The following is a 109,046-nucleotide window of genomic DNA, read 5'->3' as shown; positions in this document are numbered from 1 at the left end:
GGGACCAGAAAATGCTGGAATCTGTCAGCCACAATAAGGAATTAGGATTTTTTTTCTGCCAATGGAGGGTTTTGGATGGGGGAGTAACATGATCTGAGGTGGGTTTTTTCCCCCCAGACTGAAAATTTTTTATATTTTCATCATGCAAGGGAAGACAAAGTGCCATGAATCCTCTTCTGACTGGACAAAGCCACCTCATGACTGTTTCTCTGTCTAGAAGCAGTGATGTCAGTTACAGCGATGTCATTACAACACCACCACTGGGACACAGGTCATCAAGACCATCAGAGTTACAGATTTCTTTTCGGAGGTTATCCTCACAGAATATGGTAACAATTTCTAGTCTTAAGTCCTACAAAACAACCTTATTCAAACTACTTCTAAGTTCAGGGTTATATTAACAGCCACAACAACTTAATAACAATAATGAATAGCCGCATAAGTTTCCAAATGGTGTAGAAAAATTACACTGATATTCTTGGTAAATGTTCTCAGCTAAAAGCAACAAGCAGGCCTGGACAGCTCAATTTCCCCAGTGGATGGAAATGGAGAAGGGGATGCATCGGGGCTGACTTAAAAACAGCGAAATGAGGGACTTCCCTGGTGGTCCAGTGGTTAGGACTCCACGCTTCCACTGCAGGGGGCATGGGTTCGATCCCTGGTTGGGGAACTAAGATCCCGCATACCGCACGACCAAAACAAAACAAAACAAAACAAAAACAAACAAAGCAGCGAAATGAAAAACAGAGCATTAACTTTCTACATACCCAAAGTCACACCTGGATTGAGGGAACTTCTAAAATTGTAGTGTTCTGTTATGAGTTCTTCTAATTTAAAAAGATGTCACCAGAAAACTACTAGAGCTAATCAATGAATTTGGTAAAGTTGCAGGATACAAAATTAATACACAGAAATCTCTTGCATTCCTGTACACTAACAATGAAAGGGCAGAAAGAGAAATTAAGGAAACAATCCCATTTACCCCTGCAACAAAAAGAATAAAATACCTAGGAATAAACCTACCTAAGGAGGCAAAAGACCTGTATGCAGAAAACTATAAGACACTCTTGAAAGAAATCAAAGACGACACAAACAGATGGAAAGATATACCATATTCTTGGATTGGAAAAATCAATACTGTGAAAATGACTATACTACCCAAAGCAATCTACAGATTCATTGCAATCCCTATCAAATTACCAATGTCATCTTTCACAGAATTAGAACAAAGCCCAGAGATAGGGGCTTCCCTGGTAGCGCAGCGGTTAAGAATCTGCCTGCCAATGCAGGGGACATGGGTTCAAGCCCTGGTCTGGGAAGATCCCACATGCCACGGAGCAACTAAGCCTGTGCGCCACAACTACTGAGCCTGTGCTCTAGAGCCCGTGTGCCACAACTACTGAGCCTGCACTCTAGAGCCCATATGCCACAACTATTGAAGCCCACGTGCCTAGAGCCTGTGTTCCGCAACAAGAGAAGCCACCACAATGAGAAGCCCACGCACCGCAACGAAGAGTAGCCCCCACTAACTGCAACTAAAAGAAAGCCCGCACACAGCAACAAGGACTCAACGCAGCCAAAAATAAAAATTAATTAATTTTTTAAAAAAAGAAAGCCCAGAGATAAACCCACACACCTATGGTCACCTAATCTATGACAAAGGAGGCAAAAATATACAATGGAGAAAAGACAGCCTCTTCAATAAGTGGTGCTGGGAAAACTGGAGAGTTACATGTAAAAAAAATGAAATTAGAACACTCCCTAACACCATACTCAAAAATAAACTCAAAATGGGTTAAAGACCTAAATGTAAGACCAGACACTATAAAACTCTTAGAGGAAAACACAGGCAGAACACTCTTCAACATAAATCACAGCAACATCTTTTTTGACCCACCTCCTAGAGTAATGAAAATTAAAACAAAAATAGGGTTTCCCTGGTGGCGCAGTGGTTGAGAATCTGCCTGCCAATGCAGGGGACACGGGTTCGAGCCCTGGTCTGGGAAGATCCCACATGCCACAGAGCAACTAGGCCTGTGAGCCACAACTACTGAGCCTGCACGACTGGAGCCTGTGCTCCGCAACAAGAGAGGCCGCAATAGTGAGAGGCCCGCACACCGCGATGAAGAGTGGCCCCCGCTTGCCACGACTAGAGAAAGCCCTCGCACAGAAACGAAGACCCAACACAGCCAAAAAATAAATAAATAAATAAATAATAAAATATGAAGAAAAAATAAAAAAATAAACAAATGGGACCTAATGAAACTTAAAACTTTTGCACAGCAAAGGAAACCATAAACAAGATGAAAAGACAACCCTCAGAATGGGAGAAGATATTTGCAAACGAAGCAACTGACAAAGGATTAATCTCCAAAATATACAAGCAGCTCATGCAGCTCAACATCAAAAAAGCAAACAACCCAATCAAAAAATGGGCAGAAGACCTAACAACAAACACATGAAAAGATGCTCAACATCACTAATTATTAGAGAAATGCAAATCAAAACTACAGTGAGGTATCACCTCACACCGGTCAGAACAGCCATCATCAAAAAATCTCCAAAAAAAAAAAAAAAAAAAAAAAAATCTACAAACAGGGTTTCCCCAGTGGCGCAGTGGTAAAGAATCCACCTGCCAATGCAGGGCACACAGGTTCCAGCCCTGGTCCGGGAAGATCCCACATGCCACAGAGCAACTAAGCCCATGCTCTGCAACAAGAGAAGCCACCGCAATGAGACGCCCGCACACCACAACGAAGAGTGGCCCCCGCTCGCTGCAACTAGAGAAAGCCTGCGCATAGCAACGAAGACCCAACACAGCCAAAAATTAATTAATTAATTAAAATTTATTTTAAAAAATCTACAAACAATAAATGCTGGAGAGGGTGTGGAGAGAAGGGAACCCTCATACACTGTTGGCAGGAATGTAAATTGATACAGCCACTATGGAAAACAGTATGGAGGTTCCTTAAAGAACTAAAAATAGAACTACCATATGACCCAACAATCTTACTACTGGGCATATACCCAGAGAAAACCATAATTCAACAAAACACTTGCATCCCAATGTTCACTGAAGCACTACTTACAATAGCCAGGACATGGAAGCAACCTAAATGCCAATCGACAGACGAATGGATAAAGAAGTTGTGGTACATATATACAATGGAATATTACTCAGCCATAAAAAGGAATAAAAATGGATCATTTGTAGAGTCATGGATGGACCTACAGAGTGTCATACAAAGTAAAGTAAGTCAGAAAGGGAAAAGCAAATATCGTATAATAACACATATATGTGGAATCTAGAAAAATGGTATAGATGATCTTATCTGCAAAGCAGAAATAGACACAGACGTAGAGAACAAATGTATGGATACCAAGGGGGAAAGGGGTGGGGTGGGAGGAATTGGGAGACTGAGATTGACACATATACATTATTGATACTATGTATAAAATAGACAACTGATGGGAACATACAGTATAGCACAGGGAACTCTACCTAATGCACCGTGGTAACCTAAATGGGAGGGAAGTCCAAAAGGGAGGGGATATCTGTATGTGTATGGCTGATTCATTTTGTTGTGCAGTGGAGGCTAACACAACATTGTAAAGCAACCATACTCCAATAAAAAATTAATTAAAAAAAAAATCTACACGCAGACATAAAGAATGGACTTGAGGACATGGGGAGTGGGAATGGTAAGCTGGCACGAAGTGAGAGAGTGGCATGGACATATATATCCCACTAGATAGCTAGTGGGAAGCAGCTGCATAGCACAGGGAGATCAGCTCGGTGCTTTGTGACCACCTAGAGGGGTGGGATAGGGAGGGTGGGAGGGAGGCACAAGAGGGAGGAGATATGGGGATATATGTATATGTATAGCTGATTCACTTTGTTATAAAGCAGAAACTAACACACCATTGTAAAGCAATTATACTGCAATAAAGATGTTAAAAAAAAATCTACAAATTTCCTCAATAGGGTTGACCATCAAAATTTTTAGAAACTGGAATAATCAAATAAAAATAAATTTAAAAAAATAAAAGGAAAAAAATTTTAAAAACTTAAAAGATCAATTGGTGAATCAAAAAAGTTAGGAAGATTCGGGGGCTCCCCTCCCTGCACCTCGCAGGCCCTCCTCCATCCCTGTCTTCCCAGCTGGCTCCAACTTCTCTTGCACTCCCCTGCCGAGAGCAGCCCCCCCCCCTTTATTTTGTGTCAAGGCCTCCCCAGGTCCTCGGGAGCAGAAGACAAGGCCTTCCATGGGAAGGGGCCTGGGTATGGTCACTCCCCCAAAATGAGATGGAAACAGCCCCAGAAAACTGTCTTAGGGGGTCTTAGGAGGGGGGCATAGCTAAGCTCCTGTACCAACAGGATCCCATGAGGGTTTGGACCCGGCGAAAGGAGAAGAAAGTAGAGTTGGAGCTAAAGTTAGTCTCCAAGAACACAGCACGAAACAAAACAATGTGCTTTCCCTGCGGGCCCAGAGCTCCTGGTGTCTCTGCTCAGGGGCCCTGTGCTGTCCCCCCTTGCTGAGGGGGGCAGGGCACTGGAGCAGAGGGGGCAAAGAGAGCTCCGGCAAGCTACAGGACAACCCTCCCTCTCTGGAGACAATCAGAGAGGCAAATTCAACAAGAAAGCCTGTCTCCTCAGCTGTTTGTAAAAAACCCTGCTTCTTCAGTTATTTTGTTTCTGAGCTATCACTTTAGAGAAAATAAAAAGAAATATGTGAGATCTCGGCAGGTGGAGAAAGGCCTCATGACCAGAAACACCCCCTCTCCAGCGCCCCCATGCTGGCAGCCTAAAAACAAGTGGAGACAGTGGAGTTGGGTTCTGTGTGAGTCCAGTGACTGGAGCTCAGGAAGGCAGGCTTCTGGAAGGGACCCCATTACTGTCCCTGCCTTAAGTGCATGCCCAGATATGCCAGTGTGGCAGAGTTCCTGGGGGTTTGGGAACTCTTGTGCATTGGCAGGTGGCCCACCTGGGTTCACAGGCAGTTCTTGAGGTCCTTATAGACCTGGGAGCAGGCAACAAGGTCGCTGGCAACGTGGGTGAAACTCACGAGAAGGGCGATGACCAGACACAGGTAGGACACAGACCGTCACAAGTCAGTAGCAGGTCGGGAGGTAGGACCAGCACAGGGGTAAGAAGAGCAGTGTGATCACAAAGAATGCATTGCCCACTGCTTCATGTCCTTGACCTCACCCCATGCCCATTCTGCTAGATGCCCAACAGTCCACTAGCCTGGCCTGTGGTCCTGAGGTCCTGGAATGTCCAAGTCTGGCTGACCAAGTGCACCCACTTCCTCTTGGGTGACAAGACTCACCATGCCACAGACAGGTGTGGGGTCAGCATAAATATGAAGCCCGGCATGCTGTGGCCTTGAAGGAGTAGGCCTTAAAGAGGCACTGGTCCGCCTAGTGATGACCTGTGGGTGCCCATGTAAAAAATGGGTGGAAGGCCATGATCAGACAGGTCCAGGCCATGAAGATGATGGTAGTACCTGTCCACAGCGCTGGGTGCTTGGGTAGACACTGTGGCATGTGACAGTCATGTGATGCATGGAGCCTACATGGAAACAGAAGAGCGTGGCCATGAAGGCCACAATCTCGGAGCTGAGTCCACTGAAGTCCAAAGGGCTCAGAGTACACGGAACAGAAAGCAGACAGCCGACTGCCATGGCTGGCCTAAGCACAGGTCCCCAGGAGGCAGAAAGGAGTCTTGCGTAGGCGCCAGGTCCCAGGGCAGGACTTAGCCAGGCTGGAACCCATAGGGCCTAGGAGGGGCCTCTGTGGGCCACCTTGCTAGGCCTTGCCTGGCTCTGTGGGGCCTATCCCAGAGCAGGTAGTACTGCAGGGGGTTGGGCCACAGGTCCTCTTTAATAATCTGGGCAACCCTGTCGGCCTCCGCGAGGCTGTGCTGTTGAGAACCAGCTGAAGAAGCTGCGGACGGTGTCCCGGTTCCTGCGTACCAGAGTTGGAGGTTCCTGGCCCCAGTGCCAGCGAATGCGACTTGCGATTGACACCACCCGGCCTGAGGATCTGCACTCATACTTCTTCACTATCACCTTGTTCCGGAAGTAGGGGCTGCTCCAAAAACTGAACTTGAACTTGCAGCCCGTCCTGGCGTGCCTGTGCTCCCTCACCTCCAAATTCATCAGGTAGCAGAGCATGTCTTCGCCTCGGGGGCTGATCATGCCTGACAGCTGCGGGTGGTTCAGGAAGGCGGTGACCCAGAAGCCAGGAATATTCTGGAGGATGAAGCTCCTTCGGGCTAGGTGCAACCGGTGCATGCGCCCAAACCTGCGCTCCAGCCGCAGGTAGGCCCTGTCCGCCTGGGCACTCACGGCCTCCAGCTCCCACTGGATGGCTTCCAGCGGGTCCACAACTGGGCCACCAAAGTTCAGGGGCCCCGGGCCTTGCTGCGCCTCCGCTCCCACCTCCAGCTTCTCCCCCCCGCACCAGCTTCTCGTCCACCTCCATCTCCTTTCCCACATGCTGCTTCCCCACCTTCCGCTCCGCCTCCTCCATGAAGATGGCGCCCTCCCTAGTCGTCACTTCCTCTGCCTTCCCGCCGGCTCCAGCCCGAGCCTCCCACCCTTCTGCGCCACAGGTTTCTGGGGCCCCGTCCCCGAAAAGACCGTTTTCTGGGCTCAGGCCAGCGGCCGCGGAGGCCGCTTCCCGGCCCTCCCGGGCAGGCGGGGCGGTCCCTGGGCGGGCTGCGGGGTCGGAATACCCGCGACCCCCAGCCTCTTGGGCCCCAGACGCGGTGACCGGGCGCGCGGCGGTTTCCAGGCCCCCCGCACCCTCGTCCGCCATCACCTGCGGGAGCCTCTGGCCTGGAGGGGCTCGGGGCGCGCGGGCGACACTGCGGGTTCAGCGAGAGGGGCGGCTGGCTGGCTGGCAGCGACCCCAGCGAGACCGCGGGTAGTAGGCAGGGAGGCCCGATTTTCTCCTACAGGGCTCGCCCCGCCCCTTGCGCCCCCACCCTTTTCCGGAGTGATTCGCAAGGGTTCCCCGGCTGTCTTGAGACTAGGCGACTAGTGGAGTGGCAGGGGGCTGCCCGGTGGGGATGCGACTGCGGGTGCCCAGACAGAACTGGGAGTCGGCGGTGGAAATGGGGTGAAGTGCAGGGGTGTACCAAGCAGCGAACAGCTCTGAGCAGGCGCCCAGGATCAGGCCCAACCCCACAGCCACCACGCCAGGCAATTACTGTTCCCCCCATCTGCGGTGGACAGGTGGGAGTCGGCTGGTGCCCACACTCGACTGTGGGTTTGGGGCAGCTTTCACAGGATAAATTACTCAGGCATATGCAGAGGACTCAAGAGGTATCCCTTGCAGAAGCTGACTAGACTGAAACTTGCATAGTAATTATCAGGCACACGGAGGTGCTCAAAATATTTGTGGAAAAAGGAAGAAACAAGGTCTGAGTAGAAGGATCTAGGGGCAAGGGAAGGTCCCAAATGCTGCCAACCAGGAAGCAAGTGGGCCTCTGCCTGGTTTCCCTGAACGAGCTGGATCTTCCTGGGCTGACAGGCTGAAGGGTGGACATGGCTTCACCTCGTCCTAGGCCTAGGGGCTACCCCTTTCTCTGCTCCAGACATTTCATAAATGTGAACTCTAGTCTGAAGTGCAGGGTCTGTGCACAGATAGTTAAGAGCCTGGATGGACCAGCCCCTGCAGCCCTGATCCTGCAAGTGCACCTGCACTCCTGTGATCTCAGCTCCCAAACTTGTGGCCCATGGAGGTCAATACACCCAATACCCCACCCGCTCACCTGAAAGTCCTTGCCACCTCCTCCAGAAGGCCTTCAGCTTCCTCCCATCCAATGGAAAAGATAGCTTTGAGTCCCCAGACCCACTCCTGGGTATGCATCCCCTAGAGGGCAAGGTGGATTCTCTTGGGGCCCTAGCAGGGATCCGACCCACTGGGGTGGACAGTCAAGTAAACAGAAGGCCAAAGAGATGAAGAGCCAGCCCACTGCCTTTGTACGTAAAGCACCTGTTACACACATTAACACTTAACGTCCCATAAACTCTTGGGCTGGTCTCTGGAGTGATTTGCACTGCTTGGCTATGAACACTGGCTCCAGACCACAGAAAAGCAAGCTCGGTCTGAGCCCTGGACAGGAGGATCTCAGTACAAGGGATGGGGTCCAGAATAGTGATGACTACCTTCACTGGAGACTGGCCAAGCAACATCAGGTGAAGCCATAATAGCCTTTCAAGAGTCTGTGTGAACCAAATGGGTAGGCACAAGTGTGGTCAAGGTTAGGTCCTAGCTCTGTCACTTACCAGCTGTGCACCTTGGGCAACGGATGACATTTTTTTCTTGGACAACCAGCATCCATTCCTCATCCTAACAGTACCCCAAATTTCCTTTGAGAAACTACTCCAACCCTTGTCTCAGCCTTGTCATCACTGGCCTACAGTGACTAGTTTTGGGATGGCACAGAATGCCATCATGGCCAATGAGACAGGAGACGCTTACTGAGGCTTCTGTGAATAAAGGACTCCTCTCTCCTTTGAGAGCCCAGAAAGGGTCCCTCTCCATCTGTGGTCAGCACTGTGTGAAAATGATTGGAATTATGGCAGCATTCTTCTCCTACACAAAGGGACAAACCATTTTGAAGGGCTGGAGGATGAAGTCACAACTGCACAAGATAGGGCAAAAACAGGAATGCTAAGGCCAACCATGTTTGAGTTGCTGGATCAATATTAACCTCAAGACTGCACTCCATCCGGCATTTTCAGTGACATGAAATTTCACCGTTTAAGCCAATTTGGTTTTTCTGACTCTTCCACCCAAGATTATTAAGTGGTGGCATGATGCCACTTACCTCAAAGATCTTTAATTTCAAAGTGCAAAGTTTGTAGGTGCTAATGTGAAGGGTTGTTACTGTCTGCCCTATACTCATCATCCCCTTGGATGCTAAAGATGTCTGGATTCCAATTCTTCTTCAGGCTCTCTCCTACCCCTTTCCAATCAAACAGGTTCACAACTTCCAAACACATCATTCAGAAGTTTTTAATAAACAACTTCATTATAAAAACTTTTTTTTGAAAATGTAATTCTGCAAAACATTGAAAAATCTACTTTAACAAAGATAGGCCCTGTGCATTTTCTAATGGCACTTATATTTTACAATTAAAAACCTTGTTTTATATAAAGCCAAAAATACTCCAAGAGGTTATTCACTGTGTGTACAAAGTGCTAGAAGGTTTTGTCTTGTATTTTTCTCTTTAAATAATCTGGCGTTACGAAAGAGTGGCTCCAAAGCCTTGACCACTGGGAAGGAGGGAGGGAGGTGTATGAGAAGTGGTGTTTCAGTTCTAGTGCCGAATAGTAGGAGGTGGAGGGGTGCACTATGGGGAGAATCCGCTAAGGAAGTAAGCTTACATCCGAAGAAACTGAACTGGAACGCTTCTTCCAAACCCCTCCATAGAGGCACTAGATTATGATGGTGGATCCTTCTCCTGTCAGAACCAGTACACCCCTTTCCCTCGCCACAGACCCTACTCTCCAGTGGTGAGGTTACAGCCAATTCCTTCCACAGCAGGTTCAGAGTTCCAGGAGAGGCCAGGGTGGGGTCCCAGAGGAATCTGGACTTTTCTGGCCAACACCTGCCTAAGGCAAAGTTTCTTATTACATAAATATCCTTGTTAAAAAGCAAAATATTGATCCTGTACAATATAAACTGTTAAAAAAAAAATCGTGCTTAAAAACAGCTCCTAGATAAGAGAGGAGGTGGAGAGAGGGGTGGAGAAAACAGCTACCAAAAAGAAGGGGGGTAGGGACTTAAAGGGCTACTAGGGGAAAGTTTAGGGCAGTGAGAGAATTTCAACTTAGGACAATATCTACGAGCAAAAGAAGTAATCACACCTGCTTCCCAGATTTCCATTAACAAAATGCCATTGTAAAAGGGTGAGGGAAAAAAACTCAATTGTTATTCCTTTCCCTACCTCTCACCTCTCTAAGATGTGCACAGATCCTCTGAGCTGACACAACTGGGCATGCTATCCCCTGGCCCCCAGGACTGCACTCAACCCTGACCAGCTACTGTGCAGAGGGGGAGTTGCCTGCCACTGTTCAGGGCAGCTCATGCTGACAGAGGTTGGAGGTGGTGGGGGAAGGGAACATCACCCCTTTTCCTGGTCCCCGTTTGGTCTCTGCCAACATGCCATGGCTCCTGTCCTGGGCAGAAACCCCTAGGCTCTCATGGCCTCAGTAAGGGTACTGAAGTGGGTTTGGTACTGAGTAGGATAAAGCTATTCTTATCCTTTGAACAACCAGGCCAATATGGACTCTTTTTTTTCCTTTTTTTTAAATTTTGGGGAGGTTTAAGAAACGGCTGGGTGTCTATGGCCCAAAAAAAAAAAAAAAAAAAGGTGAAGGCAGATGTTCCTCTGCACCAGCAAAGTTCACAGTGATAGGAAAATTCCTTGTGGGTGGGAAGGGCATTGAAGGAAGAAGAAAAGAGGAACAGGACGAAGGAAGAAGTGAGGGGAGGAGGGGCAAGGCCCTAGTTACAAGGTTTTAAATAGTTGCTTTGCCTGTCCTATGAGTTTCCCAGCATCACTAATGGGGGAGAGTATTCAAGGAAGGGACAGGAAAGAGCAGGCAAAGAGGAGGGGACTCTTCTAACAGCCCAAGACTTTATATCCTGTGGCCAGAGGCCCATTTGCCTCTGTAACCGAAAGGTGCAGGGAAGGTGGCAGGGAGGGGTGAGGGTTGCTGGGTCTAGTGATGAAGATCAGAGACGACAAGGAGAATGGCAGCAGAGTCCTGTTTGGATCCTCACATACCATTTCCTATGTACGAGTCCCAATAACATGCACAGCATGCAGGAGGTGGCTGCGTACCAAGGGGACGCTTTTAAAAGTAAACCTTAATTAGTCCCTGGGACTCACTGAAACTAATTTTTAGAAGCAAATCACCTACTCTGATTCTAATCTTGCCAGACACCTTTATATCTGGTTTTGTCTTTTTTTTTAAAAAAGGTATCCCAAACTAGCCTGCCTAAATTAAAACATGCTTATTCACTCCACATTGCTTCCAATCAAGGGCCAGGGAGCAACATTTTAAGGCTTTCACCTCAAAGGAAGAGTACTGGCCTGGGCTGAAGCAGAAGCCTGGGTCTTGGACCTGCTCAGTTCCTGATGATAAACCAAAGTGATTTCTAGACAGAAGGGGGCGGGGGAGGACTGGGAAGAGGCTGAGGCAGTTCCTTGGTAGTTTGTCCCGAAACCCTAGTGGAGAAGCCAGTATGAGGCACCTGCTGAGAGAAGCGCCCAGAAACTGCTGGCTGCATCTGTAGGAGTTAACAGTAAAGAGGTAGGAGTGTGTTTCTGAATCAGAGTGGAAGTGTCTCAAGAGGGCCCCACACTGGTGGTCCCTGAGCTGCCTCCCTTCCACGAGTGGGAAGAGCGAAGCCCATGCAGAACTGAGATGAAGCAGGGATGGGGTTCAGCTGGGCAAGAGCTGTGCTGTCTGTGGCAGGGAGCCCCACAAGTCAGAAGAGAAGAACTAATCATTTGTTGCAAGAAACTTGCTGAGTACTGGGGGCAAAAGTGAGAGGGGCCACAAAAGGAAGATGGAAGTTCTTTGATGGAGAGCAGAGAAGCCTAGGCACAGTGGGCCTGAGTCCACGGGACTGCAAAGTGGAAGAGAGAGGAGGAACACTGTGGAGAAGAAAAAAGTTTGGTATGGGAGGCAATGATGTACACCCAGAGATTAGGACTCAACTATCTGCCCAGTCCTAACTTTCTGAAAACTCTTCTTCCAACAATTCCACAACTTCCTGGAAAAGAGACAGGAGAGAGACAAATGAGGTCTCACCCTCTCCTTTGCTATCCACACCAGCCTAGAACCGGAGTCCCTCGTTCCAAGACTAATGATAAAAGCTCATGACATTCAGGGTGGGGATTAGAGCATTGGGGCAGGGGGTGATGGAAGTGGGCATGCCTTATCATTTCTTCCCCTCTCCAGTTCAAAAGGAGGATGAGGGGGTCATGATGTACTTGGAGAAAAACAGAATTGCAGACCTGTGAGAAAACTGCTCCAATCTTCTTGCCTGTCTCCTGTGGACTCTGCCGAGGAAGGCAGGAACAGACACAGTCATGGAAGATGGCAGAGACTGAAGCAGTCCAAAGTCAGTTTATTTCCCCACAGGGGAAAAATATGACCTCAAGTGAAGAGAAGTCAGTGAGACCCGACTCCGCCTTGTAAACAGGGCTCCAGTTAACACCAGGTACCAAATGGTTCTGAATGGTGCCAACTGGAATGGACTGGTGGGAATGGATTCACGGTGTGTAAACAATGTTCACTGCAATCATTCTAAGGCTATACAGCTCAGCAAGGGAGGTGAAATGGTGTGTCTGAGGCGACTGTGTAAACGGTACCGTTGCTGGAAAACACTGAATATGGAGGTGCTAGGACAGGAGGGATGGAGGTGATGGGGAAGAACAGAGGCCCTCTCTCCTGACTGTTGGTTGGAAGCAGGCGATGGACCCTCTGCAGCAGGGCCTAACCAACTGCTGTGGGGTCTGCAGGCTGGGACCAGAAGACGGGCTTCTTGGGCTATTTCTCTCGAGGTCATCCAAAGTAAAACCCTCTGTGTCTCCAAGAGACCTCTCCCTTCTCCAAAGAGGAGGTTCTGATGCTTTGGAGAGGGAGAGGGCTAGGTGTGGCTCCCGATTCAGATTTAAAAAAAAAAAAAAAAAAAAAAGTAAAAATACCTGAAGTCCTATTGTATGACATCTTTTCATGGGGTTGGGGCTCAAGGCTCCTCCTGGAACTGATCCTGGAGCCCAGCCCCCAAACCAAGTGCTCCATACAGATACTGGAATTTTTTCTTTTTGAACTCAGCTCTGAAAGCTCAGCTGCCTTCATGGGGGATGCATATGGGGTAGATACTGAGACTCCCTGACAGAGCCAAGACTGAGCTGAGGTCCTCCTTGGGGCTACTGGAATGCCTGGTGGAAACGAGGCAGGGTGGTGGTGCTCAGGCCAGAGGTGAAGACAGGAGGCAAGGAGTGCAGAGGCCCAAAGTTCAGCGGTCCCCCAGCTCCCGGGGAATCTTGAGGCTGAGCTTGCAAAGTGGTGAGCAGGGGCTGCGCCTCGGCCTGGGAGTAGCCCATGACCAGGCCTCCTGTGGCCCCAGGCGGGTTACACGGGGGCAGGTTGAGAGGAAGAAAGCCCAGTAAGTGGGAGAAGTCCACATTAGCAGCGCAGAGGGCCTCAGAGAGGTTGGCGGGGCTCTTGGTGAGCAGTGCTTCATCTAGGAGGGCCGCAGCTGCCGCCGGCTGAGGTGAGGCGGGCTGGGGTTCAGCGGATGAGAGAGACAGGCTTCCAGGAAGCTCCGCCAGAAAACTATCCACCTCCACTTTGGGCAATTTGTCGGGCAAGTATGAGGTAGATCCAAGCTGGTATTTTGGAGGAAGCTGAGCTGGGGAAGAGATAGGTGAGGACTCCAGAGGGTAGCTCATACCCATGGGCAGTGTGTTGTGCACCAGGGAGTGTGGCACGCCCGCACTGGGCATGGTAGGGATGTGGGCACCATACATGCCCATGGGCAACATGCCAGGGAAGGCCTTGGCCCCCATCACGTCCCGAGAGGCCATGCACAGCACAGGGCTCAGCTCTTCCTTCACGTTGACTGTGGAGCTGCAGCTGAGTAGGCCTAACATGTCCACTGGCTCTGTCTTGATCTTGAGCAGCTCTTGCGAGTGACTCTTCTTGACATGACGTGTCAGGTGGTCTTTGCGGCCAAATCGCTGGGCACAGTACTGGCACAGGAAGTCTTTCCGGCCTGTGTGGACCACCAGGTGCCGCCGCACATCCTTACGAGTATAGAACCGCCGGTCACAGTGGTCACAGGGGTGCTTCTTCTCCTTGGCACCACCTGCTACCCGGCGTGAGTGGGCCTTCAGGTGCTCTAGCAGGGCCTGGGTACTCTCGAAGGTCTGCAGGCACACCTTGCAGCTGAGGTCACCACTGCTGGCGGCATGCATGGCCAGGTGGCGCCGGTAGCCCAGCTTCGTATTGTAATTCTTACCGCACTCAGAACAGTGGAGGGCCTCTTTGTTGGGGTCATGCGTCTGCAGGTGGTTCCGCAGATGATCCTTGCGGTGAAACATCTTATCACAGTACATGCACTGGTGGGGTTTCTGGGCTGAGTGAGTGGCCATGTGCCTGGAGACAGGGATGGAGGACAGGAGAAAGAAATGAGATCACAAGGGCTGGCTAGACAACTGAGTTGTCCACTAACAGGCAACTAGACACAAAAATTATGGTACAGCCATGCAATGGAATGGAATACCATGCCAACTGTATTCTATAGATATCCTTGACCACCTGCAAAATCACGTGTACTGCTATTCTTTGCAGCACTGATTTTAGTAGCAAAAAATCAGGAACAATCTGAATGTCCATCAATAGGGAACTGATTAAGTTATTCTAAGTCCATAAATTGACTCAACTTTTTTTTTTCTGGCCATGAGGCTTGTGGGATCTTAGTTCCCTGATCAGGGATCGAACCTGGGCCCTCAGCAGTGAAAGCACAGAGTCCTAACCACTGGACCACCAGAGAATTCCCAACTCAACTTTTTAAAATAATGGCAGCTTTATATGTACCACAGGTAACAAGCTCCTAGATACACTTAAGTCGAAAAAACCTATGAGACAGAATAGTCCCTATGGAATGGTACTATGCATATGAAAAGAGGGAAGATATATGTATGTTTGCTTGTATAAGCTTAAAATATTTCTGGAAGGCTACACAAGAAACTGACAACATTGGCTACCTATAGGGAGAAGAAATGGGCAGCTTTTATGGGTGTGATGGAGAATTTTCATTATATACCTTTTGAATTTTGAATGCATTTCCTTTGCAAAAAAAAGTGTATTTACAAAAATTTAAATGACACAATAAAGGGAGAATGAAATATATCTAAACTTCCTGATCTGGAACAATATCCGAAGATATAGGGAGCCAAGTCAAAAAAGGAAGTTCAGTATAGTGTGTGTAATACAATCCCCTGTGAAAATAAAAAAGGAAGGGAATACACGTTTGAATGTCTCAACAAGGATACACAAGAAACTGCCTTTGGGGAGGAGAATAGTGGCTTCGAGTGTGACAATTCATTTTTCACTGCATGCCCACTGGTACCATTTAAACTGTTTGCCACACAAAGCAGCAACATTTAATTTTAGTATATGTACTGCTGAAGCAAGCACAGCAGCAACATTTTAAAAAATGTTTTTTTGTGATATGGCACCTCAGTGTCCCTTGGTTTGCTCCTGCTCCTTTCTGGCTGGAAAGCAGCTCAGAATCCAGGAACTGCAATCCAAAGCTCCATAGTACATTCAGAATCAACTCAGCAAGACTTGGGGGTCCCACGGTTTGCAAGCCCTGTGTGAGCTGTGTGATTAACCTTGTTCTCCCTGAGAGGCTGAAGCACAGGGCAGCCCCACCCACCAGTCAGTAAGTGGCAGAGGCTGAATTTAAACACAGACCTTCTTGAGACCCGGGTTCACTTAGGTATGCCACTGCTGTCTCTAGCACAGCACCCAATGATTCGTATCAATCGTACCCATTACCCTCATGCTATGTGTGAGTGCTCACACCTATGAGGGTTACTATTAACCTCCTGTGACACAACTGCCATGAAAACGTATGAGAGGGAGATGCTGAGTGATCCACAGTCTACTTCCCTCATTTTGAAGGTGAGGAAACTAAGGCCCAGAGAGGTTTAGTAATTCACCTAAAATACAGTGACTATGGGTGGAGTCAAGGCTCCTGTCTCCTGGCCCAGGACCTTTCCTGTAGCCTCCCACTGACACTCAGACTGTCACTAAGAAAGTCTAAGAGGACAGCCCCAACTGGAACCCACCTAAGACAGAGGAGCACACAGAATCAAAGCATTCCTGAGGACCACAGAACTGTCATGAGGGCAATCCTGGCCACACGCTACCCTGTTACCTGTTTTAGTTCCTTCCTATCAACTGTTTTCCAGATAAGGAACTGAGGCTTTCTGTGGTCATCTTGTTCTTGTATTTACTCATTTACTGTCTGTCCCTGCTATTAGACAGTAAACTCAAGGAGGGCCAGCACCCCCATCTGTCTGGCTCACTATTCTGTCCGTATCACTGAACACTGTGCCTGGTATGTGGCAGGAGCTCAATAAATAATAGTCGAGAGATGAATGACTGTGCATAAGGAAGTCTACATTATTGGTAAAGGGCATGTTCATGGTCCTCTGATGGAAAGGCAAGGATAAAATCAAAATTACGTCTGAGCAGGCCCCCCTCCCTTCAAAGCTGCTCTGTCATTATCTGCTTTACACCAGGGCTTTCACATTCCATTTCACTTTAAGTAGGGGTTCTTGGGCTTAGAAGTTTCAGGCAATCTTCCAACCCAGAAGACACCAGGGACTCTACAGAGACATAAGTAATCATCTGAGTGGCATGCTAGTTCAGTAGAAGAGGCACTGCAGGACCTAAGAAGCTATAGACCTTGGGTAAGTTACTTCTCCACTCTGAGCCTACACTTCAAAATTTACAGATTGGACCTGAGGGTCTCCTTTTCCTTCTAAACTTCTAAAACTGATTCCTAATTTGGGGCTAATATTCTGACCATTACCTGACATAGGTGGGGAAAGTAGCACAGGCATACCTCGGAGATATTGCAGGTTTGGTTCCAGACCACTGCGATAAAGTGAACATCACAATAATAGGAGTCACATGAATTTTTTGGTTTCCTAGTGCATATAAAAGTTATGTTTACACTATACTGTGGTCTATTAAGTGTGCAATAGCATTATGTCTAAAAAAACCAATGTATATACTTAATTAAGAAATACTTTATTGCTAAAAAATGCTAGCTATCATCTGAGCCTTCAGCAAGCTATAATCTTTTTTTGTGAGAATTACCAAAACATGACACAGAGACATGAAGTGAGCAAATGCTGTTGAAAAACTGGGCCAACTTTCTTGACTGGGAGTTGCCACAAACCTTCAATTTGTAAAAAACGCAGTATCTGAGAAGTACAATAAAGTGAAGTGCAATACAATGAGGTATACCTGTATTGAAAAAAAAAAATTCTATCTAGTTTGTTCATGGCTATCTGATACTGTACCCATCAGATTCTAGTGTTTGAATAAAAAATACCACCATTATTTTGCAGTGAGTGACCTCAAACGGTTGATGTTCAGGGTACACTTATGGGACAAATTAACCTCTACTCTTCTGCCACAGATAAAGTCCCACACTCAGTGGAGTCTCTCTGGCTTCATCCTCTGGAAACCTCAGGGCAGGAAGAGGTATGGGAGTATCACCTACCTATACAGCTTGTACTTGGAGGCAAACGCCTTGCCACAGTGCAGCTGAGGGCAGCTATACGGTCTCTGCTCTGGATGGGGGAGGCTCTGAGGCCTCAGCTTCTCCCCATTTGAGAAGGGTGTCCCCGAGATTTCACATTGGCACTTCACTTGACTCTCCGCCTCCCGGCCCCGAGGCCTGGGAACTAGTTTCCAGCCCACTTCCTCCTCCTGCTTTGCATCTTGAATCCAGGGGGGGACGCTGGTGAAAAATGTGGTCATGGCAAGGCTAATGGCGAAGGGCCATGTTATTGAGAAAGCCTCCCCATCAGCTCCACAGGGCTCTGTGCTCTGTCACAGCCTCCAACGCAGCCTTCAGAAAACAATCTCTTCACCTGAAACATCAGAACACCTGGTGTTAGGGAGCCCAATACCATGAAAACATGGGCTCTGGAGGCAGAGAGATCCCCGTTCCATCCCAGCCCTTCCACTTAGAAGCCATGTGACTTTCAGCCAATTACTTACTTCCCTGATCTGTTCCCTCATTTACAAAATGGGCTTAATAATCTCCTACATCATAAGGATCTTTTGAGGATTAAATGAGATAATAAATATAAAGCATTCAGCAGAAGGCTGCGCACCTAGTAAGTGCTTAGTGGTAACTATTATTACAAGTACCACCTAGGCTAATAGGAAAACAGGATAATCAGAGGAAGTAAAAGCCCTAAACTCCAGACTTTCCCTTCTAACTTCACTTTTACATCCTTTCCACTAAATTTAGGAATAGCAGCACCTCCTCCTCCTCTTCACCCTACCTCCTCCTCACTTTCTACAATTCTCCTCATAGAGGTGCTAAGGAGCAATAAAATGCCCAAAAGGCATCAGAGGAGAAAGAAGAAGCCATTACTTAGGAAATTTACACCCTGGAGAGTCAGCCCCTGCGCCAGATGTGTTTCTTAGCAGCATATCGACATCAAGAGGTTCTGTCTGAGGAAGGCAACAGCAGACTCAGCATTTCCACTAAACCAGTACTAGTCCTGTCCCGCCCTCAACCACCACTCTGGGTCTCTTGGTCTCAGGGCCCAAACCATACTTCTTTAGCAAAGCCCGTCGAACACGCAAGGTGTTGAGTGCTGTTGAGGGTCCCAAAGACCCTCATAGAACACGGGAATGTCTCCATTATGAGCAAGTAACACACCTGCATTAGAACTTAGACTCCATCACCAAACTCTGATTCTTTGAGAGTTCAGATCACATCTTTTTCATCTCCATACACCTAACATCTAGAAAAGGACTTTCAACTTTCTTTTAGATGAGTAAATCAGTCATTGAATGCAAGTGGATTCTTATTGGCTAACATGCTCAGGAAGTTCTGGTTTAAACTGAGTTCCAAAGTGGGGAGCCAATATCTTGAAGTCTGATGCTTTCTACTGGGTTGTGGAGTGGGGCGGGGGAGCAAAGGTGACACAACTTCTTTCCTGACTCAACTCAGAGGAAGAGAGAAAGGGCATTACTGTACTGATTCTCAAAAGGGGGACAACAGAGCCACATTCACACTCACAAGCTCATCACACAAGATTACCAACCCCAATGCAACTTGCTATAACAGGGGGATTTCCTTTGAAGAGGTCATGCCAAAATTTGGTCATGAGGCTTTTCCATGTGAAGGGAGCAAAAGGGGTATCTGGGGATTGTCCATGAGAATCTGGGGAGGGCTCCAATTGCACAAACTAGCTGTGGGCCAAAGAATGCTTGCTCAGCTCATTAGCACCTGCTGCTTACAGTGACCATTCAACCAACAGGCTGGCCCTGAACGAGATGATGGGATCAGCGGGTTTATGCCCGAGAGAGCTTTGCTCATCATTAACATAAGCTACGTCCTGTTCAGGAACCATTCCTCTTGTTGAAGAAACACTGCAATGTAATATGATAAACATCTCCCTATCACGAGTGGAGATTTGCCTAGAAAGATCTGCACAAAGGTGGCTGCATTTTGCATGAGTCACGTGTTAGCACTAAAAACTAGTCCCGCCTGAGCCTTCGAGTCATCATGGCATATTTGCCTGCTTCACGATAAACCTCAAAGGCCTCTGATGTCTGGCTTTCATTGTTTAAGTCCCCTCCTTCTTCCAAAGGGTGGAATTACCTGTTTATAATACCAGCGATTACTAGGCAGCTTGGAATTGGGTAGAGAGCGAGCACAAATTTGAACATCTAGTTTGGAGCGAATTTCCCCCACCTTCAAAGTCAAATTCTGCACCCACCCCCCCTCAATATGTGAAATCATGCACCTCAGCCTCTGGAAAGTTGGGAATGGCAGCCAGAGGGAAGCAAGTCACATCACTTTGGCTGATGTGAGAGAGGAGCCTAGCCTTGGAAATTCCACGCAAACTCAGAAAGAGAACAGTACGTCCCCCACCTCCCACACGTCCACCTCATCTGTTCTCCTGAACAAGCACAAACAAGACACAGCAGTTTAGTATGCTGCTGCTGGAAGAGTGAGTAATGGGCTTCTAGGAAAGAGGTTGATGGTGGCTAAGAAGAGCTCTCAAGGTTGTACTGACAGAACCAAAGGAGAAAGGCAGCAGCCATGTGCTTGCCTTGATTTACACTTAATGGGGCTATGGCTTTAGTGTTACCTTAGGAACCCTTCTGGAAATCTAGTTTTTCTCCCTCTGTCCCTTGTCTGCAAACTCCTTTCATCCAGGAAGATTCCTGGGCCTCTCCCACATTATCCGAAGGCCTATTCCTTCAGACATCTTCCTCTGCAAAACTGTGAAAAAATTCTGCTTCTCTTTCAAAGCTGCTCTTCAGGTCTCATACTCTAACCTTAACAACTACAGAAGCTGACAGAACCTGTTCCCATAAAACAAACACAATCAATCCCTCCCAGTTACTGGTATAACTCGGTATATTTTCATCCTAAGATTCCTTCTGGCGCCTGATCTGAAGAGGGAGGTATTGTGGAAAGAACCTTGGACTTGCTATCAGAAGACTGCCACTTACTGGCTGTGAAACCATGGGCAGGTTACGTAGTTTCTCTGAACCTCAGTTTCCTCAATTTCTAAAACAGACATTTGTTCTCCTTACCTATAAAATTCTCATGGAAGATTCAGTGAAACACTCTTGAAATGTCTGACATAAAACGTGTAAATACAAACAGTGCTGTCTCTGAGGTCTAAATTGTGTCTCCCTCTTTTCCGCACGGGGCCTGAATAGTACTACTTTTTTTTTTCTCCCTAGATGAGTCTTCTCAGGCCTCAGAGTGAGTTTCCTTCCCTTCCCAACATCTCCCCAGAATGCAGCCTTCCCCTTTTCCCTCACAATTAACCCTCAGCACATCCCCTGGAGCCAGTCCCCCTTACTTTATCTTCCTCCAGCACCATATCCTGGGCCAGAGTTCCCTCACTGTAGGAATCTCCTTTAATATTAAGGCCCCATACCCCAAATACAAATGCTTGCTAAAAACTCTGTATGGCCCTCTTTGGAAGCCTTTAAAGGAGACAAATCGCTTCCTCGTCTGTCTGTCCTCTGTTGTGTGCCATGATGCCTGCTGCCCTCTGATGAAACTATAGTTTTTATGGTGTTACATCATCTCTATAGAAACTGCGTTCTTTCTCCATTATTAGCCTGTTTCCTCATCTGTAAAACTAAAAATACTTACCTCACAGGCTTGTTGTAAGGATTATTTTAGTCAGGTATGCAAAGGGCTCAGCACAGGGCTTGGCTTGCTCTAAGTACCCAACAAAAGGCAGCTATTATCTTTGCCTTTGTATTGAGTTGCATGTTCCCACCTTCTGCTGCCACAGTTGAATTCTCTCAAACCTCCCCCCAAAACTGTTGAGAAATAGCGCCCCTGCACCAAGGAAAGGGTTAATCTGTAAGTGTTCTTAACTAGAGAGACCCACAGAGGATTAACAGCTCCACTTCAGTGACTACCCTAAAATAGCTTTTATCCCTGCTGCCCAAGAGCTACTTGGGGATCTGAAGAACTCAATTCAACACCTGCCGAGGAGGAAACACACCCAGGAACTTTCCTTGCGGTGGACACAATCTTCCCTTAAGCAGAACCCAAAATAGCAACTGGGAAATTATAAATAGACTTAGAGATAAAAAACAGGTCCTGACCTGGGCATCAGAAACAAATCCAAAAGACACACTGACTGACTGGAGAACAGTGCGAAGGAAAGGGGGAAATGGGTATAGCTGCCCCCCCAAAACACACACACAAACACACATACACTCCAGAGTGGGGGGAGAATTAAATTACAGGGAGGCTGGAGCGTCTCAATGACTTGCATCATTCCAGGAGACATCAAACAGGATTAACAGGGGCTGCTAGTTCTTCTATCGGTGTAGATGGACCCTTTTTGGAGTCCTTTTGATTCATGATTTCCTCTGATTCCCGCTGCCTCCCCCTCCTAAGGAGGCCTTGAGCAAATGGCTGCAACTCACAACAGCCCCATTTTCACAAAGAGGAAACCTGATTAGACACCCCCCCCCCAATCCCGTGGCCTCACATTGGGCGGTAGGGTTAGCAACCCCAGGCCAGACTCTTTCAGAGTCCCAGGCAGACAGGTGGGAAAACACACACGCCAGGACACAGGAACACTTGCCGGTGAAAGTACCAACTCCCCACACCCGATGTCCCCTTATCTTGCACCTTACAAGCCCCTTTCCCCCACCGAGATGGGGCCAGGACAGGATTTGCAGGGGACAGCCTGTCTCCTGGTTCGTTTGTAGACCACCATACTGCATGGGGGGAAAGGTTAAACGCCCCTGGGCTGGGAGGGCTGGGGGTAGACGGCTGCCGGACCAGGGACAGAAATTCAGGAAGAAGTCTGGAGGAGGTCTCAGGAATGGAAGGGAGGGAGGAGCAAGTTATCTCGATCCCTAAGAGACCCCCACCCCACCCTCCGCAAAGAAAGAGAGACGGTGGGGGGTGGGGGATGGATTACACGGGCTGGAGGGTTAAAGGGGCTGACGATAAAAGCGAATTCCCTGAATTTCAAGAGTCTCAAAATGGTACCGGGTGGAAGCTGTCTAGAGTTTGGGAGTACGATCGCCGAGGAGGGAACTATGGGTAGAAATTATTTGGGTTCCCCAGAACCAAATAATTGGGGGAAGCCTCAAAAGGGGTTATGTGGTTCTGGGAAATTAAACAGAGGAGAAAGAGCGAACTATTTGGAGCAGGAAAGGGGGTTATATGGGTCCGGGTAGGCGTGTCTGAGAGGAGAGAGCAGGTGCAGCTTATCTGCGTCCCCCAGACCCGGGTCCCTGGTAAGGTCAGCAGCGCGTTATCTGGGTCTCCAGGGAGCCTGGGGGGTCGGGAGTGGGGGACCCCCCCGGGGGACCCCCCCCAGGGCTGAGGCTCCACGTCTCGTAAGGGAGGGGGCCAGCGGGGTTTCTTCAGGTCCCCCAGACCCAGGTATCGGGTCCGGGGAAAGTTTTCGTCACCCCGGGGCCTATCTGGGCCGGAATGGCGCAGAGGGGCCCTCGGGTCGGGGGTGTGGGCGACCGCGCTGAGGGGCCAGAGATGAGGGGCGCTGCCGCTCCGGGTGCCGGGCGCGCGGGCGCAGCGAGACTGCCTCCCGCCCCGCTCCCCGCCGTCCCCCGGGGCCCTCGCCCACACTCACCGCGCTCCGGGCCCCGCGCTGCGGGCCGGGCCGCGCTCGGGCTCCGCCAGGCCCGCTCAGGCCCCGGTAGTGGCGGCGGTCGGGCCATTGTGCGGTGCATTGTGGGAGCCGCGCGAGCGGGCGCTCGGCCCGTGGAGGGGGCGGTGCCGCGGGCTCTCTATGGTCCCGCCTGCCCGCCGGCTAGAGCGGCCGGGGCGGCGCGCGGGCGGCGCGCGGGGGCTGACGGGAGCGGGGCGGATGCTCGCGCCCTTCCTTCCCTCCCCGCCTCCGAGCCGCGGAGCGCCCTGGCTCTGGGGCCGATATGGGAACCGCCGCGTGGGCATCGTCGCCCCTGCCGCCGCGTGTGTCTCTCCTGCTGCTGCTTCTGCCGTTCCCGGGGCTGCCTGTGGGCTCCTGGGACCCGGCGGGTTACCTGCTCTACTGCCCATGCATGGGTAAGGCCTCCCGAGCCTTCTGTCCAAATGGGGAAACTGAGGCCCAGAGAGGCGAAGCCATTTCTCTGAGGCGCCCAGAGACGCTTTGACAGGTCCAGGAAAGGACCCCAGCGCGGGGCAGGGCCTGCTCCTTGCCTTTCTGCCCCAGTTGCGAGGGCACTGAGGGGACCTCTGTGTCCAACCTTCTGTTTGGCAGATGAGAAAACTGAGGCCGGGAGAGGTTACGATGTGTCTTGCACAAGGCCTAAGCCAGCCCCGAGTCCAGTAAATGGAGTTAGTGGGGCAGGACTTGATGTCACTGACCCAACGCTGGCTCTGGGCGATTCTTTCATTCATTCAACACATATTTATAGGGCACCTACTATGTGCCCAGCCCTGTTCTCTGCTCCAGGGATACGGTGGTGATAAGACAGAAAGCCCCATGCCCTTATAGAGCCTTCATTTTAGTTGGGAAAGACAGCCCATAAAAGATAAATATAAAAAATAAGTAACCGCATAGTATTTATGGATGAGTGCTATGGGAAAATAAAATAGAGCAGGGTAAGGGAGAATCTAAAAGCTGGCTGAGGGGTGCAATTTAAATGGGAGTGGTGGATCGTCACTGTTAAAGTTATTTCTTCCTAAAATCCTCCACACTCCTAACCATGATGATGTGGCCCTCTGCGCATCATCTCCACCACACCCTTCTCCCCAGACCCTGCAGCTGCAGGCACAGTTATCCTTTTCCATTCCTTACACATACGCAGGTCCTGCAGCCTGTGCTCTTCCCTCTGCCGGGAACACCCTCCTCTTGCCTTGTGCCAGACCAACTCCTTCCCATCCTCAGGCCACAGCTTAAATGTCACCAGAAAAGACTTCACTGACCTCAACCCAAATAATCTCCTCCTCATTGTTCTCCATCACCAAACTTTTTTCACTTCTTTTTTGAGCTTATCAAAATTTATCACTGTATATTTGTTTATATGTTTACTGTCCCCCTACCTGGACTGTGAATGCCTTGAAGGCAGAGACCTTGTCCTTCTTGCTCACTCCTGTGTCCTAGCACCTAGCAGAGAGCCTGACACATTGTGGCCTCTCAACAATCTGTGGAATGAAGGAATGGATGCCATGCTGGGGATAACAGAAAGAGTCAGACAGGGACCTTGCACCTGAGGCATTCACAGGCTGAGGAAACAGCCAAAGGCTGGGAAATGGGAAAGGACATTCTAGGAAGAGTGAAGAACCACAAGTAACTCATATCCAAGGTGGGAGGCAGAGGAGGGGAACTGAATATGGCAGAGAGGTAGTGAAAGGATCCCGGTGAGTGAGGCATTGGAGTTACCCCTTCACATGCAGATGGGAGGAAATAGAAGTAGAAGGTCACTCCTGGCTGATGGAACAGCAAGAGCAAAGGCATGGGGTGGGGATGGGAAGTGTAGAGCATGTTTGGGAAACAGCAAAGAACCTGGAGTGGCTGAGGCAGAAGAGGCAGGGCCTGAAGGGCCTTGACCGTCAGACCCAGGAGTCCAGACTTGATCCCATGCTGCCAGGTCCCCTGGCTCTCCTTGGTGTCCTGGCCCTCCACACTCCTGGCTCTGCATCCTTTCTGAGCCTTGCATGCCCCAAGCCCTCAACGCCCTAGTCCTCACTTCACCTGCAATATACCATCCAGGGCGCTTTGGGAACCAGGCTGATCATTTTTTGGGCTCCCTGGCATTTGCAAAGCTGTTGAACCGCACCCTGGCTGTACCTCCTTGGATTGAGTACCAGCATCACAAGCCTCCTTTCACCAATGTGAGTACCTCCTGCTGTTGACCCTTGTCCACCTTTCCCCAATCCTGCTCACCTCTGCTTGACCCCAAGTCTTTCTGTAGGCTTCACCTCCCACCCCTCTGAGTTTGCCCTACCCCCCCACCCAGAACTGTCTTCCCTGGCTAACTGGCTAACATTTATCCAGCACCTGTTGTCTGCCAGGCACTCTTTCTGAGCATTGCATCAGGATTAGCTCTTTTCCTTCCCATCACATCCCTATGAGGAAATGGGTTTAGAGAGGTTAGGTGACTTACCCACGCTCACACAACTTGTGAGTAGTAGACTGGAATTCAAGCCCATGTCTCTCTGACTCCAGAGCCTGTGACCTGAACCTCCAGACTCCGTTTCCAGCCTTGTTTGGTCCCACCCATTGGGCAGAGGTGATGGTTGCTATTATCAGTTCTGAAGGAGAAACAGAGGCACAAGCTGGTTAATAACATGTCCAGGGCCACAAACTGGAGCAGTCTGGCTCCAGAACTGCCTCTCACCTCATCAAGGGGTCCCTTAGCATGGGAAGCCCAGCATCATCTAATTTCTTGCATGTTCTTTATGTTTTCCACCAGTCCTGTGTCTGTCATTGTTCACAGTGTAACTCCAGGGGCCTGGCAGTAGGAATTGAATTAATATTTAGTGAATTGACTTTGAAAGTTTTTAATAAACTTCAAAAAATTATGTTTAGTATGTACAAAACACTGTATTTCATTCTTACAGCCTAAAACGTAGGTTTTATTTTTTCCTGCACATGCCTGTATTTAGAAAGGTTAAAAGCCAGAGTACCTGAGATCATAGCCTGGCTTGGCCACTTACTAGCCGTATAGCCTGGGCAGGGTACTTGACCTCTTTGTACCTCAGTTTCCTCATCTTTAAAATAGGCTGGTAATAATTGTTGCTACCTCCCTCAGTGAGTTAGTGATTGTGGAATGCCTCCCTCTTAGAATCAGCTGAGGCCATCAATTGAAAGTGCTTAAGATGCAGGGAGTCCTTAGTAACCGGGAGCTGTTGATGCTCTGACTTTTTGTACTCACTGTTAATAGTTTAGACCTGGCCATTGGTCTCCCTCTGGTTTGCTTGCCTTCTCTCACCTTGCCTTCTCAGCTAGGAGTCTTTCAGAGTCTCCACTTCTTGCTTTCTACGGGTTACTCAACCTACCCCAGTTGGGCTCCCCTTCCCCACTGGGACTGTTCTCACAGAGGCCACGAAGGACCTCAGAATTGCCAAATCCAGGAGTCATTTCTCAGTCTTTATCTCAACTGACCTCCCGGTGGCACGTGGCCCCGTGTGCCTCTCTCCTTCTTGCACTTCCTGCTCCCCTGGTTTCCAAGACACAGCCTGTTCCTGCTTCAGCCCAACCTATCCACAATTTCCTCTTTGCGCTGCATCAGGGGCTCCTCTCTCCCCACCCACTGTTTAAATGTTGATGTGTCTCCTCTTTCTGTTTGCTTATTAGCTGTGTGACTTCAGATGAGTTACCTAGATTCTGTCCACCTGGGTTTCTTCATAAATAAACTGGAGATGGTTGTATTCCTACCTCTTACAATTAGATGATCAAGTCTATGAAACATGTTGAGTACAGCACCTGGCGCTAACCCAGCACTCAGTAAATATTAGTTGCTTTTATTACCATTATTTGCTTTGCTATAAGTTTCTGTTGACTCTTGGGCTTTCACTCTTCTCCACGTACCTCCCAAATTTATCTATGGCCCAGACTCTCCTCTGACCACAGGCCTCGTGTTTCTAACTCCTATGCCTTTGGGTCTGCTTGGATGACCCACAGATAATCTGAAGTTCACAAAGCCAGAACTTTCCCCTCAAACCTGTGTAACCGCCTATATTTCCAGCCTTAGTTTATGTTACCGCCATTCACCTGGGCCAGGAACCTAGAAGTCATCCTAAATGCTTCCCTTTACTCTGTACTTCACCTCCCTTTACATTTTTTAACCTGTCCATGCTTCCCCATCTCTCAGACTTTTGGAGATGCTCAAAAATATATGTTGAAACAAAACAAAGCATACAAAACAAAACAAAAATACATGTTGAATGAATACTTGAACAAACTAAAGGACCATTGCAGTAGCCTTCTAATTCCTCTCCTTCCTCTAATCTTACCATTAGTACATTCTCTCTTCTGCCGCCAGAGTGATCTTTCAAGAAAGCAGATCTCATATTATTTCTGCTTAAAATCCTTCAGCAAGACCTTGTTGCTAATAATTAAGGTTCTCGAAGTCTGTTCATTGGAACATCAACGGCAGGAATGGTGCAGTGGTTAAGTCAGTTTGGGAAATTGTGTTCTCAATTCCTCATTCCCCCCAAATTTGGAGATTCAAAATGCATGTTAGCATATTAAAGGCCCTGAGAAGTCCTGTCATAAAGAAACCTGCTAACATAGCATTTGCCAGGCCTGTTTATTTCTGGAGCCTTTTTATTGCAGAACCCTTTACCCACCTGAACTAGTGGAACACGCTTGGGAACTCTGACCTATAGGATAAAGTCTGAATTTTATTTCATGGTGTTCTAAGAAATTTTCTTAAGTCCAGAAAAATGCAGAGATTACTATAATCACCATCCATGTATCTGCCACTAGAAATGATAATCATTAACACTTTCTCATCTTTGCTTCATGTTTTCTTTTTGTTAATAGAAGAAATAAAAGTTTATAGATAAAGTCGTTAAAAGATTGTGTGTCTTGGCTCGAGGCTACTTCTAGTCCCTCCCCCACCCCCAGAGGCAACCACTATCATGGATTTAGTGTCTTTTGGTATGACTCCTTCCAAGTTTTTTCCTGTACTACTTCCATTGTGGCACTGAGCATCCTTTTATCCATCTCTTGGTACAAAGGGCAGGATTCTCTAAGGCAAATACCTAGAGGTAGAGGGCACATTTAAAATTCTATTAGATGCTTGTAAGGGGTTACACTCCAAAGTAGTTGTTCCAAAATGTAGACTTCTACTATCAGCCGTATCTTTTCCAGTAATTAGAGTTAAGCTTTTAAATTTTTGCTGGTCTCATGGGTAAGAAGTGGTGTCTTGTTGGCATTGTAATTTTCTTTTTCCTAATTCTTGTGAGCTTGCACATCTTTTGAGTGTGTTGGCTATTTGGGTTCCCTTTGCTGTGAGTTGCTCACTCCTATCCTTTGCCCATGTTTTCTCTTGCATCATTTGTCTTTTTTCTTATAAATCAGCAGGCATTTTTGAATATGAGGTATATTACTGTTTGTTCTTTAGTTTGCAGATGTCTTCTCCCAGCCTCCGTTCTAACTTTGGTGTCTTTTATCAAAAGTTGTTTACTGGCATGTAGTCCAAGCTGTCTGGGTCTTACAGTATACGGTTTTAATGAATGTCTTTGAAACAGCCACTAGGATACTGAGGAGGGACCCTCACCCCCTCCTTTTCCCCACTTTTCCTGTAGCTCCATGTGTCCTACCAGAAGTACTTCAAGCTGGAGCCCCTCCAGGCCTACCATCGGGTCATCAGCCTGGAGGACTTCATGGAGAAGCTGGCACCTACTCACTGGCCCCCTGAGAAACGGGTGGCATACTGCTTTGAGGTGGCAGCCCAGCGAAGCCCTGATAAGAAGACATGCCCCATGAAGGTGGGTCCTGTGGGTCTGGGAGACCCTTTCTGCCTGTTCCAGGTCCTCTAGGCCCCTGAGACACTGTGCGATAGCAGTATGTGGGGGAAGGCACCAGAAGGGCCTAGAGTAGAAAGATGGAGATTTAAGTCCCATTTCTGGCATTTGCCAGCAGTGTCACTTTGGGCAGAGGACCTTGCTTCCTCTGAGCCTTTATTTCTACCTACAAAGTAAAGACACCAGTCCCTGCTGTGTCTTGCTTATAAGGTATCAATGAGGGCCAGGTGTAAGAGTGCTTGTAAACTGTAAAGTGCCACATCAGTAATAATCACTAATACTCACATAGCACTTACCACACGCCAGGTACCATGTTAAGAGCTTTCCACATATTATCCCACTTAATCCTTAAACTGTTCTGTGAGGAAAGTACTATTAATACCCCATTTTATAGAGAGGACACTGAATGCAACAAAGAGAGGTTTAATATTTTGCCCAAAATCATAATAGCAAATAAGTTGTGGTAATATGGCTCCATTGTCCACCCTCCTAACTTGTATACTTTCTTGCCTCTGAGCACGTAAATGAGAAGCTGTCATATTTATCAGTAGAAGTTTGTAAATTTCTGGCACTTTGGGAATAAGACAATCCCCAACATGTGTTTCAGTGCTTATGCTAAAGTCTGAGGAGGGTGGTTGGAAATTTGAGAAAGGAGACCTTGCTTACAGCCCCAACATTGCCCTCACTTGCTCTGTGAGCTTGAGCAAGTGTCTTACCTTGTCTGGGTCCTGGTTTCCATCTTGAAAATAAGGGCATTGGATTAGCTGGGTCTTGAAGGTCTCTTGGTGCTCTTAGTCCATGGTCCCAAATCCAGGGTTGACTTCCTCCCCAGACCCCCACCAATGCTGCAGGGTCAGCGGCATATGGCACACGAGCAAGAAAGACTCCTTCAGATATTGTGGTGAACGTTGCCTGCTGAAAACCAGACTGGAGGCCGAGCTGCCCTCCTCAGCACCCAGCCCAGAAATTACGAAGTGATATTCCTACTGGCCCGTCCTATGAGAGTATTTCAGCCTGAGTCAAATCGCCCAGGGTTCCCCCATCCACAGTTCCTTGGCCCCATCCCCAACTGGCTTTCCCTCCCGCTCAGTAAGCCTTTGCCCACTCTCTTTCTCTAGGAAGGAAACCCCTTTGGCCCATTTTGGGATCAGTTTCATGTGAGTTTCAACAGGTCTGAGCTTTTTGCAGGCATTTCCTTCAGCGCCTCCTACAAAGACCAGTGGATCCAGAGGTATGTGGAGGGGGCAGCATTGCTGGGATTAGGGGAGAGGTGGGGGGCCCATGGGCATTCAGCGCCTTCCTGGCCCTCTTCCCCTCTACCACACCCTGATGTATGAGACCAAAGGTGCAGCTGTTCTGTCTGTTGAACTTGGGATCCTATGTGATCTGTTCCCATCTCAACGCCTGACACGGTGGGACGTTGACCTGCCACAAAGTTGAGCAAGAGTTTATCAGCCAATAAAGGATGTCATAAAAAGACTATTGTGCAGTCACATGAGTCTCGATTTCCTCCTCTAGGCGTGAGAATCACTCCCCTGTTACCTTCCTCTTCACAAGGTGAAAATTGGAAGCTGCTTCTAGAGAAAAACAGCTTCAGGTGCAGACAGAGAAATGATGTCATCCTGATAATAATTGGATGTGCTTTATTAATTGTGCTCCAGTAAGCCCTATTAAAAAAAAAAATAGGTTAGCAGGGCATAGGCACAGGCTGTGAAATATTTATAGAGCATCTGTCACGTAAGAGACATAGTGATCAAAGGCCAGAGGTGATGCATAAAAATGAGGAAGACCCAGTCTCAGCCTTCAGCTGGCTACAGTCTAGATATAATGATGACACTAACATAGTACATTTGCCCCTGATGCTATAGTGTGGCAAGAAAGAGCGTGGGCTTAGACGTCAGACCTGGGTTAGGAACCATGAGGGGCTTATGAATTCTTGTGGGGTCCCAGCACTTGGCATTTAGTAAGACAAAGATAGACTGATGCAGAGGAACGAGCACAGGCTCAGGATAAGACGGCCCTGAGCTCTGACCCAGCCCTACCTCTTTCTCAGATGACCCTGAGTGAGCCACTCCAGCTGTCTGGCCTGAGTTTCCTCCTTAGTTTAATGGAAGGAGCACTATGGTATCTGCCTCCAATATAAATCACATGGCACGTAGTAGAGGGCCAGTCAGTGTTACCTGTTACTATTATTCACACGCTTTATTTTATTTAAGTCTTTGAGAAATTTCATGAAATGGGTATTATGATCAATTCCCATTTGACAGGTGAAGAAACTGAGCTCAGTAAGGCTAAATAACTTGCCCAAGGTAATGCAGCTATTGACTGGGCAGCAGGGGTCTGTGTGTAAGGCTTTCATAGGTAATAAGAACTAATATTTATTTAGGGCTTACTTGTGCCAGTTGCTGTTCTAAATCTTCACTCCCTAAGTCTTCTAAGGTAATAGCTCATTTAATGCTTCCATGAGTCTGGGGGACAAGTGTTATTGTCATCTCTGCTTTACAGGTAAGGAAATTGAGACAGAGAGAAGTGAAGTCACTTCCCTAAGGTCATGCAGCTTGAAGTGGCAGAGCTGGGATTTGAATCCAGGCAGCCTGACTCCAGAGCACCCATTCTTCATCACTGTGGAGAAAAGAGCTGTGCCTTTAATAGCTGCCAATTCCTATTTGGGACTTGCCTTCAGAGCTAGATCATGAGCTACTGAGGATACTCAGTCCTGGCAGAGTCTAATCCCCCTCATTGTTGATCCCGGATAGGGAATTGTTGATTCCCATTTGATCACCTGCTTGGTTCTCCCCATTCAGCTCTGAATGACCCAGAGCTATTGCCAGACGGCAGACCTGTCCTCAAAGGATGGAGATTTGCCTCTAAAATGCCAAGGGGGAAAAAAACATGACACCAGCTCTAAAAGCAGCTCTAAGAGCAAATTCCAAAAAGCACACAGTCCTGGTTGGAAGAGAAGGGACAGGGCTGCATGGATGCATCAGTCGGACAATGTTGCTGAAACACTTGTTCATGGCCCCATGGTCTTGCTTCAGTTCATTGAGTTGTAGGAATTGTGTAAGGGCTTGGGGAAGCTTGTGCCTTACAACCAAATTTTTGGGAAAGGAAGACTAGTGGGGAAGATGAGGTCCCTGGAGGCAGTTGGAGAGAGTTAGGACCACCTGGACAGCTGCCTTCCTTCCACACACATGTAAGAAGCACCGCCAGAGTGTCAAGCACTGGTGTGGATGCTGGGGAGACAGGCAAGAATAAAGCAGATAAGGCCCCTGCCCTGATGGAGCTGAGTCTAACAGGGGAGACAGTGAATACGTTTTTACATAAGATAGTCCCAGAAGACATAGTGCTGTGAGGGACATAAGCAGGTGATGTGTGATTGGCAGGCAAAGACCTTGTCTTTGTCAGCTTGGACTGCTATAACAAAATACCACAGACTGGGGGGCTTAAACAACAGACATTTATTTCTCATACTTTTGGAGGCTGAGATGTCTGAGATCACGGTGCCAGCGTGGTCAGGTTCTAGTAAGGACTCCTTGGCTTGCAGGTGCTGCCTCTTACTGTATCCTCACATGTTGGAGAGAGAGCAAGCTCTCTGGTCTCTTATAAGGGCACTAATCTCATCACGAGGGCTCTACCCTCATGACCATCAAAATGTAACTGCCCCCAAAAGGCCCACTTCCTAATACTATCACGTTGGGAGTTGGGGCTTCAACGTATGAATTGATGGTGTGGGGGGGCACAAACATTTAGTCCATAACAGATCTGAAGGATGAGCCAGCCATGCCAAGAGCTGGAGGGAAAGGTAGTTCTTCATGGTGGGGACATTGCAAGCTCTGAGGCAGGACAAGCTTGGTGTGGTCAAGGGGCAGAAAGGCCAGAGTGGCTGGCGTGGAGCATTTCAGGAGGAGAAGGGTAGGGTGTTCCCGTCGTCCACCACGGTGTAATAAACCACTCTAACACTCAGTAGCTCAACAACAATTTAGGATGATTGCTCAGACTTCTGTGGGTCGACTGGGCTTAGCAGGGCGCGTCTTTGGTTTCGCTTTTGTTTTTCCATTTTCTTTATGGAATCCCAACTGTACAAAGTTTCAATCCATGTTAAACATCTAATTTCTTAAGATGAATACTCTTTGGAATACCCACCACATTTGGTGGGGTTTTTTTGTTTTTTTAATAAGAAAATTAAATTTACTCATAATCCCATCATCCCTCCAAAAAACTGTTAGAATTTTGATATGTATACTTCCACCCTCCAAAATGGGTGTATTTTTATGTACATATACAATGTATACCTATACATATTAACTTAAAATGAAATTATTACATATAGTTTGTAATTGAGTAATTAACTATCTTTTCTGAGGAGTAATTGATTTATCAGGTTAGTAAATATCATTGGCAGGATCAGTTCTAAACATGTAAAAGCATGAGATTTCAAAAAATGGTTAACTGGTGTGTATTCCACTCCATGCCAGTGGAGTGTGTTGGGTAGGGTATGTGTGTGGGGTATCCATTCATCTGTTGATGGACACTTGGGTTAGCTGGGCACTTCTTGCTTGTGGTCTCACATGGCTGCAGTCAGCTGTCGGCTGGGACTGGAGTCATCTGAAGGCTCAACTGGGCTGCATGTCCAAGAGGGCTCACTCATGGCTGGCAGGTGGTGCTGGCTGTCATCTGGGAGCTCAGCTGAGGCAGTCGGCTGGCATGTATACTCTTGACCTCTCCGTGTGGCTTGGACTTCAGACAGCATGGCAGCTGGGTTCTGAGAGGGTGCATCCAGGGAGTGCGTGCTCCAAGAGACAGAAGGTGGAAGCTGCTGGCCCCCTAAAGCCTGGGCCTGGCAACCGGGACACCGTTACCTCTGCCAAATGCTATTGGGAGGGAACATAGAGCCCACCCAATGGGAGGAGACTTGAATTAACCTGCCATATAGAACAGGAGATTGGAGAAGTGGGCAGGGGTCAGACTGTGCAGGGCTTTGTAGGCCCTGGTGAAGCAGTCTGATAAGAATCCTGTGAGTGTTTGCAGGGGTGAGTTTTGAGAGTTTAAGTATTTTAAACATTTTCTTAAATAGTGGACACTTTCTTGCTGTAGAAAATTGTCCTTTGGGGGCAGGGGCATGGGTGTAGGGAGAATGGCATTAGAAAAGGTCAGCCGCTTCCCTGGCTCACTGTGTGACTGCAGATTGCTTCCCTTCTCTGGCCACAGTGCTCTATCTATAAAATGAAGGGATTGAGCAACATCGGTCACTTTCAAACTGTTCTTTGAGTTTTAGAGTTCTGGAGAAGCGCTGTAGTGCTGTGGGGGCAGCAACGGGGGCCAAGTTAGAACTGCTCAGTTCCCCTCCCCCACTGCCTTCAACCAGTAACCCTCTTGTATATCAGCTAAAAGTGCTGGTGGCCACAGGTCCAGGTGTACCAGGTTTAACTTAGCTACATGTAGCAGAAAACCCCAAATAACAGCAGACTAGCAAGATAAAAGTTCATTGTTTTCTTAAGTATAAAAGGACTGGGCTGTGCAACCCAAGGCTGCAGGGCAGCTCCCTTGTGTCTAGGAATTAGGCTCCCATCTCTGCTCAGCCTTCCCAGTACTGGCTTTTTTTTTTTTTTGGCCACACTGCACGGCATGCGGGATCTTAGTTCCCCAACCAGGGATCAAACCCCTGCCCCCTACAGTGGAAGCACGGAATCCTAACCACTGGACCACCCAGGTATTCCCCCAGTACTGGCTTTTATCCTTAGTCTCACCTCATGGGCCAAGATGACTCATGAAGCCCCAGGTAGCTGGAAGGACAAAAGGGGCAGAAGAAGGGCACATCCTCACCTTTTTAAGGAGCCTTCCTCATAGCTTGCTTATACCAGCTCATTGGCCAGTACTTAGACATGTGGCCATACCTAGCTACAAGAAGTACTGAGAAGTGTCTTTTTTGGGGCTTCTGTGTGTCCAGCTGAAAACTGGCTTCTAGGAAAAGAGGATAAGAGTTATTTCTCCCCACTAAGTGATTTCCCACTGAGGATCTTTCCAGCTGTGCTGGTTCTGAGTCTGTGAATACCCCGACGGAGGTTTAATTGAACAGACATTTATTATTTATTGCACATTCACTGTTGGAAGGCTATGAACCATCATGCTGAACCATTCTCTTGGCATGAAGGCAACAGGTATTTGAGCTTATTGTTCTCCCAGGCTGCAGCCTCTTTGGGAGGACATAAACAGGTGACATGTAATTGGCAGGGCTGAGACCTGAAGGATGAGAAGAAGCCAGGCATGCAAAGAGCTGCAGGGAAAGGTAGTTCTTCATGTCAGGGACATTGAGAACTAGACTCTGCCTCGTTCATGTCCCCGCATCCTCTGCACTCAGCATAGTGTCCATCCACTGGTGTATCCTGGGCACACATGCGGGTGCTGTGCATGGAGAAACCCCAGCTTGGTAGGGGGATCTCAGTAGCGTCCGTGTGGTGGTGGGTGAAGAACCCCAGAGGTTCACTGCACCAGCAGCAGGAAAGTGTGCCTTCTTCAGCTGGGCAGTGACCAGGCTAAGGGCCTGACTTAGGGGCAGCCGTCAGGGCTGTGAACAGATGGACCTGGTCAAGCTTTCTTTCCAAACAGCACTCTCCTCCCTCATTGGGAGCAAATGAGCGCGTCCGTCTCGGCCTCTTGCTGCTTGTCATGTCAGAGCTGACGTTGCACTGGGACAGCTATGTGTGCTGATCCAGATCCAGGTAGAGGGGATGGATATTCCAGATTTGGAATTCACCAAAGGTCAACAGCAGGTACTTTCTAAGAGGTCAAGGAGGGAGCAGATCCTGATTTTATCCTAATGTTCCAGCCCCCTGGGAGATCACAGCTTTGCTTTCCATTTGAAACCCTTTAAGGTGGCCTATGAAAGTCGCTTAGCTGAGGGCCTGGCCCATAGTAGGTACTCAGTTACTATTTACTTCTTCCTCTAACCCCTGACAACCTGATCTGGTCTTTCTGGTGAGATCCTGAATTCTCATTCATTCACTCTAAACATATTTATTGTACCTACTATGTGTTGAGGCCTGTGCCTAGGCTGGGAATCAGAAGAATAAGCCACAGACTCAGCTTTTGAGGTGCTTATTGACTGGGTGGGGGAGCTGGGAGTGAGGTATAGTAGTTAAGAACAAAGGTTCTGGAGGAGATTGCCTGGATTCAAATCCCTGCTCCACCAGTTCCTAGCTGTGTGACCATGAGCATGCTACTTAACCTTTCTGTGTCTCAATTTCCTCATCTGTGAAGTGAGACTAACAGTAGTACTTACCTCACGGGGCTCTTAAGAGGATCCAATGAGTTAGTGTACACAAAGTAAATGGAACATTGCCTGTCACATGTATGTACATGTAAAGTCTGACAAGACGAGGATTAGATAGAGCCAAGCTGTCCATGAACACTTGCTTGTGGCTTACTTGGCACAGGCCTGGCACCAGTGTGTGTAAGAATCATGGTGAACAAGAGTGCTTGGGGCCTACCCTCACGGCAGTGGCCAGGGAAGGTGGTTATTGAGCACATCAGTGTGCAGAAGGCAGCAAAGGAGAGGTGGGACAGAGCCCTCCCCTAGGAGCTGAGGCTTGGGAGCGGCAACTGGTCTTGGAACTTTGGAAGGCGTTTGTGGAGCGAGGTGTTTGGTTGGGTGTGAAGAAAGAGTGGCATGTCCATTGCAGCACTGTCGTATGGGGAAAGATTGGAAACAGCCTCACTGACCAGCGGAGGGGACTAGATAGGTAAACTGCAGTTTATTCGTGCAAATGGAAAACTTAAAGAGACACTAACACGATCATATGATCCACGCCATCAACATGGCCAAATCTCTAAAACAGAGTTGACTTTTTTTAAATAAATTTATTTATTTTATTTATTTTTGGCTGCGTTGGGTCTTCATTGCTGCGCGCAGGCTTCCTCTAGTTGTGGCAAGTGGGGGCTACTCTTCATCATGGTGCACAGGCTTCTCACTGCAGTGGCTTCTCTTTGTTGCGGAGCACGGGGTCTAGGCACGCAAGCTTCAGTAGTTGTGGCACGCGGGCTCTAGAGTGCAGGCTCAGTAGTTGTGGCGCACGGGCTTAGTTGCTCCGCAGCATGTGGGATCTTCCCAGACCAGGGATCGAACCTGTGCCCCCTGCATTGGCAGGCAGATTCTTAACCACTGCGCTACCAGGGAAGTCCCTGAGTTGAATTTTTTAAAAGTTGAAATAGGTTACATGCAATATGATGATGATGGTGGTGGTGATGGTGAGAGAATTTTCTGAGAGCTTTCTACGTGCCAAGCGCTGTGCTAAATGCTATACTTATATTAATCCATTTGATCTTCTCAACAGCCCTATGAAGTGGGAACTATTATCAGCTCTATTATACAGATAAGGAAACTGAGGCACAGAATGGTTAAGTCACCTGCCCGAGTTAGTAAGTGGCACAGTCAACATTAGAACAAGGTCACCTGGCTTGACAGTCCATGCTTTTGCCATTGCACTGTGTAAAGAGCACACAGAATAATACCTTTTAATATAAATAGTAAAGTGTAATCGTGCATAAAACCACAGTATCTTCTGGAAAGAGGAGGAAGCGGGAAAGAGATCATAGGGTAGAGCTTTTATTCAGGTGTATATTTTTTAAAATCTGAAACAAAGTAAAGTGTTAATATTTGCTAATTTGGGTCACAGCTCTGGACTGTTAAATTATTTTCTGTATTATCCTGTATGCTCTGAAATTTTTAATAAATTTTCCTTGAAATTTTTACTGAGATAACTGTAGGTTCACATGCGCTTGTAAGAATTAATACAGAGAGATCCCATGTACCCTTTACCCAGTTTCCCCCAATGTTAGCGTTGTGCGAAACTATAGCACAGTATCACAACCAGGATATTGACATTGGTACAGTCCATCCATCTTATTCAAATTTCCCCAGTGTTACTTGTACTCACTTCTGTGTGTGTGTATACTTAGTTCTATTCAATTTTATCACGTGTGTATGTTCGTGTATCTATCACCACAGTTAAGATATCAAACAGTTCTAACATCACAAAGGTCCTTGTGTGGCCAGTTTATAACCACACCCACCTCCCTACACACACACACACACACACACACACACACACACACACACACACACACACACACACACACACACACACACACACACACACACACACACACACACACACACACACACACACACACCCTAGCCCCTTGGCAACCACTAATCCCATCTCCATTACTTTTTTCTCAACTTTGTCATTGCACAAACGTTATATAAACGAAATCATACAGTATGTGACCTTTTGAGGCTGACTTTTTTCACTCAGCATAATTCCCTTGAGATCCATCTAAGTTGTTCCCTGTATCAGTAGCCGGTTCCTTATTGCAATAGTGCTCTGTGGTGTGGATGTACTGCAGTTTGTTTAACCAGTCACTTGTTAAACGACGTCTGAGTTGTTTCCAGATTTTGACTATTATGAAAAAAGCTGCTGTGAACATTCGCGTACTGGTTCATGTGTGAATATAGGTTTCCATTTCTCTGGGATAAATGCCCAAGAGTACAGTTGCTGGGTCATATCGTAATTGCATGTCTAGTTTTACAAGAAACTGCCAGACTGTTTTCCAGAGTGCCTGTACCTATTTCATAATTTTAGGAAAAGGATTTTGGCTGGCAGAGGGAAGGCATACCAGGTAGAGGGGAGAAGTCTGCAGAGATCTGGAGTTTGAAAGTGCATTGCAAGTTTATGGAAGAGCGGGGCATTTCATGTTGCTGGAATATAGTCTGGGCTTAGCTAATGAGGGAGCACAGGTTTGCTCCTCACTCTATTCAGTCAACAGATCTTTACTGAGCTCTTACATGTACTGTTCTAGGCACGCGGAGATACTGACTTCAGAAGCCTGAGTCCAGCAGACTTTTCTGGACTCAGGGGTAAAATAATTACAAGGTGCATTGTGAACAAGGGGGAGGGAGAGCCTTCGGCAGGGTATGTGGGGGGCATCTACAGACCTCTAGTGTTTTCCATGAGAGCAGGGACCATGCCTGTCTCATTCTCCCCTGGCCCCCAGCACATAGTAGGCAATCCGTAGATAACGTGTTAAATGTTGAGTGAATGGTCTCATCCAGCGTACACATTCCCTGGGAGTGTGACCTGTCAGCAGCTGCACTTCCCGATCCCACTGTGTGGGTAAAATGGCAAAGACTCAGTCTAGACACCCCAACCTGGAGTGAATTACCGCACCACAGATTGGAAGCCAGCATGACATACAAAAGGTTGGAATGCTCTACTGTAAAGTTTTAATTGTTAAACAATCAAAGAGGGTTGTAAATTCCATGTGGCGGGACAGTATTGCGTACTGTGCCTCTTGCCGCCGCCAAGGTCTCTTATCAGCCCGTTGGGGTTTCACAACCTCTCGTGCTTCTTGCATGTTGCAGGGGCCCCTCCGCAGGGTCTCTGGGGCATGGTGCAACGCCGTCCTTTCTCCCCTGGGGGTGGCGGCTGGACTCGCTGTGCGCTCTCTTTCTGACTTCTTCTCCTTCTGTCTCATGCCTAGATTTTCTCCAGAGGAACATCCAGTGCTTGCCCTGCCAGGGGCCCCGGCCCAGTTCCCTGTCTTGGAGGAGCATAGGCCGCTCCAGAAGTACATGGTGTGGTCAGATGAGATGGTGAGGACAGGGGAGGCCCAGATCCGTGCCCACCTCATCCGGCCCTATGTGGGCATCCACCTGCGCATTGGCTCCGACTGGGTAACTTCCCCCTTCCCCTCATGGCCGGGATGGACACATCTCTGAGCAGGGCCCATGCCTGTGGGAGTGGAACACTGAACCCATTGCACCACGTCCTAGCCAGGGCAGAGAGGTCTCACTTGGCCAAGTTCACGGGACTGTGCCCCACGATTCCACCGCAGACACGTCAGAAATGTGGCTCCAGAGCGCTTGCTTGGCAGTTTTCATTTTAACAGTTGCCATTTTTATCCTCATTTCACAGATGGATAAACTGAGGTATCAAGCTAGGCTCTGGGTCAGACAGCAAGCCAGAAAGAGCACCACAGCCCACAGTCCTCTATCCCAGCTCAGTGTTTCGCCAGTAGACTCCTTGTTGAAAAACAAGCTCTGGAGGTTGGGTGGGGCTCCCAAGAAATGAAGATGTCATCCTCCAAATTTGGCAGCTGCTTAAATGTGCAGAAAACTCATCAGGTTATCCTCCCTGTGAACATAACTGGAGTAATGTAGACAATCTCCTTAGTTTACATAAGAAGATATATATGTATGTATGTGAGAAATACTCATCGTTGAAAACTTGAAAAATACTGAAAAGTATAGAAAGTAGATCAAAATTCATTCAGTGTCAATTGAGGAAGCAATCACACATTTACCCACTAGATTCCCTTCCTGCCCCCCTTCCTGCCCCCTTCCACAAAGTAAAGGAGCCAGGCCCAGAGTATTTTGTCAGTGGTTTCAGATAGTTCCCATTTATGCTTCCCTAGAACATAGGAAGATATAAGATGCTTTTTTTTTTTATAAAGCTAGCATAATGCTATTACCAAACTCAGATAAGGTCAACTCAGGAAAGTACAGCCCACTCTCATACAGAACACAGATGCCCAGATCCTAAGTAAAATATTACCAAGTAAAATCCAGTAGCATATTAAAGAACATACAATACAAACAAGTAAAATTTATCCCAGGAATGCAGTGAAATTCACTATATTAACACCCAAAGAAGAAAAATCATATAATCATCTCAATGGAGGCCAAGAAAGCACTTGATAAAAAGTCAACAGTCATTTATGATTTAAAAAAGAAAAACAACTCTTAACCAACCAGGAATACAAGGGACCCACCTTACCTTGATAAAGGCTATCTCTCCGAAACCCACAGCAAACACGTACTTCTTGGGAGCTATCAGAAGTGTTCCCACTGAAGTCAGAAATCAGACAAGGCTGCCCATCGTCACCACCACAGTTCAGAATTCTGCTGGAAGTCCCAGATAGTGCAGTTATACCAAGAAAAAAAATTGTGAAAAGCCAATATCCCACTACCCAGAAATAACCACCGTTAACTGTTTTGATGCATTTCCCTCTTCCCTCAATGCTTTAAAAAAAAAAAATAGTTGCGCTCCTCCTGTATTGCCTGCCTTTTTCCCCTTCCTGGCTCTTGCTTCTGGGGTTGCGGGCGGTGGCCGTCTTTAGCTGTGTCCCCACCCGCCCCACAGAAGAATGCGTGCGCCATGCTGAAGGACGGGACCGCCGGCGCCCACTTCATGGCCTCCCCGCAGTGCGTGGGCTACAGCCGCCACACCGCCGCCCCGCTCACCATGACCATGTGCCTCCCCGACCTGAAGGAAATCAGGCGCGCCCTGAAGCTCTGGGTGACGGCGCTGAATGCCCAGTCGGTCTACATTGCCACTGACTCTGAGAGTTATGTACCCGAGATCCAGCAGCTCTTCAAAGGGAAGGTACACGTGGGGCGTGGGCCTGGTGGGAGGGCAGCAGGAAGGGAATCAAAGGAAGCACCCGGGTGGTCTGCCCGCTCCCACCTCATGCTTCACGTCCTCCCACCACCAGGCTTTTACTTGAACATCAGGTTCCCTTCCAGTTCCTACCCTTCTTTAAACCCCAGCTCAGACACCTCCACAGGTGCGCCGCAGATTTCCCTCCACTCCTGTCGCTAATGGATCCCTACTGGGAGCTGTCACAGCACTTTATCACATCTCCTCCTGAGACACCTTCTAGAGTGTGAGACTAGTGTAGAAACAGGTCTTATTCCTTCCCAGTTGTGACTCCTTGAAAGCAGGATCCAAGGTGGACTCAGCATTCTACTCCTCAGGGTGTAGCCTGTTGCTTTGACCTCCTCCAGGGCTGAGACCCCGCCTTGCCATTCCAGTGTCTAGGACAGTGCCTGACACGTGGTAGACACTTGGTAAATGTTTGGTGAATAAGGCCATAAAGAGTGGGCCCTTGGTAGGGGTCCAGTGCAGCAGAGGGATTAAGAACATGGACTCTGGAGCCAGAGGACTTGGGCTCTACTCACTGTGCAGCCTTGCACAAGTTAACTTTACTTCTCTGTGCTTCTGTTTCCTCATCAATAAAATGGGACTGAGAGTAGTGCCTACATCTCATAGTGTAATTGTGAAGATCAAATATAAAGAAATTAAAACAGGTCCAGTAAAAAATAAGTGCTGAATAAAGTTAGCTGTCATTGATAGTAGAAGTAGGTGGTTGATGAATACAAGGAAGGCTCTTTTGTGCTTAGTAAATGATTAAAGAGGTGGTGAATAGTAGGTGTTCAGTATATGAGTAAATAATAGAACAGGCTTGTTACTGTATGAGTGAAGAATAGGTAATAAGTAAGTAGGTATCGATAAAATGACGGAGTTAATAGTGAACATTCAATAAGACTTTTGAGTGAATGAAGGCCCTAAGTGCTTGTGCAGACCTTAAAAGACAGACATCCGCTTTCTAGCAGTGGGTGCCCTTGGCTTTATGTCGAGGGGCTCCCTTTCTCTCTTTTACCGGCTTGTAGAGGAAGTGCCGAGTCAGAGCATTCTGGTCCCCACCCACCCGCTTTGTAGAAGAATATCAGAGCCGGGAGACCTTGGAGCGCCTCTAACCCAACCCCTGCGTTTTATAACTAAGGAAACCAAAGTCCCATGAAGGAATAGAATTTACCCAGGAGGTCTCGGAGCTCATTTTAGTGGGCATGACACAGAGCGGGTAAGTTTCAGGGCGTGGGTGGAATTGTTCAGGGGATTTTGGCCATGGTTAAGCTGCTATTATTCTTATGCTGCCATCCAAATAGCAAGATGATGATTTTTGTTACATCAGAAATCTCTGTGTGACAGCAAAGCACTTTCAGCCCCAACTCTGCCCACACCCCCATTTGGAGAGTCCCAGGGAGTTTTTTTGTGAGTTTCTAGAGTTGGTATGTTTGTTATACCTTGAGCTTCTTGCCATTTTCTATTTCCTGTTCCTGTGCCACTGTTCTTGCCCTTTCCCACTCAGCCCCCTTCTCCATGGGCTCAACCCACCCTTCCTCTTGACCTAAGCCTTGCTCATCTGTTAAGGTGGGCCAGTGCTGAGCCGGTGATACTGATAAATAAGACGTGGTGCTGCCCTCCAGGGCTCACAGTCTAAACTCAGGAAAAGAGACTTGCAAAGAATTATAAGATACGCCACAAGAGAGGGCCAGGCTTGGGTGTGGAGGCTCATTCACTCACTTGTCCAGTCAACAGATGCATACTGAGGCAGACCCCAGCCAGCAGCGACAAGCAAACTGACACAGCCACAGCCCCAGTCAGGTGCAGGAAACAGACGTTAACCAGAGAATCACTAAGGAGTGAAAGCTACAAACTGAGATGTGTACTACGAAGTAAAAGAACGTGGTTCTGTGAGAGTGTAGAGCAGAGGAGCCTGGACTAGATGGGGGAGCCAGGGAGGGCTTCCCCAAGGAGGTGTGACTTGAGCTGCAGGGTGAGAGTTAAGTAGGAGTTAACCGAGCAAAGAGACAAGCACTCCAGACAGAAGAGCATGTGCAAAGGTCCTGAGGTGGAAGGGAGACTGGTGTAGTGACTGGAGCTCAAGGTGGAGAGGTAGCTGAACAGGCCTTATAGGCCACATTCAAGATTTGTCATCTTTATCTGAAGAGCAGTAGGACACCAGTTAAGGGTGCTCAGCTTGGGGTAGAGGGAGGAGTAGGAGGGTAGGGGAATCTGAAAAAGTTTCCTTTGACTACTTTCCTTTGGTGAGTAGACCTGGAGGAGAAAAGATTATGGTGACTGGCCAGGGAGTAGTAATCCATCAAGAGAAGGGTTCACCTCTGGGGAATACCTCGGGGATAGATTGGACAGGACGTAAGTCTTGGAGGCATCCAGGCAGCAGAACCAAGTGGGTGGGGTGCGCTTTGGTCAGATCGTGGTTTGGTGGGAGAAGCCAAGCCCCTCAGGTGACCTTGAGCTGAACCTTGAGAGTATGGTCAGGACTGTGATGGATGGGAAAAGGCATTCCCGACAGAGGGAACCAACAAGCAAAGGCAGAGTGTGAATGAGTGGTGTGTCTGGAGCTGAGTGGCTAAGGCAGCTGCTGGGCAGCACTTCTCTCCGGTGCCCCGACCCTACATTTTAATCCTCTGTACGCCTCCTTGTCTGTCTGTGACTTCAGCACAGGGAAAGAAGGTGGCCGGTGGCTGCAGGCCTTGGCTGAGCTGGCCACTTAGGCCTGCACCCTGGCTAAAACACCCTGCCCTTCCTCCTGCAGGTGAAGGTGGTGAGTCTGAATCCTGAGGTGGCCCAGATCGACCTGTACATCCTCGGCCAAGCTGACCACTTTATTGGCAACTGTGTCTCCTCCTTCACTGCCTTTGTGAAGCGGGAACGGGACCTCCAGGGGAGGCAGTCCTCCTTCTTCGGCATGGACAGTCCCCCTCAGCTGCGGGATGAGTTCTGATCCGACCTGGAGCATACCGCCTGTCTGAGTTGTTCCCTCCAGCCAGGCCTGGCAGCCAGAGGTGCTCCCAGGATTGATCCCCAAGGATCAGAGAACAGAGAAAAGTACCAGGGACTTCCTGGAGTAGGAGGAAGACAGTCCATCTCCCAGGGCACGGGACTTCCAAGCTTCTAGTAGCCAGACCATCTCCCTTTCTCATGTGCTCCCTGCTGCTTCTCCTGGGAATTTCTCACACCAGCAAAGCAGTCCAACCTCTGTCTTTTGGTCTGCCCTGCTCTGAGCAGCCTGGGATGCTGAACTCTATTCGGAGATATTTTTTTATATATAGAGAGAGAGATTTTTATAGTTTTGATACAAGGTCATGACTCCCCTAGAACTCTCCCTCATTTTAAAAAATCAGTGAAGTTCATTAACATAGGTACCTGAAGTGACCTTAAAAGAATGTGGATAAGGCCAGGGGTGGGTGGGTGTATTGATCGCTTTTCCAGATGACCCCCAAAGTGGCCCTCAGACTCATCCCCACTGCCTGGCCAGAGCCATTGTCAGCCCCCCTTTCCTAGGCCATCGCCAGGGTTTGGGGCACAAACACTCTTCTCCATTGTACACACTATGCAAATAGAAGTTATCAATCACAGTGCTGTCAGTACCCCGAAGACGGCTAAGTGCTGCTCCCCCAGCACATTCCCAGCAAGGAGCACCTGCCATCAAGCCAGGCCATCATGGTATTGCTCTCAAAGTCCCTTGGTAGTTGGTGGCCTGCCACAAACCTGGCACCATCAGGGTTTCATAACACCTCACCAGGGCCAGGACTTGCTGCCTGGCAGGATCCTTCTGAAGTTTCGTCTTCTGATCTCATGTCCCAAGGGACCTGGTTGTAGAATTTTGCCATTAAGCTGCTATCCAAGGCCTGTCCTCCCAGCCTTCCTCCTGCAGCTGGAACCCTCAGACTATATTCTCACAAGGGAGTGTTCACTAAGCCTCTGACCAGATCAAAGATGCTCAGTACCCAAGAGCCATTGGATTCCCAGGTTTTTTTGCCCATCTCATCCAGTATAATCTCAGCCAAGCCCATGAGGCTTAAGGTGTTACAGTCATAAGTTTCTTTGTCTCTCAGATGCTGTAGTTGTAAAAATCCGTGACTCCTGGGAGTCTGATTTTTTGGCCTTGTGGTTCCAAAATTCATGTCTAACACCTGCCGATTACTTCCCCGCCATCTGGCCTCCCTCAGAAGGCCACAGTCAATCCTGGTAAGGTAGAGGAGACTGATGAGAGCCAGGCCCAGAGCTTCATGCAGCGGTGTCCCTTGGGTAACCTTTGGGAAGAGATGCTTTGTTTTCATGGCAGACTGAATCAGAGGCTGCAGGGCAACAAGGATCTCAAACACCAAAGGTGGCATTCGCTGCTTAGAGCTGCCGCCCAACTCTTAGTAGGAGAAACTATACAGAAAGGGCATTTGAATTTTCCGTCTGGGGGAAATGTTTTAAATCCTGGGTGGACTCTGAGAGATGGTTTATCTGTTCAGACTTGTTCACGAGCCTCATTGTGGGACGTGGGAGCCCCTGCCTCCATCCGGCGGTTGGGGGCGTGTGGCTTTCTGCCTGATGTCATTTGCTGCCCCACACTAGGCACACGCCTTAGAGTCTGGGGCTCTAATGGGCCGGCCAAATCCTCATGTCTCTGGAGATCAGGGCGCTGGAGTTGTAGTCAGATTCAGTGTGTTTTGTAGGCGAGTACTTTATTCCTTTGACCCAGTTTCCTCACCTATAAAATGGTGATAAAACTGACGGGGTTGTTGAACAGCCCCAATCAGATAAAGCATGTATAAGAGCCCGTTGTAAACTTGAAAAAGACAAGGGCAAATACATGGCTGTTGATAATTTGACTGCCTCTCGTTGCATGCCTCCTTTGTGCCAGGCACTGTGCTTGCTAAGTGCTTTGTGGACATTCTCTGGTTTAGCCCCCACCTCAGCCCTGGGAAGTAGGAACTTCTGCGCAGGGCAGAATTTTTTTTTCAGAATTTTTTTTTTTTTTTAATTATTTTTGGCTACGTTGGGTCTTCGTTGCTGCGTGTGGGCTTTCTCTAGTTGCGGCGAGCGGGAGTTTCTCTTCGTTGCGGTGTGCAGGCTTCTAATTGCGGTGGCTTCTCTTGTTGAGGAGCACAGGCTCTAGGTGCGCGGGCTTCAGTAGTTGCAGCACGTGGGCTCGGTAGTTGCAGCGAGTGGGCTCTAGGGTGCGCGGGCTTCAATAGTTGTGGCGCCAGGGCTCAGTAGTTGTGGCTCGCAGGCTCTAGAGCGCAGGCTCAGTAGTCGTGGCACATGGGCTTAGTTGCTCCGCGGCATGTGGGATCTTCCTGGACCAGGGCTCGAACCCGTGTTCCCTGCATTGTCAGGCGGATTCTTAACCACTGCGCCACCAGGGAAGCCCTGATTTACATTTTCGAAGGGCCTCTCTGGCTGCCACGTGGAGAAGAGATGGGAAGGAGGCAGGGTAGCAGCAGGGAGACCAATGTGGGGCTGTCACAAGGATGCAGGCGAGAGAGACGATGGGGCTTAGGCAAAGGTCATTGCCTTGAAGGTGGTGGGAAGTGGTCAGATTCTGCATGTATAAAATCATTTTAAAATGTCAGTCTTTTTTAAAGATATAAGTCTTTGCATAGTTTTAATCATGCAGTAGTTACAATTTAATGTCCTGTTTTTCACTTAATAGTATATCATGTTTTCCATGTTGGTACATGGCCTGAATAAATGTTTTTAATGATATAAAATTCCATTGAGGGGTGTCCCATAGCTTATTGTTGTCCTATTATGAGAACTTAGTATGTTCCCAATTTTTCACTGCTATTATTTGGAAAATATTTTTATTTGTAAGTCTTTTTCTATATCTAAAATTTTCATTAAGATATATTCCCAGAAGTGGATTTGTTAGATCAGGACTTAAAAGTAAAAACTTTTTTTTGGAAAAAATTCAAATATACATAAAAATTGTGAGTAATAAAATGAACTCTCAGTTTCAACAATCCTCAGCGTTTCACCAGCCTTGTTTCATTTACTGTCTCATTCCCAAGTCCATGTGCTGGAGACTTTTCAAGAAAATCTGAATGTTTCAAAGGAAGAGCCTGTAGGGTTTGCTGACACACTGAAGTGGAGTTAGGAGAGGAGAGGGAAGTCCAGAATGCTCTGAGGTTTAGGCCCAAGCAGAGGGGAGGAGGAGCTGTCCCTGACTGCAGAGTGACCTTGATGCGGGCCACTCACCTCTGCACCTCACCTGCGAGTTCCAGGTGTTAATAATGGCGGTCTCTGGAGGCTCCTTGGAGTGCTGGTTGATATGTCAGATTCCGGGCACCCACCCAGGCCTGAGGAATCAATGTCTGGTGTGCAGTGCCCAAGAATCTGCATCTTAAGAAGCACCTACAAGCGATTGTGATGCCCAGTAGCCCAAGACCTACTTAAATTGTGGTCCTTGGACCAGCAACATCGACATAATCTGGGGCAACTTGCTAGAAATGCAGGCTCCTAGGCCCCACCCCAGACCTGCTGAATCAGAGTCTCCGCGGATGCAGCCCAGGAATCTTTTAACAAGCTCTCCAGCAGCTAAAGTTTGAGCACCACTGATAACAAGGTTGTGGGGGTGGCGCCCTGTGGTCAGCCAGCAAGCACTTACGGAGGGCCTTCACTGAGGTGCCTCCCTGGCACTCCTCGAAGTTTCCACCAAGCGTGGTCAGCGGCGTGGCTGTGCGAGGTGCCCAGTAGTGCTCAGTTCGTGTTGTAACATTGACTTTTTTCTCTTTTTTGTGCACTGGGGGAAACATACAGCTAGATAGTCAAGCCCTTCAGTTAATGGATCTCATTGTTTTAGGATGGGGCCAAACTTACCTAAGCAAAATGATGGGAATTACATTTTTTTAAAAGTAACTACCAGTAGAGGTGGGTTGTGGATGAGGCAGAAGTGGAGAAACTGGTGTTCAAAGGAACCAAAGCTGGGGAAATGCTGTCCTTATAGATCCTCCAAAAGTATGGAAGGGAGTGGACAGGAAGGGGGCAAGGAAGGTGAGACGGGATAGAGGACGGAAGAAAGCTGAGCTCTCATGTCCACATTCTGTTCACTTCAAGGAAGCTTAATGGTAATAATAGCAATGATAATAATCTTTCCCTGGCCTGAAAATAAAGATCCCTTGCTTCAATTTTCTCTTTATCCTTAGTGGGGTTGACAGAAAAAACCCATAGCCTGAAGGCAAATCCTGCTCTCTGGATTATGTTGTCAGGATTAATTCAAATTCTTACTTGAAACCTGGTTTATTTCAGGGTTGGGAACTTTCCCTTGAAATAACATCTTTAAGGACCAGCAGGTTTGGTTTGTTTTTACAGCTAACGCTTTATGGATCATCAGCCCAGGATGCCAAGCCCAACCAGGTAAAGAGTGGGAAGGGAAGGAACAAAAGGCATTTCCCAGAAACCACCTCCTTCCCCACAAGCAGTGACTCAGCGGAAGTGGGGACTGATGCCCACCCAAGGGGCAGAGGGAAGCCTGGGAGGACACCCCATCCCTCTTTAAAGATCCACCTCTAAAAAAAACTGGTTGGGACTTCCCTGGTGGCACAGTGGTTAAGAATCCGCCTGCCAATGCAGGGCACACGGGTTCGAGCCCTGGTCCGGGAAGATCCTACATGCCGCGGAGCAACTAAGCCCGTGCGCCACAACTACTGAGCCTGTGCTCTAGAGCCCGCGAGCCACAACTACTGAGCCCACGTGCCACAACTACTGAAGCCGGCGCGCCTAGAACCCGTGCTGCGCAACAAGAGAAGCCACCGCAATAAGCCCACGCACCGCAACAAAGAGTAGCCCCCGCTCGCCGCAACTAGAGAAAGTCTGCGCACACGAAGACCCAACGCAGCCATAAATAAATAAATAAATAAATAAATTTGTTAAAACAAAACTGGTGACACATCCATTCTCTGTAGCATGGGGGCTATTTCCCCTCTCTTAACAGTGTACAAGATGGTTTAGGAGGCCCAGGGCACTAGCAGAAGGAGAGAATTGTCTTTTCAGCGTTTTCTCAGCCCTGCTAGCAATGCCGAAGAGAAAGTCTCAGTTTGGTGCCAGCAGGTCATTAAGTCCTCTACCACCTGCTAATCCATCCTGGTAACAGAGAGAGCAGACCTGGAGTCAGAGTTAGCTATCTAGAATTTAGTAACACTGTTTTGCTTTCACTATATCTATTTTTTGGATACTTCGTATGTTTTCAATTACAGACGTGATTTAAAGTTTCCTTTTAAGTAATTTAGGTTACAAAAAGTGATTTGATTTAGAGAAAATATTAAGTAAATGATATGGTGTGAATTATGAAGATGAAGTTTAGGAGACCCTCACTCAGCCTTATCTTTATGCCAGGCCCCGCAGACCCTCAGAATAAGACCCATGGGGCTGTCAGGGGAGGGGCATTTAACCTTTGTGAGACATTTAAGTTTGATGTTTTCGGCCATCAGGAACAAAGCCACAATGAAAAACATGGAACAGGTGCCATTTCCCATATGTGCAAATACATCAGTAGGATAGGTTTCTGACAGTGGCATTGGTGAGTCAAAAGGGTGTGTACATTTGTCACTTTGATTGGCATGGCCACACTGCCCTCCAAAGAGCTTGTGCCAATTCACCCTCCCTGGCATAATGCCTGTTCCCTACACTGTCTGGTTTCATTGGTTTTTCATGTGGCTTAGGGAGAAGCCACTTATCTAGGGTCTAGACACTTTGATTTCTGTCCTGGTGCTGCATTGTGTTGGCTCTACACAGTCGAGGAGATTTGAGTTTGAATCCCAACTCAGCCACTAACTGATGTGTGACTCAATCAAGTTATTAGCCTATCTGAGCCTCAGTTTTTGCACCTGTCAAATGGAAATAATGTCTTCAGTTGAGTCTATCTTACTTTAAAGTCAGGTCCCAAAGTATAAAGACAAAATTTACTCTCTTTCTGCCCTAATTTGTTAAACCCATATGTGATATAACTTCATCCTACTTTGTAGGGTCATTGTGAGAATTTAAGGAACTACTATTGCCATAGTACCTGGCACATCATACATGCTTGATGATAACAGTGTTATTATTTCATGAAATTGCACAAGCATCTTTCTGAGGCTCAGTTTCTTCATCCATGAACAGCTGGCATGGGGCTGCCAGAGAGATTCCAAAGTGCATGAAAATGTTTTGCAACTATCACGAGGGCCCCAGATATAGGGGTTAAGATTTACTGGGGCTACAGCAGCCCTGCCAGGCGCCGCCTGCTGTAAACTTCCTTTACTTCTCTCCTTGGCATTTCAGTGCTGTGTTAGCTCACAGTGAGACCATCTTCTCCCAGCCATTGCCAGTGAGCGAACAGGAGCTGAGCACTCAGCCCACTTGGGAGATGGGCTGGCGGGAAAGAACCGCTCCTGCCTCTGGGGGATTAAGCTTCTGAGGAGTAGGCCAGTGATATACAAGGGGAGAGTACAGAGAACTGTCTCTTTGTGGCAGGAAAGTCCCCAGCCCTCTCTGAACTCTTGTTTCCACTTCAACTAGAAAATGAGGGCTTTGGATTGGGTAATTCTATAGAAAAGGCACTAGGTTTGGAGTCCCAAGACTTGGGTGCACAGCCTACCTTAACGTTAATCTAGTGTGTAATCACTGGGACTCAGTGTCCTCATCTGTAAAATGGGAATACAAATTAAACCATTGAACCATTATGAATTGAGTCCCTCCTGTCATGGAGCTTGCTTTCTAGTGGGGGAGAAACAGCTAAGGAAAAAATATATACAGTGTGAGGAGATGATGAAGACCATGAAGGAGAATGACATAGGGTAAAGGGAAGGAGAGTGGCTGAGGTGGTCAGGGAAGGCCTCTGTGTCCAGGTGGCATTTGAGCGGAAACCTGCAGGAGGTGAGTGAGTGTGTAGATACCTGGGAAGAGCATTCCAGGCAGAAGGAACAGCAAATGCAGAAGGCCTGGAGTGGGGGTTAGCCTGGCATGTTTGAGGGACAGGGAGGAGGGGAAGGGGGTGAGGTATGAGGGGGGCATGGGCCAGATCAGAGTGGACCTCACTTCTGGTTTTTATGTGAGTGAGGTGAGAAGCCACTGGGAGATCTTGAGCAGGGGAGCGACATGATCTGATCTATATCTCGGGATTGTAGTTACCTATTGCTATATAACAAGTAATCCAAAATGTAGTCTCTTTTTTTTTAATAAACTTATTTATTTATTCATTTATTTAATTTTTGGCTGCATTGGGTCTTCGCTGCTGCACGCGGGTTTTCTCTAGTTGCTGAGAGCGGGGGCTACTCTTTGTTGCGGTGTGCCGGCTTCTCATTGTGGTGGCTTCTCTTGTTGCGGAGTGTGGGCTCTAGGTGCGTGGGCTTCAGTAGTTGTGGCACACGGGCTTCAGTAGTTGTGGCTCGCGGGCTCTACAGTGCAGGCTCAGTAGTTGTGGCACACGGGCTTAGTTGCTCTGCGACATGTGGGATCTTCCTGGACCAGGGCTCGAACCCGTGTCCCCTGCATTGGCAGGCAGATTCTTAACCACTGCGCCACCAAGGAAGCCCCCCAAATGTAGTCTCTTAAAGCAACAATAATCATATATTCTCTCTCACAGCTTCTGTGTGGGTCAGCAATTTGGGAGCAACTTGGCTGAGCCGTTCTGGTCTCTCATGAGGTTGCAGTGAGATATCGGCCAGGGCTGCACTCATCTGAAGGCTTGACTGTGGCTGGAGGCTCCATCTCCAAGGTGGCCCACTTGTGTGGTTGGTGAGTTGGGGTTGGCTGTTGGTGGGAGGCCTCAGCTCCTCTCCACAGGCTTGTTTGGGTGTCCTCAGAGCATTGTTGCTGGCTTCCCTCAGAGTGAGTGACTCAAGAGACCAAGACAGAAGCTGCAGTGTCTTTTATGACCCAGCTTCAGAAGTCATACACTGTCGCTTCTGCCATTTTTATTTGTCCCACCGGCCAGCCCTATTCAATGTGAGAGGGGACTACACAAGGGCATAAATACAAGGCAGTGAGGATCTCTGTGAGCCAGCTTGAGACTGACTACCACAAGTTTTATTTTGTTTTATTTTCATTAACATACGGTAAAATGTACTTCTTTTTGGTGTATAGTTCTACGAATTTTAACACGTGTAGATTTGCGTAACCACCACCACAAACAGGATGCAGAACAGTTCCATCACCTTTCAAAAAACCCTCCTGTTTCCCTTTGTAGTGACACGCTCTTCCCACCCTTAACCTGTGGTAACCGCTGATCTATCACTATAGTTTTGTCTTTGAGAATGTCATAAAAGGAACTGTACAGTAGTACATCAACCTCTGAAACTGGCTTCTTTCACTCAGAATAATGCCACTGAGACTCATCTAGGTTGCTGCAAGTATTAATAGCTCATTTCTTTGTATTGCTGAGCTGCATTGCTTTGTATGGATATACCACAGTTTGTTTATTGATTTATCCATTGAAGGGGTTATTTCCAATTGGGAAGTGTGGATTATGAATAGAGCTGCTATAAACATTCATGCACTGTACTCTTTCTCCCATCCTTCTGCTTCTCTGATGACCTTTTGATATTGTACCACAGGTCTCATGGACCCTGTTTATTTTTTTTCTGTTGTTCAGATTGGGTAACTTCAACTGCTGTGCTTTCAAGTCCACAGATTTTTTTTTTCCTGTGCCATCTCCATTCTGCTGTTTAGCCCATCCATTGAGTTTTTAATTTCAGTTGTTGTACATTTCAGTTCTAAAATTTCCATTTGAGATAGTCTATTATGAAAAAGCTAGAGAAAGCCCAGAATCTTCATCCTTACTACATGGAGTATTTTTTTTTTAATTGTGGTAAAGCATACATAAGATTTACCACTTTAACCACTTTTAAGTATAGTTCAGGGACGTTAAGTATACTCACATTGTTGTGCAACCATCACCACTTACCCATCTCCAGAACTTTTTCTTCTTTCCAAACTAAAACCATACCCATTAAATACTCCCCATTCTCTCCTTGGAGTTTTGTTGTTTTTTTTTTCCCCTTGGAGTATTTTTGTAACAGCTGCTTTAAAGTCTTTTTCAGATCATTCCAACATCTTGGTGTTGGCATCTTTTCATTGACTTTTCCCATGTGAGTTGAGACTTTCCTGCTTCTTTGTATTGCAGGTAAATTGTCCTGGACATTTTGAATATTATGTTATGAGCAATGGGTCTCACTTAAATCTCATGGAGATATTAATATTTTTGTCTTAGCAGGCAGTTGGCAAAGTGGGTTCAGCTCCACCTGCCTTCTGTGGGTTTGGCTCTAGTGCCAATCCTGTTTTCAAACCCTCAGCGGTGCCATGTGCATCTGCTCTGTTTGCGTGCCACTCATGGGCCAGTCTGGAGCTCAGGCCTCTCATGATTCAATTCTCAAAGTCTGTAGTAAGCTGTTTAGGTGAGATCCACTGATATGCCGCTAGCAGGTGAGCCCAGAAGCCCATAGATAACTTTACAGGGCCACTTTCCCAAACTCCTCCCTCAGTGCTGTCTCCCTGGGACTTTATTTACCTGACCCTGATGTGCATTTCCCACAACTGAAAGTAAGTAGGGGTTCATCCCAACATCTCAGGACCACAGATCCTCCAGTTAGAGAGGAAGTTTCCCTTTCCTCATAGTTTCAGGCTCCTGGAGGCACCTGCCACCATCTCCGCCCCCATGGATGGCCTGGGGACTAGGACACAAGAAAACGGAGAAAAGAAAGGAAATAGGAATCCCCCCCCCACCCCCGCCCAGTTTTTCTGAGTGTTAGGAGACCTCTTTCCTGTTTCTGGAGCTAGAACTAGAGGGTTTCTCCTGACGCTCTCTCTGTCATGCTGATGTCCACTTCTAGGTTTGGAACTGCATTGAGAGAGCCCAAGCAATACAGAGGGGAAAAAAAAGTGTAAACTCACTGCCAGTTTGGTGGTACTTTGATTGCTGGTCTTCCCCAATCTGCCTGCTACTGCTGACTTTTCTGAGCCCTCAAGAGCTGCTCAATGCCTTCTGTCCAGGGTTTGGAGCTGCATTCAGCAGCAGAGGCAGGGTGGAGACGGTTTCTCCAGCTCACTGGAAGTAAGCAGTACTTCAGGTTTTGCGCCCATCCTCCTGGCTGTCGAGTGGACCGTGGACTGACGGGGGGGCCGTGTTGGAAGCAAGGAGGCGTGTGAGGATGTTTGGGGAAGCTTCACAGAGATGGCCCCTGGGTTGAGTCTCAAAGATACGTGGCTGTTTTCAGAAGGGTGGGTTGGGGGCGGAGCATTCAGGGCAGAGGGATCAGCCTGAGTGATATCTTGGGAGCAGACTGGGCAGTCCAGGGTGAGGATGCCAGGCTGGGGCAAGATGAAGGGTGGGCACCCTCAGCAAGAAGGCCAGGGACTAGGCTGAGACTACATGTTGGGAGGTGAGTGGTTGATTTCTGATTTCAATGGGTTGAAGAAAAAGGCCAGGTAATGTTTTCCACTGGTGTGCAAGGAGGGGAATCCCCCACCCCCAGACCTGAGATAGGATGTGGGGACGCTCGTGGGAGACTGAGGGCTTGGCAGGGAAAGGTGGCATCAAGGCTGAAAAAGCCCAGTTCCTGTGGAGAAAGAAGGGCAAGATTTTACAGCTGCTGAAAGGGAATGCCATGTTGCTGCAGCCTTTCTTGGGTCAGATAATCTATAAAAGGAGCCAAGAAGATATCTGCTTCTGTATCCCAGATAATAAATCTAATGTTTCCCAAGGGCTTTCTATAAATTAGCTGGGGGAGATGGGAGAGGATGGGGGACCAGAGGTAGGAATGACAAAGAGCTTTTGCTATATCCTTTTTCTTATTTTAAAAAATTTCAAACCTCTTGTACTAGTTATCTGTTGGTGTGAAAAAATGACCCTAAAACTCAGCAGCTGAAAACAACAAACATTTATTACCTCACCCAGTTTCTGAGCGTAAGGAATCTGGAATCAGCTTAGCTGAGTGGTTCTGCCTCAGGGTCTCTCATGAAGTTATAGTCAAGATGTCAGCCTGGGCTGTAGTCAGCTGAAGTCTTGACTAGGGCTGAAGGGTCTCCTTCCAAGATGGTGCACTCATATGGCTATTGGCAGGAGGCCTCAGTTCCTCACTGACTATTGGCAGGAAGCCTCAATTATTCCCCACGTAGGCATTTCCATACAGCTGCTCTTGATGTGGCAGCTGTTTTCCCCAGATCCAAGAGATCAAGATGGAAGCTTCAGTGCCTTTTAAAAACTAACCTCAGGGCTTCCCTGGTGGTACAGTGGTTGAGAATCTGCCTGCTAATGCAGGGGACACGGGTTCGAGCCCTGGTCTGGGAAGATCCCACATGCCGCGGAGCAACTGGGCCCGTGAGCCACAGCTACTGAGCCTGCGCGTCTGGAGCCTGTGCTCCGCAACAAGAGAGGCCGCGATAGTGAAAGGCCCGCGCCCCGCGATGAAGAGTGGCCCCCGCTTGCCGCAACTAGAGAAAGCCCTCGCACAGAAATGAAGACCCAACACAGCCAAAAATAAATAATAAATAAATAAATTTTTAAAAAAGAACAAAAAAAAACTAACCTCAGAAGTGACACACCAACATTTCTGCCATATCCTATTCTAACCCTATTCTAACCATACAAGCCATTGTCGGTTCAGGGCGGGAAGGGACTATACAAGGATTTGAATACAGTGGGTGTCATTGAGAGCCATCTTACACGCTGCCTACCACAGTATGTGAATAGATCACCAATTCAAATTCTTTTGTATATTTAAAGAGATCACTGAGATATATTATTAATAGAAACAAAGCAAGTTGCCTTTTCATATAATTGCACTTAATAAAGAAACACAAAATGTACATATTCCTATTATATATATATATGTAAATGTATAGAAAAAGGTCTGGAAGGATACATTTGACACTGTTAACAGTGTTATGGAAGGGAGACGGAATGAAATGTTGTGAAAGGGAACTTACCATTTTTACACTATATTTTTCTTTATAGTTTGAATCATTTGTTGGGTTTGCTGTTCAAATTTTCTGTTGCTGTGTAGCAAAGCACCCCAAATTTAGTGGTGTAAAATAATAATCCTTTTATTCTGCTCACAGATCCTATGGGTTGGGAATGTGGACAGGGCATAGCAGAATTGGTTTGTCTCTGCTCCAAGGAGTCTAAGGGCCTAAGCTGGGGGACGAAAACAGCTGGGAGTGACTACATTTGTGGTGCCTGGGCTTGGATGGCTGGGATGTTGGCTTCAGGTAGGACCACTGACTGGAACACCTACAAATGGGCCCTCGCTGTGGCTTGGTCTTTCTCATGGCATGGAAGCTGTGTCCCAGGAGGAATATCTCTTGGAGAGAGGATATTCCAAGAGAACCAGGCAAAGCTGCATGTCTTTTTATGACCCAGTCTCAGAAGTCACAAAGCATCACTTTGCCACACTCTATTGGTTAAATCATCCACAAGCCTACTCAGATTCAAGGAAAGAGGACATAGATTCTCCCTCTCGACGGGAGGAATGTTAAGGAAACTGAAGCAATTTTTTTAAACTGCCACAATTAGTTATATGATTTTAAAATCTATTTTAGAGCTTCCCTGGTGGTGCAGTGGTTAAGAATCTGCCTGCCAATGCAGGGGACACGGGTTCGAGCCCTGGTCCAGGAAGATCCCACACGCTGCAGAGCAACTAAGCCCGTGTGCCACAACTACTGAGCCTGCGCTCTAGAGCTCACGAGCCACAACTACTGAGCCCAAGTGCCACAGCTACTGAAGCCTGCATGTCTAGAGCCCGTGCTTCGCAATGAGAGAAGCCACCGCAATGAGAAGCCCGGGCGCCGCAACGAAGAGTAGCCCCTGCTCGCTGCAACTAGAGAAAGCCCACACACAACAACGAAGACCCAACGCAGCCAAAAATAAAATAAATTAAAAAAAATTTTTTTTAATCTATTTTAAATAGAGAATGGAAAATAAAACATTGAGGATGCCTTTCCTGAGATAGTGGGTTGGGACCACCTAGGCACATGCTCACAGCTGCTGCATCCCAGAGTCCTAGGTCCTTATCTCCTTGAGCCCAAACATCTCAGTGAAACTGAGATAACTTGCTGTTACAATTTTTAATTCTTTCTTTTTTCTTTTTTTTTCTTTTCAGTATCTGGAACCAAGCCCTTTATGTAAATATTTATGTCTGGATTTGTTTGTTCCCCATGCCTTGTTCCAAAAAGGATTTGAGGAAGCTTACTAGAATTGATATAGCATAATCATATGATTAAAATATATAAATAGATCAAGAAACCAAGGTGAAGGGAAGGAAAGTTTGAAACAGTAAATTGAGACCAAGGGGGAAGTTAGTTCTTAACAATATATGCTGCAAAGTCTTAAGTAAATATTTGGCAGTGCAGGGCTGGAGGGGATTTTATACATTATCTGATCTAGTTCCCCAACTACCTCTTGAAATCCCTTTCCAACACCCATACCAAACAGCCAGCTAGCCTCAGTTTGCACGTCTCCAGTGATGGGAAGCTCATTACACTGCAAGGAAATTACAGCTATCAGAGAGTGTGGACCCAGGAGTACAAACTCACACGCTTCCAAGGGCCAGGCAGGCAATAAAAATAAATGAGGTAGGTCTGCAGGTGACTGGGAAGTATATGGCAAGGTGGAATGCACACATCCTGTTTAAGGGGGACAGTTGCTACTCCTCCCAGCCAATTATTGCCATGTGGGAACCCAGGCCAAGTGTGGCCAAGTCTTTGTATATTTCTTTCTTTCTTTTTTTTTTTGGCCGCCCTGCATGTCTTGTGGGATCTTAGTTCCCCAACCAGGGATTGAACCTGAGCCACGGCAGTGAGGGCGCGGAGTCCTAACCACTGGACCGCCAGGGAATTCCCTGGATATTTCAAGAGAAGCTGAAAATCCCAACTGATATGAGAAAGCTCCTAGTCTTTAAATGTCGGCAGTTAATTCTCTATTTTTTAAAACATGGAGCAGGCCAGATAAAACACAACTACAGGCAGATGCTCCCACAGTTCACCAGTTTGTGGGCCCAGAGACACCAAAGTCATGGGCTTTGAAACTGGATTACAACAGACTGATTCTGGCTCTGCCACTTACTGGGTAATGGTTTGAAGCCTCAGTTCTCATCTGTAAAATGGAGATAATAATAGTTCCCACCTCTTAAAGCCATAGATATGTGAAGAGAAAGATAGACTGTAAAGTATTTACCATAGTGCCTGGCATAAGGAAACACCCAATAAATGCAGAGCTATAAATAAATAAAGAATTTATAAATAATAAATAATAAACAAATATTTCTAAATGAATATGCAGTGCTAAATAAATGCAATAAATAACTAAACTATTATGAGGGCCTCTCTCAGGCTTCCATGCGCTGTTCCCAGCTGTGCCTATGAAGGTAATTTTTTGTTTGTTTGTTTTATAAATTTATTTATTTATTTTATTTATTTGGCTGCGTTGGGTCTTCGTTGCTGCGCGCAGGCTTTCTCTGGTTGCGGCGAGCAGGGGCTACTCTTCGTTGCAGTGCACAGGCTTCTCACTGCAGTGGCTTCTCTTGTTGCAGAGCACAGGCTCTAGGCTCACAGGCTTCAGTAGTTATAGCACGCGGGCTCAGTAGTTGTGGCTCACAGGCTCTAGAGCGCAAGCTCAGTAGCTATGGTGCACGGGCTTAGTTGCTCCATGGCATGTGGGATCTTCCCGGACCAAGGTTCGAACCCGTGTCCCCTGCATTGGCAGGCGGATTCTTAACCACTGCGCCACCAGGGAAGTCCCTATGAAGGTAATTTTTGATAAGGGTGGTTGAGGTAACTTCCAAGGTTTTCAAGGGGGACTTTGGTTTTAATTGTTAGATGCTCAGTTCACAGTTTCCTCTTAGGTGCCAGCACAAACAGCATTTTCCTTCGTGCAAGGTTGAGACAAAACCCAGCTGAAAGAGGAAGTTTGCAGGATCCTATTTTGGGGCGGGGTCGAGGGTGATGAACAGATATGAAGAGAGATCTGTCATATGTGCATGGGAAGAGGGGTCCGGGGGAGAGGGCATTCCAGGGGGGAAGGACCTCTGGAAGAAAGGCACAGAGAGGCCGGTGGGTTTATGGAACCTAGCCAGAGAAACATGGGAAATACGGCCAACAATGAGGTTGTCAGGGTTGGTGGGAGGAGCCTCGGAGCTATGTGCCTGGGGGAAGGGGAGCCACTGGAGAGTTACGGGCAGGGCAGATCTGCAGATGTAGGGACAGGGATAACCGAAAATCATCACTGTTTGCTAGTCAGTGATGTGCTGAATGTGCTTTCCCAGGCCTCATCTCAAATCAGTATGAGTTTGTGTCTCCTCTCCACAAATCTGGGAGTTGCCGGGGAGGAGGAAAATAGGCTATTTTTTAGTCTTGCTGCCATAGAGACATCCCCAATATTTGCAGAGAACTTGAGAGAAGTGCAGGGATGAGCTGGGGCCACCTGGCTATAGGCAGAGGATAGAGTGTGGGCTCTGCGTTCATGTGACAAAAATGTAACCTTGGCCAGTTTTCCTACCTGTAAGGTGGGGACGATAATAGTACCTTCATAATAGGGGACTGTAAGGATTGATGTACTTGACTCATTGTAAATGCTCCATAAATGTCCTTTCAGCTCTCCCATGGTCTTCCCCATGGTCTCCTTACCTTAGGCCACCACTTTGTACCTGTGGATTATCTGTCTCCCTCCTTAACCTATGTGCTCCCTCTCTTTTCATCCCCTGATCCCACTTTCCTTACTGGTCAAGAATGTGCCTTTGAATTTCTTTACTTCTGATTCTCCTCAGGAAAAGCCAGAAGATCACATGTAGCTGATAAATGGCAGAGTTGGGTCTTGCATTCAGGTCTGACTGACTCTCAGGTTCCTGAACTTTGATATCACACCATGCTCCTTGGGCTCGATACTCATCACTGGTTGTGAGCAATCAAGTGTCTTGTTCAAGGCCTCATGACCGTCAGTGGCAGAGCTGAGATCCAAACCCAGATCTGCCTGGCTCCAAACCTGGTGATTCTCCCTTACCCCCACTCCCCAATCCTCATATGGAGTCTTCAGTTGCCCTTTAGAATAATCACCCTGCTTCTCCCATAGGGCCATTAAGTAATGAAGCATTTCACTATAGCACTTCATTATCAACTCTCCCACAGGAATTCTATAAGGTCATACAGCAGGAGTCACGCCCAATTTGTAGATGAAGAAACTGGGGCTCAGAGAGGGAAAGCAAGTTATCCAAGGTCACACAGAATTGGTATAGCCAAGATTCCCCCTGCTTCCAGAATCCTAGCTCAGTGCAAATGCTACATCTTAGCCATCCTCAGGTGTCTTGTTGCTCCTAAAGAGATGCCCTGCCCACAATCTTTCACTAAATGATTTTCTAATGGGTTGGCCACCCCTGTGTCGGATGCCATCTTTGTGCAGAGCCTGAATCTGGTTGTTCCCAGGGCACCAGAGATAGCCTTGCTGCCCATGGGAGGGAAAGGGAAGCGATAGACCTTCATGACTATACAAGTGGTGGCCACCCCAGGAGCTGTAATCACCAGGACCAGGATGGTGGGTTGCCAATGATATCCTTTAAGACCACAACAGCTACTTAGTTTGTTTATTTTTTAAGACTTTTTTTTTTTTTAGAGCAGGCTTTTAGGTTCACAGCAAAGTTGTCTCCTGTCCCCATCAACATCCCTCACCAGAGTGGTACATTTGTTACAACTGATGAACTACATGGACACATCATTATTGCCCAAAGCCCACAGTTTACAGTAGGGTTCTCTCTTGTTGTACATTCTATGGTTTTGGACAATGTATAATGACATATATCTGCCATTATAGTGTCATAATAGAGTATGTTCACTTCTTTAAAAATACTCTGTGCTCTACGTATTCATCCCTCCCCACTAACCTCTGGCAGCCACTGATCTTTTTACTGTCTCCATACTTTTGCCTTTTCCAGAATGTCACATAGTTAGAATCATACATTATGTAGCCTTTTCAGATTGGCTTATTTCACCTAGTAATACACATTTAAGTTTCCTCCATGTCTTTTCATGGCTTGATAGCGCACTTCTTTTTCTTTTTTAAAAAAATATTTATTTAGGGACTTCCCTGGTGGCGCAGTGGTTAAGAATCTGCCTGCCAATGCAGGGGACATGAGTTTGAGCCCTGGTCCGGGAAGATCCCACATGCCACGGAGCAACTAAGCCCGTGCACCACAACTACTGAGCCTGCTCTCTAGAGCCCATGAGCCACAACTACTGAGCCAGTGCAACACAACTACTGAAACCCACGCACCTAGAGCCCATGCTCCGCAACAAGAGAAGCCACCGCAATGAGAAGCCCGTGCATCGCAACAAAGAGTAGCCCCTGCTCGCCGCAACTAGAGAAAGCCCGCGCACAGCAACAAAGACCCAATGCAGCCAAAAATAAATAAATAAATAAATTTATTTTTAAAAATATATATTTATTTATTTGGCTGCATGGGGTCTTAGTTGAAGCAGGCAAGATCGTTTTTTGCGGTGCACAGGCTCAGTAGCTGCGGCGTGCAGGCTCTTTAGTTGTGGCATGCAGGCTCCAGAGTGCACGGGCTTAGTTGCTCCATGACATGTGGGATCTTAGTTCTCTGACCAGGGATCGAACTCGCATCCCCTGTATTGGTAGGTGGATTCTTAGCCATTGGACCACCAGGGAAGTCCCGAGCATTTCTTTTCAGCGCTGAATAATATTCCATTGTCTGGATATTCCACAGTTTATTTATTCATTCACCTATTGAAGGACATTTTGGTGGCTTCCAAGTTTGGGCAATTATTAATAAAGCTGCTTTAAACATCCGTGTGCAGGTTTTTGTGTGGACATAATTTTTCGGTTCCTTTGGATAAATACCAAGGAGCATGATTGCTGGATCGTATGGTAAGAGTATGTTTAGTTTTGTAAAAAACTGCCAAACTGTCTTCCTAAGTGGCTGTACCATTCATTTTGCATTCCCACCAGCAATGAATGAGAGCTCCCACTGATTCCTGTCTTCACCAGCATTTGGTGTTTTCAGTGTTCTGGATTTTGGCCATTCTAATAAGTGTGTAATGGCAGCTACTTAGTTTTCACAATAAATATAATTCCTGCTTACTACATAAAATTTAGAAAATATGAAAAGGTGTTAAGAAGAAAATAAGAATCAACTATAATGCCAATACCCAAAGGTAATGACCATTGTAAATATTTGATGGGTATCCCTCCAGCTTTTTCTATGCCTACACACACACACACACACACATGTATTTCTAAACCAAATGTGTGATCAGATAGAGTAGCATACCTGTAGCAGATACTGTTGGTCTTCTACTCAATACACACACCCTTCTCCCTTGTTCACAGAACTTCAGTTTTGTTTTGTTTTGTTTTTAAAGGCTCTGGGTGTTGGTTTTTTTTTTAATTTATTTATTTATTTTATTTTTGGCTGCACTGGGTCTCCGCTGCTGCACCCGGGCTTTCTCTAGTTGAGGCGAGCAGGGGCCACTCCCTGCTGCGGTGCATGGGCCTCTCATTGCGGTGGCCTCCCCTGTTGCGGAGCTCCGGCTCCAGAGCGCAGGCTCCAGAGCACAGGCTCAGCAGCTGTGGTGCAGCGACTCAGCTGTTCCGCGGCATGTGGGATCTTCCCGGACCAGGACTCGAACCCACGTCCCCTGCATTGGCAGGCGAACTCCCAACCACTGCGCCACCAGGGAAGCCCCAGTTTTGTTTGTAGGTAGTGATGGAGTTGCCTTAATCTCAGAGAAGGTTCAGCCTGTCCAGGGAGAGGAATCATGACTGATCTGGGCCACTCATGCTCATCTTATCCCCCTTCTAGCTTGTATTGCTGCACTGTCTAATTTGGTTACAATTGCCCGCATGTGGCTTTTAAAATTCAAATTAATTTATTAATTTATTAAATTTTTAAAATAAAATCTAGCACGTAGTTCCTCAGCTGCACTAGCCACGTTTCAAGTCCTCAAAAGCCACACGTGACTGTGGCTACAGTATTGGACAGCACAGACATAGAACATTTCCATCACTGCAGAAGGTTTTATTGGACACAGCTGGAAGTGTGCGCGTGGCCCACTTCTGGCCAGGAAACATGGGTGGTGAGTTTGCTGCCTCACCCCGCCTGGATGGAAAGACAGAGCTTCATTGGGATGAAGCCTCTGCCCCTGCTTCTTCTCACGCAAGATGCTGGCGTAAGCGTGTGATGCCTGGAGCAGCCATCTTGCAACAAGGTGACAAGTGCAAGGACAAGAAAACAACTTGTGTGGGAGGGTGGAGAAGGATGAAAAGAGCCAAAGGCCACTTTTTTTTTTCTTTTTTTAAAAAATTGTGGTTAAAATATACATAACATAAAATTTACCATCTTAACCCTTTTAAGTATACAGTTCAGTAGTGTTAAGTACATTCATGTTATTGTGCAGCCAGTCTACAGAACACTTCATCTTGCGAAACTGAAACTCTGTGCCCATCAAACAACTCCCCATTCTCCCCTCTCACCAGCCCCTGACAACCACCATTCTATGATTTTTGACTACTTTATGTAAGTGGAATCATACAGTACTTATCTTTTTGCACTGGCTTACTTCACTTAGCATAATGTTCTCAAGGTTCATCCGTGTTGTAGCATGTATCAGAATTTCCTTCCTTTTTAAGGCTAAATAATATTATTATATTATATGTTATTTATTTATTTATTTATTTACTATTTTTGGCTGCGTTGGGTCTTTGTTGCCACGCGTGGGCTTTCTCTAGTTGTGGTGAGTGGGGGCTACTCTTCCTTGCATTACGTGGGCTTCTCATTGTGGTGGCTTCTCTTGTTGCGGAGCACGGGCTCTAGGCGTGGGCATCAGTGGTTGTGGCACGTGGGCTCAGTAGTTGTGGCGGACGGGCTTAGTCGCTCCGTGGCATGTGGGATCTTCCTGGACCAGGGCTCACACATGTGTCCCCTGCATTGGCAGGCGGACTCCCAACCACTGCGCCACCAGGGAAGCCCCTCTATTGTATGTTTATACTGTATTTTGTTTATCCATTCATCCATCCATGGACACCTGGGGTGCTTCCACCTTTTGGCTATCATGAATAATGCTGCTATGTACGTGGGTGTACAAATACCTCTTTGTGACCCTGCTTTCAGTTCTTTTGGGTAAGTATCCAAAAGTGAAATTGCTGGATCATATGTTAATTCTATTTTTAATTTTTTGAGGAACCCAATACTGTTTTCCAGAAAGGCTGCACAATTTTACATTTCCACCAACAATGCATAAGGATTCTAATTTCTCCACATCTTGACCAACACTTGTTATATTCTTTGATTTGTGGTCTTGATTTGCATTTCACTAATGATTAATGACACTGAGCATCTTTTCATGTGTCTGTTGGTCATTCGTATACCTCCTTTGAGGAAATGTCTATTCAAGTCCTTTGCCCGATTTTAAAAATATATATATTATTATTTTTTTATTATTATTTATTTTTTACTATGTTGGGTCTTCATTGCTGCGTGCAGGCTTTCTCTAGGTGTGGTGAGCAGGGGCTACTCTTCATTTTGGTGTGCGGGCTTCTCATTGCAGTGGCTTCTCTTGTTGCAGAGCACAGGCTCTAGGCACATGGACTTCAGTAGTTGCAGCACGTGGGCTCAGTAGTTGCGGCACATGGGCTCCAGAGTTAAGGCTCAGTAGTAGAGCGCATGGGCTTAGTTGCTCTGTGGCAATGGGATCTTCCCAGACCAGGGATTGAACCTGTGTACCCTGCATTGGCAGGCGGATTCTTAACCACTGTGCCACCAGGGAAGTCCCTGCCCAATTTTTAATTGGGTTATTTGTCTTTTATTGTTGAGTTGTAGGAGTTCTTTATATGTTCTGGACATTAACCCCTTATCAGATATATGACTTGCAAATATTTTCTGTAAGTTTTCTTTTTCGTTCTGTTGATTGCCTAAGAGACTGTTTCTTGATGACCACCATGGAGCATTAAAAGTTTTCCTAATGTATATAGATATTCTACTTTTCCCCTCATTATATTTTCTGGAGCATTCCCACATATCATTCGATGCTCTTCAAAAAACATTTTCAATGGCAACATAATATTCCCTCTTATTGACATATCTTAGTTTATCTATCCATTCCCCTAATGTTGGATATAATAGTCCCCTGTTGTAAGTGAAGCTGGGATGAACATCTTTAGGAGCATCTCTCATTATTTTCTCGGAATTGATTCCTAGAAGTGGTATGGGCTGACTCACATGGCTCTTAGTCATCATGTTAATTTTCCTTACAGTTTGTGCCAATTTCATCCCATCAGCAGTGGGATGAAAGTGCTCTTCTCTCCTTTCTTGCCAACACTGAGTATTATGCTTTAAAAATCTGCCAATTTGAAAGGTGAATGGTGATAATATATGTTTTTAAATACATGTGTTGTGTGCTGCCATGTGCCAGCCACTGTGCTAAACACAGAGGACAGATACAAGACAAAACCCCATCCTGGGACGTCGATTCTAGTACTGGTTCTGTCATCAGGCTTCTACGACCTCCTTCTGGCTCTGAGATTTTAATCATCATTGTTGTTTCTTCATCCCCCACCATTTACGGTGCTTTACAGTTGGGAAAGCAGTTTCCCACCCATTCTCTGGGGGAATTCTCACAGCAACCCTGCAGGAGGCAAGTAGGGAAATGAGATCCAGAAAACTGAACTAGGTTCACTGAGGTTGTCCAGCCAGTTAAGTGCCTGAGGAGGAAGCAATTAGCAGCCAACGTCTGTCTGGCTTTCTTCAGAAAACATCAAGATGTGAATTTAGAAGGCACTAGCTTGGTTCTTGGCCCTTAGAGCCTCTCTCAGATCCCAGCATCTCATCCATACTGAACCTGGGCACTCAGCCAAGCGAGGACCATCAAGTGTGTCTCAGATGCTTGGCCTCAGTCCAAACCCAGCATCTCGTTTCTTCCTGAAACGGGCTCTGGGATGCCACCTCCTTGCATTGTAATAAATCATTCACTTTGCAGTCTCTCTTTTTTTTTTTCCACTGAGATATACTTAACATAACATTATATGAATTTCAGATGTGCAATGTAATGATTCTATATTTATATATATTACAAAATGATCACCACAATAAGTCCAGTTAACATCTGTCACCATGTATAGTTACAAAATTTTTTATCTTGTCATGAGTACTTTCAAGATCCACTCTCCTAGCCACTTTCCAATATGCAACACAGAATTAGTAACTATAGTCGCCATGCTCTACATTACATCACCATGACTTATTCATTTTATAATTCGAAATTTGTACCATTTAACTCCCTTCACCCATTTCATCCACCTCCCCACCCCCTGCCTCAGGCAGCCACCAATCCTTGCTCTATATCCAGAGCTTGGTTCTTGTTTTGTTTTGCTGTTTGTTTGTTTGTTTTAGAATCCACATATAAGTGAGGTTATATGGTATTTGTCTTTTTCTGTCTGACTCATTTCACTTACCTTTGCTGTCTTTTTACACGACCCCTTTCCAAGCCTCTTCCCCAATAGGTATTAAATTTCCAAGCCCAAACTCTCCTAAACAGTAGGACTCTTTACACTGCAACTATTGTTTTCCTGGAGGACACCATGGTCCTCACCCAATAAAAGAGGGAAAGAGATTCACCATTTTTGGAGCACCTACTAAGTGCCAAGCACTGTCCCACTCTATATCTCCATTAATCCTCACAATAAACCTGAGCAGTAGCATTAATAGCCCCATTTCGCAGATGAGGAAACTGAGTCCCAGAGAGATAATGTGACTTGCACTGGGTCACTCAGCTATCTGGTGAGGGGCGGAGCTGGGATGCAAACCCAAAATCATCTGGGCCCCACAGTCATGCTTGTCATTTTTCATATCCCAGAGCTGTGCTGTCCAATACGGTAGCCACTAGCCACTCGTGGCCATGTAAACTTAAATGAATTCAAATTGAATAAACAAAATTCAATTCCTTGGTAGTACCAGCCACATCTCAAGTGCTCAATAGCCCTACATGGCTGATGGCTACTGTATTGGACACCATCAAATATAGAATATTTCCATCACTGTGGAAAGATCTGTTGGATAGCGCTGCTCTAGAATGTCAGAGAAGAAAGGAAATTTGGTGATTTTACTCTTGCATGGGGAGCCAGCCATCTGCCGTTTGTCAACCCTGTAGGGAGTCCATCGGAAGTTATCTTCCCTGGGTGAGATCAAAATAAAATTATCCATGGGTTTCTGGGCTGCGTTTTGTCTTTCTCCTGGTTTGGGAGGAGACTGCAAGCTGGCTCCACTCTGTCCCACCCATGATAGGTGCCAGCAGATTCCTTTCCTCACTCCCCTTCTGCCCCAAACCCCCAGGTATCCAGTGCTCTCCTCTGTCACGGGGTATTCACGATGCTTCTGGCCATTAAAATGGATGCCCTCACAGGATAAGTCAGATGGGGACTGAGCAAAATTTCATGACACAGTGGGCTTCATTCCAGCTGGGTGGCCACTGGGTGACATGGTTGCTGCTGAGGAGAGGTGTCCTCACTGAGTGACAATGAGGAGGAGGAGGATGGATGGAGCTCCTTGGCAAATGGATGTCTGGTTATAATGGGATTTTTTTTCTTGCCTAACAACAGAACCCCTTTTTCTTACGTTCAAGGAATTCTCACTTTGTAAATGAAGGCAGGGTCTTCTCCCACCATAGAGGCCAAAAAGCCAGGTGTTTGCCTTTATAGCTTCCAATGCAGGTATGAGATGGACATGTGAGTCAGACTCGACCAATCAGAGCTTGGGTTACAAAGAAGCTGGAACTGCAGGGAATCCTCATGGGGAGGGTGGGTGAGAATGATGCTGAGACAGTGCTCATGGCCAGATGTCTGTGGTGAAAACTGGGCATCCGATGTCCTCACCAGACTAGCTCAGTAGTACGTGGTCTCACGTGACCTGGTCTTGTCATTCCTGGTCACTTCTAGAAATTTCCTGATGATTTTTGAACTTCTCATTTAGTAAATTGTTTCTGCTATCATCAGCCAGAGTTGGTTACTGTTGCTTATAATGAACCGACACAATGGCGCTCACTGGAATTAGATCAGATCGTTTCTAGGCTGGAGTTTGCTCTGGGGGAAGGGGTCTCTGCTGTGGTTCACATGATCTCTCCATATCAGGACCCCTTGTCCCAGCCCCACTGGCCTCTTTCCCCGCTGTTGCATTCTCACCATATCTCTTCTCACTCAAATTAGCAAATCTCCAGAATTGGAGTTTGGAAGCCCTGCTCTGACTTGTCGAGACTTCCTCCATGTCCTGAGTCCCCTCTCCAGGATTTTGGAACTCAGAAAGTCCTTTCCCTATCTTTCTCCTGAAACAACTCTTCCTTGAGAAATAAATGTTTCAATGTCTAAGTTGGGTGGAAAATGGAAACATACTGGTAATATATCGAAGTGTTACCCTCCCATACTAGGGTGACCAACCATCCTGGTTTGCCCAGCTAAGGTTTTCTTGGGAGATGGAACTTCTGACTGATTCGAAAACAGGGAAAGTTCTGTGCAAACAAGGATGAATTGATCGCCCTACACTTCTACTAAATCTACACTACTAATACTAATCTACACAGTTTTATACAGCTTACTAAGGACAGAATCAAGACCAGACTCTCATCAACAGTGCCTTATAAAAGTTTTTTTCTTCCTGATAAGTGAAAAAAATTTCAACGTTATTTCAATTTTCGTTTCCTTTAATATGAGTGAGTAGAGCATCTTTTCATATGTTTAAAAGCCATGTTTTCTATACCCTTTATCTGAACTAGCTGTTTATACCCCTTTATGTACCTGTTTTTTAAAATTTAAAGTAATAAAGACATCTAGTTAAACATGGTGTATTGATTGGCCTGGAATACATGACATGTATTTATTTTTTTCTCCTTGAATCCTGCTTATATGACAGTAAGAAATAAAAAATGTATCAGCCCATAATGTGGATAGAACAGGAGGGAGACATTAGCAGTGCAGAGATTTCCGCAAACTTTTGGCAGACAGAGACAGATGGGTAAGTAGTAACTGACTTAACAGGAGAAGGAAGTTTTGACCAATGTCTGCAGAGAGGAATACTGATGACTGAAAGGTGAGCCCAGAATCCTTCCATAGAAGAAATGGATGCTAAGGTTGAGGAAATCTCCCAGAGAGTAGAACAAAAAAGCCGAAAAGAGGGAAAATAAGAGAAAAACAATGAGAAAATTAGAAGCTCAGTCCATTAAATACAACTTCTAAGAGAAGTTCAAGACAGAAGGATTTGTTGATCATTTAGAAAAAAAAATAAGAATAGCTACAAAGAAAACTAAGGAAAATGGAAAAAAAAATCGAGGTAATTATCAATCTCAAAAAATACCAAAAGGTGTGGAAGAAATAAAACATAAACACACATTATTTGGTTCAGTAGAAACAGAATTTGTAGTTATTATAGGGTAAACATGATTCATTGACTTAACTATATTGAATAATGCTGAGTAGGAAAGTAGGGTGGGTTAACAGGTGAAGGGAAGTAAATGAGGACCCAAGGGATGATTCAAAGTCAGGTATCTTAGTTGGGGCCAGCTAACTGCTGTAACAAAAAGCCTCCTCGTCTCAATAGCAAAGTCCAATAAAAGTTTATTTTCTTGTCCAGTTTGGACAGCTGTCCTCTAAGGGGTGTCTCATTGATCCAGATTCCTTCCATCTTGCAACTCAGCCATCTCCTAGGGCCTTGGAGTCCTTCACTTCAAGGCAAAGTCCTTTAAAGTCCTTCACATTAAAGCAGAGACAGTATGAACAATTATATGAGAAGTTTTTATGGGCTAGGCCTGAGAATGGCACATATTCAGAACTTGGTCTGAACCACAGGTTAAGGCTGGGAAATGTAGTCTAGTTGTGTGTTCAGGAGCCAGAAAAAAAAATGTGGGGTAGTAAGTAGCAATATCTACCACACTAGGCAAAAGTAGGGGCTGGGGGGTGGGGAAGAGCATCCCAGGTATTCACTCATTCATTCAACACATATTTATTGAGCACCTACTATGGACCAAGCGTGGCAGATGTAACTATGAATAAAGGGATCCTGCTCTCAGGAGCTTCTGCATAGTGGGTAACTGCAGGTCAAGTTCTTGGGGGGAGCGGGTATGGAACCTGGCCTTCCAGGCTAATGGGGGTGGAACAGAGTTTTATTGATTTTGTAGAAAGTAGTAAGGGCTTTGGGTTTGACTTTAAAAGCAGTGGGAGTCCATTAAATGGTGTTAAGCAGAAAGTGACACGATCTGTTTTATGTTTTAAAATGATCATTTTGGCCACCTTGTGGAAAATAGATTGGCAGGTCAGGGCTGGACAAAAGAGTAGAAGCAGAGCCCAGAGATGGCAGGCAGGCTAGAGATGAGGGGGACTCCGCCTGGCCTGATGTGGTGGCCCTGGAGATGAAGAAAGGTGGATAGGAGAAATATTTGAGGAGTACTCTAAGGGACATGGTGACTGATTGGATGTGGGGGCCGGGGGCGGGGAGTGAAAGAGAGGGAAGGGGCAGGAATGATTCCTAAATTTTTGGTTGAGTGACCGAGTGGGCCCTAAATGGGAGCTATCTCAATAGCAATTTGAGATGTGAAAGCGCTTTAGGGAAGGTCAAATAGCGCAACTAAGCCAGTGCGTTCCATTTTACAGATGGGGAAACTGAGGGACGAGATACTAGCAGGTGGTTGTCAGGCCATGTCGCGCTCGTCTCATAACCCCTTAGATGGGTGAAAGAACAGAAGGCTGTTGGATACCTACTAAGAGTCAATACCTGGCCCGGCCCCTCCCCGCCTGGCTCTCCCGGCTCTCCATGTCCGCCGCTCGTGTCTCAATAAAGTTATTGAAATTGACACTGGTTGCTAAGGAAGTAGGTCGCCGAGCCGGGTTGCTAAGGAAGTGAGCGGCCTCGGTCTCTCCCCATCCGGGGCAGCGAGGAATGGCTGAGCCCACGGTTCGCAGCCGCCCCCGCCGCCGCTGCCGCCGCCGCCAGCTTTCGGCTCGGGCTGCAGGTGAGTCGGCGACGATGCGAACGACCGCCGGGCAGGGCAGATCCTTCCGCCGCCTGGGATCTTCCCGAAGGCCCGGGGCAGCACCACCGACTGGCTTTGCTGCTCCGGGAGCGGGAGCATCTTCTGCCCTGCCTCCTGGGCATCTTCAGGCAGTCCGGGCGACCTCGCTCCTCCTCCCCCGGGCGGGGGTGCGGCCCGACCCCCAGACCCGGCCGCGAGGGCTCAGAGTCTGGGACCCAGCTCAGGAGGGAGGCGGGGAAGCGAAAGCTTGGGGTCCAAACCTCGGCGCTGCCCCTGGCTCGCTGTGTGACCTTGGACAAGTCCCTTCCCCTCTTGGCTTCAGTTGACCTGTTTGCCCAATGGGGTCCTAACACTTGCTGCTCAGAGTGGTTAAGATTATGAGGCGTGTATGTTGAAAGTGCCCTAAATGGGGAGGAGAAGGACCGAGAGTCCAACTTTAAGTCCGAGTGTCTGAATTTGAGACTGTGCATCTCCACTTAGTAACTGTGTGGCCTTGGGCAAGTTAATCTCCTTGAGCCTTCTTTTCTTTATCTGTAAAATGCGTTAATGAACCACTGTGGGAATCCAGTAAGATGGGTATGTCAAGTAGCTTGGCACATAGTAAGTGCTCAACAAGCTATTATGAGGCATGAGGGGTGGTTTGGGTAAGGCTTCCTGGAGGGGTTGACTTTGAGACAGGTAGGATTTAGGTGTGTAGTTCACCAGCTCATATGGATATTCCTCCCCCTGTTGACATCCCCCCCACCCTCAGTTTTACTTCTCCATTCTGCTCAGAGAAAGGGAGGTGGTGTGGACTTCTGCAAAGTAGTCCTGGTGGGGGAAACCCTGGGGTCAAGTCCTCGTAGTTGTTTGAGGTTATGGTTTTATTTTCTACTTAGGCCTTGTTGACCCTTCCAGAAGACAAAGATGTCTTCATATCTTTATGTCTTTTGAGAAGTGCTTGAAACAGTAATAGCTATTTACAAGTCTGGTTGGCCCTTGAACAACGCAGGTTTGAACTGTGTGGATGTGGATTTTTTTTCAATGAAGGTATGTACTTCACCTTTATATATAAGGGACTTGAGCATCCGTGGATTTTGGTATCCAAAGGGACTCCTGAAATCCCCTACAAATACTGAGGGTCAACTGTATATGATTAAGAAGCACTTTTCAGGTATATTATCTCATTTAATCTTCACATAGACTTTGCCAGGTAGGTGGTGATGTCATCCCCATTTCGAAGATGAGGAAACTGAGGCTAAGAAAAGTGAATGACTTGCCTAAGAATTTTATACCTATTAAGTGATGGAGCTGGACACATTGCCAGGTAAATCCTGTATTTTCTTCCCTATACCCTGATATCTCTGATTTCTCAGCAGTAGCTGTTACAAAGCCACAGGGTCTTCTTTTGTTCCTTCTGACTGCTTTGGCTAGAGGCTTTTCTTCCACTGGCAAGGAAACAAGATCTTACATAAAGCTCCATTTAAATAGATACCATCCAAAGTGTGGACCTCAAAACAAAGTTGGAATGTTTAAGAGGGGCTTTTCTGTCCCCATGCCCCCTCCTCTTTAAAGTGAGAGGAGTAGGCTGGTAGGCCCTTTCGGTGCTATTGTACAATTCTGATTGCATGCTAGTGGTTTAAAAGCATGGAATCAGGCTGCCTGGGTTCAAATCTTGACTGCCACTTCCAAGCTGCATGCCACTGAGCAATTTACTTTACCTCTTTGTGCTATAGTTTCATCATTTGTAAAAGGGAGCTAATAATAGTATCCACTATATATGGCTGTTATGAGGATTTATTTGCACCTAATACATGTAAAGTGCCTGGCATGTTTGGTAAACATTAACTATTGTTATTTGGGCTTAACATAGCACCTGTATTATACTTTATATTCTATTTATGGTTGGTGAATGAATACATTAAAGCATGTGCTGACGATACCAGGTCTGTCAACCTCACAGGGTCATTGCATGCATAAAACAGTAGCTGTCATAGTATTATATAAATGCCAGTATTACAGGGTTGCCCCAGGAACCTGTAATCCCATGCCAGAATGGGTTGCAAAGAAAAATGAAAACTGATGATAGGTTGCCAGGTTTGGTAGTCCGACCCCCAGTTCAGTAAATGTTTACTAAATCCCTTTATGCCAAGCACAGTGGAGCATGTGGAGATCAGCCCCAACTCCACATTCTTCAAGGACCTCAGAGCTTAATTTGCATATTACTAACATTTGAAATGAATTTGATGTCTTTAAATGAATCCATATCTTGTGTTTGCCCCTCCTCAGAGTAAAGCTTCGGATTCACATCTCTTGTGTCCTTACGCTTCTGTTGGGTGCCTGGGCTAGAAGCCTTGGCTTGCTCTCTAAGCCCTTTTATCCACTGATTTATGGATCCCTGAGAAAGCGCCTTCTTTTGTGCTGGCTAATAATACAGTGCTCTCTTTATGGTGCCTAATGGTTTACAAAAATGCTTAAACGTGTCTTCACTCAGTCTATCGGTAACCCTGCAAGGAAGGGAAGGTGCAGATTGAGATTCCCATTTTACAGTCAAGGGACCTGAGGTAAGAGAAGCCAGGCTGCTAGTAGGTGGCCCATTTCACACTGGCCTCCAGGCGTTCTGACTCCAAGTTCAGTGCTCTTACCTCTATTGCCTCAGTTTCATTCATTCAGCATTTGCTGAACACCTGGTGTGTGTCAGGCCCACTTCTAGCCTGGGGATGTGATGGTAGAGAGGTAGGTGAGGTCCTTGCTCTCATGCAGCTTCCATTCTAGTGGCAGCAGCAGAAAAATAGACCAATAAATGAACAAGGTCACTTGGATGGAAATAAGTACTGTGCAAACAATAAAACAGTGATGTCATGGAGAGTGACTTCTCCATGGGGATGCTGGCAATTGATTGGGTGGTCTGAGAAGGCCACTCTGAGGGGGTGACATTTTTGCTGAGACTTGCTGCCAGAAAGGGGCCAAACATTTGAGAATATGGCAGAAGGAACAGCAAAGGTAAAGGCTGTGAGGTGGGAATAAGCTTGGTAAGTTCTGGGAACTGAAAGAAGGCTCAGAGCAGCTGGAGCAGGTGGGCTGGGGTGGGGGGAGGGGAGAATGGTGAGATGGCCAAGGCGGGGCTGGGCTGGGAGTGAGGCCTCAGGTCATCTAGGGCCTGTGGGCTAGAGTGAGGAGGTGGGACTTCATTCCAAAAGCAATGGGAAGGCACTGAAGGCTTTAAGAAGGGGAGTGATGTGATCTGTTTTTTGTTTTTTAAAAAAAATCACTTTGGCCCCTGTGGCCAGTGAATTTTAAGGGTGTAAGAATGGCAGCCAGGAGAGTAGTTAGGAGGCCGGGTGAGAGGTGATGGTGGCTTTCTAGGGTGGTGACAGTGGAGATGGTACAAGAGGATGGATTGGGGATGTGTCATGGAGGTGAAACCAGCAGGATGGTGGTTGAGGGGAAGAGCTAGAGGAATCAGAGATGACTCTTGGGTTTTTGGCCTGAGCAATTAGGTAGGTGTTGGTGGTGCCATCTGCCTCTAAAATGATGAGAGAACTTTTTGGTAAGGTGCCCTGTGTGGAAGAATTAGCTCTGGTTCCCGGTGAACCCTTGGAGGAGAGGCACAAGGTGTAAACATCATACTTATAGCCTCTGGGGAGGAGATCCCTGCTTATACTGCAGGAAGATAGCCAGGTACATCTTTTTGAAGCCTCCACCTTGGACATCCGGAAGCCCTGCTTTTCTCGAAGTCTGGCTCTTTGCCAGCTTGTGGAGTGGCAGGTGTGGGCTTTGCCAGGGCAGTGCCCATCTGTCTCATGCTGTTGGCATTGCTGTCCTGACTTGAGATCTTGGCTGATGAAGGCTGGGAGGAGGCTGGCCATCTCTGTGAGAGAGAATGGAATCACTCTTGAAGCTTAGTGCCTCAAATGGCCACACTCTCCCTGCCAAAGTGGTTCTTTCTTGGCCATCGAATGACATTTCTAAAGTTTCAGAGCTTTTCATTTGGGAATCCCTGGAGAAGCTGTTGTGTTCTTGCTAGAATTCTAGCAAGGGAATTCGAGCCTTCTTTTAACGTATGCTAATAATTGCCCCTGTAAATTTAGGTTTCACAATGTTGTAAATTCAACATCGCGAATCGTAAGACTGATAGTCCTACCACCTCTGCTTGTGTAGCTTTCTTTGCAGTTTAGAATGCTCTTTCCTGTGCATTCTCGTGTACTAATGTTCAGTCAGTTGAGATCACATGGCATATGTATTATCCCCAGTTTACAGATGAAGCATTTAGCTACTGAGGGGTCATTCATTTAGGTCAGTAATATGAAGCACCCGATAGGTGCTGGGTTCGGTAGATCCTTGCCACTCAAAGTGTGTTCTGCATGACTGAGGCACCCATGTGCCCTGAGAGCTTGTTAGAAATGCAGAGTCTAAGTCTAGATATAATAAGCCAGTCTGCATTTTACCAAGACCCCCGGGTGTTTCCTGAGTACATTAAAGCTTGAGATGTACTCCTTTGGTAATAAGTAGCAAAACTAGGACTTGCCAAAAATAATGATAATAAAAGTAGAGGCTTACCTTTTTTTTCACTGTGCTTCACAAGTACTGCATTTTGTTTACAATTTGAAGGTTTATGGCAACCCTGTGTTGTCAGATGATGCATTTTTTAGCAATAAAGTATTTTTTAATTAGTGTACATTAATTAATGTACATTGTTTCTTTAAACATAATACTCTTGCACACTCAGTAGACTACAGTATAGTGTAAACATTACTTATATATGCGCTGGGAAACCAAAAAATTTGTGTGACCTGCTTTATTGCAAGATTTGCTTTATTATGGTGGTCTGGAACCAAACCTGCAGTATCTCCGAGGTCTACCTGTAATAGGAATAGCTAACATTTATTGAACCAAGTGCTGTTTTCAGCACTTTACACATGTTGTCTCATTTAGTCCTCACAGCAACCCTGTAACATGAGGACTGTTATGAATCCCATTTTCCAGAAGAGGAAAGTAGAGGCACAGAAAAGTCAAATAACTTACCCAGGTCTGCTGATTCCAAGTCCATTGCTCTTCCTACCACTCACTTGTTCATCTGTTTTTCAGGTGGGCAGTACATCCCTGACATCTTGTCAAAAGCCTTTCTTTCTCTTCTGTATCTGGGTAACTAACTTTAAAGGCCGATGAAAGAAACTGACTTCATAGAATGTTTGAAGAAATCAGGGGAAAAACCCTTGAGGTATTTTAACATAACTATGGGTGTCAACTACTTCACTGATAGGCAACAAACAGATAATCTGATTTGTGAGATAGGCTACCTCTCATCCTTCTTAGCTCTAACTCAGGGCTGAAACATGAAACAGGTAGGAACTGAGAGCTTGTGTTCTGAGTCATTCGGCCCTGAACTGTTTCTTGATTCTGGTGATTAACATCTGCACCGGTGAGGAGAGGGTGGCTAAAGCCCTATGCCACCTGCTGACTAATTGCAAAAGATTCAGTTTTTTTTTTTTTTCTTTCCTTAATGTGATGTTTTTATTGAAGGATAAGATACAGGCAGAAAAATTAGACGATTGTAACTGTATAGTTTGTTGAATTTTCATAAAATGAACTCACCCATGATACCACCACCCAGATCAAGATATAGAACATTACCAGCACTCCAGAAGCCTTCCTCACCTCCCTCCAGAAGGGTGACCACTACCCTACCTTCTGTCACCAAAGAATATTTTTACCCATTTTTTTATCTGTAAAAGATTCAATTTTGTCGAGCCTCAGTTTTCCCTGTCTGCCATGTGGGCTCATTATTTTCCCTTCAACATCCCTTATCTCTGCAGTCTTAGAAAGATTTCTTGGTCAAGGCCTGTGTCACCACAGGAAATTCTGGTGTGAAAAGGCAGTGGGATCTGGGTGGAGGCATGAATTTTAATAGCAATTCTGCCACTTGCTGTGTGACCCGAGGCCAGTAACTCAGCCTCTCTGGCCCTCAGTGTCTGTATAGGCAAAATAAGGACGTGGGATAATCTTCCAAGGCTCTTCCAGCGCTGCCTGAAAGACAGCTTTGAGTTGAGTAATATTTTCCTCTTCCTTGGTGACTTCATGCAGGGCTTTCTCCCAGACCTTCCAGGGTGGGGCTTTTAGAGCTGTTTCTTGGCAGTCAGAGATCATTACAATCAACTCATCTTATCAGCATCACACATCTGCATTGCAGCTTGGGATGTTCTTGTTTAAGGCTTCAGTTAATCTTGGTGACACTTTGTGTCTCCTCACTTTGTCACACTGATAGCAGACACTGAGCTCTTCACACACAGGCAGATCTATCTTTAGTATGCTGATTTATTTAAATCATAGTTTGCATTAGAGAGCACCAGTGATAATTGTGGTGGGTGTGGTTTTATTTTTAAGTTTTTGGCAAGATATTTGCAGCAGTTGCATTTTGTCATATTTGAACATAGTGTATAAATGGAAGTGAGTCCAAGTGAAATAGAGATTGTAATAGACTACTGCTGAGCTACTGCTGAGCTGAGACTGGCCATGCTGTTACCCACTCTGGGGTCCTTAACATCCCTTTCAGCAGTGGTTTCAGGAAGGGCTTGCTTTGGGGCTTTTGTGTGTGACATAAATTACACAGAAACTAAAGCTCATAGTACTGTCTCCAACAGCTTAGGGGACTGCAGTAATCATTACTTTATAACACATTTCAATAACCTAAGCAAAGAAATCTAGCTAGTAAATCATAAAAGATTCCATCCAGATAAGACAAAATGTCAGCTCAAGTTACTTAAGATAACAGCAAGAAGATAGTTCTTGGTGGAAATAGTTACTGGTTTTGCACTGTCTGCAATAGCAGGTCAGATTCTAGCCTAAGAAATATATGGTATTTTTCCCTCCTTACTTCTTCAATTGCCAACATTTTTTAATAGAATTTTTTTTTAATTATAAAAATAATTTCCATTGAGGAAAACCCTGAAAAGATTAAATAAGATTCACTCAGAAATAACTACTGTTAAAACATCTTACTGTCCAAAGGAAAATATATTCCTAAATGTATTTTATCTCATGAATGTGCAGTTCTTACCTGTTTCCCCAGTCATTGTCATTTAGGCTGGTTTCAATACTTAAATGCTATAAATAATACTACAGAGAACATCTTGAAGATTATCTTTGCATAAACTTTTGTCTACATTTCTGATGATTTCTTTAAACTAGATCCTTTCATTGTTAAAAAATTTTAATTATAAAGGCAGCCTCCTTAAATAATGTTTTTAACAAGGTAGTGTCTAAATAAAGTTGAAAAGGCAGACATTAGTGCAGTTTGGTGGAGAGGGATTGCCTGTGCAAAGGGTATCCTCAGTTTCAGCTTACTTGTCCACTTGCACAGCTATCTATTTAGGTAGTTGCTCTCAAAGTGTGTTTCCCATTTTGCATTTGGAAATGTTCACGTAACATTTCATAACCATTTTTCCATGTTTAGTAATTATGAGCTAGTAAACTTTCCCTAGCATTGGGCATTGACGTTGTTTCTGGCTTTTTATAATCACATATAGTGCTGTAGTGAATATCTTTGCTTCCCTCTCAGCCTCATAAGAGAACAATTCTAAATAAATTAGTTTGGGGAAAGTTAGAACTTTAAAAAGTTGAAAAGGAGAACTGTACATTTTCCTTCTTAAAATTTGATTAGGACCCTAAAAATATCTTCAAAAAAAGAAAAAGCTTTATTGAGGTATAATTCACAAGCCATAAGGTATCTCTTCATAGTTTTTGTCGCCTTCTTTGCTGCTTCTTCTTAATCTGTTTTTCTTTTTGATACAGAATTCCCTATGAGTAGGACCCAGAACCTGAGCCTTTAATATTTAAACCCTTCATTCTCTAAACAGACTGTTGGCTGGTGACATTAACCAGTCATATTGTATGTACATGATCAGTTTTGTGCACTGAATGAGCTGTGAGAGCATGTCATTATGGAATTGGACAGTGAACCATGACAGTTCTGGTGGACTTTAGGCAGGGGATTTTTTTTAATGTATTTAACTCGTTATATTACTGAAACAAATTCTGTGATTTATGGGACATTCTGCTTGATCAACTTTGGGAACTGTTTACGATAAAGGTAGCATATGTGGGCAGCTTCTCCAACATTAATGTACACACCAATCACCAGGGATCTTGATAACGGGACTCTGATTTGGGGACATGGATGGCCTTAGATTCTGGAGCTAAACCAGGTGGAACAGGAGAAGATTTTAGTTGACACTCAGACACAACATCCTAAATTATGTTGAACGACACGGTGAGAGTTATTCCCTTCGAAACTCTTTTGGTTCTTTTGACTATGTCAAGGAGAGTATTTGTTTGGTTCCAGTCTTTCTTAACACGTGCTAAACTGGCTTTCTTTCTTTCTTTTTTTTTTTTTAATACATCTTTTTTGGAGTATAACTGCTTCACAATACTGTGTTAGTTTCTGTTATACAACAAAGTGAATCAGCCATATGCATACATATATCCCCATATCCCCTCCCTCTTGAGCCTTCCTCCCACCCTCCCTATCTCACCCTTCTACTGGCTTTCTAACCAAGAGAGATCAGGCCTCTGGCCTTAGGTAAGCTACAGTGTCTAGTGCGAATTGAGTAACATTGTTGTTTGTCTTTATTTTCACAGTTACCTTCTATTTACAACAAGTGATACTGGTTTTCCATTCATGGTAGTCATACGAAGTTTCTGTTAAAAAGAAATTTGGGAGTTCCCTGGTGGCCTAGTGGTTAGGATTCTGGGCTTTCACTGCTGTGGCCTGGCTTCAGTCCCTGGTCAGGGAACTGAGATCCTGCAAGCCGTGCAGCATGGCCAAAAAAATAAATTAAAAAAAAAAAAAGTGTTAAAGTAGATTTAAAGCAAAATTTTTACTAAATAATGGTACAGGTGGTGTATGGATATGGCAAAAATTGTGAAGAGACAATCAGATGACTGACATTTAGGACACGCTGGTGTGGAAAAACGCCATGAACTTTGGAGCCCGGTAGCCCTGGTTTCTGCTTACTTTGCTGCTGATTAACTCAGTCTGCCATGTTGCTTCTCTCTCCAAGTCTCAGGGTTTTTTCTCCTGTAAATTGGGTCAGGGCAGAAGCACCTCCTGTGGGCCAGGCCTTGTCATGCTTGTCCTCCTCTAATCCTCACACAGCCCCAAGGAGCAGGGCATTCGTGGTAGTCCCATTTTGCAGAGGAGGATATAGGCTTAGCTGGTTGAAGGAACTTGAATGGAGTCCCAGAGCTGGGAATGGTTGGGCTGGGTTTCATCCCCAGGTGTGTCTGAATCTCTTTTTTGTTATTCCAGGCCACCTCCCTCTTTTAAATATAGAATTTGCTGTGGCTCCCTACCCAGCTGCATGGCAGTCTGATTAAAAGGACAAGTCATTGAGTACACCTGTGATCAACCACAGCGATATTCACAAGAGATGAGAGGTGCAAGTAGCCCAGATGCCTGTGGACAGATCAATGGGTAAAGATAATGTGGTATATACACACAACAGGTTGTTATTTAGCCTTATAAAAAAAGAGATCTTGCCACATGCTACAACATGGATGAACCCTGAGGCAGAATGGTGGTTTCCAGGGGTCGGGGAGACAGGGAAATGGGAAGTTGCTATTTGATAGGTATAGAGTTTCGGTTTAGAAGATGAAAAAGTTCTAGAGATCTGTTACGCAACAATGTGAATATCGTTATCATTACTGAACTGTACACTTAGAAACGGTTAAGAGGGTACATTTTATATTATGTGGGGTTTTTTTTAACCACAATTAAAATTTTCTTAACAGTTAAAAGGCATTGGTCAGAGGGCAATCTTTTTTTTCCCCCCCCCATCTTGGAAACTCTCAAGCATACATAAAAATAGAATAGTGTAATGAACCATGGACCCATTACCCGGCTCCAGCAGTTATCAGCACATGGCAGTTCTGTTTCACTTATAACCTCTTATTCACCTCACCCCACCTCACCTCTGATTATTTTGGTCCCAGACAGCATATAACTTTATATGATAGTGGGAAGCAGCCGCATAGCACAGGTTGATCAGCTCGGTGCTTCGTGACCACCTAGAGGGGTGGGATGGGGAGGGTGGGAGGGAGACGCAAGAGGGAGGGGATATGGGGATATATGTATGCATATAGCTGATTCACTTTGTTATACAGCAGAAACTAATACAACAATGTAAGGCAATTATACTCCAATAAAGATGTTAAAAAAAAAACTTTATGTGAAAATGCTTTTGTGTGTGTCTCTAAGAGTAAGAACCTTCTTTAAAAAATACCATTTTCACGCCTAAAAATGTTAACAATAATTCCTTAACATTCCTTAACATCATCGTTCCTTAACATTCCTGAATGTTCAGATTTCCTTGATGGTCTCATACATTTTTAACAATCGGTTTGTTTGAATCAAGATCCAAAAAAGGGTCCTACTCAAGGGCCAAATGTTGTATTTGGTTGATTAAGTCTCTGACATCAGAGTGTAAATGTTTAGCAGAGAAACAGTTTCGTTTCTTTCCCAAATCAGTACATGGAATGAGAAGTTCCTGACAGGCAGGCTCTTCCAGCTTCATAGCTTCGTGGTGGTTCAGAGCACGAGCCCCGGATATTGGGGTTGTGTGGGCAGTCGGTGCACTGTTGGTGGGAGGATAAATGGTACAGCCTGGGAAGTGGGTAGGATGGTGCCCTCTGTCAAAAAGGAGCATGTGTAGTGTTTACACATCCAGGAATAGCTCCTACGAAGAGCCCTCATGTGTAGCTAAAGGTATATGTTCAGGATATTCACTGCAGGATTGTTTGCACTAGCAAAGACCAGAAACTATCGGAGGTTCCCTCAGCAGGGGACTAATCAAATACATTATAAGAGAACTGTACCATGGCATTTAGACAGCTACTTAAAAGGTGGGGATGGGAGTGGGGGTGTGGGGGGCCCCCAAGATGTATAAAGTAAGATAGAGAATGGTGATACTATACTTAAACTTGGGTTTAAAAACAAAAAAAGGTAGGGAAGCAATATAGATACATTAATGCTTGCATATGCTTCGAGTATCTCCCCAGGGGTAGGGGGAAGATTTACCTGTTCACTGTGTGTACAACTTGAATTGTTTTATTAATCTATTCATATATTAATACACGTGTATACGCATGTGTGTGTGTTTAAAATAAGTTTAAATTAGGGTTTTTCAATAAGACAAACCTGGTTTTGAATCCTGACTGTTCCATTTAATTGCTGTGTGACCTTGAGCCAGTTAATTTCTCTGAGCCTCCCATCCTTATTTTTAAAATAGGGCTAATACCTATTCCTCATAAGGTGATTTTGAGGATTAGAAGAGGAATATACATTAAGTTCCTAATGTACTATGAGTTGTGACTATTGAGTACAACAAAGCCCCAGACCCACATTGATTCTGAATTAGCGTCCTCTAGACTTGAATATATACGTATTTTTTTAATAAATTTATTTACTTTTTTAATTTATTTTTGGCTGGGTTGGGTCTTCGTTGCGGTGCGCGGGCTTTCCCTAGTTGCTGAGAGCGGGGGCTACTCTCCGTTGCAGTGCGCCGGCTTCTCATTGTGGTGGCTTCTCTTGTTGCGGAGCTCTGGCTCTAGGCGCGTGGGCTTCAGTAGTTGTGGCACCTGGGCTCAGTAGCTGTGGCTCTTGGGCTCAGTAGTTGTGGCTCACGGGCTCTGGAGCGCAGGCTCAGTAGCTGTGGCACATGGGCTTAGTTGCTCCGCAGCATGTGGGATCTTCCTGGATCAGGGCTCGAACCTGTGTCCCCTGCATTGGCAGGCAGATTCTTAACCACTGAGCCACCAGGGAGCCCTGAATATATTTTTTATGAATGTATGTTATGAATGTTTCACAAAATAGGATTTCTTTGCCTCTTTTTCCCCCTTAATCAGTTAAATGCTTTCTTTGTTAGCCTGTTGGGGTCATCAAGTGACAGGGAGTGCTGGGTGCCAGTTTGAATTCAGAGCAGGCATTTAGTTGTTCATGTTTCTTATCCGTGACCTTTCTAGGTTTCTTTCCAGATAAGTAGCCTGTCTTCCTAAGACGTGTAAGCTGAAACCAAGTTACTAGACTTTTTTCCCCCAAAGAAAAAATAGCTTTATTGCCATCCCCCTGCTTGATTGTAGGAAACAAAATACATGCACCTGTCAAGAAGGCCAGAGAAAGCAAAAACAATCACTTGCAAGCTCACCCCCCAGAGATCAATATTGCTTGCCTTTCTTGAGTGTTTATTACACATCTTGCACTAGGCTAACCATTTAACATTTATTAGCTTATTTAATAATCCTTGGAACAGTTCTTTATGGTAGATGTTGTTATTAATCCCATTTTGTAGAAGAAACTATGACTTAATGTAACTTTCTCAAGATTTTGTAGCTAAGTGGCAGAGCAGAAATTCAAATGCTGACCCATTGAATACTAAAGTTCATGCTTTGAATCATGACTTTACACTGTCTCATTCACAACTTTCTCTGCACTTGTGCATGTACACATGTAAACATAAATCCCATCATAGTAAGTCTTCTGTTTGGTAGCCTGCTTTTTTTATATAAATTTATTTATTTTATTTTATTTTATTTTATTTATTTTTGCCTGCATTGGGTCTTCGTTGCTGCGTGCGGGCTTTCTCTACTTGCGGTGAGCGGGGGCTACTCTTAGTTGCGGTGCGCGGGCTTCTCATTGCGGTGGCTTCTCTTGTTGCAGAGCACGGGCTCTAGGCGCACAGGCTTCAGTAGTTGTGGCTCGTGGGCTCCAGAGCACAGGCTCAGTAGTTGTGGCGCACGGGCTTAGCTGCTCCGCGGCATGTGGGATCTTCCCGAACCAGGGCTCGAACCTGTGTCGCCTGCATTGGCAGGAGGATTCTTAACCACTGCACCACCAGGGAAGCCCTATATTGCCATTCTTAATGACTGCATAATTTCCCATTGTAGAGATGTGTCATAATCTAACCAATCCCTTATCAATGAGTATTTAATTGGTTAGAGATGCTGCTGAGATAAACATAAAGGTGTACATACATCTTGCACATGTATTCAGTTATTCACTGAAGGCCTTAAAATAGTTCCAAGAAATGGAGTTGCTGTTTCAAGGGAGTATTATATTTTGAGTATTGCATTTCAGTGTTTTGATATTGATTGCTCAGATGCCCTCAAATAATATGTGCCAGTTTGAGATTCTGTGGCTCTCATATGTACTGTAAGAGACAGTTTGAAAGTGTTTAGACAGTTCACACAACTGTTTGGCTTACAAAAAAAAGATGACCTTGTGTTTATAAACAGTGCCTGTTATTACACTATATTACACTAAAATAAATATATTTTATTTTATTTTATTTATTTTTTGATGTGGACCATTTTTAAAGTGTTGATTGAATTTGTTACAGTATTGCTTCTGTTTCATGTTTTGGCTTTTTGGCCGCGAGGCATGTAGGATCTTAGCTCCCCAACCAGGGATCGAACCCGCACCCTCTACATTGGAAGGAGAAGTCTAAACCACTGGACCGCCAGGGAAGTCCCCAGAATATATTTTATTAGTCTGTTATTTTGACATCTTTGCTCTGAATGCCTTTTATGGCTGAGGCTACGTGACATGCTACATTGACATTAGAAAGTTAAGGATTTCCATTGCTGTAGACCTCATAGAAGCTCTTTTATGAAGCTTTACCATGAAGTTGAGACAAGTAGTTTTACTACTAGGGCCCTTTGTTCATCGTTAAAACATTTTATTACATTATATTCATGGTGGATAGATGAAAAGAGAAAATGAGTTTTAACACCTGGATATAGTTAATTTTACAGATTTTTTCCATCTTTTTTCTCCCCTAATTTGATTTTTCTGACTAGGTAATATATTTACATGATTCAAGAGGTATAAAAGGATATACACTGCGAAGCCTCCCTTATACTCTTGGCCTTCAGCCACCCAGCTCTTTTCCCTACAGGCAACCAGTGTTGTTATCTGGCTCTTGCATATCCCTTCAGATATATTTTATGTACATAGAAGCAAATATAGGACTAGTCCCTCAACATACATTCCATGTCCTTTTAAAAGTTCTCCAGACAGGGATGTTATTTTTTCAACTGGAGATGAATAATCTTGTTCTGAAAATTGTGTAATTCACATTTTGATAACTGGCCGTCATGGGAACCAGAGACCCAGAGTTGGACTTGCTCTCTTGGTGTTGGTTCAGGGTTTGCAAACAAGGAGTCCTGATACTTCAAAACAGTTAGCAAGGGGCTTCCCTGGTGGCGCAGTGGTTGAGAATCTGCCTGCCAATGCAGGGGACACGGGTTCGAGCCCTGGTCGGGGAAGATCCCACGTGCCGCGGAGCAACTAGGCCCGTGAGCCACAATTACTGAGCCTGCGCGTCTGGAGCCTGTGCTCCACAACAAGAGAGGCCGCGACAATGAGAGGCCCGCGCACCGCGATGAAGAGTGGCCCCCGCTTGCCGCAACTAGAGAAAACCCTCGCACAGAAATGAAGACCCGACACAGCCATAAATAAATAAATAATAATTAAAAAAAAAACAAAAAAACAATTAGCAACAGTTGAGAAACAAGTAGTGTTGATGGTGATGAGTTGGATACAGAGTATAAACAGCTGCTTCCCCTGAGAGAAACCTGCACAGGGACTTGGTTTGGGCTGGTTAATAGGGAGTCACTTTTATCTTCTTGCCTGAGTGTTGCAGTGCTTTCCTGATGGCCCCTGTGATCCATAGTTTGGGCTGCCTTTCAGACACTCTGAGTCCTTGAACTCTAGGCCAGACAGTTGGCAGGTGGTTGCTCGGTCAGATCTTAGACGACATTGCATTGGAGTGCATTGATTAAAGATGCATTAGTATGCACTTTGTGTGCCCGCAGATTGCTCCTCCTCGCAGGGATGTTTCTGGTGAATTGCCAGACCTTTATTTTTTCCCATTTGAAGATACCGCATGCTTGTTACAGAAAATTCGAAAAATATAGAAATGTCGAAGGAGCAGGGGAAATCACCTATATGTAGTCCCATCACACAAAGTGGACCACTATTAATGTTTTGATGTGTGTCTTATTTTTATACAATTGTGATTGCATGCATTCAATTTTGTAAACTGCTTTTTCATTTATTCTAAGCATATTCCATGTCATTACAGAGCCTTGGTAAATGTCATTTTAAAAGATGGACTAGGACTTCCCTGGTGGTCCAGTGGTTAAGACTCCACGCTCCCAGTGCAGCGGGCCCGGGTTTGATCCCTGGTCAGGGAACTAGATCCCACATGCATGCTGCAACAAAGATCCCTCGTGCCACAACTAAGACCCAGCACAGCCAAATAAATAAATAAATACATAAATACATAAATATTAAAAAGAAAAAAAAAAGGTGGACTAGCATGGCAGGCCTTTCTCAATTAGATCATGTATACATGAGTTTGGTCATGGGCAGGGATGCCTACAGGAGCCAGGCAGGCGGTATAAATGAGCAGAGCATGCTGGGTGTGAGACAGTAGGGAGTGTGGGCTGGGGAGGATTGGGTGGCCGGGCCCATTAGAGGGGCAGCCGTCACTCAGTTCCCATTGCTGCCACTTGGGGCCTGGGCTGTCAGATATTCCCATTATTCCAGAGAAGCAGAAAATCTGTTTTTTTTGTTTCAATGTGAAATTGCTGGTTTTCTTTTTTCTTTTCTTTTTTGAGAAATCTTAAACATTCAGAGAAAAATATAGGAAACAGAATTGATAGTCATTAAACATTTTCTCTTATTTGCTTCAAGTCTCATTCCCTGTTTCTTTTTTTAGGAGAAATGATAAAATATTACAGATAAAATTGAAAAATTCTTCACATTTCTTGTCCCATTCTCTACATTTCACCCTGCCCAATTTGGGCAGCCACTATCATAAATTGTTGTATATCCTTCTACCCATTTTGGGGAATACTTATGTATACATAAATGCAAATCCATGAGCACCATATTGTTTTCTAAGTTTTTAGTCATAATTGTCACTCTGCAGCTTGCTTTTCCACTCAACCTATTTATTTATCCATGTAAATATATATAACTCTAATTCAGGTTTGGCACACTTTTTTGGTGAAAGATCAGGTGGTAAATATTTTATGTTCTGTGGGCCATACTGTCTGCTGCAGCTACTCAGCTGTGCTATTTTATAGCTAAAGCAGGCATAGATGATATGTAAACAAAGGGGTATGGTTGTGTTCCAATAAAACTTTATTTACAAAAACAGGCTATGGACTGGATTTGGCCTGTGGGCTGTCATTTGCTGACCCCTGCTCTAATTTATTCCTTTGAACTACTGAATAGTATACTATCTGTAATATGAATATACCATATTTTATTTTTCAATTCCTCTATAAATGGATGGTTAGGTTGTTTCCAGTTTTCTACTATTTTAACAGTGCTGCAGGAAGCATCCTTGTCTGTGTTTCCTTGTGCACAGGTGCAAAGGTTTTTCACCAGGACATACACAAATATAGACGTGGAATTGCTGGGAGGTTTTTTGTTTTTAACAACACTGCTCTCTCTCTTTTTTAAAATTTATTTATTTTTGGCTGCGTTGCATCTTCGTTGCTGCATGCGGGCTTTCTCTAGTTGAGGCGAGCGGGGGCAGGTAGAATGTGACCAGTCTGTGACCTCTATCCTAGAATCTCTATAGGAAGCCAGTAGTTAGTTACTAAGCATCCAATCTGCACCTGGTTCTAGAACTTGAGGCGGACTCCATGACAGCTAGCAAAGGTGAGAGTGCGTGAATCCAAACATGTAAGATTCTTTTTTTTTTTAATTAATTAATTAATTAATTTATCTTTGGCTGTGTTGGGTCTTTGTTGCTACGTGCAGGCCTTCTCCAGTTGCAGCGAGTGGGGGCTGCTCTTCACTGCAGTGCGCGGGCTTCTCGTTGCGGTGGCCTCTCCCGTTGCGGAGTAGGGGCTCTAGGTGCGTGGGCTCAGTAGTTGTGGCGCACAGGCTTAGTTGCTCCATGGCACGTTGCTTCCCAGACCAGGGCTCAAACCTGTGTCCGCTGCGTTGGCAGGCGGATTCTTAACCACTGCGCCACCAGGCAAGTCCTTAAAGATTCTGGAAGAGAGTGGCTGCCATGAGAAATGTGCAACTGATTTCCTCAGCGGACAAAAGAGATGAAGTTAGGGAAAGACTCAGTTTTTCTCGTGTAGTAGCCATTCAAATGGTGGTTGTTAACATCGGGATGACAAGTTCTAGCAGAAAAAGTATTCAGGACAAAAATGCTGAACTGCTGACCTGTGGTTCCTTCTTTCCTGGCAATGCTGTGAGTTCCTTTAAAGATTTATCACTGTAATTAGACTGACCAGAAGAAGGAGAAGGAAGGTAATAAAGTAAAGAAAGAGAATCAGGGCATCCTTCCAAGAAAACCCTCTCCTTTGAGGAGAACCCACAGCGAGATTTTAAGCCCTGGTGGCAGGAAATTAAATTAGTCCATCTTCCTGAAATAATATGTCAGTAGTACATGACTAGCTCAGCCGAGCTCTGTGAGTTCAGAAAAGAAATGTTGTTCTGTGTTCCAAATCAAGGAGATTTAATTAAGGGGACTCAGGCTTTGGGAATTACTTCTTTTTAAAAGATTTTTAAGATTATTGTAGGTCATTATCATTCCTTTGTTTTTATTGTTTTGGAGAGCTTAAAAATATATGCGGCTGTAACAGAAGCATCTGAACATCAAGATCTGCAAGAAAGCCTGCCGCAGGCTTTTCTTATTAAACAGGCTTGAGGCCACATTGTTTTGATAGGTAAAAGCTGGACAGCTCGGCCTCTTCCCGGGTATGTAATGTAAAAGAATTGATCCTCTCCAGTGACCCGTTCCCCACCCACCCCTTTCTGTTTCTTACTCCTTCAAGTCTCAGGTCTTGTCTAACTATCCCCTGCTCTGCCGCTGCCTCCCCAAAGGAGGCTCAGGGGGCTGGGTTCGGGCCTGGCACCTAGACAGCTTTTGCAGGCCTCTGCTGAAATGGAGGGAGAGACACAGGCAAGGGATCGGCCACAGCTGTAGCTTGGGGGACCATTCCCCTGGAAAAGAAAAGGAGACGCAGTAAACAGACTGGCCATTCTGACATCTGGTTCGAAACATCTGGCAAAATTCTAGTAGCATCTGGAAGGTGATCAATGAAGGGCTGCCTTTTACATAGTTTTTTTTAAATGGCTTGAGATTTACTTCTAATTGAATACTGATTAGGTATTTGGATCTCAATTTCAGCTGATTTTTTTTTTTAAGGATGATGACTACAAATTGAATAAGAGAAAATGTTAGAGATGTTTAATGCATAAAATTAGGGCTCACTAGTAATCTCTGAAATGACCCTGTGACAAGGGTTTTGGATGAAACTGTATTAGTTAATTTTAATCCAGCTTTATATTAGTTCACAAAGTACTTCCACCTTTGTAAGTGGCTTTTAGTCTCACAAGCATCCAAAACGAAGGAGAATTACCCCTATTTTACAGATTTTATAGAAAATGGGTGAAGAGAGGGTAAGAGGTCTTCTGGTTCTGCATTCTAGACAACATTATTTTATTAATATAACAACTAGAAGAAATATGAAAAGTAACTTGTCATGTTTCCATGCGCTTAGCGGCAGAACAATGTTTTTATGAAAGACCAACGGAGGAACATATTGACTCTGTGTTTATTAACTTGCAGCATATATACCTAGAGTGGCCCATCCCTGCTTCACATTTTCCCACCTTTTGTTGGCAAAGAATAGGTCATTCTCACAACTAAAAAGGATCCTGTTATTACTGTTCAAGTATCTACTAAAATTACAAATGCGTATATCCTGTGATCCAGCAATTGCGCTTCTAGAAATTTATCCTTACAGATAGATTTTCCCACACATGAAAGGGTGTGGTCCTAGGTTTTTCACAGTAAAATATCAGAAACAGCTTAAGTGCTAGAGTAGTGGTTAAATAAATAATGATGCTTCCATACAGAGGGATATTTTGCTGCTGTCATAAAGAATAAGGCAGCTCTGCATTTACTGAGGGCAACAAACTCCAAGATAGGTTGTTTAATGAAAAAAAAGCAAGATGCAGGACACTGCATATTACTGTGTATAACATACTACACTTGTGTAAAAAGGGAAAGGGTAAGTATGTATTAATACATATTTGCTTGTTATACATAAACTAGTTCAGGAGGATAAAAATCTAATAACACTCACCTTGTAAGCAGGGAACTGGGTGGCTGGAGAACAGGTAAAGGAGAGAGATCTGTCACCAAAGGGGCTTTTGAGTCAAGAACCATGTGAATTACCTGTTTTTTAAAAACCCTTGCACTGAGGTTTTCGGGAGTTTAAGGTCCTTGTACATACCTCTTTGCTCTGATCTGCTTGCTCCCTACCCCTTCCCAAAGGACCCATTTAATCATACTTTCTTCTGCTCCCTGAGTTTTTCAGCACCAAATGAAGTTCTGTTTTTGGTTTTATTTAAACATTTCTTAACATCTATTTTCTTATTTGCATTCAAATTGTATTAAATTTATTGATTGGATAAGTGCTTTCTTTGTAATGTATTACCCCACATCCTTGTTTATTTGAATACATTTTGCACAAGCCATAGTTGATGATTTTAGAATGGAAAAGTATTATCAGTACAAGATAGGAAATTCAAACAGTACAAACAATTGTACTGTGAAAAGTCGTTTTTCTCTCTCTAGACCTCTGAGTGTCGATGTCGTTTTTCTCTCTCTAGACCTCTGAGTGTCATCGGGGCCCATAGTTCCCCCGCGGAGGCTGCCACTGTTACCACTTTTACATGTATACTTACATTGTAGCATGCGTGTGTAAACTGTACTATACACGTTGTTCCTCATCTGCGTTTTTCACTTAACAACATATCTTGTTTTAGGATTGCGTTTAGGTTAGCACATTCTTTTTAGTAACTGCCCAGGATTCCAGGATTTGTATATATTAAATATATTAAATTTATTTAATCAGTCCCCTCTTGATGGGAATTGGGGTTGCCTGCAATCTGTTGCTACCACAAATGATGCCACAACACAGATATCCTTCTATCTGTAGGATAAATTCTTAGAAATACAGCTGCTAGATCAAAAGGGACGTGCATTTTAAATTTAGATAGATAGTTCCAAATGGCTCTGTGCAGAGGTTGTAGTAGTTCCACAGCATGTAAGATTACCCAGGCTTTTATAAAGTTTCCAGCTGCCTCAGCCTGTAGTATAAGATAAAATATCAGTTGAAGGGAGGACAAGCTAGTTAACACTATAGGTGGACTAGTGCTTTTATTTTTCCCACTGCAGCTGGTTAAGATCCCGTGAGGAAATATCCAATGTAGTGAAGTTATTAAGTGCGGCTGTCAGAAGGTTGGCAAGATGGAGGTGACCTGGGTGTGTCATCTGCTTTTCAGCAGCCCCCAGTGACAACTGTACTGTCCTTGCTTACTTTTGTTTTGTTTTTCCTAGGACCCTAGCATCGTGAGACTTAATTTGGATTCATAGCCCTTAAGATCGACCCGGTCAGAGCTCATCATGTCGAAGTTGAAAAGCTCAGAGTCAGTCCGGGTGGTGGTTCGCTGTCGGCCCATGAATGGCAAGGAAAAGGCTGCTTCGTACGACAAGGTGGTGGATGTGGACGTGAAGCTGGGGCAGGTGTCGGTGAAGAACCCCAAGGGAGTGGCCCATGAAATGCCCAAGACCTTCACCTTTGATGCCGTCTACGACTGGAACGCCAAGCAGTTTGAACTCTACGACGAGACGTTCCGACCACTGGTGGACTCCGTCCTGCAGGGTTTCAATGGGACGATTTTTGCTTATGGACAGACCGGGACTGGGAAAACCTACACGATGGAAGGAGTCCGGGGCGACCCTGAAAAAAGAGGGGTCATCCCTAACTCGTTTGATCACATCTTCACCCATATCTCTCGATCCCAGAATCAACAGTACCTGGTCAGGGCTTCTTACTTAGAGATCTACCAGGAGGAGATCCGAGATCTGCTCTCAAAGGATCAGACCAAAAGGCTCGAGCTCAAGGAGAGGCCGGACACTGGAGTGTACGTGAAAGACCTGTCTTCCTTTGTCACCAAGAGCGTGAAGGAAATAGAGCACGTGATGAACGTGGGGAACCAGAACCGTTCTGTCGGTGCTACCAACATGAACGAGCACAGTTCCCGTTCGCATGCAATTTTTGTCATCACCATTGAGTGCAGTGAGGTGGGCCTCGATGGCGAAAACCATATCCGGGTAGGGAAATTGAACCTTGTAGATCTTGCTGGCAGCGAACGGCAGGCCAAGACCGGTGCGCAAGGGGAAAGATTGAAGGAAGCGACCAAGATCAACCTGTCCCTTTCAGCCTTGGGTAACGTCATCTCTGCCCTGGTGGACGGCAAAAGCACTCACATTCCATATCGGGACTCAAAGCTTACCAGGCTCCTCCAAGATTCTCTCGGTGGCAACGCTAAAACTGTGATGGTGGCCAACGTGGGGCCTGCCTCGTACAACGTAGAAGAGACTCTAACCACTCTGAGATACGCCAACCGTGCCAAGAACATTAAGAACAAGCCAAGGGTCAATGAGGACCCTAAGGATGCCCTCCTTCGAGAATTCCAGGAAGAGATTGCTCGGCTCAAGGCCCAGCTAGAAAAACGGTCCATTGGCAGAAGGAAGAGGCGAGAGAAGAGGAGGGAAGGTGGTGGCGGTGGTGGGGGTGGGGAAGAGGAGGAGGAGGAGGGAGAAGAGGGTGAGGAAGAAGGAGATGATAAGGATGATTACTGGCGGGAACAGCAAGAAAAACTGGAGATCGAGAAGCGGGCCATTGTAGAGGACCACAGCTTGGTTGCAGAGGAGAAGATGAGGCTGCTGAAGGAGAAGGAGAAAAAGATGGAGGATCTGCGGCGGGAAAAGGATGCTGCCGAGATGCTGGGCGCCAAAATCAAGGTACTGTACCCTGCCTTAGGCGTGGTCTTTTTTCTTTCAAATCTTTTTGTTTTATTAAAAAAATGATATGAAGGATGGTGTGTCTTTAGGGTTTGTGATACCCAGTGTCCAAGGAACATGTGTTGAATTGAACTGGATGAAGAAAAACAATTTTTCTTTGACAGCAATAAGACTAACACCCATGTACCCCCTCCCCCGCCCCGGCCCAGTATAGGAAATAGAACAGTATCCATAGCTTTACAAGCTCTTTGTGTCCCCGCCCGCTCAGAGGTGACTGTTATCTTGGATTTGGTGTTTATTCTTTCCTTGCTTTTCTTTATAGTTTTCCCAAATGTGTATATATATCTCTACATAAAAGATAGTTTTAGTTGCACATAATTTTTATCTTTTATATAAATGGAATCCCACTACTGTGATCTACTTTTATTTGCTAAATGTTATGTTAATGAGAGTTACCCATATTGATGCCTGAAGCTGTGATTCATTCATTATAATTGTTCTGAGAATTCCGTGGTATTCCATTCTCCTGATAGTGTGGGTTGTTTCTGTTTCTTTTTTTTTTTTGCCCTGAATTCCTTGTACTTGGCTCCAGGAGAACACGTGTGCGCGAGAGTTTCTTGCCTGACACCATCAGGACTTAGGGTGCGTGTAGCTTCAACTTCACTAGACAATGACATGTCACTTTCTAACGTGGCCCTGTGAATTGAAGCCTCTACCAGAAGGGTATGGGTCCTGGTTGTTCCTCATCCTTACCAACACTTGTGATTAGCAGACTTGACTTTCTGTATATCTGGTAGATATACACTGAGATCTCCTTGTGGTGTTAATATGCTGTGTCTCTGATTAAGCAAGATACAGAACGGTTCCGTCACCACCCCCCGCCCAGAGGCTCCCTTGCAGTCAACCACTGTGTGGCAATGGCTGAATTGTATTCTAGAGCGTGGAGACGCCCCTTGTGTCGAGTGTTCTTTCTGTCCACAGTGTACAATTCCATCAGGTGCCTGGACTCTGGGCTGCCATAGGGCTTTAATGGCAGAAGAGAGCGCAGAGCTAGCTCTGGAAATCTGAGGAAGACCACTGCTTGACCACAACCCAAAATTCCTTTGAAGTTCTATCTTATGGAATTTGTGCAAACTTTAACTTCTACTCTAAAATGTATCTATGTTTATTAATTTAAAAATGACAAGTGATCTCTTTCTTGCTTCCCCTTCCCCTACCATATGAAGCTGTACTTTATCTGTGGCATCATAGTAGCCCTTTCACAGAGCTGGGTCCTATTTTACTTCAGAGGCAGGGGTCCTTTCCAAGACTGTCAAGACCTGGTGTGAAAATGGAGTCACATACAACACAATTAGGAGGTAACTGTGTTCCAGGGAGGGGCTTACTATGGGATTCCATTATGTCACTTCACCCCTCCTCACTCCTGCACTTGTGTAACTGGGTGTGCCCATGTTTGATTTCCATGCTGTTTTTTAAAATCACATCTGTTATTCAAGCCCAGGAACCACCTAGACCCTTTAAACAACCTGGGATATTTGGGCAACTCTCAGAAGCCGAGTGTGGCAAGACTCAGCATCACCTCAAGGTCACTGTACCTCTTACAAGTTTTATTTATGGGAGAATGACATTACATCTGTCTTTCTCCATCCCTGGATGCTGTAAAATCACAGGACAAAAGAATTTTAGAGCCAGAAGGGTGTGTGTGGTGGGGGGAGGGTTAGTAATCAGTCCAGCCCGTTCGTTTTCAGAGAAGAGGAAAATTTCAAGCGCTCCCTGAAACATGGCAGCAGGGGTATAAGTTTCTTAAAAGCAAGGTTGTGGGGTTTTTGGAGTCCATGCTTTTCAGGTGCAAATCCTTCCCCTGGCTTCAGCCACCATGTAAATGCTGAAGTCTTGCAGTCTATATAGTCAGCCCAGAGCTGTCTCCTAATATCCCAGCCCGATAGCCTCTGCCTACTGGACGTTTCCACGGAGATGCCCACGGCCACCCAGAGCCTGTGCCTGCCTGCCTTTTCTCAGTCGAGCCGGACTCCGAAGAGTTACCATTGCTGCCTGCTGCTCCCTCCCCCTTAAGCCTCTGAATGCTGCCCCTCTTGGACCCATCCACTCTGCTCTCCCCAGCCACTACTGCCCTAGCCCAGGCCTGGACCCTTAAAACGGCCTCCTGTCTGCTCTCCTTCCACCCAGCCTGCCCTTTTCCAGGTATTCTTCCTGTCGCAGGGGAGTTTTGTTTCTAAAACACAAATATGATTTTGTACCCTAACGCTCAAAGGACACGTCAGTGGTTCCTGCGGTTCTCAGGGTCAAGCTTAGTCTCCCTTAACGGGACTTGGAGGTTTTTGAGTTGACCCCTGATTGCTTTGCCAACTTCATGTATCACCACTCCCTACCCTACCCTCTGAAAAAAATTGTTTTTCTTAGCTAATTCCTTGAGACAGGAAGCTTTTCCTGACTCCCTCCAAAAGCCAGAATTCTCTCCCTCCAGTGTGCCTGTCCCCTTATTACTCGGTCTTTTCCTCCTGATGGGATCTGACTGCATAGGGTAAGAGGCCGCTTACTTGTCTGTGGCCCTCAGTGGACTCTCAGCTTTGTGATTTGTATTTACAGCTGCATCCTCAGTACCTAGCACATAGGAGGTGCTTCATAGGTTCTTAGTGGGGTCAAATACTTTGTACAAACAAACCAAAATAGTGTTTTTTAAAAAGAAAGCTGAAGTTCATGTATGTCTGGGGAAGCTGTATCTTCAGTGTTTCCAAGATAAAGCCCCCAGTGAAGCCGCCTCAGCCCCACCCGTGATGGGAAGGGTACAGCTGAGCACACCATATTTTCCCCCAGAGTTCATCCCCTTGGGCTCAGTCCTGAGCTCTTTATCTTTCATGGGCTTCCCTGTGAGGGGCTGTGTTCTGAGGGAGACCACTCATCAGATGGATTCTACTTTTTCCTCACAAAGGCCATGGAGAGTAAGCTGCTTGTTGGAGGAAAAAATATAGTAGATCATACAAACGAACAGCAGAAAATCCTGGAGCAGAAACGGCAGGAAATTGCAGAGCAGGTAACTTTTCATTCCTTTTTGGAGAGAATGGGGTGGGGTGAGGTGTGTTAATGCGACGGAGCCAATATCTCTTGTATTAGACTCTTCAAAGGGAACGGGACTGAAGTGTGTCACCCCTTCCTGGCGGGAGACCCTGATCTGGAGCACCCAGCCCCATGTTCTTGTCTAGACCTTGTCTCTAGGCACACTGATCAATCTTGTGATGTTGCTCAGAAACGTCGAGAAAGAGAAATCCAGCAACAGATGGAAAGCCGCGACGAGGAGACCTTGGAACTGAAAGAGACGTACAGCTCGTTGCAGCAAGAGGTGGACATCAAGACCAAGAAACTCAAAAAGGTATGAAAGGAGCGAGGCCAGGCAGAGGTGCCTTGAGGCTTGGGGCAGAGGGAGAACTCTGTTGTCTAGAGGGCTGCCCCCGTCACCTGCCTCTCCTGTTGGTTCCAGCTCTTCTCCAAGCTTCAGGCAGTGAAGGCAGAGATCCATGACCTCCAAGAAGAGCACATCAAGGAGCGGCAGGAGCTGGAACAGACACAGAATGAGCTCACCAGGGAGCTGAAGCTCAAGTAAGCTCTGGGCCTTCCCGGGCTCCCCTAGCACTTGCTGGGTGGCTGTTTGTTCACTAAGAAACACACCCCTGAGGACAGGGCCCTACTTCTCTCCACCCCATCTCCTGCCACCTTGTCTGTCTTCTGTTTATTCCAAAGAAAGTTATTTTCTGTCTCTGGGTCCCATCTGTTAACTGAACATCTTCACCAGATGATCTCCAAGTTCCTTTCCACTCTACCTTCCTGCCTTTAAAGAAGGCTTCTATCGGGCTTCCCTGGTGGCGCAGTGGTTAAGAGTCCGCCTGCCAGTGCAGGGGACACGGGTTCGAGCCCTGGTCTGGGAAGATCCCACATGCCGCGGAGCAACTAAGCCCGTGTGCCACAACTACTGAGCCTGCGCGTCTGGAGCCTGTGCTCCGCAAGGGGAGAGGCCGCGACAGTGAGAGGCCCGCGCACCGTGATGAAGAGTGGCCCCCACTTGCCACAACTGGAGAAAGCCCTCGCACAGAAACGAAGACCCAACACAGCCAAAAATAAATAATAAATAAATAAATAAATAAATAAATTTATTAAAAAAAAAAAAAGAAGGCTTCTATCTATTGATAAAAGGGAATCTTTTATTAACTAGAATTTTCTGAATGGTATAATGAACAGCCAAATACCCATCACCCAGATTCCATGATAAACAATCTTTTGTCCTCTATCTTTCATAAAAATATTTTAAAGCAAATCTTACCTCATGTTATCTCATTCCTATATACCTACATACATGACCACAGTGCTTTTCTTAAAAAAAGCTTTATTGAGGTATAATTCACATACCATACAATTCACCTGTTTAAAGTATACAAGTCATTTGTTTTTCCGGCCGTGCTGCGTGGCTTGCGGGATCTCAGTTTCCTGACTAGGGATTGAACCTGGGCCACGGCACTGAAAGCCCAAAATCCTAACCACTAAGCCACCAGGGAACCCCCCTGCAAGTCATTTTAAAAAAAATACATTTACAGGGTTGTAAAGTCATCACCACAATCTAATTTTAGAACATCTGTGTGTGCCCCCGGCCCCCACCCAAAGAAACCCTGTACCAATTATCAGTCACTCCTCATTACCGCCTCCCCCAGCCTAATAACTACTGGTCTACTTTCTGTCTCCATAAATTTGCCTATTCTCGACCTTTCATGTAAATGGAATTATACAATATGTGGTCTTTTGTGACTGGTTTCTTTCAATTAACATGCTTTCAGGGGTCATCCATGTTGTAGCATGTTATAGCACTTCATTCTTTTTAATGGCTGAACAATATGGTATTGTATGGATATTCCACATTTTTTCCATTCATTAGTTGATGGACGTTTGGGTTGTTTCTACCTTTTAGTTGTAATGAATAATGCTGCTATGAACATTTGTGTACAAGTTTTATTGTGGACTTACGTTTTCAATTCTCTTAGGTTATCCAAGAGTCTTACAGTTTTAGGTCTTACATTTAGGTCTGTGATCCATTTTTAGTTAATTTCTTGTGTAGTCTGAGGTATGGTTCCAAATGCATTCTTTTGTATGTGGATATCCAGTTGTTCCAGCACCATTTGTTGCAAAGGCTCTTCTCTCATTGTCTTTGCACCCTTGTTGAAAGTCAGTTGACCATAAATGTAAGGGTTTATTTCTGAATTCTCAGTATTGTTCGATTGAGCTGTATGTCTGTCCTTATGCCAGTACCGCACTGTCTTGATTACTGTAGCTTTGTAGTAAGTTTTGAAATGAGGAAATGTGAGTCTTCCAACTTTGTTGTTCTTTTTCAAGATTCTTTGTGGCTATTCAGGGTCCCTTACATTTCCATATAAACTTTAAGATTGGCTTTTCAATTTCTGCAAACAAAGCCAGCTGAGATTTTGATAGGGACTGTGTTGACCGTATAGATCAATTTGGAGAGTATTGTCATCTTAACAGTATTAAGTATTCTGATCCATGAACATGGGATGTCTTTACATTTATGTAAATCTTCTTTAATTTCTGTCAAGAATGTTTATAGTTTTCAGTGCAGTCTTTGCACCTCTTTTGTTAGATTTATACCTAAGTATTTTATTTTTTTGATGCTATTGTATATGGAATTGTTTTCTTAATTTTATTTTCAGAATGTTTTTGCTAGTGTAGTGTAGAAGAAATAAAATAGATTTTTGCGTACGTAATGGTATCTTTCCACCTAACAAAATTAACATTGTTTCTCTCGTACCCTGTCCATATTCAGATTTTCTTGGTTTATTAATATTAAGATCTACATAAGAACCATATGTTGCATTTGGTTATTATGTCTCTTAAGCTTATTTTAATCTGGAGCAATCCTTTTCCCTGTTAAAAACTGTTTTTCATAGTTGACTTGTTGAAAAGGCGAGGGCAGATAGCCTAAAGAAACATCCCACGTTCTGGATTTGTCAGTCTGCTTCTTCACAGTGCCATTTAACTTGTGGCTCTATCTCCCTTACTTCTCTTTAACTGAAAGTGAGTGCTCAACCTTGGCTGCGCACCGAAATCACCTGAGGAGTTTTTAAAAATAGTGATGCTTGTTTTCCCCGCTAAGAGATTCTAATTTCATTGGTCTAGGGCAGTGGTCCTTAAACTTTCAGCAGGCACCAGATCATCCGAAGGACTTGTTAAATGCAGATTGCTGGGCCCCACACCCAGAGAATCTGATTCAGTATGTCTGGGGTGGGACCTGAGCATTTGCATTCACAGCAAGTACCAGCTGTTGCTCCTGCTGGTTTGGTGAACACACTTTGAGAACCGTTGATCTCTCATGAGGTTTGGCTAAAATATTGTAACTGCTATTGATGTGCAGCCTGGCTTGAGAACCACTGAGCTAATGGTTTCAGCCAGCAGTGATCTTTGTCTGGCTGCATTATTTCATTAGGGGTTTTGCAAAATGATGTTTTTTTTAATATCGGTCCTTCCACCACATTTGCTCGAAGTTTTCTTTAAAGAGGAACTTTCCAGGGGACTTCCCTGGTGGTCCAGTGGTTAAGACTACACGTTTCCACTCCAGGAGACACAGGTTCAATCCCTGGTCGGGGAACTAAGATCCTACATGCCGCGAGGCGTGGCCAAAAAAAAAAAAAAAAAAAGAGGAGCTTTTCAAAGAGATTCTTTTAATGATTAAGTTTTAAATTTGGAAAGGAGCCCTTAAAATTAAATGTATGTGTCAGTCCTCTTTCTAGGCATGTACACCTAGAAAAAAGGTCAGAACAAAATATGCCAAAATAATAAGAGTATCTCTGGGTGGTGAAATTGTGTGTAATTGTATTTCTTACATTTTCTAATGTATAAATAGGACCTTTAAAATCAGAAAGAAAAAAAAAATATATATATGTTATAAAAAATAGTTTCTTAAATATCAAATAAAGAGAAAATTTCTTCTCTCCAAAATATTTTTGTCTTTAAGGAAGCCATTTTCATTGCTATGTCTCTTATTAATATCTTTTTTAAAAATTATTATTATTATTATTATATATATATTTTTGGCTGTGTTGGGTGTTTGTTGCTGCACTCGGGCTTTCTCTAGTTGCGGGGAGCGGGGCCTAGTCTTCGGTGTGGTGCGTGAGCTTCTCATTGCGGTGGCTTCTCTTGTTGCAGAGCACGGGCTCTAGGTGCGCGGGCTTCAGTAGTTGTGGTGCACGGGCTCAGTAGTTGTGGCGCACGGGCTCCGTAGTTGTGGCTTGCAGGCTCTAGAGCGTAGGCTCAGTAGTTGTGGTGCACGGGCTTAGTTGCTCTGCAGCATGTGGGATCTTCCTGGACCAGGGCTCGAACCAGTATCCCCTGCATTGGCAGTCGGATTCTTAACCACTGAGCCACCAGGGAAGTCCCTCTAATTAATATCTTTTGAATAAACAGCGAGTCAGCCTGTTTCTCATAGCACCCTACACCTCTGTGGTGTTTGTTTTGTGTCCCTCCCACGTTAACACCCCTTTGGCATTGTTCTGTCCTGAGGTTTTGAAAGAGTGAACACAGAGAGGGGGCAGGAGATTGTCATCACCATGGAGAGACACAACCCAGTGGGTTCCAGTTTCATTGTTTGCCATGTTCCCTGGGTGCTTCTTAGGCAGAGACTCTTCTCAGGAATGGTCTCCATTCTCAGGGACCTAAGGGACTGAAATCCATCTCGTTCTGCTCTTTGTTCTGGTGATTAGAATGTGGGGTTCTCCACCTTGGGCAACAATGCATAGGATTGGAGGAAGACAGTTTAGTTTCTAATCTGTTTTCAGCATTTTGGAAGTTAATGAGCTGGCTTAGCAGTACCAGTGGCCCTCCCAAAATACTTCACTTAGCACGTGTTCACTCCAGCATAGCCCAGGCATTGCCTTCCTCTTTAGTCCTTTCACCTCCTCAAGCTGCTACTCCTTGGGCATAAGTGAGCTTTCCATATTCCTAGGACAGACCTGTCAGCATACCTGAGAGTGTTTGTCTATCTCAGGCAGAACCAAGTGTCATTCATGTCTGTACCCCAGCTCTTTGTATGATGCTAGGCCCACAGTGCCTGCTCAGCAAATGTTTGCTGAGTGACTTGACCCTTACCTATTACTTACTTCACGTGGGACCAGATAGCCAACACCCCATTCGTATTCTTTCTCCATCTATTCACCCGTGTATGTGTGCTCTTACAGGCATCTTATTATAGAAAACTTCATCCCTCTGGAAGAAAAAAGTAAAATTATGAATAGATCCTTCTTTGATGAAGAGGAAGATCATTGGAAATTACATCCTATAACCAGACTGGAGTAAGTCACAAATGACTTCAAGTAGACTTTAAGGTGGGGAGGAGGGAAAGAATGTTGATAAGCTGGGCTTGGCCAGAGAGGTATGGTAAGAACACAGTTTGATCCATTTAAACTTGGAACCAGTTGCAGGTCTTTGTGGCTGCCATAAGTCCATGAGGTAAAAGTTTGGTGATGAGTATGGTATTAGGAATTGGGAGACTTTATCACAGTGAACTAATGACCTTTCCCAAGTTCCTGCTTTTCAGCTCCCCCAGCTGTCAAGTGAAACGTGCTGGGCCAAGGGAGGGGCGGTACATAGGTGTTCTCTTACGTGTCAGTCTGGCAATGTGGAGAAGGATTCTCAGTCTGCATCTGGATTCCGCTGGAAAGATGGGAGATGTCTGCCAAGGCTGTGGGGGTGGAGAGTGTCTACAGCTAGGCTTCGTGCCTGCCGTCTAAGAACTGGAGAATGACTCAGGGCCCTTCCAGCTTAAGAGATGCGTGATGCTCACACTTGAATCAGAAAGCCACTCCAGCAGAAAATAGAAGCAGCTCCTGCCCCGTTTACATGTCAGCCATCAGTCCGGGGAGTTTCTTGCTTCAGGTTCTAGCTAAAGAAGGCTCAGTTTTCTGTTCCACAGTACCGATCCTGGGGCTGTGGAACACGCGCCAGCCAGGGCTTTGACCACCACAGTCCCTTTCCAGGAATCAACAGATGATGAAGCGGCCAGTATCAGCTGTGGGATACAAGAGACCATTGAGCCAGCACGCAAGAATGTCCATGATGATTCGTCCAGAGGCTCGATATAGGGTGAGAAGATTGTACTCGCGTTTCTCTCTCCTCTCTCTTAGAAGAGATTAGATTTATGTAAACCCTTAGGCACCGGTCTGCAAAGTCACAGTTTGTATCCTCTTTCCAGAGGGACCTGAGGACAGTTATATTAATAATAACAATTATAACAAATAATAGATAAATATAATTAATAAATAACAAATGATAGTAAATAAAAAGGTAAAAGAGAATGAGATTTAGCAAATCAGGAGGGAAGGAGGAGAGTCCAAACATACTGTCCATGTAGCCAATAATGAGCTTCAGAATGGCCTCGCGGGGAGTTGGGAAAGAAAGTAGACGTCTAGTAACAGGAGATGGAAATGCGTTAAAGAGCTGACGGTCCTTCCATTTAACATAATGTATGTGAGTCAAGTAGTTATTTGAAGTGACATAATTGATGACTATTTAATGACCCAAACGTATTTTACAATAAAAATACTGTACAGGCTTCTGTTGATAAGCACTTGCTGTGTGCCAGGCGCTGTACTCAGCACTTTGCTGCTTTCTCTGATTGAGCCCTCTCACCTACTCTGTTCGGTCAGTCCTGTGGCTTAAAGGTCAGGTAGCTGGTAAGTGGATGAATCAGGAGACACGTGTGTTTTTAAGTTATAGAGCAATTGGTACTGGAAGTGTATATATGAATTAAAAAATCTGGTGCGAAGTAGATCAAAATGTGAACTGGTTGTCGCTGGTTAATGGAAGTGAACTCATTTTAAAATTTCTTGTTTTTGCTTATCTGTATTTTCTAACTATCAATGGGGAACTGGTATGACTTTTATTTATTTATCTATTTAGGCCGCACTACGTGGCTTATGGGATCGTAGTTCCCCGACCAGGGATCGAACCTGGACCACAACAATGAAAGCACCAAGTCCTAACCACTGGACCGCCAGGGAATTCCCTATATTACAATGAAAGATTTTCACTTAAAAATTTTTAAATGTTTTTGAATCTCCCTTAGCAGCCAGAGCAAAACAGATTAGGATTAGTTAGCTCCTCAGGCACTGTTCTTCCTGGCATTGAGTTATTTTACATAAAGAAAACAAAAGCAAAAAAGATGTATTAGGTGTGGCTTTATGTAGTGGAAGATGAGTGACGTGTCACACAGAATCCTCAGAAACTTTTTTCTAGCAGTTTCAGAGAGTGCATACCTTGCCGGTTATTTCATGTCTTAAGCCAAAAACATGATTTTAAAGCCTACAAATCAAATATGTGGGTTTCCAGGGGGCTTACCTTGATCTAAAGGTAGAATTTAAAGCAGTGGCTCTCAGATGATTTTTAGCAATAGACCGGCTCCATTAAGAGAAATGTTATGCCGTATCTCAACATATAAAATTGATCAGTGGAGCCACGCCATTCTTTCCCCCACCTTCTCCCAGCTGGGGCCCCTCGTGCCCCCTCTGGGGCCCTGGGGCTTGACCTCCACTGCGTGGGAGGAGCTAGAGGGGAAGATGTGGAACCATGGGTGTTCTTCCCTCTTCACACTCAACTTGGTATTTAGGAGCTAGGTAAAGGCCCACCGCCGGGTATCAAGTGAGGGAATCCATCTCCAAGGCCAGTTATGAGGCAGGGCCCAGTCTGATTTTTAAAATGTGGTAATAAGCACGTATACTGCCACACACACACCCTCCACATATATACACCATACCTGCCTCCTTCCCTCTGCAACCAAAAAGTTCATCAAAGCTGCCGTAGGTGGGGAGATTATTGGTGACTACTGTTTTCTTCTGCGTATCTTTTTGTATTTTCACGTTGTCTACAATAAATGGGTTTTACTTAATTTATTCTTTTCCCCTGATTATTCCCCTTAGGATAGAATACATGTTCACTGTTGTTGTTGTTGTTGTTTTTTTTTAAAAAAGGAAAATAGAGAAAAGCATAGAGAAGAAAATAAAAAATCATCTGTAATTGCACCAGGAAAAAAGTTATAAAACTACATCACTTCTTCCAGGCAGGCCCTTGATCGGCTTTGAGTAGCATGAAATTTGCGGTTCTGTTCTTGGGTTTAGATTGCTTGAACTCTCTTTGTGTGATTGGAGGCCATCCTAGCTGGTCTTGGCTCTGCTTCTGCAGGCAGAAAACATCGTGCTGCTGGAGCTGGACATGCCCAGCCGGACCACCAGAGACTACGAGGGGCCCGCCATTGCCCCCAAAGTCCAGGCTGCATTGGATGCGGCTCTGCAGGATGAAGATGAGATACAGGTGGATGCATCATCCTTTGAAAGCACTGCAAATAAGAAACCCAAGGCCAGGTGAGTGGCTTTTGGCGACCTATGTTTGAACAGAACATGTTTGAACAAGGACAAATGAGGGGAGAGGGTGGCAAAAGTGCTTGTTTATCATGGAAGTAAGTGGCAGAGCCAGAGTTAACCTAGGTCTATCTGAATCCACAACCCAGGCTCTGAGCCTCAGTTTAAATGACCAAGGATTTAATTTGGTGCTAAATTAGAAATTCTATCTTATTAAATTCTGGATTTGAAGTTTAAGGAAAATAATTGAGTGGAAAACCAAAAAAGGAGTGAATTCTACTTGCAAACTTAGTATTTTTTACCAGTTTGGAGAAGACAGTCAAAATATGATTTTAATGGAATAACAATTGCTGAGAATCAGAGTCCCTCCCCTGAGATCGCACTCCTCCGTTGGCAGGTTGTGTTGGCCATTGAAGAGGGGCAGGCTGTGCCAGTCTCTGGTGGTTTTACAATTGAAAGTCCCCTGAGGCAAGGCCACCTTGAGATGTAATGGCATTTGATGGGAAAGGAATCTGATCTGTGTCAGAGACGGGATGTGTAACGTACATATGTGCTTGACTTTTGCAGGCCTAAAAGTGGAAGGAAGTCGGGATCCTCCTCCTCTTCCTCAGGAACCCCCGCATCTCAGCTTTATCCACAGTCTCGGGGGCTGGTTCCAAAGTAAACCCACTTCCTCCTCTCCCAGGGTATAAACAGCGTTTGCCTGAGAGAAGAGACAAGCAAAAACCTGCAGAGAGGACTCGAGCCCAAACTCAGAACCATTCCCCTGGGGAGAAGCGATGGCTTCTTTGCAGATTAACCAACTTAATCTGGTTGAAACATGCTGGTCATAATCTGGCACTCAGCTCCTCTGGGAACCGTCCTTTAATTAGCATCTCAGAAATGCATGGGTAAGGTAAAGCGCGACAGCCGAAGTGGAAAGCAAGAGAATGACCAGTGACCTTGCTTCCCTTCTCCCTTGCCTCCTTCTCCTCTCCCTTCCCTCCTTCTCCTCTCCCTTCCCTTGCCCTCCCACCCTCTCCCCTCTCCTTTCTAGCCTGTTCTTTACACTGGGCTCCCTTCTTGTTGAACAGTAGGGCAGAATCAGGAGTCACCTCTGCAGGGCCAAGTCTTTGGAGGCTCAGGATAAAATGATACTGAGGTTGGAAAGCGAAAGCCCTAGAACTTGAACAGGTGCTTGTTTTTGTAGGTAGAAATGAGAAATCTCATTTGGAGCCAAGCCTCCGAGGGGCACGGTCCATGCCCCTCAGTAAGAAGTGGATCTCCCTTTGGGATCTGCTGAAGGAGCAAATGTTTACCAAGGAAGCTACCGACTTCTGCTCCAGAAGGATTCAATGTCAGAGGCAATAGAAATAACATTCCCTTTGCCTCCTTGGAGAGTTTAGGGAAACAGCTTCTTTAAAACCTCAAAACCATGACCATCTTGTCAAAGACGTAAATCTGTAAGTTGATGCCATGTCCATACACCGTGTCACTTTACTCTTCATTTGTCACCATTTTCCCCATTCACGCATACTCTGAGCGTCCCTGCCTGGGCCCATCCTCTGCCTCCAGAGCATGCTCTGCAGTGGGCCTGTTTTGTGGGAGAAGGGAGGCTGGCTCTGCCTTCTCTGATGGGACGAGAGCTGGGGGGACGAGACACATAGTGGCACTTTTGCATCCCCCGTTTTGTTCTATATTTGCATAGAGAGCATTGGGGTGACTAGGCAGGTCAAGAGTCAAGAGGCTTGGTGCATTGGCAAGGGAAGACATAACAGATGGAAGCAGAGGAATCTTGCCTGCCTTCAGCAGAAAACTCACCTAATCCTAGAACTGTGGCTCTTCTCAGGCAGAGCCAAAGGTGGTGGCGAGGTGTGGCTGTGCGATCGAATAGGCTCAGAGGAGAGAGTTAGGAAGTTCCGTTTACATATACTAGTTTGGTTTGTAAGTTTTAGTTCTTTGTATTATTGAAATTCAAAGCTTCATTTTACGTTGGTCATTAGGTGAATGTTACTCATTTCCCCTTAAGAGAAGCTCATAAGTGTGTGCAGGTGTGCAAGCACAAGGGTGCCTGTGTTCTTCCAGTGTGTCCGTGTGTGTTTGTAAGAGAGAGACCAAGAACTTGTCCGACTTTAGAAATATGCTACCGTGCAGTTGTTGCCTTTGTCTGTATTAACGGCCCGTTGAATGATTAATCCAGGCTGGAAGCTCCCACGTGGGTGTCTGAGTCTACGAGCCAAGCCTGAGGGGACAATATGCGTCCCCAGTCAGCCATACCGGCGCACCTTGCTGGCACGGTGCCTCGGGAAGGTGGCGACTCAGGTGGGCCTTGAGTTATACTTTAACTCAGCTGCTCAGTTCCCAGGGCACATTTCTGGATCAGAACCCGTGGGAAAGAGGAGGTACCAAGTGCAATGTCTTAGTGCTCTACAAATGGAGCTCTTTCGTCTGACAGCTTGTCTCCTTTTTATAACCATTCTTTCTGAACCCAGGGCCCTTTTCAGCAATTCCCAGAGCATAATGGAGGCATCCCTCATCTTTCTCGGGATCGAACTCTGCTTCTTTATTATTTACTAAGAATTCACCTGTTTGAACAGGAACCATATAATGAGGTGGGTAGCCTAAGATGGTGACCTGCCGGTTACACCTGTCTCTTGCACCACATTTCCTCGAAGCTAGTCTGAATTCTCTAGGCTGAACATATTCATCTGGCAAATCTGAGAACTGAAAATTGCAGATAACACTGTAGCTGAATACTGATGTCTCGAGGTGGCTATTCTGACCACAGGTGGTTGAGTGACCATAGAACTTTTCTAAGAAGGCAAAAGAAGAAAGCCAAGTTGACAGGCAGGATTATGAAAACAGGCTTGCCTTGTACTTGGCTGTGTTCATCTGGTGGTCTGTGAAACGAAGTAGAAGAACACCTGGGTGGAGGTGAAGCCGTCCCGTCCCAGAGCAGTCTCCGGTGCTTTTCTTCTCTCAAAATGGATCCAAGAAATATTCGAATAGAGTAGACAGTAGAATGTCATGCTGCCACCGGAAAGCTGCTGCTTTGGGCTCTGAATTGAGCCAAATGTGTAGACCTACCAAGTCGACTGAGGGACCTGGTTTTCATGTCTGTAGTCATGCTAGAATGTTCCAAGCCATCTGAGGGCCTTCAAGTCAGCAGCAGCTAATGAAGTCTGGCAGCAAGTCTAACAGGATTTAAGAGGCTCATCTGAGAGAAGGAGTTTGACGGAGTGTGCAACCCCCTTCAGTGAGGTCCCTTTTGCTCTGATTGGTAGGAATGTATCTGGCTTCAGATTTCAAATCCCATGTCTCCCAGGCCCCTGAATTCAGAACCCAAGGCCACAAATCATAGGCATGAAGCACTTTCTTAAGACTCCGCCCTAATATTGGATTGTCCTCCGTCGAATGCCTGCATGCTGCTTGAATCTCACCACCCGCACCTCCACGACCAAGGGCGTCAGAGAGTTCTGCAGCTCAGGCGTGGGCCATGCCCCACTTCTGTCTTACTCTTGTTAAGTCCTCCTTCACTGAATGTAGAATCGTTGCCAGGTTTCTGAGAAGCGTCGATTCCCTGTTAACGTGGGATATCAGTTCTGCCTCACATTTCCCACTTGAGGTCGAGGCTCACTGCAAACAACGCCTTGGGCCATCTCAGCGCCATCAGTGGACGAAAAGGGGGCTATTAATATTCTCTAAAAGCCATAATCGGAATGCTCAAAGGGACCTGGATAAGAAGAGTGGGCCTGGCTATTGTCTGTCATGCAAGGTTTTGTCTTGTACTGTTCAGAAATCTGCCCCCCTTCTCCCCACCCTTTTTTCTTGAATGAAATGCTTTTGAGGTTAATTATGAAAGGAGTGATCCTGGGGCAGGCAGGAGGCGGTGGGCTTTATGGCTCCTTGGAGTTAATATTGATCTTGACCTTCTCTTTGGCTACCTTTAGACAAAGAATATGCCAATACTTGGGGCTCTAATTTTACAACTGATATTTATTTGTATCATCTCTTTGTCTAGGAATGTAAAAGTGATTCTAAACTAAGATGTGTAATAAAAATCAATCAGATTTATTGTACTTACAAAAAGGTGTCCTCATAAATGACTAACGTTTTTGAAAATGACTTGCCTGTGGCTGACACACTGCCAATTTCTTTAAACATTTGAATTTTTCTAGTGAAAGGAGGGTGGGAATGGAAAATGAAGATTGAGTTGGAATGTTGGCATTTTAAAAATATAGCAATGAGGTAAAGGGACATGAAATGAAGAAAGAGTGACGAGTGCTTCTCGTGTTTTTCCATGAAGGTTCCTGAGACAGGCATGAAATTTCTTTTAATTTCTGTGTTTTGTTTTTTATGTTTCTTTAAATTTATTACATATTATACTTTAAAATGTATATCTTTTTTTTTAACAGATTATTTTTTTTTAATTAATTAATTTATTTATTTTTGGCTGTGTTGGGTCCTTGTTTCTGTGCGAGGGCTT

The 109,046-nt window shown here is 45.8% G+C and overlaps 4 protein-coding genes across 13 annotated transcripts; 2 read left to right on the top strand and 2 right to left on the bottom strand.

The window, feature by feature from the left end:
* Positions 1 to 4,269: 4,269 nt before the first annotated feature.
* Positions 4,270 to 6,931, bottom strand: LOC137749836 (putative testis-specific Y-encoded-like protein 3). Its single transcript, XM_068524097.1, is given in 3 exon segments — positions 4,270 to 5,926; positions 5,928 to 6,458; positions 6,460 to 6,931. Coding segments are annotated over 3 exon segments (1,065 nt in total). The 5' UTR covers positions 6,823 to 6,931; the 3' UTR covers positions 4,270 to 5,755.
* Positions 6,932 to 9,093: 2,162 nt separating this feature from the next.
* PLAGL2 (PLAG1 like zinc finger 2) lies at positions 9,094 to 23,045 on the bottom strand. 2 transcript variants are annotated; one of them, XM_068524675.1, is made up of 3 exons: positions 22,959 to 23,045; positions 17,345 to 17,717; positions 9,094 to 14,196 (listed from the first exon to the last, which is right to left on the bottom strand). In XM_068524675.1, exons 2-3 carry the CDS (start codon positions 17,602 to 17,604, stop codon positions 12,966 to 12,968), a joined length of 1,491 nt encoding a protein of 496 aa, XP_068380776.1. In that variant the 5' UTR covers positions 17,605 to 17,717; positions 22,959 to 23,045; the 3' UTR covers positions 9,094 to 12,965. The 2 variants fall into 2 exon arrangements, with proteins under 2 accessions (XP_068380776.1, XP_068380777.1); XM_068524676.1 differs by lacking the exon at positions 17,345 to 17,717.
* Positions 23,046 to 23,186: 141 nt separating this feature from the next.
* Positions 23,187 to 49,168, top strand: POFUT1 (protein O-fucosyltransferase 1). Of its 7 annotated transcripts, none has more exons than XM_068565449.1 (8): positions 23,187 to 23,392; positions 25,044 to 25,165; positions 28,589 to 28,771; positions 29,926 to 30,038; positions 39,347 to 39,539; positions 41,008 to 41,250; positions 48,601 to 48,645; positions 48,953 to 49,168. In XM_068565449.1, the coding sequence occupies exons 1-8, from the start codon at positions 23,260 to 23,262 to the stop codon at positions 48,995 to 48,997; spliced, it is 1,077 nt and encodes a 358-aa protein (XP_068421550.1). In that variant the 5' UTR covers positions 23,187 to 23,259; the 3' UTR covers positions 48,998 to 49,168. The 7 variants fall into 7 exon arrangements, with proteins under 7 accessions (XP_068421550.1, XP_068421548.1, XP_068421552.1 ...); XM_068565447.1 differs by having other exon boundaries at positions 48,862 to 49,168; XM_068565451.1 differs by lacking the exon at positions 41,008 to 41,250 and having other exon boundaries at positions 39,347 to 39,458; positions 48,862 to 49,168.
* Positions 49,169 to 71,166: 21,998 nt separating this feature from the next.
* Positions 71,167 to 108,630, top strand: KIF3B (kinesin family member 3B). 3 transcript variants are annotated; one of them, XM_068565712.1, is made up of 11 exons: positions 71,167 to 71,253; positions 72,153 to 72,303; positions 72,457 to 72,580; positions 91,692 to 93,161; positions 96,112 to 96,213; positions 96,427 to 96,549; positions 96,658 to 96,776; positions 101,408 to 101,521; positions 102,206 to 102,311; positions 104,406 to 104,584; positions 105,149 to 108,630. In XM_068565712.1, exons 4-11 carry the CDS (start codon positions 91,758 to 91,760, stop codon positions 105,243 to 105,245), a joined length of 2,244 nt encoding a protein of 747 aa, XP_068421813.1. In that variant the 5' UTR covers positions 71,167 to 71,253; positions 72,153 to 72,303; positions 72,457 to 72,580; positions 91,692 to 91,757; the 3' UTR covers positions 105,246 to 108,630. The 3 variants fall into 3 exon arrangements, with proteins under 3 accessions (XP_068421813.1, XP_068421815.1, XP_068421814.1); XM_068565714.1 differs by lacking the exon at positions 72,153 to 72,303; XM_068565713.1 differs by lacking the exons at positions 72,153 to 72,303; positions 72,457 to 72,580.
* Positions 108,631 to 109,046: the final 416 nt, after the last annotated feature.

This window comes from Eschrichtius robustus, chromosome 16, assembly GCF_028021215.1.
Source record: "Eschrichtius robustus isolate mEscRob2 chromosome 16, mEscRob2.pri, whole genome shotgun sequence".
NCBI lineage: Eukaryota > Metazoa > Chordata > Mammalia > Artiodactyla > Eschrichtiidae > Eschrichtius > Eschrichtius robustus.
Note: the sequence above shows the minus strand (reverse complement) of the source record. Positions and strands in the feature narration are given on the sequence as shown.

Excerpts from the sequence above, each read along its gene's own strand:
- KIF3B (XM_068565713.1), top strand. The coding sequence starts at position 91,758 with ATGTCGAAGTTGAAAAGCTCAGAGTCAGTCCGGGTGGTGGTTCGCTGT. Across the intron at positions 93,162-96,111 it reads TGCTGGGCGCCAAAATCAAG|GCCATGGAGAGTAAGCTGCT; the intron begins GTACTGTACCCT and ends TTCCTCACAAAG. Across the intron at positions 102,312-104,405 it reads GTCCAGAGGCTCGATATAGG|GCAGAAAACATCGTGCTGCT; the intron begins GTGAGAAGATTG and ends CTGCTTCTGCAG.
- PLAGL2 (XM_068524675.1), bottom strand. The coding sequence starts at position 17,604 with ATGACCACATTTTTCACCAGCGTCCCCCCCTGGATTCAAGATGCAAAG. Across the intron at positions 14,197-17,344 it reads TCCAAGTACAAGCTGTATAG|GCACATGGCCACTCACTCAG; the intron begins GTAGGTGATACT and ends CCCTGTCTCCAG.
- POFUT1 (XM_068565445.1), top strand. The coding sequence starts at position 23,260 with ATGGGAACCGCCGCGTGGGCATCGTCGCCCCTGCCGCCGCGTGTGTCT. Across the intron at positions 28,772-29,925 it reads AGAAGACATGCCCCATGAAG|GAAGGAAACCCCTTTGGCCC; the intron begins GTGGGTCCTGTG and ends CTCTTTCTCTAG. Across the intron at positions 39,540-41,007 it reads TGCGCATTGGCTCCGACTGG|AAGAATGCGTGCGCCATGCT; the intron begins GTAACTTCCCCC and ends CCCGCCCCACAG.